The 140,971-nt window shown below is 51.1% G+C and overlaps 2 protein-coding genes across 10 annotated transcripts; one reads left to right on the forward strand and one right to left on the reverse strand.

Moving 5' to 3' along the window:
• The first annotated feature begins 3,557 nt into the window (after positions 1-3,557).
• Positions 3,558-75,375, forward strand: LOC105472572 (PBX/knotted 1 homeobox 1). Of its 3 annotated transcripts, none has more exons than XM_071095769.1 (11): positions 3,558-3,735; positions 41,315-41,412; positions 43,858-43,985; positions 46,264-46,435; positions 49,596-49,766; positions 54,048-54,144; positions 55,575-55,672; positions 59,100-59,228; positions 62,867-62,943; positions 67,545-67,717; positions 71,730-75,375. In XM_071095769.1, exons 2-11 carry the CDS (start codon positions 41,362-41,364, stop codon positions 71,939-71,941), a joined length of 1,308 nt encoding a protein of 435 aa, XP_070951870.1. In that variant the 5' UTR covers positions 3,558-3,735; positions 41,315-41,361; the 3' UTR covers positions 71,942-75,375. The 3 variants fall into 3 exon arrangements, with proteins under 3 accessions (XP_070951870.1, XP_070951869.1, XP_011724243.1); XM_071095768.1 differs by having other exon boundaries at positions 3,564-3,735; positions 54,045-54,144; XM_011725941.3 differs by lacking the exon at positions 3,558-3,735 and adding an exon at positions 25,121-25,747 and having other exon boundaries at positions 54,045-54,144.
• An 18,437-nt stretch (positions 75,376-93,812) lies between these two features.
• Positions 93,813-122,930, reverse strand: LOC105472571 (cystathionine beta-synthase). 7 transcript variants are annotated; one of them, XM_071095766.1, is made up of 19 exons: positions 122,341-122,748; positions 119,701-119,776; positions 118,405-118,621; positions 113,506-113,612; positions 110,907-111,041; positions 110,282-110,361; positions 110,053-110,187; positions 109,869-109,938; positions 108,607-108,698; positions 107,655-107,780; positions 107,015-107,099; positions 105,013-105,118; positions 103,760-103,837; positions 103,419-103,553; positions 102,737-102,845; positions 102,675-102,705; positions 98,170-98,254; positions 97,424-97,465; positions 93,813-94,620 (listed from the first exon to the last, which is right to left on the reverse strand). In XM_071095766.1, the coding sequence occupies exons 3-19, from the start codon at positions 118,611-118,613 to the stop codon at positions 94,614-94,616; spliced, it is 1,632 nt and encodes a 543-aa protein (XP_070951867.1). In that variant the 5' UTR covers positions 118,614-118,621; positions 119,701-119,776; positions 122,341-122,748; the 3' UTR covers positions 93,813-94,613. The 7 variants fall into 7 exon arrangements, with proteins under 7 accessions (XP_070951867.1, XP_070951863.1, XP_070951862.1 ...); XM_071095762.1 differs by lacking the exons at positions 102,675-102,705; positions 122,341-122,748 and adding an exon at positions 122,755-122,930; XM_071095761.1 differs by lacking the exon at positions 102,675-102,705.
• Positions 122,931-140,971: the final 18,041 nt, after the last annotated feature.

Here is a 140,971-nt window from a genome sequence, read left to right on the forward strand (position 1 = left end):
AAATGAGTCTTCGCCCCCTCTAAAGCCCCACACCTACTTAACTTTGAATTATTTTCCTAAGGACTCCCTACAGTATGCAAGTTTCAGGGCCCAGAAACCCTGGCCGATCCCCGGAGGAGGAGACTACTGATGGTGCATCTGTCAGAGGCATTTGAACCAAAGCAACTCCATCTTGAATACGGACTGGGTAAAATAAGACTGAGACCTAAGGGCTGCATTTGCGGGAGGTTAAGGCATTCTTAGTCACAGGGTGAGGTAGGAGGTCAGCACAAAACACAGGTCACAAAGACCTTGCTCATAAAACAGGTAAATGAGCTGGCCAAATCCCACCAAAGCAGCCGGCCAAATCCCACCAAAACCAAGATGGTGATGGAAGTGACTGCTGGTGGTCCTCACTGCTCATTATACACTAATTATAATGCATTAATTATAATGCATTAGCATGCTAAAAGACATTCCCACCAGTGCTAGGACAGTTTACAAATGCCATGGCAATGGCAGGAAGTTACCCTATGTGGTCTAAAAAGGGGAGGAACCCTCAGTTCCCACCCCTGTTCAGGAAACCTCATGAATAACCCACCCTGTGTTTAGCATATAATCAAGAGCTAACAATACGTATAAGGTGCTTGGTGAGGAAGGCAGGGCAGGAAAGAAAAACAAACAAACAAACAAAAGAGTATAAGCATCTGAGCAGCCACACCACTGGTCTGCCTATGGAGTAGCCGTTCTTTTATTCCTTCGCTTTCTTAATAAACTTGCTTTCACTTTATGGACTCGCCCTGAGTTCTTTCTTGCTCAAGATCCAAGAACCCCTTCTTGGGGGTTTGGATCAGGACCCCCTTTCTGGCAACACATCCCATCCTTTCCCCTTTTTCTGAAGACAGACTTCAGAAATGAAAAAAAAAAGAAGGGCGGCTGCTCATGGTGGGTGAAAGGGCAAAGCAGCTGGCAGAGAAGGCACCTAGCTGATGACCCCAGAGCCTTCTGGGCCCAGAGGCGGGTGGCAGGGCCTGGGCTTCTGTCTGCCCTAAACTTGCTGCAGCTGCTTCCCGGGTCCTCTTGTGGAGCTCCTGCTGTCTCACAGGCTGGATGCAGAGAAATTAAAGCTTCAGACCGGGGGCAGGTCTAGGTGTATCCAGTGAGCCCAGGGCTGCTTCCTGGGGCCTGAACAGCATGTCACAGGGCCCCTGCCCCTGCTGAGAAGGGCCCAGGCTTGGGGTAAGGTTCTGCTGTCACTGCCTTGAAATTCTTCACTGTAATATCTGATCCAGGGACCTTGTCTTACTGGAATGGGGTCTCAATCCAGATCCCAAGGGAGGGTTCTTGGCGCTCACACAAGAAAGAATTCAGGGAGAACCCACAGAGTGAAGTGAAAGTGAGTTTATTACAGAAGTAAATAAACAAAAGAATGGCTACTCCATAGACAGAGCAGCCCCAAGGGCTGCTAGTGGCTATTTTTATGGTCCTTTTTTTTTTTTCCCCTAGAATCCGTTCCTGAATTACATTGGTTATTTCCCGATCATGTGCTAAACAAGGGGTGGATTATTCATGAGTTTTCTGGGAAAGTGGTGGGGAATTCCCAGAACTTAGGATTCCTCTTCCATTTATTTATTTATTTATTTATTTATTTATTTATTTGAGATGGAGTCTCGCTCTGTCACCCAGGCTGGAGTGCAATGACATGATCTTGGCTCACTGCAACCTCTCCTTCCCAGGTTCAAGCGATTCTCCTGCCTCAGCCACCCAAGTAGCTGGGACTACAGGCGTACACTACCACGCCTGCCTAGCGTTTTGGTATTTTTAGTAGAGATGGGGTTTCACCATATTGGCCAGGCTGGTCTCGACTGCTGACCTCAAGTGATCCGCCCGCCTTGGCCTCCCCAAAGTGCTGGGATTACTGGCATGAGCCACTGTGCCCGGCCCCTTTTAGACCATTTAGGGTATCTTCCAAACGTTGCCAGGGCATTTGTCAACGGTCATGGCGCTGGCGGGAGTGTGTTTTACCAAGCTAATATATGATAATTAGTGTATAATCAGCAGTGAGGAAGGCCACAGGTTAATTTCCCCGCCATCTTGGTTTTGGTGCTATTTGGCCGGCTTCTTTACTGCATCCTGTTTTACCCGCAGGATCCTTGTGACCTGTGTCTTGTTCCGACCTCCTATCTCATCCTATTAGTAAGAATGCCTTAACCTCCTGGGGGTGCAGCCCAGCAGGTCTCAGCTTCAGTTTACCCAGCCCCTATGGAGTCTCTCTGCTCCAACACCTCTTGACACTTGCATCTGCATCTTGCACTAGGCTCTGCAGATTATGCTCAGTCTTCAATACTGAGCTTTTTCTGTCCCCTTTAACTTCCCTCCTGAGGCAAGTATCTTAGAGCCTCCCTCTTGCCCACCCTGCTGCCCTCCATCTTTCTGAAAGAGACGGCTCTGCAGCTGCACAGCACTTGGCCAAGGGCTCTTGGCGGTGTGGAGCTCTGAAGACACAGGAGGGATGTCCTCCGAGCTGTTCATGCCTAGACCTACCCCTGGCTCCCTCCAGCAATCAGCTTCTGTCCTGGGCCTGCCTTCCTTCCGGGAGGAGTGGGGGCCCACAGAGCTGCCCTTCCCCCGCTGTGTATGGACTCAAGGCACTGACGGCACTAGGTGGGCCACTGCATAAATGGATGTTTATGAGTATTGAAGGCTGGTCAGGCAAACCGTGTGCTTTCCTACGCACTGGGGAATGTGTCGCCCTTTCCTTACATCTTGGAGACCAAAGCCACCATCGGCACTTGTGGGTTCATTGTGGCAGTGATCAGTTAAGGTGGTCTTTCAAAGCACAGTTTGAAATGCAGACACTTGTGGGCATCCCCTAAGGCAGGTGCCCTTTATCTGGTGGCTGCGTTGGTCACCTAGACCAGCAAGGCTCGCCTGGGCCAGAAGGTGTGTTCAAGTGAGGACAAGTAGCCCAGAGGCCACCCCGAAGCACCTGTGGACATCATGAGTCCTTGCTGGGGTCCTTACACCGAGGGAAGCCAGCGCCTAGGGTAAAGCTTCAGGTGCTAAGCACTCGCGCTACCGCAGGCTGGGAGGCAGGTGAACATCCACTGTGCCGCCCAGGCCCTTGCCCACCCGGGCTCTGGAGCCTGAGGAGAAAGGCTGCGAGGCTCCCGCGGGCTTACATTCAAACGGGGCACACACAGAATGGGGGCCTTCGGCGCCGGGACGCCCGGGGCTACGGATGGTACAGCCCTCCCTCCCCGTCTGCTCGAGGCAGATGGTTTCGCCCGGCTCCACACACCTCTTCTGGGCAGCAACCAAACGCGCGGAGGAAGCGTGACGCGCGCTGAGGCCACGCCCCTACTGCATAGTCATAAGGCGGGAGGCTCTGCCTTCGGGGCGGGGCAGACAGCTCCTCGCGCTCGGGCGCGGCAGGTTGGGGGCAGGGCCTAGCTCCGGGTGCGGGCGGGGATGGAGGCGGGGCCGGCCACGACCCGGTCCCCGCCCTCGCTCTCCTCCCCCAGGGCTTAGGCCCCGCCCCGCGCCAGCCGCCGCGCAGGGAGGGGCGGGGCCCGTCTCCGGCGGGCCCCGCCCCCTCTCTGAATATTGATGCGGCGCGCGTCGGCGTCGCCCTCCTCCCATTGAGCGATGCTGTATCGCGTGGCCCAGCGTCGGCGTGACGGTTGGACGCGGGCGCGGCACTGCGGGTCCCGATTGCTGCAGCCGCTTGTCAGTGTGATGAAGATTGGCACCCAGGTAAGCTGTCACTCAACCGCTCCGCCGCCGCCGCCGCCGCTCTCGCCGCCGCCGTCCCTATCAATCACACCGGCCCGCGGCCGCCGCCCGCCGCCGCCGCTGCCGCCCGGGTCTGGAGGGCCGGCGCTGCCCCGGAGGGCCCGCACTTGACCCGCCGTCCGGGGCAGGGGGCGGGGAGGGGGCGCGGGTGGGGGAGGGGAGCGGGCACCCGCGGGGGAGGGGGCGCCTTCCGCCCAACCGGCGCGGGGACGCGCCCAGTTGGTTTTTCAGTGTGGGTTGAGGGACGCGGAAATTTCTGGAAGGCGCCGCCGCCGCCGCGCTGGGCCCGATCGAAGCGCGCGCTCCTAACCGTCCCTTTCGGAGTGCGGCGCGCGCCCCGGCGCGGGGCGGGGGCGGGGGCGCGCGGAGCCCGGCGCGGGCGGGGCGGCAGGCGTGAGGGCCGGGGGCGCGCGGCGGGGCGGGGCCGGGGCGGGCGGCCCGCGTGGGGCCGGTCGGGTCCGCGGCCTCGCGGGGTCTTCCGGGCCGGCGGGGCTGCTCGAAGGGTGTGGGGTGCGCGGCGGCGCAGGCGGGAAGATGGCGGCCGCGACCCCGGCCCCGGCCTCAGCTGTGGCGAACGCGTGGGTCGGGGTCCTGGGGGCTGTGGGCGCGATGGGGCTCGCGCCCTCAGCGGGGCACCGGCGCGGGAGCAGCCCAGGTCCGCGCGCTGACGGCAGTGTTTGGGGCCGGGTGCTGGGGAAGCGGTTCTGGCATCCCGGGAATCGGTGGGAAGAGCCGCTTCTGTCACACGGGTCGTGGAAATAGATGACAGAAAGTGCCCGGCAGGGGCTGGGCGCCCTGTGGGTTTGCACCTTCCTTGTGAGGGAAATCGTGTCACTGAAGGAAGAATGAAGAAATGCGGAGTCTGCTTTATGTCATCCTAGTGGCTCTCGAAATGCCTTATTTGGACAGCGGCTCTGCGACCGGACCAGTCAGGGCCTCCGTTCCGATGGCGGATTCCTGACGGGAGGCCCGAGGGTCCGGGAATGGCGGCCCCCTGAGGTCGGGCCGGGGCAGGCGGGGCTGAGTGCGACGGGGGTGCTGCAGCCCTGGGGGGTGCTCCACCTGTGTGAGGGGTTCTCCTCCAACTCTTTAGAAAGAGTTTGCTTTTCAAAACAGTAGATGCTTTTTCCTTAGGAAGTGGGTACTTTCCCCTTCAGGATGAAAGAAGCTCCCAGCTTTAGTTAGGTCTACTTTCATGATTTTTCCTGGCATAGTGAACAATAGGCTTTCTCTAAACAGAAGAATCGAGGTGAAATGTGAACCTCTTTGCCAGTGTAGTTATTGGTGATGCTCTTGCATTTAGTCATAGATTAATTTGGAAGATGGCAGGCTGACGGAAATGAGGCTTAATTTACTTAGAGTGATTTGGGAATCCTCTCTTTGTATACAGGCATACCTCAGATAATTCGAGTTCTAATCCAGACCACCGCAGTAAAGAAAGTATTGCGGTAAAGCAAGTGACACAACACAGTTTTAAGTTTTTCAGTGCATATAAAAGTTGTAATTATGCTATACTATTTAAAGTGTGCAATAGCAAGCATTATATCTATAAAAATGTGCTTACCTTAATTAAAAAATACTTTAATAGGCCGGGCGCGGTGGCTCAAGCCTGTAATCCCAGCACTTTGGGAGGCCGAGACGGGCGGATCACGAGGTCAGGAGATCGAGACCTGGCTAACACGGTGAAACCCCGTCTCTACTAAAAATACAAGAAAATTCGCCGGGCGAGGTGGCGGGCGCCTGTAGTCCCAGCTACTTGGGAGGCTGAGGCAGGAGAATGGGGTGAACCCAGCGGGGCGGAGCTTGCAGTGAGCCGAGATCGCGCCACTGCACTCCAGCCTGGGCGACAGAGCGAGACTCTGTCTCAAAAAAAAAAAAAAAAAAAAAACTTTAGTACTAAAAATACTAATGATCATCTGAGCCTTCAGTGAGTCCTGCTCGTTTTGTACTTGGACAATCTTGCCTCATTGTGGATGGCTGCTGACTGATCAGGGTGGTGGTGGCTGTGTCAGTTACTTAAAATAAGGCAGCAGTGAAGCTTGCTGCATTGATGGACTCTTCCTTTCATGAAAGACTTCTTTGTAGCATGTGATGCTGTTTTGATAGCTTTTTAACCACAGTGGAAATTCTTTCAAAGTTGGAGGCTATTGTCAGACTCTGCCACTGCTATCCACTAAGTTGATGTGATATTCCACGTTTTGTTGTCATTTCCACAATGTGCACAGCATCTTCACTAGAAATAGCTTCCATCTCAAGAAACCACTTTCTTTGCTCATCCATAAGAAGCAACTCTTCATTATTTCCACCACATCTGCAGTTCCTTCCTCCACTGAAGTCTTGAACTCCTCCAAGTCATTACAAGGGTTAGAATCAGCTTCTTCCAAACTCCTGTTAGTGTTGATATTTAACCTCCTTCCATGAATCTTGAATGGCATCTAGAATGGCGGATTCTTTCCAGAAGGTTTTCAATTTACTTTGCCCAGATTCATCAGAGGAATCACTACCACAGCTATAGCCTTACAAAATGTATTTCTTAAATAATTAAGACTTGAAAGTCGAGATTACTCCTTGGATCCATAGCTGCAGAATGGATGTGGTGTTAGCAGACATGAAGACAGCGTTCATTTCCTTGCGTACATCTCCATCAGAGCCCTTGGGTGACTAGGTACATTGTCAGTGAGCAGTAATATTTTGAAAGAAATCTTTTTCTGAACAGTGGATCTCAACAGTGGGCTTAAAATATTCAGTAATGTGTTATTCCATTTCTAGAGCACAGGCAAGAGTAGATTTAACATAATTCTTCAGGACCCTAGGATTTTCAGAATGGTCAAAGACCGTTGGCTTCAGCTTAAAGTCACCAGTGACATTTGCCCCTAACAAGAGAACCACTTTGCCCTTTGAAGCTAAGCATTGAGTTCTCTCTAGGTATGAAAGTCCTAGGTGTCATCTTCTTCCAACGGAAGACTGTTTTGTCTCTATTGAAAATCTGCTTTTCCGTCTAGCTGCGTTCATCAGTGATCTTAGCTAGACCTGGATAATCTGGTGTTGCTTTTCTGTTAGTTAGCACTTGCTGCTTTACCTGGTACATTTGTGTTACAGGGACAACTTTCCTTAAACCTCATGAACCAGCCTCTGCTGCTTCCAAGTTTTCTTTTCTTTTCTTTTTTTTGTTTTTTTGAGATGGAGTTTTACTCTTGTAGCCCAAGCTGGAGTGCAATGGTGTGATCTCGGCTCACTGCAACCTCCGCCTTCCGGGTTCAAGCGATTCTCCTGCCTCAGCCTCTGTAGTAGCTGGGAGTACAGGCGGCCACCACCACATCCAGCTAATTTTTTGTATTTTTAATAGAGATGGGGTTTCACTATGTTAGGCTAGGTTCGAACTCCTGACCTCAGGTGATCCACCTGCCTCAGCCTTCCGAAGTGCTGGGATTACAGGGGTGAGCCACGGTGCCTGGCTCCAACTTTTCTTCTGCATCTTCCTCACCTCTGTCAGCCTTCATAAAATTGAAGAAAATTTGGGCTTGGTTCTGGATTAGGCTTCAGTTTAAGGGAATGTTGTGGTTGGTTTGATCTATCCAGACCACTCATACTTTCCCCATATCACCAATAAGGCTGTTTCACTTTCTTTCCCTCCCTCCCTCTCTTTCTTTCTTTGAGGCTGTTGCCTAGGTTGGAGTGCAGTGGTATGATCATGGCTCACTGCAACCTCTGCCTCCTGGGTGCAAGCAATTCTGCTGCCTCAGCCTCCTGAGTAGCTGGGATAACAGGTGTGCAGCATGTGTCCAGCTGATGTTTGTGTTATTAGTAGAGGTACGGTTTCACCATGTGGCCAGGCTGGTCTCAAACTCCTAACCTCAAGTGATCCGTCCGCCTTGGCCTCCCAAAGTGTTGGGATTACAGGTGTGAGCCACTGGACCCAACCGTTTTCTTATTCATGTGTTCACTGGAGTAGTACTTTTAATGGCCTTTAAGAACTTTTCCTTTGTTCTGAGAGGTGATTTAAAATTTCAGAAATTTGTGTATATATATTTTTTTAATTTCAAAAATTGAAAAGAAACTTGTACTTTGCATTTACAGCGTGGCTAGCCTTTGTTTTTCTTCTCTTTTCTTTCCTTTTTTTTTTTTTTTTTTTTTTGAGATGGAGTCTTGCTCTGTCACCCAGGCTGGAGTGCAGTGGCGCGATACTGACTCACTGCAACCTCTGCCTCCTTGGTTCAAGAGATTCCTCTGCCTTAGTCTACCAAGTAGTTGGGACTACAGGCGTGAGCCACCACGTCTGGCTAATTTTTGTATTTTTAGTAGAGACAGGGTTTCACTGTATTGGCCAGGCTGGTCTTGAACTTCTGACCTCAAATGATCCACCTGCCTTGGCCTCCCAGAGTGCTGGGATTACAGGCATGAGCCACCGCACCCAGCCCTTTTTTGTTTTTTTTTTTTTTTTTTTTTTTTTTTTGAGACAGAGTCTCGCTCTGTCGCCCAGGCTGGAGTGCAGTGGCGCAATCTCGGCTCACTGCAAGCTCCGCCTCCCGGGTTCACGCCATTCTCCTGCCTCAGCCTCCTGAGTAGCTGGGACTACAGGCGCCCGCCACCGCGCCCGGCTAATTTTTTTTGTATTTTTAGTAGAAACGGGGTTTCACCGTGGTCTCGATCTCCTGACCTTGTGATCCGCCCGCCTCGGCCTCCCAAAGTGCTGGGATTACAGGCGTGAGCCACCGCGCCCGGCCTGTTTTTTTTAAAGAGATGAAATCTCCCTAGGTTGTCCAGGCGGGTCTCAAACTCCTGGCCTCAAGTAGTCCTTCTGCCTCAGCCTCAGGCATGATCCACTGTGCCTGGCCTTGGCTAACTATGGTTTTGAGAGATAGGGTCTCATTCTATTGCTCAGGCTGGGATGCAGTGGTGAGATCATAACTCATTGCACTCTTGACCTCTTGGGCTAAAGTGGTTCTCCCACCTCAGCCTGCTGAATAACTGGGACTGCAGGGATGTGTCACCATGCCCAGCTAATTTTGAAAAATTTCTGTAGAAGTGAGGTCTCATTATGTTGTCTCGGGTATCTCTTAAGTTCCTTTCCAGAATGGTGAATCCTTTCAAGCAGCCTTCCTGCCTTGTCCTTCCAGAGTGTTGGGATTACCCGTATGAACCACTGTTCCTGACCTGGCTAACTTTTTGATTCAAGAGGCCTAGCTTTTGGCCCATCTTGGTTTTTGGCATGACTTTTCTTTTTTTTTTCTAGATGAAGTTTTGCTCTTGCTGCCCAGGCTGGAGTTCAATGGCATGATCTCAGCTCACTGTAACCTCTGTCTCCCGGGTTCAAACGATTCTCCTGCCTCAGCCTCCCGAGTACCTGGGATTATAGGCATGTGCCACCATGCCAGACTAATTTTTTTGTATTTTTAGTAGAGCGGGATTTCTCCATGTTGGTCAGGCTGGTCTCAAACACTGGACCTCAGGTGATCTGCCTGCCTCAGCCTCCCAAAGTGCTGGGATTACAGGTGTCTGGCGACATGACTGACCCCTTTTTTTTTTTTTTTTTGAGTGAGAGTCTCACTCTGTCGCCCAGGCTGGAGTGGAGTTGCATGATCTCGGCTCACTGCAACCTTCGCCTCCCAGGTTCAAGCGATTCTCCTGCCTCAGCCTCCTGAGTAGCTGGGACTACAGGCACGCGCCACCATGCCCAGCTAACTTTTGGATTTTTTTTTTTTAATAGAGACAGGGTTTCACCATGTTGACCTGGCTGGTCTCGAACTCCTGACATTACGTGATCCACCCGCCTCGACCTCCCAAAGTCCTGGGATTACAGGCATGAGCCACTGCACCCTGCCTGGCGACATGACTTTCTAACCAAGCTGGGTTTTGATTTTAAGTGGGAGATGGTGTTTCTCTTCCTTTCACCTGAACACTTAGAGGCCATTGTAAGGTTATTTTTTTTTTTTTTTGAGACGGAGTCTCGCTCTGTCGCCCAGGCTGGAGTGCAGTGGCCAGATCTCAGCTCACTGCATGCTCCGCCTCCCGGGTTCCCGCCATTCTCCTGCCTCAGCCTCCCGAGTAGCTGGGACCACAGGCGCCGCCACCTCGCCCGGCTAATTTTTTGTGTTTTTAGTAGAGACGGGGTTTTGCCGTGTTAGCCAGGATGGTCTCGATCTCCTGACCTTGTGATCCGCCCGTCTCGGCCTCCCAAAGTGCTGGGATTACAGGCTTGAGCCACCGCGCCCGGCCCATTGTAAGGTTATTAATTGGCCTAATTTCAATATTGTGGTGTCTGACAGAATGGGGGGCCCACGGAGAGGGAGAGAGATGGGCAGAACAGCCGGTCAGCAGAGCAGTCAGAACACACAGCATTTATCCATTAAGTTCGCTGTCTAATAGGGGTTCGTGACACGCCAGTAAAATTACAGTGGGAACATCAAAGATCACTGATCACAGATCCCCGTAACACACATAAAAATGACAAAGTTTGAAATACTGAAGAATTACCAAAATGTAACAGACACAAAGGGAGCTCCTGTTTTTGGAAAATTGGCACCATTAGGCTTGCTTTCTCCATACAGGGTTGCCACACTTCAACTTGTGAAAAACATAATGTCTGCTGAGTGCAATAAAGCAAAACACAATAAAATGTAAAACGAGGTGCTTATAGTCTGTTGAATCTAAAATACAGCAGTGTGTTATACCGCTAAAGATGCTCCCGATGCCTCCTGGCACGGTGCTTTCTTACCCTGTCAGTGAAGGATGCTTTTCACTTCAGACATTTAAAAGTGTGCCTTAGAATTGATGAAACATGGTCAGTGAAGTAGGACTTGTTTCAAAGATTAACATTTGTGCTTATGATCTGAGTGTCAGCAGGTTCTGTGGTAATGATACTGAGTACAACGCATTTTGTTAGGATTCCTGTACTCTAGTTTAGATGTAGTTAACGTTTCTCTGGTGGTAACTTTAGAAAAGCACTACTTGTAAGGCCAGGTGCGGTGGCTCACACCTGTAATCCTAGTACTTTGGGAGGCTGAGGTGGGTGGATTGCCTGAAGTCAGGAGTTCGAGACCAGCCTGGCCAGCATGGTGCAACCCGTCTCTACTAAAAATACAGAATTAGCTGGGTGTGATGGCGGGTGCCTGTATTCCCAGCTACTCAGGAGGCTGAGGCAGGAGAATCGCTTGAACCCAGGAGGTGGAGGTTACAGTGAGCTGAGATCACGCCAGTGCACTTCAGGCTGGGTGACAGAGCAAGACTCCATGTCCAAAAAAAGAAAAAAAAATTACTACTTGTAAATAGCTGAAATAGAAAGGTGCTACTTATGAGAAGTAACATTCTCTTTGCAGTTTACACTTTTGTTGCAAATTGTTAAAACTGTCTGAAACTGTTTAGAAGGATGGCCTGAAACTGCTAAAGTGATGCAAAGTGTAGACTCTGGTGGGGGGAGGGGGTGTCTTAAATTTTCATGTCTGCTTGGCCTCTGGGGGCCTCTTAACAGCATTTTAAAGGAAATAAATAGATTAAGAAGAGAACAAACCATTTTGAAATACAGTTATCAAAATATTATATTGAACCAAATTGGTGATAGTCCCATTTATTAGTTAAGTAACCGGATTGAGCAGTGGCTCTGGTAATTCCTTTGGGAGTAGTGATGAGATTTCTGTGACACTCTAATGCTTTGGAAAATACCTGTTGCTGTTTCTGTTAAAACTCCAGGGCTTATTGTCTGCCTTTATAATTGAAGGAGTGCTAAATTTCAGCTAGAAGTTTTTGCCTTTTATCATTCATGTTCACAAATACCAAGTTGATTTACTCTCAGCCTATCCATTTGTAGGAATATATGTGTATCCTTTCTTTACTTCCTCAAATGGTTATATTGATGACAAAAGAGACAAGGAAATAAAAACAGCAGAGAGAGGGGAACCCAAAGCCTAACAGTGTGCGTCCTTAGGGGTGAGGGTGAAGGAAGTGGCCGCAAGCCCTGGAAAGTTGCATCTTGCATCCATGTGCAGCACTGAGTGGATACCTGATGGTTCTGTCTTGTGTACACTGTTCAGGAGGACATGTAGAGTGGACATATCACATAGAAAAAGGTCAGTCTGGAAATTGTTAGCAGAAGCACTCAAGGGCTGAGAGGCACGGTCCTTGGTGGAAAGAGCCAGCAGGCCCGCTGCTGGCAGTGCCCTGCTCATGAGAGTGTGCAAGTCTGGAGTCTGGCCTGTTCCTGGCCTTGGCAGATGGTAGCTCCTTGTTTTGGATTGTTAGCCCCTGCCAGTTTAGTTACTGTTTCTGGAAAATTCACATCGAAGGCAGTGTGGTAATTCAGTCAGTGTGTTGTCTGGCGTGTGGTATAAAACTCCTGTTTAAAGCTCTGGTTCTGAGGCTATGCCTCAGGGACTGGAGAAGGGGACAGAGCAGCTTACTTTATTATTTATTTTATTTAATATTAATTTTATTTTATTTTGAGATAGAACCTCACTTTTTCACCCAGCCTGGAGTGCAGTGGTGCGATCTCTGCTCACTGCAGCCGGGAGCTTCTGGGCTCAAGTGATCTTCCCGCCACAGCCCCCAAAGTAGCTGGGACTACAGGCACATGCCACCACACCCAGCTGTGATTGACACTGGAGTGATTGGCTGTTTTAGTCGGATTCTCAGGGTGGCAGGGAGCAGGCTGACTTCAAGTTGGGTGGGCGGTGGAACAGGTGGTTCAGGATCATGCAGGCATAAAGAAAACAGGAATCTGTGGGATCCTTGGGATCACTGTATTGTTGCGGGACCTCTAGGCAAATGGAACCATGGTTTGAACTCTGGCAGGATCCAGTTGTGCACCAGGGCTCTTGGCCTTCCGCTTCAATTAGGTGGTTGCCCTCCATTGTCTGTTCCGTCTGTACACTCCCCTACAGCGGAGGCCCACCCAGTCTTACCTGCCCTGTACTCTCCCTTTCCCAGCACCCACCTCAGAGAGAGTGCCTGAGCTCTCTCCCTTCACACCACCTCCCAGACACTGACCTTTGGGCTGGGGGCTGGCCTTGGGTGTTGCGGGGCTGCCTGGTCCAGGGAGTGGTGCTTGGGAGGAGTGAGCTTCTACCACCTGCACAAGGAAGGCCCCCTTTGGGCAGGGCCTGCCAGTGGGGTTGGATCACTCAGAAGGGGCTGTGGATTGGTAGGTACTATGATCGCAGTTTCCAAAACATAATGCTTGAGTGAGAGCATGTGTTTTGTTACATGTTCTCTCAGACATTTTATGAAGGTTTGTACATTTTTTTGTATTAAAAATGTTAAGAATTTAACTTGACAAGTAAAAGGAGTATAAGGCCGGGTGTGGTGGCTCATGCCTGTAATCCCAACACTTTGGGAGGCCAAGGTGGGTGGATCACCTGAGGTCAGGAGTTTGAGTAGAGCCTGAACAGCATGGAGAAACCCTGTCTCTACTAAAAATTCAAAAAATTAGCTGGGTGTGGTGGTGCATGCCTGTAATCCCAGCTATTCGGGAGGCTGAGGCAGGAGAAGCACTTGAACCTGGGAGGTGGAGGTTACAGTGAGCTGAGATTGCACCATTGCACTCCAGCCTGGGCAACAAGAGCAAAACTCCATCTCAGGGGGGGAAAAAAAAGTATAATAAACATTAGATTGCTAAACTTTACCTTCTTCTAATTTTTGTTACGTATTTGAGCATATGTACTATTTTTTCCCCCCGAAACGGCGGCTTGCTCTGTCACTCAGGCTGGAGTGCAGTGGCGCAATCTCAGCTCCCTGCAACCTCTGCCTCCTGGGTTCAAGCAATTCTCCTGCCTCAGCCTACTGAGTAGCTGGGATTACAGGTGCCCACCACCACGCCTGGCTAATTTTTGTATTTTTAGTAGAGATGGAATTTTAACCATGTTGGCCAGGCTGGTCTCGAACTCCTGACCACGATGATCTGCCCGCCTTTGCCTTTCAAAGTTCTGGGATTACAGGCATGAACCACTGTGCCTGGCCCTTTTTTCCCAATTTTTGTTATGGTAAAATACACATAACAAAATTTACCATCTTAACCATTTTCAGTGTGCAGTTCAGTGGTAGTAAGTTCATTCATACTGTTGTACAGCCATCACCACCATGTCTCCAGAACCCTTCATCTTGTAAAACTGAAATTCTATACCCTTTAAACACTGCCTCCCCATTTCCCCTCCCTAAAGCCCCTGGCAAGCACCATTGTATTTCCTGTCTCTGAATTTCACTACTGCAGGGACTTCATATAAGTGGAATTATGTAGTATTTGTGTTTTTGTGACCAGCTTAGCTCATTTACCTAATGTCCTTAAGGTTCATCCATGTTGTAGCATATGTCAATTTCCTTCCTTTTTAAGGCTGAATAATACTCCATTGTATGGATATACTGAATTTTGTTTATCCACCCCTCAGTGGACACTTGAGTTCCTTCCACCTTTTGGCTATTTTGAATAATAAAACTGTGAACATGAATGTGTAAATACTTCTCCAAGATCCTACTTTAAATTTTTTTGGATATAGATCTAGAAGTGGGATTGCTGGATCATACTAGAATTCTGTTTTTAATTTTTTAGGGAACCTCCGTCTGATTTTTCACAACAGCTGTACTGTTTTCTATTCCTTTTAATTTATTTTTTCTTTTTCTTTTTTTTTTTTTTTTTTTTTGAGACGGAGTCTCGCTCTGTTGCCCAGGCTGGAGTACAGTGCCGGATCTCAGCTCACTGCAAGCTCCGCCTCCCGGGTTTACGCCATTCTCCTGCCTCAGCCTCCGGAATAGCTGGGACTACAGGCGCCCGCCACCTCGCCCGGCTAGTTTTTTGTATTTTTTTAGTAGAGACGGGGTTTCACGGTGTTAGCCAGGATGGTCTCTATCTCCTGACCTCGTGATCCGCCCGTCTTGGCCTCCCAAAGTGCTGGGATTACAGGCTTGAGCCACCGCGCCCGGCCTTATTTTTTATTTTTCTAAGGACCCAGTAAGGAAGGAGTATCAGTTTACATTCCTACCAACAGTACCAAGGTTCCGGTTTCTCCACATCTTCGCCAACACTTATTTTCTTATTTGTTGTTGTTTTTTTTAATAGTAGTCATCCTAATGGATATGAGGTGGTATCTTACTGTCATTATGATTTGCCTTTCTCTAATAGTTAGTGATGTTGAGCATCTTTTCACATGTTCGTCAGCCATTTATGTGTCTTTGGAGAAATATCTCTTCAAGTCCTTTGCCCATTTTTGAATTGGGTTTCTCACATGCATACGTGTGTGTGTGTGTGTGTGTGTGTGTGTGTGTGTATGTATATGTGTTTTAAAGAGACGGTCCCACTATGTTGTCCAGGCTGATCTCCAACTCCTGGGCTCAAGTAAGTAATCCAGTAATTCTCCTGCCTCAGCCTCCCAAGGAGCTGGGACTTAAAGACATGTGCCCCTGTGCCTGGCTCTGTTCATACATTTTTACATATTTATTAAGCTATTTTGTGTTATGTTTTTAGTTGGCATTTTAATTTATTTTTAAAACATTTATTGCTGGGCGCGGTGGCTCAAGCCTGTAATCCCAGCACTTTGGGAGGCCGAGACGGGTGGATCATGAGGTCAGGAGATCAAGACCATCCTGGCTAACATGGTGAAACCCCGTCTCTACTAAAAAATGCAAAAAACTAGCCAGGCGGGGTGGTGAGCGCCTGTAGTCCCAGCTACTTGGGAGGCCGAGGCCGGAGAATGGCGTGAACCCGGGAGGCGGAGCTTGCAGTGAGCTGAGATCCGGCCACTGCGCTCCAGCCTGGGCCGCAACAGAGTGAAAAAACATTTATATAATCCACACATTTCTTGTTTTAAAAATTTAAGATCTCATACACTTTTTTGATTCCAGTTTTGTTTGTTTGTTTTGTTTTGTTTTTTGAGACGGAGTTTCGCTCTTGTTGCTCAGGCTAGAGTGCAATGGCACGATCTTGGCTCACCACAACCTCCACCTCCCGGATTCAAGCAATTCTCCTGCCTCAGCTTCCCGAGTAGTTGGGATTACAGGCATGCGCCACCCCGCCTGGCTAATTTTGTATTTTTAGTAGAGACAGGGTCTCTCCATGTTGGTCAGGCTGGTCTCAAACTCCTGACCTCAGGTGATCTGTTTGCCTCAGCCTCCCAAAGTGCTGGGATTATAGGCGTGAGCCACCACGCCCGGCCAATTTCAGTTTTTTGTATTATTTTACGGCCATGCCTGATGTTGTGGAGCCTTGTGAGTATTTAGGTTTTGCTGCTTTCTGTGTTTTGCCATCTGAAAGCTGGAGTCCCTCTGACCCACCAAGCTTAGTGCTGACGGAGAGTGGAGGAAAGGGGTGGCTGCTGTGCAGGGAGTGCAGGTGCATTTCCACAGTGCTGTGTGCCCAGTGCGGGCAGTGCCTGAGAGAGAGGCTGTCTGTGGAAAAGGGGTCCTTGCCTCCAAGGATCAGGGTTCCTCATTTTCTTTTTCTTTCTTTCTTTTTTTTTGAGATGGAGTCTCACTCGCTCTATCGCCCAGGCTGGAGTGCAATGGTGCGATCTTGGCTAACTGCAACCTCTGCCTCCTGGGTTCGAGCAATTCTCCTGCCTAAGCTTCCTGAGTAGCTGGGATTACAGGCGTGCACCACCACGCCCGGCTGATTTTTGTACTTTCAGTAGAGATGGGTTTCACCTTGTTGGCCAGGCTGATCTCGAACTCCTCACCTCAGGTGATCCACCCGCCTCAGCCTCCCAAAGTGCTGGGATTACAGGTGTGAGCCACTGGGCCCGGCCCCTTCTTTTCTTTTCTTTTCTTTTTTTTTTTTTTGAGATGGAATCTCACTCTGTCACCCAGGTTGGAGTGCAGGGGTGTGATCTCAGCTCACTGCAATCTCCACCTCCTGGGTTCAAGTGATTCTCCAACCTCAGCCTCCGGAGTAGCTGGGATTACAGGTGCAAGGCACCACACCCGGCTCATTTTTGTATTTTTAGTAGAGACGGGGTTTTGCCACATTGGCCAGGCTGGTCTCGAACTCCTGATCTCAAAAAAGCTGCCTACCTCGGCTTCCCACAATGCTGGGATTACAGGCGTGAGCCACTGTGTCCGGCTGGGGTCTTAAAGCTTTGATGTGAATTTAAATTTACCAGTTGTGACAGACCATCCAGCTCAGAGTCTATTAAAACAAATTGCAGGCTGGGCGTGGTGGCTCACACCTGTAATCCTAGCACTTTGGGAGACTGAGGCAGGTGGATGACTTGAGACCAAGAGTTTGAGACCAGCCTGGTCAACATGGCAAAACCCCATCTCTCCTAAAAATACAAAAAATTAGCCGGGCGTGGTGGTGGGTGCCTGTAATTCCAGCTACTCAGGAGACTGAGGCAAGAGAATTGCTTGAACCCAGGAGGTGTAGATTGCAGTGAGCCGAAATCGTGCCATTGCAGTCCAGCCTGGGCAACAGGTAAGGCTCTGTCTCAGGGGGAAAAAAAAAAAAAATTAAAATTTGCAAAACCATTAAAATGTAAAATGCCTTTGATACTAGAATTTTGTCATGTCTTTAGGGGACATATTTGGACCTTTGGGTTAGAAATACTTTTTGATACAGATTTTAACAGGATTTATGATCTATGATTGTATTTGAATATTACACTTCAAATGATACCTCCTCAAACCTTGTTTGTGCCAGGTGCAGTGGCTCATGCCTGTAATCCCAGCACTTTGGGAGGCTGAGGTGGGTGGGTCACAAGGTCAGGAGTTCAAGACCTTCCTGGCTAAGATGGTGAAACTCCGTCTCTACTAAAAATAGAAAAAATAGCCAGACACAGTGGCAGGTGCCTGTAATCCCAGCTACTTGGGAGGCTGAGGTAGGAGAATCCCTTGAGCCCGGGAGACGAAGATTGCAGTGAGCCGAGATTGTGCCACTGCACTCCAGCCTGGGCAACAGAGTGAGACTCCATCTCAAAAAAAAAAAAAAGTGATTTCTTGACAAATGTTTTCCTCAGAATGAGTCATTTATTGACTGAACACCTCCTTGGAATAGGAGCCGTGGAAGCCAGGGTGGAAGACAGATGGACAACTGGCTTGTGGTTTCTGAACCACAGGTGCCTAAAACTTCTCACACACAAAATGAAAACTCACTCAACTGTCGTGATGTATAGTTAGTGTCCTAAAAGGTGTCCTGGAGAAGGTATTTTGGGAGGACTGGTAACAAACACAGCACCTAGAGATGCAGTCTCTGGATCTGACTGTTGTGTTGTCTTCAGTCGTTTTCTGGTTTTATAAATGCCTCAGTGTTACTGTTTGCTAGAACTGGAATTACCCTAGAATTTCCAGTGGAATTGTGGCTACTCATTAGTCAACACTGCTCTGGGTAGCAGCTAGGAGGTGGCACTGTGGGGGATGGTCCTCTGCTAGGCGCAGCACCTGGCAAGGGGGATGGGGCTGTGCGGACTCCTCCAGCATGGCAGTGTCTAGTATATTACATTACACAGGATAGTGTCACCAAACTGAGTCGGAGAGCACATTTTAGGTGGATTTAAAGGAAGTATACTCGGGCCAGGTGCGGTGGCTAATGCCTGCAATCCCAGCAGTTTGGGAGGCCAAAGCGGGCGGATCACCTGAGGTCGGGAGTTCAAGACCAGCCTAACCAATATGGAGAAACCCTGTCTCTACTAAAAATACAAAATCAGCTGGCTGTGGTGGCGCATATAATTCCAGCTACTCAGGAGGCCGAGGCAGGAGAATCACTTGAACCTGGGAGGTGGAGGTTGCAGTGAGCCAAGATTGTGGCAGTACACTCCAGCCTGGGCAACAAAAGCTAAACTCCATCTCAAAAAAAATATACTTAGATTTTCTGACTCCTCTGGGTACTAGAAAGAGGAAAAGAAAGTGTAGTCAGATTTTTAAAAAAGTATCACATCTCTTTGAACAGCTATAATTTTGGTCAGGGATTGGCAAACCACAGGCCTATGGGCCAGATCCCACTGACCTTTTTTGTATGGCCCTAGGACTGAGAATGGTTTCTACATTTTTAAAGAGCTGTAAAGAAAGCATATGTAATACAGACAGTATGTGACCCACAAACCTGAAATATTTACCTTCTGGCCCTTTACAGAAAATTTTTGCTGGTCACACCTCCCACCCCTTCAGTTCTTTTTTTTTTTTTTTTGAGATGGAGTCTCACTCTGTCACCCAGGCTGGAGTGCAATGGCCTAGTCTCAGCTCACTGCAACCTTTGCCTCCCAGGTTCAAGTGATTCTCCTGCCTCAGCCTCTTAAGTAGCTGAGACTACAGGCACCTGCCACCACACCCAGCTAATTTTTGTATTTTTAGTAGAGACAGGGTTTCACTATGTTAACTATGCTGGTCTCGATCTCCTGACCTCGTGATCCACCCGCCTCAGCCTCCCAAAGTGCTGGGATTACAGGTGTGAGCCATCGTGCCCGGCCAGCCCTCAGTTCTTACTTGAACCAAATCAAAGTTGGTCTGGATCTAAATGGAATCAAATAGCAAAACTGTTGGGAGATACGAAAAACACGTGGGGATTTGGTGAGCTACTCTCCTGCAGCTGACTCACTCCTCGCTGTGATTGGCATACAGTGTTGTCTGTGTAAAAGTCGAGCCTAAAGAAATAGCTCTTAACTCACCATGAGAATTATAAAGGAATCTATGTGAGTAGTTCTAACAGCTGAAGTCTAGAACTCTGCTTCAGTGACCAGTTCCCATTGAGCGCTGGGACACGCTTTGCTGAGTGTCACCATGGAGGGTCAGATTCTTTCCGGTGGCTCCCGTGCTTCACTGAGAGCAATTGTGCTGAGCCCCCCCGGCCGCTGGGACAGCAGGGCAGGCTCCTTGGTCAGGGCTGGCCCGGGAGCAGAGTGGGTTGATGAGAGGGGGCCTGGTCTCTGGGACACTGGTCAGGGTCTACAGGCTGGGGACCCTGCGGGCTGGATGAGAACCCCCTCACTGGTCTTTAGCTTCTCAGGACTTCTTTGTAGAATCTCCCTCATCTCTTCCTTTTTCTGTTTGATGTCTCTTTCCTCATTTCCTCTGTAAATGGAATAAAAAAAGGGACTGAATAATTTCCAAATTTTGTTTTTTTTTGTTTTTTTTTTGATAAAGAGTCTCACTATGTTGCTGGTTTTGAACTCCTGGACTCAAGCAGTATTCCCACCTTGGGCTTCCAAAGTGCTGGGCTTACAGGTGTAGGCCACTGGGCCCGGCCTATCCCCAACCTCTTTTTTTCAGTGCTTTTGTGACAGTTTTCTCATGGACCTTTTGACTGGTCAGGATAACATTGCCTGGGGATGTATTTACTTGATTACTTAAATTTATGTTTCTGTTTCAGTTTTTTTTTTTTTTTTTTTGAGTCAGTCTCGCTCTGTCACCCTGGCTGGACTGCAATGGTGTGATCTTGATGCACTGTGACCTCCACCTCCCGGGTTCAAGCGATTCTCTCAAGCCTCAGCCTCCTGAGTAGCTGGGATTACAGGCGCATGCCACGATGCCTGGCTAATTTTTGCGTTTTTAGTAGAGATGGGGTTTCACCACATTGGCCAGGCTGGTCTCGAACTCCTGAACTCAAGTAATCCGCCTGCCTTAGCCTCCCAAAATGCTAGGATTATAGTCGTGAGCCACTGCCCCTGGCCAAAAGGGAGATTTAAAATGTTAGACAAGGCGGAAGCATTAGATAGAGGGATATTAACATATCATTTACAGGTATAGTTAATAATCATGGGTAGGCATGGTGGCTCACACCTGTAATCCTAGCACTTTGGGAGGCTGAGGAGGGCAGATTGCTTGAGCTCAAGAGTTTGAGGCTAGCCTGGGCAACATGGCAAAGCCCTGTCTCTACAAAAAATACAAAAATAAGCTGGGTGTGGTGGTGTATGCCTGTGGTTCCAGCTACTCTGGGGCTGAGGTGGGAGGATCGCTTGAATGAGGGACGTTGAGGCTGCAGTGAGCCAGATGGTGCCACTGCACTCCAGCCTGAGCGACAGAGCCAGACCCTGTCTCAAAAAAACAAAACAAAACAGAAGAAAAAAACCTATATGGCTGTTTTAATACAGTTTTAAAATAAAATGAAGTCAAAAGTTGGGGAGAAGTAGTCTCTAAAAATTGAAAGCAGCCGGGTTCTGTGACTCACACCTGTAATCCCAGCATTTTGGGAGGCCAAGGTGGGAGGATTGCTTGAAGCCAAGAGTTCGAGACCAGCCTGGGAAACAGCCAGACCCCGTCTCTACAAAAAAAGAAAAAAACAAAAAACTGAAAGCAAAATGAATAAAAATAATCAAACCACAAATTGAGTTGGTAGCTTAACTATACAGAAAGGAATTATTTCAGGTGACTTCAAAACAAATTGTATTGGCCGGGCGCGGTGGCTCACTGTAATCCCAGCACTTTTGGGAGATCGAGGCAGGCGGATCACGAGGTCAGGAGATTGAGACCATGCTGGCTAACACGGTGAAACCCTGTCTCCACTAAAAATACAAAAAAAAAAAATTAGCCGGGCTTGGTGGCAGTCGCCTGTAATCCCAGCTACTCGGGAGGCTGAGGCATCGGAGGCGGAGCTTGCAGTGAGCCGAGATGGTGCCACTGCACTCCAGCCTGGGCGACAGAGCAAGACTCCGTCTCACAAAAAAACCCCCAAAAAACCAAATTGTATTGTACATCCTAGCAGGGTAAATCCTAAAGACAAAATAACTAAAAAGAAACCCTGGGCAGTTTTTAGTGCGTGAATTGTTAGTAATAACATTTTTACTTATTTATGTATTTACTGACTTACACTTCCTTTTTGAGATGGGATCTTGCTCTGTCCCCCAAGCTGGATCATGCCACTGCACTCAGCTTCCAAACCGTTGCTATTGCTGGGAGATGCACTACACAAGTAAGCCACAGGACGTTGCTTTCTTCAGACCCTGGTTAATGTTTGCAGAGCATGTGACACATGTGTGGCTTTGGAAGCTGCATCCTGGTCATAGCTGAGCGTCTTTCGTGGTGCTTGCCTCATGGACCGCCTGCTTCCTCAGCTCACTCTGTGTTTCCCATTTTGAATAATGCCATAATTCATAGGTTGAATTGATGTAATTCACTGTTGCAGGCACCAGAGTTGTACAGATTGTTGACAAGTGTCCCGTGCTTGTGAGTTCGACCTTATCTTAGAAGCACAATTATTTTATCATCAGAGGTCAGGTTGTGTAGAAGAAATGTCAGGGCTTTGAGCTGGACAGACTGAAGTTCCCCAGCCTGTGATCCATCTGTCTCCTCACCAGCGAAACAAGGACAGTGAACCTATCTGCGCCTTCTGGAGTAGTCTGACCCCCCGGTCACACTATTAGTAGCAAAAAACCATTTTATTATGTGGACAAATTCTGTGAACCAGGAATATGGAGAGGGAACAGGAAGTGGCCGTCTCTCCTCCAGGAGGTCTGTGTCCTCAGCTGGGACGACTCAGCGGCTGGGGGTGATGTCATGACTGAGGAATGGTGTCTTCTGGAGGCGCTTTCTGAAATCTGTCAGCTGGAACACGAGCTGGAGATGTTGGACCAGAGCACCCGTGTGCAGCCATCATAGGACCTGGGCTTCCTCACAGATAGAGGAGGTCCTCACAGCACTGAGGGGGTCCCTCACAGCACTGGGGGTCCCTCACAGCACTGGGGGTCCCTCACAGCACTGGGGGTTCCTCACAGCACTGAGGGGGTCCCTCACAGCACTGGGGGGGTCACTCACAGCACTGGGGGTCCCTCACAGCACTGGGGGTTCCTCACAGCACTGGGGGGGTCACTCACAGCACTGGGGGTTCCCTCACAGCACTGGGAGGTTCCTCACAACACTGGGGGGTCCTCACAGCACTGGGGGTCCCTCAGCACTGGGGAGTCTCTCACAGCTCTGGGAGGGTTCCTCACAGCACTGGTGGTTCCTCACAGCACTGGGGGCGTCACTCACAGCACTGGGAGGTTCCTCACAGCACTGGGGGTTCCTCACAGCACTGGGGGGGTCACTCACAGCACTGGGGGTTCCCTCACAGCACTGGGGGCGTCACTCACAGCCCTGGGGGCTCATCACAGCACTGGGGGGTTCCTCATAGCACTGGGGCTTCCTTTATGTCATTGGGGAGGGCTTCCTCAAGCATTGAGGGGCTTCCTTTATATCACAGGGGGGCTCCCTCACAGTATTGGGGGTTCCCAAATAGCACTGGGGGCTTCCTCACAGCATTCAGGACTTTCTCATAACAGTGGCTTCCTCACAGCGTTGGGGGCTCCTTTGTATCATGAGGGGGCTTCCTCACTGCCTGGGGCTTCCTGGTAGTCGGACTTCTCACGTGGGTGCTCAGGGCTCCAGAAGGGAGTGTCACTATGAACAAGATGGAAGCCTCCTCGCCTTTTCTGACCCAGCTCTCCTGGAGTCGCACAGCATCATTTCCACTGCGTTCTCTTGTTCTCAGATGAGTCACTCAGGTCAGCCTAGATTGCAGAGGAAGGGACAAAGACCTCGTGTCTCCATGGGAGAAATGCCAGAGAGTTGGGGGACACACTGGCCTTGGCGTGTAGTGGATGCGGCTCTGTCTGCCCTCACTGCCCCTTTCCTCCCCTCACGAAGCCCCATTCTTCTCCTGACACTCAAAACGCTGACTGAGCGAATGTGCGTCTCGCCTCTGCATGGCCTTGGTCAACAGGACTCACAGGCCGAGCTTCCAGGCACCTTGAGTGGCTGTGCCGGGCCTCCACGCGGCCCTGCTGCGGGGTTAGGCGGGAGGAAGCGAGACTGGCCCTACTCCTGTTGACTATTCCACCAGCACCTTTGGTTTGTGGAAGTGGTTGTGTTCAAAGAGATTTTTGTAAAAACATCACAATTCTAAAACTTTATGCATTTTTGGCATTTAAAAAGCCCTGGCAAGTCTACTGCCTTAATTCTCCTGCTCCCTTGGCCTGTAGGTCCGTACCTGTGTGGATACCCACTTTTTTTTTTTGCTGTTACTGTGGCCTTGTAGTATATTTTAAAATTTGGTATTCGTTAACTCTTTTTTTTTTTCTTTTTTTTTTTTTTTTTTTTGAGACGGAGTCTCGCTGTGTCTCCCAGGCTGGAGTGCAGTGGCGTGATCTCGGCTCACTGCAAGCTCCGCCTCCCGGGTTCACGCCATTCTCCCGCCTCAGCCTCCCAAGTAGCTGAGACTACAGGCGCCCGCCACCACGCCCGGCTAGTTTTTTGTATTTTTAGTAGAGACGGGGTTTCACCATGTTAGCCAGGATAGTCTTGATCTCCTGACCTCGTGATCCACCCGCCTCGGCCTCCCAAAGTGCTGGGATTACAGGCTTGAGCCACCGCGCCACCGCGCCCGGCCTTTTTTTTTTTTTTTTTTTTTTTTCCTTTTTGAGACGGAGTCTTGTTCTGTTGCCCAGGCTGGAGTGCAATGGTGCAATCTGGGCTCACTGCAGTCTCCGCTTCCTGGGTTCAAGTGATTCTCCTGCCTCAGCCTCCAGAGTAGCTGGGATTACAGGTGCGCGCCACCATGCCTGGCTAATTTTTGTATTTTTAGTAGACACGGGGTTTCACCATGTTGGCCAGGCTGGTCTCAGACTCCTGACCTCAGGTGATCTGCCCGACTCAGCCACTCAAAGCGCTGGGATTACAGGCGAGAGCCACCGCGCCCAGCCTTTTTTTTTTTTTTTTTTTTTAAAGGTAAGGCAGGGTCTCCCTTTGTCTCCCAGGCTGGAGTACAGTGGTATGATCATGGCTCACTGCAGTCTTGACCTCCTGGACTCAAGTGATCCCCCTGCCTCAGCCTCTCAAGCAGCTGGGACTATAGACACGTGCCACCACGCCCAGCTAAATTTTTTTATTTTTAGTAGAGATAAGGTCTCACTATGTTGCCCAGGTTGGTCTTGAACTCCTGAACTCAAACAATCCTCCCACCGTGCTAGGATTACAGTCGGGAGCCACTGCATCCGGCCTCTTAGCTCTTTCAAGGGTAATCTAGCTACTCACAGACCTTTATTTCTCCATTTATATTTGAGAGCAGTTTTGTTTTGTTTTATTTTATTTTATTTTATTTATTTTTGAGGAAGTTTGATTGAGATGATATCTGCAGCCGGGCGCGGTGGCTCAAGCCTGTAATCCCAGCACTTTGGGAGGCTGAGACGGGCGGATCACAAGGTCAGGAGATCGAGACCATCCTGGCTAACACGGTGAAACCCCGTCTCTACTAAAAAATACAAAAAACTAGCCGGGCGAGGTGGTGGGCGCCTGTGGTCCCAGCTACTCCGGAGGCTGAGGCAGGAGAATGGCGTAAACCCGGGAGGCGGAGCTTGCAGTGAGCTGAGATCCGGCCACTGCACTCCAGCCTGGGCGACAGAGCCAGACTCCGTCTCAAAAAAAAAAAAAAAAAAAAAATTATATCTGCATTGTTTATTATTTATTTATTTATTTGAGACAGAGTCTTGTTCTGTCGCCCAGACTGGAAGGCAGTGGCATGATCTTGGCTCACTGCAACCTCCACCTCCCAGATTCACGCCATTCTCCTGCCTCAGCCTCCCGAGTAGCTGTGATTGCAGGCATGCGCCTCCACGCCCGGCTAAGTTTTTTGTATTTTTTAGTAGAGATGGGGTTTCGCTATGTTGGCCAGGCTGGTTTCAAATTCCGGACCTCAAGTGATCCACCTGCCTCAGCCTCCCAAAGTGTTAGGATTACAGGTGTGAGCCACTGTGCCCGACCATATCTGCGTGATTTATAGATGATAACGTTTACTGAGAAAACCAGTGGAATCTCCGTAAACTGTTAGAACCACAGGAGGATCCAGAACAGTTGCCAGATACAAAGTCAGTCTACACAAACCAGTGATACTTCTACTGGCAACCCACCAGAAACTGTAACTGCTCTTGAGACAGTAACCAGAAAACCCATAAAGTGTTTAGGAATTAATCTAAGAAGACCTCCAGAAAGAAGACCATCAGATTTAATCATGGACGAAGGTACGGGTCTCAGTAAATGAAGAAGATCCGTGCTCATAGAAGGGATGATCTGTTATTATAATGATGGCTCTTTTCCCCAGGTGAGTCCATAAATACATATAAAAAGTTGTTATAAAGTTGGTCAAGCATGGCGGCTCATGCCTGTGATCCCAGCACTTTGGGAAGCCGAGGCATGAGGATCGCTTGAGCCCAGGAGTTTGAGGCCAGCCTGGGCAACATAGTGAGACACTGTCTCTGTAAAAAATACAAAAATTAGCTGGGCTTGGTGACACATGCCTGTAGTCCTAGCTACTAAGGAGGCTGAGGTGGGAGGATCACTTGAGCCTGGGAGGTTGTGGCCACAGTGAGCCATGAATGTGCCACTCCATTCCTGCATGGGTGACAGAGTGAGACTCTGTCTCAGAATAAAATAAATTGTTTCTTGATAGCAGAGACATTGTTTTGTTTGCTGCTCTATCCTCAGCAGTTAGAACAGCCAGGCATAAAGAAGACAGTCAGTAAATATTTGTGAAATGAGTGAAGGGCTCTGTGAAGCATGTGTAGAGTTGCGTGCTCTGCCTTCTCACTGGACGGTGACCTCAGACTCTTTCCCACTCTGTCTCGTGTCTTGTGATCGCACGATGGATGAGTGCAGTTGACTTCCCTGTTCCCTGTCGATGGATGGGTAGTTTTGTTTCCATTTTTTGTTATTGTGAATTTGAAAAATCTTTAGCATCTAGATTTTCTTGCTAAAAGTTTTTAATGCCCTTTAAAATGAGGCTTTGACACAGAAAAGATTATTTAAGGTTATTTTAAAATCAACATTTATTAATGTAGAGAGTTACAGGCTTGGTTTTCCTCTATTTTATATGGAAGTTGCTAATTTTATTCTCTTTATAAAGTTTAGAAAAGCTTTTTTGAGGCAGAGCCTTTCTCTGTCACCCACACTGGTGTGCAGTGGCCTGATCTCAGCTCACCGCAACTTCCGCCTCCCTGGCTCAAGCCTTCCTCCCTCCTCAGCCCCCCAAGTAGCTGGGACGACAGGCACAATACCACACCTGGCTAATTTTTGTATTTTAATAGCAATGGGGTCTCACCGTGGTGGCCAGGCTGGTCTCAAACTCCTGGCCCCAAGTGATCTGCCTGCCTCAGCCTCCCAAAATGCTGGATTACATATGTGAGCCACCGTGCCCAGCCAAATTTAGTAAGTTTTAACTTTCGCCTTTAAGACAGTCTTTGAACAACTTAAATTGATCAGACCAAATATATCTTTTTATTTATTTATTTATTTATTTATTTATTTTTTATTGAGACGGAGTCTTGCTCTGTTGCCTAGGCTGGAGTGCAGTGACGCAATCTCAGCTCACTGCAGCCTCCGCCTCCAGGGTTGAAGCAATTCTCTTGCCTCAGCCTCCTAAGTAGCTGGGATTACAGACCCAAACCACCATCCCCTGCTGATTTTTGTATTTTTTTTTTTTTTAGTAGAGACAGGGTTTCACCACGTTGGCCAGGTTGGTCTCTAACTCCTGACCTTGTGATCCACCCACCTCAGCTTCCCAAAGTGCTGGGATTACAGGCGTGAGCCACTGCGCCCAGCCAGTTTTTGTATTTTTAGTAGAGACGGAGTTTCACCATGTTGGCCAGGCTGGTCTCGAACTCCTGACCTCAAGTGATCCACCTGCCTTGGCCTCCCAAAGTGCTGGGATTACAGGCGTGAGCCACCACGCCCAGCCCAAATATAAAATTTTTAATGATACTTCCATTTACAACTTAAATACCCTTATACATTTTTTTTTTTTTTTTTTTTTTGAGACCGAGTCTGGCTCTGTCGCCCACGCTGGAGTGCAGTGGCCGGATCTCAGCTCACTGCAAGCTCCGCCTCCCGGGTTTATGCCATTCTCCTGCCTCAGCCTCCGGAGTAGCTGGGACCACAGGCGCCCGCCACCTCGCCCGGCTAGTTTTTTGTATTTTTTAGTAGAGACGGGGTTTCACCGTGTTAGCCAGGATGGTCTCGATCTCCTGACCTTGTGATCCGCCCATCTCGGCCTCCCAAAGTGCTGGGATTACAGGCTTGAGCCACCGCGCCCGGCCTACCCTTATACATTATAAGCACTGTATGTATCTGACCATACAAGTAAAACCTTCCTTTTTTTTTTTTTTTTTTTTTTTTTAAGATGGAGTCTTGCTGTCTCCCAGGCTGAAGTGCAGTGGCACAATCTTGGCTCACTACAACCTCCGCCTCCTGGGTTCCCGCCATTCTCCTGCCTCAGCCTCCCAAGTAGCTGGGACTACAGGTGCCCGCCACCACGTCTGGCTAACTTTTTGTATTTTTAGTAGAGACGGGGTTTCACCGTGTCAGCCAAGATGGTCTCGATTTCCTGACCTCGTGATCTGCCCACCTTGGCCTCCCAAAGTGCTGGGATACAGGCGTGAGCCACTGCGCCCGGCCTAAATAAAACCTTCTTAAGTAAATATGATGATTTAAGATTATTGGCCAGGAGCAGTGGCTCACGCCTGTCATCCTAGCACTTTGGGAGACTGAGGCGGGCGGATCACTTTAGGTCAGGAGTTTGAGACCAGCCTGGCCAATATGATGAAACCCCAGCTCTACTAAAAACACAAAAATTAGGCCGGGCGTGGTGGCTCACACCTGTAATCCCAGCACTTTGGGAGGCCGAGGCAGGTGGGTCACGAGGTCAGGAGTTCAAGACCAGCCTGGCCAGCATGGTGAAACCCCATCTCTACTAAAAATACAAAAATTAGCTGGGCGTGGTGGCAGGCGCCTGTAATCCCAGCTACTCGGGAAGCTGAGGCAGGAGAATTGCTTGAACCCAGGAGGCGGAGGTTGCAGTGAGCCAAGATCACGCCGTTGCACTCCAGCATGGGGAACAGAGTGAGACTGTCTCAAACAAACAAAAAAACACCCACAAAAATTAGCCAGGCGTAGTGGTGAGTGCCAGTAACCCCAGCTACTCAGGAGGCTGAGGCAGGAGAATCACTTGAACCCAGGAGGCGGAGGTTGCAGTGAGCTGAGATCATGTTACTGTACTCCAGTCTGGGTGACAGAATGAGACTCTGCCTCAAAACAAAAAAACAAAACAAAAAAAAGTATTTACATAGTGCATCTCAAGTTCTCAGACTTTGCTCTCAGACCTGGGGACACTACCTGGTTCTTGTCACTGCTGTGTCCCCAGAGTGCTAAGAAGTTTGCAATCTGTAAACTCGAATACATGAGTATTCACCATTTAGTAAATTTCTCTCTGGTACTTTTTAACTAAAAAAGAAATGTCTATAATTAGTAACTTAATTACACATAAATTGCAATCAAGGTCAGAATCTAAGATTAATTGGCCATTTTCTTAAATACTGCCAACGCCTCTAAATGCCAAATACGTAGATTATTTTGAAGCTAAACACTAAAATATTAAAACCTAAACCATTCATAGGGGCTAAAGACACTAAAGCAATAATGAAATCGTCTCTGATGAGTAGGGGTTCCTTTCTGGGGCCTCCGCCAGCCCTTCTACTGTACCTCCTTTCTTAGTCTCCCTGGACTGCTTGGCCGCTGACTTCCCTTCGCGCTCATTCCTCTGATCTGAGCAAAGGAAAACACCGCCACCTGGTGGGATTCTGCCAGTCTGTTAACATCAGCTTCCTTTCCGAAAAACTTGCCCTGTTCCTCCAGAATACTTAAAAGTATTAAGATGCCAGCTTGTTAAGTTCTGTCCATTTTTCATGGTTTTGTTGGCCTTTAAAGTCACAACACTAAAGCTTATATTCTTCGGGTGGTTTTGAGATGAGCGTAAGTTTTTTTATGGCTGAGGCACCTATGGCTGAGGTCAGACTGCTTTCCAAAGCTGTTACACCGCCATGTGACTCATAGCACTGACTCCTGTGGAGTTCCAGATTTGACTTCATCTTTGCTAGCAAACAGCATTGCTTTTGTTTTACATTTAATAATTGCTACATGGAAAAGGATATATTCTTTTAATTTTTTAATTTCTTGGATTACTAGCGAGTTCTATTTCTGTACCTGAAGGTTGGAGAGTTGTGTCTTCCTCATTTTAGTATGGACAGAGCTCTTAAGGTGACAAGGAACTTTAATAAATAATGTGTCTTTTTTTAATTGGGTGGAACTGTAGAAATAAAGTAAACAAACTATTGAAATAAACTGTAGAAATAAAATAACTGTGTCTGATGCTTAAACACTGTGGTATTATAGTACATTGGATTGGTAATTCTTTGGGAATTTAGAATCCCATTTTATGTTAAGAAGTTAAGACACTGTTGTTTGAGTTTGAAGATCAGAGAAACTTATTTTTTGTGTGGAAGCGGGGAAAGAAATAGAGATCAATCGATTTTCTCTAAATCTCAGGTCAGCCTTTGGTTTTTATGTAATGCTGAGAGAAGCGGTTTTTGATCAAGATGAACCTGCTGAGCCCTCATCCTTCAGTTGGATGTTTCTAGTTCTTTCCCCATGAACGACAGTTTTCACTTAGTCAGATGCTGTCCTGGGCCTGCTTGTATCTGAGCTGGTTGACAGAGGTCCTGCCCTCAGCACAAGATTGTCACCCGGAGCCTCAGGCGTTGTGCTAGGATGAACCTTGTAAATTCTGCTGGAAACCATTTGCCTGATTGCAGGAACCAGTTGGTTTTACTACCAAAATGTGGTTTATCCTTTTGCTGGAGAGTGGAATTTAGCAAGGAGCTCCACAAATTATAGTAATGAATTTACCGATGGCTCTTCCACGTGAACAGTGCCTTCTGGAGCAGGCAGAGCCATCTATGGCAGCTCCTCTCCAGCCTCCGGTGTCTGGTAGGAGGGCTGGTCACCTATTTTTACTCAACAACATACGTTAGTCCTAAAGAGTTGCCTTTTTCTCTTTTAATTCCCTGCTTAGAATTTCTCTGATCTGTTGAAGGGAAAACACGTTTTCAAAGCTTTTGAGGCAAAGGTGAAGGTTTTTCTTTAGAGTGATTATACCTATATATCAGATATAGAAGTTTTTATTTTTTTATTTTATTTATTTTTTTGAGACAGAGTCTTGCTGTGTTGCCTAGCCTGGAGTGCAGTGCTGTGATCTCGGCTCACTGCAGCCCCCTCCTCCCGGGTTCAAGCTACACTCCTGCTTCAGCCTCCTGAGTAGCTGGGATTACAGGTACACACCACCTCGCCCAGCTAATTTTTTTTGTATTTTTAATAGAGACGGGGTTTCACCATGTTGGCCAGACTGGTCTTGAACTCCTGGCCTCAAGCGATCCACCCGCATTGGCTTCCCAAAATGCTAGGATTACAGGCGTGTACCATTGTACCTGACCATTTTAACCAGTTTTGTTTTGTTTTTTTTTTTTTTGAGACGGAGTCTCGCTCTGTAGCCCAGGCTGGAGTGCAGTGGCCGGATCTCAGCTCACTGCAAGCTCCGCCTCCCGGGTTCACGCCATTCTCCGGCCTCAGCCTCCCGAGTAGCTGGGACTACAGGCGCCCGCCACCTTGCCCGGCTAGTTTTTTGTATTTCTTAGTAGAGACGGGGTTTCACCGTGTTATCCAGGATGGTCTCGATCTCCTGACCTCGTGATCCACCCGTCTCGGCCTCCCAAAGTGCTGGGATTACAGGCTTGAGCCACCGCGCCCGGCCAACCAGTTTTGTTAGAGAGAAGGACTACCAATCTATACATTTTGAAATTCTGACTTTTTCCTCATATTATGAACATTTTGAAAGACAATCTAAGAGTAGAATCGTAATTATCTGCCACCTAGATTCAACAGTTGTTGATATCTGGACCCGGTTTATTTAGGTTTGTATTTTTGTTGACCCATTTGAAATTAAGTTTTGGATATCATGGTCATGCAACTAAACATTGTAGCACGTACTTCTCAAAATGATGATATTTATGCTATGAGCGTATAGCTTTATCACACCATCAAAATAACAATCTCTAATAATATCTAATACTATATATTCACATCTCAAATTTCCTTAAGTTGTCTTTTACAGCATTTGTTTTTGAAACCAAGATCACATACCACATTTGGTTGTTGTTTCTTTTCTTTTCTTTCTTTTTTTTTTTTTTTTTTTTGAGACAGAGTCTTGCTCTGTTGCCCAGGCTGGAGTGCAGTGGTGCGATCTTGACTCACTGCAACCTCAGCCTCCCGGGTTCAAGCAATTCTTCTGCCTCAGCCTCCCCAGTAGCTGGGATTACAGGTGCTTGCCACCACAGCCGGCTGATTTTTGTATTTTTAGTAGAGACAGGGTTTCATCATGTTGACCAGGCTGGTCTCGAACTCCTGACCTCAGGTCATCCACCTGCCTCAGCCTCCCAAAGTGCTGGGATTACAGGTGTGAACCACTGCACCTGGCCGTTTACTTTTATTTTTGACAGTTTCTTTATAGAGTGGCTCTCAGTTTGGGTTCGTGGGTGTGTCCTGAGGATTGGACTCACAGCTTTCATTTCAGGAAGGACTGCACAGAAGTCAGTACAGTGTATCTTTTTCAGTGCATCATTGTTTTCCCTTTGTAATTAATAAGTATCTTGAGACCGGTGCTGTGGCGCTTGCCTGTAATGCCAGCACTTTGGGAGGCAGAGGTGGGAGGACGGCTTAAGCCCAGGAGTTAAAGACCAGCCTGGGCAACACAGTGAGACCCCTGTCTACAAAAAAATGTAAAAATTAGCCAGGTATGGTGGTGTGTGCCTGTAGTTCTAGCTACTCAGGAGACTGAAGTATGAGGTTCGCTTGAACCCGGGAGGTCGAGGTTGCAGTGAGCCAGAGTCTTGCCACTGCATTCCAGTCTGGGAAATAGAGCAAGAATCCATCTCAAAAAAATAAAAAATGAAATGTATCTTGTGGCAGGTACTTTGAGATTATGTACATTTCCTGTTTCTCATACTTCCACAAACTAGTGTTAGCATCCATTGATGATTCCTGTCTGAAATGGCTTACTGTGCTGGTTGCCAGATGGTGATGTTTGAAAGCTGTCGTCATCCTCTACTCACTAGAGAACTCTTGTATTTTAGAGCTTTTTCTTCTCTCCATCTATTCATTTATGTGTTTATATTTTTAAAGGAAAACTTATTCTGAACCTTATTAAAGATGTCAAGGCACTTAGTGCTTTGGAAGGGAAGGCAGGATGATAGCTTGAGGCCAGGAGCTTGAGACCAGCCTGGGCAACATAGCGAAACCTCATGTCTACAGAAAATGTTAAAAATTAGCCAAGTGTGGTGGTGTGAGCCTGTAGTCCTAGCTCCGTGGGAGGCTGAGGCAGGAGGATCACTTGAGTCCAGGGGTTCGAGGCTGCAGTCAGTGCACCATGATTGCACCACTGAACTCCAGCCTAGGTGACAGAGCAAGACCTTGTCTCAGAAAAGCAAAACAAAGGGCAGGCTGTTCAGGATGATCATGATAGGTGTAGGGCCTGCTGCAATGGAATTGTGTAGTGGGGGAGACCTAGGAGCAGGGGTGGGGGCCATGGACGGAAAATTACTAAGAGGAAACATCAGGGTGAAGGGGGCTCCCGCTGAACTGACCTAACAGGATTCTTGTGGAAGGCAGGCCAGGGAAGGCCCGTAGCATCCCTCCTCTGGACCATAAACACTTGGGGAGTCCCGATCTCTCCTGAACAGTGCACTGGCGCCAGCTTTCCAGATGTGTGTGTAAGTCCATCATCCTTTAACCAAGTTTGCTTAGAAAGCCTAGATGGTGAGACTTAAAATTGTCATGGAGAATTGTCTCCCAACAAAGTGGCTGACTGTGTTGTGGCTATATTGTTATAGCCCTTCCCAGATGTGTATGCTGCAAGTTTTGTTTAGTTGGAACTCTGTGGAAGCTAGTGCAACTACATAGAAAGCCATATAAGTTAGCTACCATGCCCAGCTAATTTTTAAAAAAATGTTTTTGTAGAGATGGGGTCTCGTTCTGTTGCCCAGGCTGGTCTTGAACTTCTGGGCCCAAGTGATCCTCCCACCTCGGCCTCCCAAAGTACTAGAATTATAGGTGTGAGCCTCCATACTCAGCTAATTTAGCTAGTTTTTGTATTTGATTTTTTTTTTTTTTTTTTTTTTTTGAGACGGAGTCTCGCTCTGTCACCCAGGCTGGAGTGCAGTGGCCGGATCTCAGCTCACTGCAAGCTTCACCTCCCGGGTTTATGCCATTCTCCTGCGTCAGCCTCCAGAGTAGCTGGGACTACAGGTGCCCGCCACCTCGCTTGGCTAGTTTTTTGGTAGAGACAGGGTTTCACCGTGTTAGCCAGGATGGTCTCGATCTCCTGACCTCGTGATCCACCCGTCTCGGCCTTCCAAAGTGCTGGGATTACAAGCTTCAGCCACTGCACCCGGTCCTTTTTTTTTTTTTTTAAGAGACAGAATCTCTGTCATCCCAGCTGGAGTGCAGTGGCGTGATCTTGGCTCTCTGCAACCATTGCCTGCTGGGTTCAAGCGATTTTCTTGCCTCAGCCTCCCAAGTAGCTGGGACTACAGGCATGCGCCACCATGCCCAGCTAATTTTTGTATTTTTAGTAGAGATGGGGTTTTGCCATTTTGGTCAGGCTGGTCTCGAATTCCTGACCTCAAGTGATCCTCCTGCCTCAGCCTCCCAAAGTGCTGGGATTACAGGCATGAGTCATAACGCCTGGCCCCATATGCTGTTTATTTCATTTTTCCCAAGCAAACTAGGACTTAGAGATGGTTTCCCAAAGCCCTGCTGACTCATTTTCAGCATCTCTCCACAGGACTAGTGCTGTCTTCCAGCAGACACCACCTCTGTGGGGATGGAGGTTGACTCAGACACAGAGCCTGGCCTCGGGAGCCTTATGTTCCAGCAACCACTTGACTAACAATCATAAAAATTAAAATTGCAAAATATTTTGTCAACTGTGCATCAACCAAACAAAAATAAATTAAAATTGCCTTAAGTGGAACAAGGAGGTACAGGCACAATGAAGTCAAGCAAATTATATGTCCAAAAACGTGTCATGTCAGTGATTAGCTTCAGGAAGCATTTTTATTTAGTGTGTATTGACATCAGAGACAGTGCTGGTAGTTGGGGATGCAACACGACGGGCCCATGGCCCTTAAGGAACCTGTAGTCCAAATAAACAACTGAGATACAGCGGGGCTGAGCAGAGGGTGCTGTGTGAGGACCCAGCAGGGACAAACTTAACCCCAGTGTGGGCGAGATTCATCAGGAAGGCTTTCTAGAGAAGGTGATGTGGGTGATGCATGTTCCCCACCTAGCCATGCTGAGAGGGGAGTGTGTCTGGGCAGAGCTGTCAGGCTGGGGAGGACCCAGGGGCAGGGTAGAACCTGGCATGCTGGGGAAACTAAATGTGGTGATTGGTTTGTTTATGCAACTTGGAGTGTGGAAGGGGGTCAGTGAGGGGATGCTGATGCCTGAGGGTGAGAGTTGGGCAGAGGCAGTTTTAAGCATGTGAGTCACATGATCAGATTTCCATTTTAGAAAGCTTGGAGAATGGGTCTACTCGGGTGGCTGACACCTTGTGTTAGTCTGTTTTCACACTGCTGATAAAGACGTACCCAAGACTGGGCAATTTACAAAAGAAAGAGGTTTAATTGGACTTACAGTTCCACATGGCTGGGGAAGCCTCACAATCACGGTGAAAGGCAAGGAAGAGCAAGTCATGTCTTACATGGATGGCAGCAGGTAAAGAGAGGAGCATGTGTGCAGGGGAACTCCTCTTTTTAAAACCATCAGATCTCGTGAGACTTATTCACTGTCATGAGAACAGCACAGAAAAGACTTACCCCCATGATTCAACTACCTCCCACCAGCTCCCTCCTATAACACGAGGGAATTCAAGATGAGATTTGGGTGGGGACACAGCCAACCATATCATTGCACCCCTGCCCCCTCCCAAATCTCACAATCACATTTCAAAACCAATCATGCCTTCCCAACAGTCCCCCAAAGTCTTAACTCATTTCAGCATTAACTCAAAAGTCTACAGTCCAAAGTCTCATCTGAGACTAGGCAAGCCCCTTCCACATATGAGCATCTAAAATCAAAAGCAGACTAGTTACTTCCTAAATACAGTGGGGGTACAGGCATTGGGTAAATACAGCCATTTCAAATCAGAGAAATTGGCCAAAACAAAGGGGCTACAGCCCCCATGCAAGTCTGAAATCCAGCAGGGCAGTCAAATCTTAAAGCTCCAAAATGATTTCCTTTGGCTCCATGTCTCACATCCAGGTCACGCTGATGCAAGAGATGGGTTCCCATGGTCCTGGGCATCTCTGCCCCTGTGGCTTTGCAGGGTACAGCCTCCCTCCCGGCTGTTCACGGGCTGACATTTAGTGTCTGCAGCTTTTCCAGGTGCATGGTGCAAGCTGTCAGTGGATCTACCATTCTGGAGTCTGGAGGAGAGTGACCCTCTTCTCACAGCTCCACTAGGCAGTGCCCCAGTAGGGACTCAGTGTGGGGGCTCCAGTGCCACATTTCCCTTTCATACTGTCCTAGCAGAGGTTCTCTGTGAGAGCCCTGCCCTTGCAGCCAGTGTCTGCCTGGACATCCAGGCATTTCTGTCCATTTTCTGAAATCTAGGCAGAGGTTCCCAAACCCTAATTCTTGATTTCTGTGCACTCACAGGCCCAATACTACATGGAAGCTGCCAAGGCTTGAGGCTTGCATCGTCTGAAGCCATGGCCCAAGCTCTACATTGGCCACTTTCAGCCACAGCCGGAGCGGCTGGGATGCAGGGCACCAAGTCCCTAGGCTGCACACAGTAGGAGGACCCTGGGTCTGGCCCACAAACCCAGTTTTTCCTTCTAGGCCTCTGGACCTGTGATGGGAGGGGCTGCCATGAGGACTTCTGACATGCCCTGGAGACATTTTCTCCATTGTCTTGGGGATTAACGTTAGGCTCTTCATTACTTATGCAAATTTCTGCAGCCAGCTTGAATTTCTCCTCAGAAAATGGGATTTTCTTCTTTTTCTTTTCTTTTTTTTTGAAACGAGTCTCACTCTATTGCCCAGGCTGGAGTACAGTGGCACGATCTTGGCTTACTGCAACCTCTGCCTCCCAGGTTCAAACAATTCTCCTGCCTCAGCCTCCTGAGTAGCTGGGATTACAGGCGTACACCACCTTGCCTGGCTACTTTTGTATTTTTAGTAGAGTTGAGGTTTCTCCATGTTGGTCAGGCTGGTCTCAAACTCCTGACCTCGTGATCCTCCTGCCTCAGACTCCCAAAGTGATGGGATTTACAGGCGTGAGCCACCACTCCTAGCTGAGACTTTCTTTTCTATCACATTGTCAGCCTGCAAATTTTCCAGACTTTCATGCTCTGCTTCCTTTATAAAACCGAATGCTTTCAGCAGCACCCAAGCCACCTCTTGAATGCTTTGCTGCTTAGAAATTTCTTCCACCAGATACCCTAAATCATCTCTCAAGTTCAGAGTTCCACAAATCTCTAGGGCAGGGGCAAAATGCTGCCAGTCTCTTTGCTAAAACATAACAAGAGTCACCTTTGCTCCAGTTCCCAACAAGTTCCTTATCTCCATCTGAGATCTCCTCAGCCTGGACTTTACGGCTCTTATCATTATCAGCATTTTTGTCAAAGCCATTCAACAAGTCTCTAGGAAGTTCCAAACTTTCCCACATTTTCCTGTCTTCTTCTGAGCCCTCCAAACTGTTCCACCCTCTGCCTGTTACCCAGTTCCAAAGTCACTTCTACATTTTTGGGTATCTTTTCAGCAACACCCCACTCCTGGTATCAATTTACAGTGTTAGTCCATTTTCATGTTGCTGATAAAGACATACCTAAGACTGGGCAATTTTCAAAAGAAAGAGATTTAATGGAGTTACAGTTCCATATGGCTGGGGAAGCCTCACAATCATGGCAGAAGGCAAGGAAGAGCAAATTATGTCTTACAGGGATGGCAGCAGGCAAAGAGAGGAGCACACGTACAGAGGAATTCCTCTTTTTAAAACCATCAGATCTCATGTGAGACTATCACGAGAACAACATGGGAAAGAACTGCCCCCATAATTCAATTACCTCCCACTGGGTGCCTCCCACAACACGTGGGAATTCAAGATGAGATTTGGGTGGGGACACAGCTAAACCATATCACGCCTGTAATCAAGCATTTTGGGAGGCTGAGGCAGGAGAATTGCTTGAGCCCAGGAATTCAAGACCAGCCTGAGCAACATAGCGAGACTTCATCTCTACAAAAAATTAAAGTTAGCCAGCATGGTGGTGTGGGCCTGCAGTTACTGCTACTTGGGGGGCTGTGGTGGGAGCATCTCTTGAGTTCAGGAAGTCGGTGCCACAGTGAGCTATGATTGCACCACTGCAGTCCAGCCTAGGTGACAGAACAAGACCCTGTTTCTAAAAAAGGGAGAAAAAAAGAAAGCTTGGAGAATGAACTGGAAGAGGGCAAGACTAGAGGCTCATACAACCAGGTAGGGGCCTACTACCACCATCAAGGTGCAAGGTGATGGCGCTGAATTGGAGCCACTGCACTGGGGTGCAGGGGAGCAGATGGAAGTGAAATTGGAGAGAAAGCAGAGATTTGAAGGAGAGCCAGGTTATGGTCAAGGCAGAGACCTGTTAGGAGAGGCTCAGTGACAAGTTTGCAGATGTGTAGGGTCTCTGTAGAACAGGGGTCTTGGGGAAGAGTTTGTGAAGTGTTTTCCTCATATTTAATTGCACATATTCCATTTCATGGGTGGCTGTTACCCGTTATACCAGGCTTCTGTTGAAAGTGGTTTCCAACCTTTTCTGTTACCAGTGGCTCCCGTACCTGTGTGGATAGGCTTGCCCTGGGCTGTGAGATTGCTCAGTCAGCCTTCTCCCTGCAGGCTCTCCTGCTCGTCGGAAGCACCTTCCGCCCTGCTCTTCCTTGGCACTCAGCTGCCCTTGCCGTGGCTAGCACTCCTACATCCTTGGTCCTCCTTCTCCATGTGGCTTTGGGGACACCACCTGGTTCTTTTGTTGTCCCATGGCAGCTCTTCATCCTGTGCTGTGTCCTCCTGTCTCCCTGAACTCCAGACTGGCTTCTAGCACAGGCCATCCTCTCTCTTCCTGGATGGTCTCATAGATATTTAAACACATTAAATATCTAAAAATAAAGTTTTAGCCACCCACCCTGGCAAATTTATTTTTATTATTGTAGGGACAGGATCTTGCTATGTTGCCCAGGCTGGTCTTGAACTCCTGGACTCAAGCGGTCTTCCCACATCAGCCTCTCAAAGGGCTGGGATTACAGGCGTGAACCACTGTGTCCAGTTAGACATATCTTTTTGGAGGACACAGTTACCCACTACATGTACTAACTATACTTTGATGATGGCCAAATCTGTGTTTCTAGGCCAGACTCCCTTGCTCAGAGTTTTAATGTGGGTGTCTGAGAAGCATCTCAAATCTAAAATGTCCCAACATGCCCTCCCCTCCCAGGCCACAGAAGCTGCTGCTGTTGACTGTGGCCCCACTCTTGTATCCATTGACTGTGCCCCCTCCCTTTTACCCCATTGACTGTGCCTCCTGTGCCCTTTGACTATATGCCTTTAATGGCTCCAGAATGTTGCTGCTGAGGGTGAGTCCCAGCTCATCCTCTGGCCATCTCGGTGGCTGAGGCCACATTGCTCAGGTTTCTTAGGTGGAAGTGGCATCACAGCAGTGCCTCCCCCGGGTGTTGTGAGGGCAGGTTGCACTAAGATGGCTCAATGTGCTCAGGAGGTGACCTGGCTGCTGCCACTGCTGCTGCTGTTAACACCAGACTCCTTGTTCCTTTTTCTTTCATTTGTTTGTTTTTTGAAACGGAGTCTCGCTCTGTCACCCATGCTGGAGTGCAGTGGCATGATCTTGGCTCACTGCAACCTCTGCCTCCCGGGTTCACGTGATTCTACTACCTCAGCCTCCCGAGTAGCTGGGACTGTAGGTGCATGCCACCATGCCCAGCTAATTTTTGTATTTTTAGCAGAGACAGAGTTTCACAGTGTTGACTAGGCTGGTCTCAAACTCTTGACCTTGTGATCCACCTGCCTCAGCCTCCCAAAGTGCTGGGATTACAGGTGTGAGCCGCCGCTCGGCTCCTTGTTCCTTTGAACTGTCTCGCTCAGGACAAGATGGTAGTCCTTCCGCATCCTGCAAGGCCTGGACAGGATTTCTTTCCATTTAACACTGTCTCCTAAAGTGCTGCTTTCCCTGGGGAACTTTGGTGTTCTTGCTAGTGCAGAACAAGTGGCACGACTGCCCTTGACCTCCACATGACCTTCTCAGGGCAGCCCAGACTCTGAATGTCTGTGAGCCGCACCAGCAGTGGCGAGGCTGTGACGGCCGTGGTCCAGCCCAGCTGCTCTCCCCGACTCTGCAGTGCTTTTCCACACCCACACTGCAGGTGCTGGTCGCGTTCCTGCTCCAGCCTTCCAGCACAGAGGTGGCATTTTGCGGTTTTCTGTTATGAAGCAAGTGCGCCACTACGTACCTGTCTTATGTGCGTGTGTTTACAAGCATGCACATCTCAGTCTACTCTTTTCCGCCCCGTCTTAGGCCTCTCTGTTAGCCGTTCCCTCTCCTTGAAACACCAGACTCCCTGATCTCAGCATGTCTCTCCAGTCTTGGTGTAACAGCATCTTCCCAGCGAGACCTGCTCCAACCACACGGCCCGGGAGAGCAGCCCAGGCCCCTCTCACTTCACTCTGGGCCCATTCTTGACCCTGTGTGTTGTGTCTCCCCCTTGCCTGGTTTGTGCCGGGAAGGCAGAGGCCCTGCCTGTCCTCACTGTCGTACCCCAGGCCCAGCACGCTGCTTGGCATGGGCAGGCATTGACTTGACATTAGCTGGGCAATGAGTGGCAGTGTCTGAAAATGTAATAGCAAGTCAGGGCCCAGCACAGGAAAATAAGAGATTGCTACTTAAGTGAAGGGTTTCTTAGTAGGATTTGGGTCATAACATACTATTAAGGATAATTTTTTTTTCTCTCCATGTAAAAATATGTATTTTTAAAAATTGGATGTTATGGGCCGGGTGCGGGTAGCTCATGCCTGTAATCCTAGCACTTCAGGAGGCCGAGGCAGGCGGATCACCTGAGGTCGGGAGTTGGAGACCAGCCTGACCAACATGGAGAAACCCCGTCTCTACTAAAAATACAAAATTAGCTGGGTGTGGTGGTGCATGCCTGTAATCCCAGCTACTAGGGAGGCTGAGGCAGGAGAATTGCTCGAACCCTGGGAGGCAGAGGTTGTAGTGAGCCAAGATCGCGCCATTGCACTCCAGCCTGGGCAATGAGAGCGAAACTCAGTCTCAAAAAAAAAAAAAAAAAAAAAATTGGATGTTACAGAATGAGGGAGACAAAAAAATGCTCTATGACTATTTTTTTTTTTTTTTTGAGACGGAGTCTCGCTCTGTCGCCCAGGCTGGAGTGCAGTGGCCGGATCTCAGCTCACTGCAAGCTCCGCCTCCCGGGTTCACGCCATTCTCCTGCCTCAGCCTCCCGAGTAGCTGGGACTACAGGCGCCCGCCACCTCGCCCGGCTAGTTTTTTTGTATTTTTTAGTAGAGACGGGGTTTCACCGGGTTAGCCAGGATGGTCTCGATCTCCTGACCTCATGATCCGCCCGTCTCGGCCTCCCAAAGTGCTGGGATTACAGGCTTGAGCCACCGCGCCCGGCCCGCTCTATGACTATTAACTGATGCTTTTCTGGTTTTGTTCTCCAGACACCATTTGCTTTTCACTCAAGATGATTATAAAACTCTGATGAACCATGATGGCTACACAGACATTAAGTATAGACAGCTATCAAGATGGGCAACAGGTGAGCTTGAACTTGATTCTGCATTCGAATTACAAATAACCTGGCACTCAAGCATGGACATTGCTTTGTATGCTTACAATTCAATTGCCATGAGGTTGCATGCTCAATGTAAGTGTGTTATGCATTTATTGTACATTTGTGTTCAGAAAAATAAGCCATAGAATAATATTATTTCCTTAACGGATACCAAGATTGCCAGGAATCTTGACTTTCCTAAGTCATATGAAGTTTCTTGGGAATTTACCTTTTTAATGTCAGTGTTCATTAGCACTGTTACTTTGAAAGAAAACCCGGTTGATTTTCATGATGACAGATTCCCATGTTGACTGGTGGCTCTTCTGAGTGTCTCACTGTATCAGCTTTTGAATGGGAATCTTGTGGCCTCATCTCCCCAGTTGTAGGCATGAGAGGGGCTGTCCCAGTAATGAATTTGCAGGGCCCCAGTGCTCCATCTTTGTACCTTGCTCGTGCTTGGATAGTTGTGCCATACTTGGGCAGCTCTCCATTGCCCTACCACCATAGATGAGACTTTGTTTTCCTGGAAGCTGTGGTGTTTTGTGCTTTTGAGTACCTGAGTGTTTTGTGTTCTGTGACCTGAATGAATTGAGGAGCAGGAGGATCGAGGCTTGGCGGAGGCCCTTGCCGTCTTTCTTGGCCTGCGATCTTGTTAAACACTGTGTTCTGAACCCACTGGCATTTGGCTCGTCATCCTACTGACTCTGGAGTCAGTGAAGGGATTTGGCCCTGCCCTTTACTTTCCTCCCCAGCAGGCAGGGGCAGTGCAGTGGCCCCCCTCGGCTCTCCTCCCCACCTCGAGTACTTCGGTGGCAAGGGTCAGGCTCCAGATGACTCACTGGAGCCATGCTGGTGAGGTCTGAGGAGGGGTTAGGAGCTGATAAAACACTTCCCAGGCCCTGGGAAGCACTCAGGTATGAACGGGGCAGCGCTCCAGGTGTCATCTGCACCTGGCACAGCTGTCTGGGAGGAGGTGGCTGGTAGCAAGCACTGCTGTCCCAGGCTGTGTCGGAGGTGGTCACTGTGCTGGGATTACAGGCATGAACCACCACGCCCAGCCTTTTTAAGGCTTTTTATACATGCTGGCAGATGGCCTTACAGAAATACTGTGTCCACTTAGGCTTTATTGCTTTTTTTTTTTAAGAGAAACAAAAACAGTTTTCCTAATATGTTGTGTACCATTTAAAGGCAGCAGAATAGAAGTCATCTTATTCCAAAAACAAGACGTTGGAGGGAAGAGAGCACAGGGCTGGAGGATGTGAGAGGCATCCTGTGGGGGTGGGCATTCATGGCTGGCCCCCAGGCTGTCTGGCCAGTGGGGATGGCCCCGCCCCCATGAGATCTCCCCACCCCCGCTGCCCCAAGCTGCTTCCTCAAGGAACAGAAGCATGGCCAAACCCACCGAGGGAGAGATAGCCGGTCCTGGTCCTGAGGAAGCTGAGGTCAGGACAGTCTAATCTGCTCATGGATAACTAGAAGTTTACTGTCGCAACATTTTGTTTTTGTAAACTGATTTCTTTTTTAGTGATTTACATATTTTTTCCCTAAATGACAAAGACATCGCTTATTTAAAGCAGTTTAAATGGTAGTATCTTTTAAGGCTTTAAGTAAACACAGCTGGCCTTTTCCTTCTGAATGCAATGACATTTTTATGGCTATGTATTGCTGAGGTTTGAGGGTAGATATGGGAGAAGTTCAGCCCTGCCACAAATATGTAGCGTATGGGGTTAGGTTGTGTCTGTGACATGGTAAGAAGACCTTGGACTATTTGTTTTTGCTTCTCTGACTGCAGTATTACTACATATTAGGAGATATAGCAATAGACAGAGGAGGAAGATTGCATGTGCGCTGTTCTCTTCAGTAGGGCATCGCCAGTGTTATTTTAAAATCACGAGCATTTCACAGACATTGGTTATTTCAGTTCTTAAGCAGTTTGAAAATTTTACCTTTATCTGTTTTTTTTTTTTTTTTTTTTGAGACGGAGTCTCACGCTGTTGCCCAGGCTGGAGTGCAGTGGCACGATCTCGGCTCACTGCAAGCTCCGCCTCCTGGGTTCACGCCATTCTCCTGCCTCAGCCTCCTGAGTAGCTGGGACTACAGGCGCCCGCCACCGCGCCCGGCTAATTTTTTGTATTTTTTTTTAGTAGAGACGGGGTTTCACTGTGGTCTCGATCTCCTGACCTTGTGATCCGCCCGCCTCGGCCTCCCAAAGTGCTGGGATTACAGGCTTGAGCCACCGCGCCCGGCCTGCCTTTATCTGTTTTAAAGCACGTTAAATTCAAAGCTGTTTTGTTGGTAGTATTCCTTACATATGATTGCAGTCATACCGCTGTCTGGCAATTCCCCACTCCAACTGCATTCCTGTTGCAGCATGGAATACCTAGTAGTGGTTTGTGTTTGCTAATAAGAATTGTTTTCCTCCTTTTACAGATGCAAGTAGTAACAGAGTTAAAGACAGAACAAGATCCAAACTGCTCTGAACCCGATGCAGAAGGAGTGAGCCCTCCCCCTGTGGAGTCTCAGACCCCAATGGATGTGGACAAGCAGGCCATTTATAGGTAGTGCCGGGGGTGCTGGCTGTGGGGGCACTCAGAGGAGTGAGGAGCGTCGACAAGTTTGTTAAAAGGAACACTAGAACTAGTAGCGAGGCAGAGTTGTGAGATGCCATTATGATGTGATAACTGCTCAGCTGAAAATTGTCTCAGATTAAGATGTTATTTCTGGCCAGGCATGGTGGCTCATGCCTGTAATCCCAGCACTTTGGGAGGCTGAGGCCGGCAGATCACTTGAGGTTAAGAGTTCGAGACCAGCCTGGCCAACATGGTGAAACCCCGTCTCTACTAAAAATACAAAAATTAGCCAGACATGGTGACATATGTCTGTAATCTCAGCTACTTGGGAGGCTGAGGCAGGAGAATCGCTTGAACCGGGGAGGCAGAGATTGCTTTGAGCTGAGATCGTGCCATTTCACTCCAGCCTGGGCAACAAGAATGAAACTCTGTCTCACACATACACACACAAAGATGTTATTTCTAATACCTAAAAAAGTTTTAGAAAATAAATCTATAAATTTATTGACATCACTCTGACACTAAGACCAAAGACAATACCAGGAAAATACAGGCCAGTATCCTTCACGAACTTCGATGTAAAAATCATCAATGCAATATTAACAAATCAATTCTAGCAATATGTGAAAAGAATAATACATAGCGACCAAGTCAAGTTTTTCCTGGGAACGCCAGACTGGTTTAGTATTTAAAAGTCGATCAGGCCGGGCGCGGTGGTTCACCCCTGTAATCCCAGCACTTTGGGAGGCCGAGGTGGGTGGATCACCTGAGGTCAGGAGTTCTAGACCAGACTGGCCAACATGGCGAAACCCTGTCTTTACCAAAAAATATAAATATTAGCCGGGTGTGGTGGCGCATTCCTGTAGTCCCAGCTACTCTGGAGGCCGAGGTGGAAGAATCGCTTGAACCTGGTAGGCTGAGGTTGCAGTCAGCTGAGATCATGCCACTACACTCCAGTCTGGGTGACAGAGAGTGAGACCCTATCTCAAAAAAAAAAAAAAAAAATTTTTTTTTAAAGTTCAGCGTAGAATTACATACAAGTCAGCAGTTCTACTTCTATGCATGTATATACCTAAGACAAAGGAAAAAGGCCACACAAAAACGTGTACATGAATCTTCATAGCAGCACTGCCTGTCATGGCCAAAAGCTGGAAACAGTGCCCGTGCCCATCAACTAATGAATGAACAGACATATTATGGCATCTCCATGCAATGCAATAATATTTAGCAGTAAAAGGAATGAAGTGGCAGGTGCAGTGGCTCATGCCTGTAATCCCAGGACTCTGGGAGGCCGAGTCGGGCAGATCACTTTAGGTCAGGAGTTCGAGACCAGCCTGGCCAAAAATGGCGAAATCTTATCTGTACTAAAAATACAAAAATTAGGCCAGGTGCGGTGGCTCACGCCTGTAATCCTGGCACTTTGGGAGGCTGAGGTGGGCAGATCATCTGAGGTCAGGAGTTTGAGACCAGCCTGACCAACATGGAGAAACCCCATCTCTACTAAAAGTACAAAATTAGCTGAGTCCTGGTGGTGCGTGCCTGTAGTCCCAGCTACTCGGGAGGCTGTGGCAGGAGAATCACTTGTACCCAGGAGGCAGAAGTTGCGGTGAACTGAGATCACGCCATTGCACTCCAGCCTGGGCAACAAGAGCGAAACTCTGTCTCAAAAAATAAAACAAATTAGCCAGGCGTCATGGCAGGTGCCTGTAGTCCCAGCTACTTGAGGGGCTAAGTAGAAGAATCGCTTAAACCCGGGAGGCAGAGGTTGTAGTGACCCGAGATCCGGCCACTGCACTCCAGCTTGGGCCACAGAGCAAGACTCCGTCTAAAAAAAAAAAAAAAAAAAAAAAGGACTGATACCTGTTACAACACTGGTGAGCCTTGGACACATTATGCTGAGGGAAACAAGCCAGACACCACGGTCACATGTTATAAGATTCCCATTCATACGAAATGTCTAGAAGAGGCAAATGTACAGAGATAGCAAATAGGTTCTAGTCGGCTGGGGTTTGGGAAACAATGGAGAATGACTGCTATTAGATACAGGGTTTCTTTGCAGGGATGATGGGAATGTTCTAAAGTTGACGGTGGCAATGACTGTGCAACTCTAAAAACCGTTGAATTGCATACTTTAAATGGATGAACTGTGTGGTATGTGAATTTTCAACCAGCAGAGGTGTTAGGTGAAATAGTGCAGGCGTACGTGCAAAGACATTCTCATGGAGATGTAGAACGTAAATGGATTATTTTTTTCTTTTCTCCTCAGGCATCCACTATTTCCATTATTAGCTTTGTTGTTTGAAAAATGTGAACAATCTACACAGGGTTCTGAAGGCACAACTTCTGCCAGTTTTGATGTAGACATCGAAAATTTTGTAAGGAAGCAAGAGAAGGAAGGGAAACCTTTCTTTTGTGAAGATCCAGAAACTGACAATTTGGTAAGTGAAATAAATTTTATTTTTCAAAATGTGAAATATGTTTATGAAATTTTAGGCTTCTAAGTAGAACTGTAGACTGCTTATAGTTCTGCTAAAGGAGAGACTCATACAACTCTAGAAGAACTAATTTTTATGGTGTGTGTAATGTGGATATGCCCGTCTTCCAGCCTTCTCTAGGTATCTTTTATTTAGTTAGTTTTTATTTTTAATTTATTTTATTTGTGTAGACACATCTTACTGTGTTCCCCAGGATGGCCTCAAACTCCTGGCCTCAAGCAATCCTCCCTCCTTGGCCTCCCAAGGCCAAACCTACCCTTTCCTTTAAAAATCAAATAAAGGGCCGGGCGCGGTGGCTCAAGCCTGTAATCCCAGCACATTGGGAGGCCGAGACGGGCGGATCACGAGGTCAGGAGATCGAGACCATCCTGGCTGACACGGTGAAACCCCGTCTCTACTAAAAAATACAAAAAAAACTAGCCGGGCGAGGTGGCGGGCGCCTGTAGTCCCAGCTACTCTGGAGGCTGAGGCAGGAGAATGGCGTGAACCCGGGAGGCGGAGCTTGCAGTGAGCTGAGATCCGGCCACTGCACTCCAGCCTGGGTGGCAGAGCTAGACTCCGTCTCAAAAAAAAAAAAAAAAAAAAAAAAAAAAAAATCAAATAAAGACTGGGTGCAGTGGCTCACGCCTGTAATCCCAGTACTTTGGGAGGCCAAGGCGGGCAGATCACGAAGTCAGGAGATTGAGACCATCCTGGCTAACACGGTGAAACCCTGACTCTACTAAAAATTCAAAAAATTAGCCGGGCGTGGTGGCGGGCACCTGTAGTCCCAGCTACTCAGGAGGCTGAGGCAGGAGAATGGCATGAACCTGGGAGGCGGAGCTTGCAGTGAGCCGAGATCACACCACTACACGCCACTACACTCCATCCTGGGTGACAGAGCGAGACTCCATCTCAAAAAAAAAAAAAAATCAAATAAAACAGGCCGGGTGGGGTGGCTAACACTTGTAATCCCAGCACTTTGGGAGGCCAAAATGGGCGGATCACAAGGTCAGGAGTTTGAGACCAGCTTGGCCAACATGGCAAATCCCCGTCCCTACTAAAAATACAAAATTAGCTGGGCGTGGTGGCACACGCCTATAGTCCCAGTTACTCAGGAGACTGAGGCAGGAGAAGCACTTGAACCCAGGAGGCAGAGGTTGCAGTGAACCGAGATCGTACCACTGCACTCCAGCCTGGGTGACAGAGTGAGACTCTGTCTCAAAAAAAAAAAAAAAATCAAATCAAATAATTTGAGTCGCCATGCCAGATGGACACGGGGATTCGGTTCTCTCTGCACAGCGTTTGTAAAGGTCCGTGGGCCTGGGGTGTTCGGGCAACATGTCTGTGACCTGTGTCTGTCCTTGGTTTATCATGGACATGGACACAGACTTGAGCTGTATTCTCCAAGACAGCTCTGTCTAGAGGCTGACAGTGATTTGTGGTGCCTTCCTCCCAGGGCCAGGGCTCCAAGATCCAGCATTTTCTGTGCCCTCCGGAGGCAATGGAGAACTCCTTGGTTCCGTGCTTACTGGATCGCTCTGAGCGAGCTGCGCCTGAGGCACCTGTGCAGCGCTGCCAGCTTGGTCTGGGCAGGCCACACTCTCTGGGTCTGCTCTCCTGCCAGAGCGTAACCACCGTGTTTGCTTCTCAGAGCTGGGTACATAAAGATCCGGCGTCAGGGAACCTTCACTGGATTCCCTTCGAGCCATCTTGGTCCCATATCAAAACCCTGGTTAGGGCCTTCAACAGAAAAGGTTTTTGGAAAACTAATTTTTCCTGAATAAATTGTGGAGGTCTTAGTTTTTAAGAAAATTCTGATTATATACTCAATGCTTACCACCAAATAGATTTTGTGGGTGAGTTATCTGACTTGGATCTGTCTCCTCCTCTCTGAGATGAGACTAACAGTGCACGCTCTTTGGGGGTGAGGATCCGATGCTCTCTCCACCCCTGAGTCTGTGGTCTGCATCCATCTTCCCATTGGCCCACACCTGGCTTGGCCCAGTGAGCAGAGCACAGGTGTCCTCTGCACCTCAACCAGGCTGGCAGGGACCAAGGTTCTCCTGACCGGTGAGTGTTTAGCACAGGGCCTAGCGGAGCTTGGCACTCCATCATTTTTGTTAATTGATTCATTTATTCACTGCATAGATACCTGTGAATTACTACCACCAGATTTACTGGTGAAGGACATGGGCTTCGGAGTTGCTGATTCATAGGCAACGGGTACTTATGATAATGACTGCATTATTGTATTAGTTATCTATTGCTGTGGGACAAATTACCCCAGAATGTAGTTACTTAAGATAAAACTATACAACTTTGGCCAGGCTCGGTGGCTCACACCTGTAATCCCAGCACTTTGGGAGGCCGAGGCAGGTGATCACCTGAGGTCAGGAGTTCATGAACAGCCTGACCAACATGGTGAAACCCCTTCTCTACTAAAAATACAAAAATTAGCCAGGCGTGGTGGTGCATGCCTGTAATCCCAGCTACTCAGGAGGCTGAGGCAGGAGAATCACTTGAACCCAGGAGGCGGAGGTTGTAGTGAGCTGAGATCGCACCATTGCACTCCAGCCTCCAGCCTGGGCAACAAGAGTGAAACTCTGTCTCCAAACAAAAACAAAAACAAAAAAATGATATAACTTTTAGAAAAATCACAAGAGAAAATCTTGAGGATCTAGGACTAGGCAAAGAGTTCTTAGACTTGACACCAAAATGGAACTTTATGAAAATGTCACACCACCTAGGGTGAGTATGGATGTGTCCCTCTTTGTGGATGCAGAAACAGAAGTAGATGAGGGTGAGTCACTTGTCCTGCCTGCCACAGAGCGAGTCAGTGGAAGGGCTTCGGCTCACAACGCACACACCTAGCACTGGGATGCGCCGAGGTCACCATCGTGCGCCTTTGTCTTCCCTGCACACCAGATGCAGCCAGATACCAAAGCCCAGGGCAGTGGCACTGGAACAACTCATCAGTTTAGAGGATTTCTGATGTTATTCCACTTTGGTTATTGGCAGTAGAGATGGTTCCATCTAATAACTAAGAACTGGTATGTAGGGTCATGATAACTTACAGTAATGCTACCTTTTTCTCTGAAAGTCTTCATTTTCTCTGCTCTAGATGGTAAAAGCAATCCAGGTTTTGCGCATCCATCTTCTTGAGCTGGAAAAGGTTAACGAACTCTGCAAAGACTTCTGCAGTCGATACATTGCTTGTCTGAAAACGAAAATGAACAGTGAAACCCTATTGAGTGGAGAGCCTGGAAGCCCGTACTCACCGGTGCAGTCCCAGGTACTTATGTTTGGGGGTCTCGCTTTCCCTCTCTGCCACTGTGAACATCTGCCTTGAGTCATGAGACCAGCAGCTCTTTCAGAATTCACTGGGTCGTTTTAATGACTTGCTACAAGAAGGACCCTCTAGCTCTCTGACCCTAGCCTGGTTTGGGAATGAACTCCCTCAGGGTATGAAGTAAGTCCTCAATCTGCATAATGGGCCACCAGTGCCATGTTTATGAAAGGCACAATTCCATTTCATTTCTTTCTTTTATTTCTTCTTAAAATATTTTATTTTTTCTTTTAAAAAAATTGTGTAAAATATACATAATATAAAATTTACCATCTTAGCTATTTTAAAATGTACAGTTCAATGGTGGTGTTTATTCACATTGTTGGGCAGCCATCAACACCATCCATCTCCAGAACTTTCTCATCTTCTCAAACTCCAACTCTGACCCTATTAAACACTCATTCCGGATTCCCCCTCCCCTAGCCCCTGGCACCCACCATTCTGCTGTCTGTCTCTGTGAATTCCACGTCTCCGGGTCTCTCATGTTAAGTGGAATCATACAGTGTTTGTCCTTCTGGGTCCTTTGCTTGTTTCTTTGTGCAGAATGCCTGTAAGGTTCATCCATGAGGAAGCACTACTGTGTTTTAGCCTTTCTGATGATCCGTAGTGATATTAATATTTCTTTGTGGTTTTAATTTTCATTTCCCTGATGACTAATGATGTTGAACATTATTATGCCCTCTGTGTATTTTCTTTGATAAAATGTCTGCTGCTTATGTCTTTTGCCCATTTTTTAATTGGATTTTTTTTTTTTAACTTCTGAGTGTTTAGAGTTCTTTGCTTACTGTAGATACTGGTTCTCTGTTGGATATATGGTTTGCAAACATTTTCTCCAAGTCTATAGTAGCTAAGTATTTTTTTTTCAACCTCTTAACAGGCCTTTTTCAGAGCCAACCTTTTTAATATTAATAAAGTTCAATTTATTAGGTTTTCCTTTTATGGATCTTTCTTTTGGTGTCAAGTCTAAGAACTCTTTGCCTAACCCTAGGTCCCAAAGATTTTGTCTTAAGTTTTTTTCTAGAAGTTTTTAGAGAAAAGGTCTCTATGTTGCCCAGGCTGGTCCCAAACTCCTGGCCTCAAGCGTGAGCCACCATGCCCGGCCTCAAAAGTTTTATAGTTTTACATTTTACATTTAAATCCATGATCCATTTTGAGTTGATTTTTGTATAGAATAAGTCTCAAAACTGTGTAGATTGTTTCCTCCCACCCTGTTATTCCGTTTCAAAATTGTTTTAGCTATTCTGGTTCCTTTGCCTGTCCACATAAATTTTAGAATGCTCTTGTCTAGAGCTACGAAAAAATCTTACTGAGATTTTGATAGGAATTGCATTATACCTGTATATCAATCTGGGAAGAATTGAGATCTTTTTTTTTTTTTTTTTTTTTGAGACTGAGTCTGGCTCTGTCGCCCAGGCTAGAGTGCTGTGGCCAGATCTCAGCTCACTGCAAGCTCCGCCTCCCGGGTTTACGCCGTTCTCCTGCCTCAGCCTCCGGAGTAGCTGGGACCACAGGCGCCCGCCACCTCGCCCGGCTAGTTTTTTGTATTTTTTAGTAGAGACGGGGTTTCACCGTGTTAGCCAGGATGGTCTCGATCTCCTGACCTTGTGATCCGCCTGTCTCAGCCTCCCAAAGTGCTGGGATTACAGGCTTGAGCCACCGCGCCCGGCTAGAATTGAGATCTTTACTGTGTTGAGTCTTCCAATCCACAGCTATGGCATGTCTCTCCATTGATTGACAACTCTGATTTCTTTCATCAGTGTTTTGTAGTTTTTGACACATAAGTTGTGTACATGTGTTTTTAGAATTATACCCAAGCATTTCCTTTCCTGGCCTGTGCCATCTTGAATAAGAGTGGCAAGAGCAGACATTCTTGCCTTGTCACCGCCTTAGGGGACACCTTGCAGTCACTCACTGTTGATGATGTTGGTGCAGGTTTTTTTCTAGATGCTCTTTACCAAGTTAAGGAGGTTCTCCTATATTGCTTTTTATCTGAGAGATTTTATTTTGTTCAATTTTGTTAAATGCTTTCTGGCATTGATTGATATGATTATGTGATTTTTCTTCTTTAGCCTGTTAATAATGAACATTACATGGATTGATTTTTTCAATATTGAACAAGCCTTCTATTCTTGGAACAAACTCTGCTTGGCCATGGCACATAATTCTTTTCATATATATTCTTGAATTGCCTTGCCTAATATTTTGTTCAGCATTTTTGTCTATATTTATAAGGGATATTGGTGTATAGTTTTATTTTTCATACAGTGTTTCGTTTTGGGATCAAGATACACAAACTTACATAAAATGGATTGGGAAGTATTCCCTCCTCTTATTTTTTCTGGAGATTATGTAGACTTGGTGTTAGTTCTTAAATCTTTGATAAAGAGAATTGGTCTATTTCACCTAAGATGTTAAATTTAGGAGTTTAGAGTTGGTCTAGTATTCTCTTCATAGCCTTTTTTTTTTTTTTGAGATAGAGTCTGGCTCTGTCGCTCAGGCTGGAGTGCAGTGGCCGGATCTCAGCTCACTGCAAGCTCCGCCTCCCAGGTTCATGCCATTCTCCTGCCTCAGGCCTCCCAAGTAGCTGGGACTACAGGCGCCCACCACCACGCCCGGCTAATTTTTTTTTTTTTGAGACGGAGTCTCGCTCTGCCGCCCAGGCTGGAGTGCAGTGGCCGGATCTCAGCTCACTGCAAGCTCCGCCTCCCGGGTTCACGCCATTTTCCTGCCTCAGCCTCCCGAGTAGTTGGGACTACAGGCGCCCACCACCTCGCCCGGCTAGTTTTTTGTATTTTTAGTAGAGATGGGGTTTCACCGGGTTAGCCAGGATGGTCTCGATCCCCTGACTTCGTGATCCGCCCGTCTCGGCCTCCCAAAGTGCTGGGATTACAGGCTTGAGCCACCGCGCCCGGCCTTTTTTGTATTTTTTAGTAGAGACGGGGTTTCACTGTGTTAGCCAGGATGGTCTTGATCTCCTGACCTCATGATCCGCCCGTCTCGGCCTCCCAAAGTGCTGGGATTACAGGCTTGAGCCACCGTGCCCAGCCTCTTCATAGCCTTTTGGTGTTAGCAGGGTCTGTAGTGATCTCTCCTGGTTTTATTTCTGATATTGGTCTTTTGTGTCTCTCTTTTTTTTTTTTTTTTTGGTCTTTCTAGAGGTTTGTGTAATTTTCAAAGAACAGTATTTTGTTTTATTGATTTTTTTTTTTTTTTGGTTGTTTTTCTGTTTTCAGTTTCATTGATTTCACTTTGATCTTTATTATTTCCTTTCTTCTGCTTTGGGTTTGTGATGTTCCTGTTTTTCTAAGATCTTAAGGTGGGAGCTGGGATGATTGATTTGACTAGCTTAACTTTTATTACAACCAAATTAATGTGGCAGGCTTGAAGCGTAGCCGCTAAGCTTACACGTTCCGCTCAGTGGTGGCCCACAGAGTCAACGCTTTGGGGTGGTGTCCCCTTATGCTATTTAACTGCTCACATGTCGGGGCATGTGAGTGTGCCGGGCCCGGCACCGTAGGCTCCTCTCCCCTGCCAGCTGCCCACCCAGGCTTCACAGTCAGTGGATAAAGTGGCCCATGTGGATCTAACCCCAGATGCCTAGAGTCCTCCATGGCACATGGACGAACATTTGCATGGAGCTCGCTGTGGGCCGGGCACAGTTCCAAGCACTGTACAAGCAAGAGCACCAGGGAAAGCCATGATCACACTTGTGTTGGGGTCAAGAGTCAAGGTGGGTGCCAGAGGCTGACTCCTCAGCACAACTTGGAATACCTCAGCCCTGCTCACTTCCAGTGCCTCCCAGGCCCGTGTTATAATCTCTTGAATGTTCTTATCGGTCAGGGAGAGCTTGGTTCATGGAACACTCAAGAGTCCACCAAGCCAAGTCTATCGAAAAAGGTGTGTGATCAGAATGCAGGGCCTTCCTCGTCATCCTCCTGGGCTGTAAGGCACGTGGAATATGGCAGTGAGATGACGGTAATCTTTTGGGAGTCACAGTGCGGGCTGACGTTGCAGGCTGGCTTGTTGTGTTTAATACACCGTTGTGCATCTCTTGCTTTCCGTGTGTGGTGCGTGCGTTCCGAAGCCGCGTCATCTGAGGGTATTCTTTCCCTCAAGCTTCTCCTTCCCTTTTTAATGGTGTCATTATGCTACTTATTTTAAAGTTTTAAACATGGGTTTTCCGTTTTCTAGTAATTCTTTCAACGTGTGTGTTCTGACTTGCAGCAGATTCAAAGTGCCATTACAGGCACCATCAGCCCTCAAGGAATTGTGGTGCCGGCGTCTGCGCTGCAGCAGGGAAACGTAGCCATGGCGACCGTGGCAGGTACGATGACGGAAAAATGGACACGCTCTCCATGAGGTTTTGCAGAAAATGGTCCTGTGTGTTAGATTGACAGTATAAATATAATTTTAAGTTAATGCCATTTTCTAATATAGCAATGTTAGAAGCTAGAGGTCTCTGAATGCCTCTTTCTTGTTAATACTCAATAACAAATATTTTATGTAGATTATGTTTCTTTATTTCTCTACCAAAAATATATTGGAAAGAAAAAAGGTTTTATATAGGAGTTGAAAATAACACCAAAGGCCGGGCGCGGTGGCTCAAGCCTGTAATCCCAGCACTTTGGGAGGCCGAGATGGGCGGATCACGAGGTCAGGAGATCGAGACTATCCTGGGTAACACAGTGAAACCCCGTCTCTACTAAAAATACAAAAACTTAGCCGGGCGAGGTGGCAGGCGCCTGTAGTCCCAGCTACTCGGGAGGCTGAGGCAGGAGAATGGCGTGAACCCGGGAGGCAGAGCTTGCAGTGAGCTGAGATCCGGCCACTGCACTCCAGCCTGGGTGACAGAGCGAGACTCCGTCTCAAAAAAAAAAAAAAAAAAAGAAAATAACACCAAAAACCAGTTGTCATTTTCAAATAACATAGTTTTTTGTTGTGCTTTTAATAGCACCCTGAAAATCTTAAGTTTTATCATTAATTGATGATAATCAAATAAAAATGCAGTCTTAGCGTTAGTATTACTTGTAGAACAAAAACTGTTACAGGAAGGGGACAGACTCCAGAGTTTCCTGGTGCGTAGAGAACATTGAAAACACAAAGCATCATGGAAATGGGACAGGCAGGGAGGGAGGGGTAGAAATTTACACCAAAGACCTCACATAATAGCACAAAGGGAAACCTCAGTGGGAAAAAGAAAGCACCATTTATCCAAAAATATAACTAGAATAAAATAGTTATTATTTAGTACCCTTGCCCAAATCCTTAACATGTGCTAATTTTAGGAAAAAGTAGACAACAGAGGCTTGCAGAAGGAAGGGAGCCCTCACACCCCAGGTCGGTTGGTGGTGTGTGAGGCGGACTGTGTGGGCTGCCGGGCACCTAGTGCTCACCCACCTGCCCACCCACTGCTGCAGGTGCCCAAGTAGCCTACCCAGGGAGTTTGTGATACTTTATAGTGACAAGTCAACTGGCAAAGGATTGTTGATCATTTGAAATGATTAAAAAGCTCATCAAACTAGGGATTTTATTCCTTTTGTAAGTATATCAAGAAGAGGGCTGGTTACAGTGCCTCACATCTGTAATCCCAGCACTTTGGGAGGCCAAGGCGAGAGGATGAGTTGAGACCAGGGGTTAGAGACCATCCTGGGCAACAAAGCAAGATCCCTGTCTCTACAGAAACAGAAAAAAGAAGAATGGCTTAAATCATTGAGACTTAAAAGCAGCCTCATATTTTTTATTCTCCCTTTTGAGGTGGCACAGTGTATCAGCCTGTCACGGTCGTCACTCCCCAAGGCCAAGTGGTCACACAGACATTGTCGCCCGGGACAATTAGGATCCAGAACTCCCAGGTGCGTGCGCCATTTTATGGAAGGCTTTGGGGGCGAGTGCTGCCCACACAGGGAGGGGCACAGGTAGAACAAGCATGAGCTCTTCCCTCTGCCTGAAGAGCCTTTCTCTTGTGTAGCAATTTCTGGTTTCTCTGAATGTCAGTGTTTTGTTTCTTTGTACTCTTATCTCTCTCATTGTAGAGAATTTGCAAAGTTCAGAAAATTCTGAAGGAACAGGAAAAAAGTCACTCATAACCACCACCCCCCAGCCCCCGCCCCCCCACACAGTTATCCAGTGCTAGCGTTGGATCATGTGTGCGTCCACCAGGGGCAGAGGTCTTGTAGGCACACACTCCCTCGCGGTCCCCACAGAGGGCACAGCAGAACTGCCAGGCAAACTTTTCAGACCAGAGAGCCTGGCCCACACCTCCATCATGACAGTGTCGTCGGGTCCGGGCTTTCAGGCCTCTCTGTCACCCAGGCTGGAGCGCAGTGACGCGATCTCTGTGGCTGCCGAACCTTGCCAGTCTTTGGTGTGTGTTATCAGTTCTTACTTTAAGAACATTGATTCTGGACCGGGCACGGTGACGCCTGAATTCCCAGTAAAGGCCAAGGCGGGCAGGTCACGAGGTCAGGAGTTTGAGATTAGCCTGGCCAATATGGTGAAAGCCCATCCCTAAAAATACAAAAATTAGCTGGGCGCAGTGGTGCATGCCTGTAATCCCAGCTACTTGGGAGGCTGAGGCAGGAGAATTGCTTGAACCCAGGAAGCAGAGGTTGCAGTGAGCCGATATCGTGCTACTGCACTGCTGCCTGGGCGACAGAGTGAGACTCCATCTGAAAAAAAAAAACAAAACAAACAAACAAAAAAAAAACATTGATTCTGGCCCGGTACGGTGGCCCACGCCTATAATCCCAGCACTTTGGGAGGCCAAGATGGTTGGATCTCTTGAGGTTAGGAGTTTGAGACTAGCTTGTCCAACGTAGTGAAACCCCGTCTCTACTAAAAATGCTAAAATTAGCTGGACGTCGGGTGCATGTCTATAATCCCAGCTACTCGGGAGGCTGAGGCAGGAGAATCACTTGACCTGGGAGGCGGAGGTTGCAGTGAGCCAAAATCATGCCACTGCACTTCAGCCTGGGCAACAAGAGAAAAACTCCATCTCAAATAAAGTAAAATAAAATAAACAAAAAACCCACATTTTTTTTGAGACTTTGCAAACCTAAAAATGAGTTTATTTTGATCTCATATTTGATATGCTCTGTTTACTTGTAGAATTCCGGGTTGAAAATCCTTTCTAACCCACATTGAGAAAGCATTACTTTTGTGTTTTGTTTTTCTGAGATGAAGTCTCACTCTGTCGCCCAAGCTGGGGTGTAGTGGTGTGATCTCGGCTCGCTGCAACCTCCACCTCCCAAATTCAAGTGATTCTCCTGCCTCAGCCTCCTGAGTAGCTGGGATTACATGTGTGTGTCACTATGCCCAGCTAATTTTTGTATTTTTAGTAGAAATGGGTTTCACCATGTTGGCCAGTCTGGTCTCGAAATCCTGGGCTCAAGCAATCCGCCTGCCTCGGCCTCCCAAAGTGCTGGGATTACAGGTGTGAGCTGCCGCACCCGGGTCTCAAGAAGGTTGGTGTTGTTTTTTCCAATCTTTTGTGTTTTTCTCATCTTTTAGAGGCTTCTCTTTTTTTGCAGGTGCTCTGATTTTTTTTTTTTTTTTTTAATGTGGGTATCTCTCTGTTCTTTTTTCGTTTTTTTTTTTTCCCAAGAGACAAGGTCTCGCTCTGTTAGCCAGGCTGGAGTACAGTGGCACAAACACAGCTCCCTGCAGCCTTGACCTCCCAGGCTCAAGCAATCCTCCCGCCTCCGCCTCCTGAGTAGCTGGGACTACAGGCATGTGCCACCTTGCCCAGTTAATTTTTAAATATTTTTGTAAAGACAAGGTCTCCCTATGTTGCCCAGGCTGGTCTTGAACTCCTGGGCTCAAATAGTCCTCCTGCCTTGGCCTCCCAAAGTGCCGGGATTACAGGTGTGAGCCACCGTGCCCGGACTGAAGTTAGGTTTATATGTGAGTTCTTTTTTTTTTTTTTTTTTTTTTTTTTTTGAGACGGAGTCTGGCTCTGTCGCCCGGGCTGGAGTGCAGTGGCCGGATCTCAGCTCACTGCAAGCTCCGCCCCCCGGGTTTACGCCATTCTCCTGCCTCAGCCTCCCGAGTAGCTGGGACTACAGGCGCCCGCCACCTCGCCCGGCTAGTTTTTTTGTATTTTTTAGTAGAGACGGGGTTTCACCGTGTTAGCCAGGATGGTCTCGATCTCCTGACCTCGTGATCCGCCCGTCTCGGCCTCCCAAAGTGCTGGGATTACAGGCTTGAGCCACCGCGCCCGGCCTATGTGAGTTCTTAAATAGGCTGACCTATCCATGCTGCGGACCCTACAGAGTGATTTTGCCTTCTTCCTTCCCTGGTCTGTGCAGTGCGCAGTGGCAGCATCATCTCAGCAGGCACCTGGGGAGGGAGATGACATGTGAGGGAGGCCGTGCCAGGGCCTGGAGCACGGCCTTGTAACGAGCAGATCTTCTCTCGTGTTTTGTGAGAAAGAATTTAACAAAGAAATGCCATTCACATCTTTTTCTTTTAAAATCGAGTTGGCAGAGTAGCCTACTCTTTCCTGGGTGACAGGAGGGAAGGTCCGTGTCTCCAGTGCCTGCAGAGGCATTTGGAACAAGGAGTCAGCCTGTGCTCTCCTGTTCTGCGGCCCCTCTTTCTGCCTTTGTGCTGTTTCTGTTTCTTTCCCCTCTGCTCCCCTGGCATATCCTACTCTTGAGAGTTGGATTTTCTGGTGTCCCTGTTCATTCTCATTGGTTCTTGACGTCCCTTTTTGGCTAGGAAGTCACATGTTCTCACTGACCTCACTGCAGGAGACACAGGTGGGAACAGGTGGTGGGTGAGAGGAGCACGGCATTCCTGCCTACAGAGGATAGGCTCTGAGCCTCCCTGCCTGAGAGGCCTCTGCAGAGCCAAGTCACTAGTGCAAAGACTTATCACGTGCCAGCCTGGGCAAGAGGGCGAGACCCTGCCTCTACAAAAAGTAGACGAAATTAGATGGGTGTGATGACATGTGAGTCTGGTCCCAGCTACCCAGGAGGCTGAGCTGGAAGAATCGCTTGAGCCCAGGAGTTCAAGGCTGCAGTGAGCCGTGATTGCACCACTGCACTCCAGCCTGAGCGACAGAGCAAGATCCTGTCTCAAAAAAAAAATAAAAGCCCAGTAATGTGGAGGGAACCACGTCCTGAAACATCAGTCCACACAGGGTTCCTGTGCATGGGCCTTGACTACTAGTCCTTTCCCTGTCCGATCCTTCGCTGTTTTCTCCACCTGCAGTTGTAAGTACTTCGATATGTGAGAATTTCCTATGCTTTCTAATGTTATTTTTCAACTGTTTAAAAGCTTCAGTTACAGTTAAACCAAGATCTCAGCATCTTGCATCAAGATGATGGTTCATCTAAGAACAAGAGGGGCGTCCTGCCGAAGCACGCCACAAACGTGATGCGGTCCTGGCTCTTCCAGCACATCGGGGTAAGGACGGCTGGGCCGGCCCTTGCCTTGCAGCTCTCTGCGACACTTGCTCTCTGGCTTATGTGTCATGGAAAAGGGTTACTTCTCTGGGCTCAGAAAGTCAAAGGCCTGACTTTCAGGACTTCATGGCATGTCCATAATGGGGGGAGCGTGGGGCACTGCTGCAGGAAACTTGAAGGGCAGTAAGGGCCGCCGTGAAGGAGCACCCGGGCGCGTGTGAGCTGTGCACGTGTGTGCGAGACAGCCCACCACGAAGGGCGATGGGATCAGGTGAGCCAGAAAAGTGGGCAGAGAAGGGGTGTTCTGGGGCCGCACAGGGGAAGTTGCTGTGTTTCTCTGTGTTGGGTTGACAAGGAAGCCGAGACCGGTTAGAGACATCTCAGTGCCGGGTGCACCTACGGGCGGGCCACCGGGTGGGTGCCTTTTGCTGGAAGCGAGTCTGTCCCAGGGGGAGCGTCGGTTTACCCAGCGCATGTGCACCCGGCTTCCTCCGCTAGGGCATGGCCGCGGGTTCTCCTCGTCCCCAGGACATCTTGGAAGTGCAGTGGTGGGCCTGCTTGCTGAGTTGCTTGGGGGGACCTGCTCTGCAGGCTGTGTGTCACCATTGCTGCCGGCCTGCTGATCCAGGGCAGAAGAGAGCAGGCGGGGCTCTCCTGGGGCAAGCACAGGGAGGCCGAGGCAGGAAGGCAGACGCCAGTTTGGCTTGGCCCTAAGTGTTTGCCCTTCTCTCCCGCTGTCACCGCTGATTGGTGTGAGACTGTGGCCATATCCGCCCGTCTTCTCAGCCTCCTCCTCCTCGGCCTTCTGCGCGGCATCTGCCCTTCCCTCCTGCTGTCTCCTCTCCAGGGCACCTCCACTGGGGCTGAGGCCTGTTTCTCCTCAGCACTCTGTCCTTATCCTCCCCTGACCATGGGACCCTGAGCCCATGGTCATCTCGCCATCTCGTGGCCCACTTTTCTCTGGCTGCCTCGGGCTCCTCGGTTGAGGAAGGGGTCCATGGGAGTGACTGGCCCGAGGGCTTGAAACTGACAGGTGGTGTTACTGGGTGGTCCCGGGAGGGGAAGGGCCCTCCCCTGGGCGGAAGGCCTGGCAGGAGCCTTGGCTGTGCCTCTTCCGCTTGCCTGCCCTGGCCTCTTGGTCTCCACCGAGCTGCTTCCACGGACGTAAGGTAGTGAGCAGCACATGTCAGGAGAAAGAAGTGCCACCTGTGAGCAGCCGGGCCGCTCTGAGAAATTGGCCCAAAGAGATCAGTCACAAGGAAATGGAAAGATTTGTGTGAGAATGTTAGTGTTGTTCAGTATAATAATGGAAAGCGGGCCGGCATGTAGATGAGGACGTACCGGTTTGATGGAGTATCACACGGATAGTTAACATAAGGAATGAGGGCTCTAAGCAGTCGGGAGGTTTAGTGAAGGATAGGAAGTCACAAGGCAGCATGTCGCTATATTTACACACATCGTGATTATTACAGCCAATCAGTATATGTATAATATAATCATAGAACAACACCAAGTGGTGGGATTGGGTGAGTACTCTCCTTTCAGCTTTCCTTGAATGTTTTAATAATTTCTGAAACAATAAACCCGCTCATCATGTCCAGTGAAGATGCTGCTTTTCTTCCCGTGAGGCATCCTCAGTCCCTCCTTGCCCTCATTTCTTGGCAGCGCCGTCCCCCTGTGCTTCTCGCACACTCTGGGGCAGCATCTCTGGCCGTTTGGTGTTTTCTGCTTGTGTGCTGGTGTTTCCTGCTCTGTTTCGATTTTATGAGCTTTTTAAAGGGAGAGAACAGTATTTCTGTTTCCATGACTTTGAGCTCAGAGCCACACGCTCATTGATGGAATCAAGTTGAGTCACACTGCCAGTTAGTTTGAGGAAACAAGCGCATCACTGCTGAGGCACATCCGAGGCTGCTTCATCCGCCTGCGATAAGCAGGGGTGTCTCCACGCCACTCTCAACGTCCCTTTCACATCAAAGCCGAGTAAACTCCCTCTGCTGACTCAGTTGGTGCCGTTCATTCTCCTGCATCCCTGTTGATCCAAAATCAGGGACTTTAGTGCATTCAGGTTTTAGAGTAAATGTCGCGTTGGTTTCCACATATAGACAGTCATCAGTCTTGGAGAAATTATTTAGCATAGCTAGAAATCATTTACGGTTGGTACTTCTGTGAGTTTTGCTATTTAGTTCTGGTTGGATTTTTTTTTTTTTTCCTGCACTCCCAGGCTGGAGTGCTGTGGCGCGATCTCGGCTCACTGCAACCTCTGTTTCCTGGGTTCAAGCAATTCTCCTGCCTCAGCCTCCCAAGTAGCTGGGACTACAGGTGCGTACCACCAGGCCCGGCTAATTTTTTGTATTTTTAGTAGAGACGCAGTTTCACCATGTTAGCCAGGATGGTCTTGATCTCCTGACTTCGTGATCCACCCACCTTGGCCTCCCAAAATACTGGGATTACAGGCGTGAGCCACTGCACCCTGCCAGATTTTTTTTTTTTTTAGATGGAGTTTTGCTCTTGTTGCCCAGGCTGGAGTGCAGTGGGGTGATCTCAGCTCACTACAGCCTCCGCCTCCCAGGTTCAAGCAATTCTCCTGCCTCAGCCTCCCAAGTAGCTGGGCATACAGGCAGCCGCCTCCACACCCAGCTCATTTTTTGTATTTTTAGTAGAGATGGGGTTTCACCATATTGGCCAGGCTGGTCTCAAACTCCTGACCTCAAGTGATCCACCTGCCTTGGCCTCCCAAAGTGCTGAGATTACAGCGTGAGGCACCCTGCCCAGCCCTCTGGTTGGATTTTTTGTATGTGAAATGTTTCAATCATACATAAAAGAATAGCATAGCAGGCACTCCTGGTGCCAGCCCTGGGTTCAGTTCCTTACTGACAGCACAGGTGAATCCAGCAGAGATCTCATCCCAGGAAAGCCGTTGATGGCATCAGCTCATCCCAGTGTCAGTTGATTCTTGTGGTACCCATGATGGCAACGTGTCCCCCAGCCTGCCTGGCCATTTCCTACTCCACCCATTTCACCAGCTGTGGGATGGGGGCAGTTTGTAAACACTTCATGCCTCAGTCTCCTTTTCTGTAAAATAAAGACAGTGACAGTGACCATCTCAGCAGGTGCTTCTGAGGAATCAGTGAATTATTATAGAATGGACAAGGTAATTGAAATGTGCTGCGTGTTGCTTGTGGCAGAGGCTCCTGGGCCAGAATCCATCCATCCATCCATCCTGTTTACATGGATGTAGTTTATTGTTCGTAAGTTAAAGTTCAATAAAGTTGATACAAAGTCTGTAGATTGTATCAAGCCTGACGTAGACTCACCGCTGGACGGCATAGCTGCTCCTGGTGATGTCACTGCTGTTATTGTCACCGCTGAACCGTTAGACATGGGGGCAGCCAAGCGCTGAACCTAGACATGGGGGCGGCCCACCTTGACCTGTGCACTAACCAGCCACTGAGGCACTAGGACGTTCCTGGTACTAGGAGAAACACTTTGTTCTGTGAGACTCCAGTTAGGTTTTGGCTAGAAGCACTGTTGATGTTACCATTATTTTCTGATGATTATGTAATGCTCACATTTTGCCTAGATCATCTTGATTTCCTTTGTAAACTCGAAGGCCGTGGTAACCCTCCTTTTTATTTTCAGCATCCCTACCCAACAGAGGATGAGAAAAAACAGATTGCTGCTCAGACAAATTTGACACTACTCCAAGTCAACAACTGGTAAGGTGCCCTGCTTCCCGAAACCATGCCTGTCAGCACGGTAGAGCACTTGGAAATGCTGGCACCAATATATAGTGAAATCTTGCTGAAAATAGGAGATCCCTCGTTTTCTTTTTTCCCAACTGAGACAGGTCTTGCTGTGTTGCCCAGGCTGGTCTCAAACTCCTGGCCTCAAGTGATCCTCCCACCTTAGCCTCTCAAAGTCCTGGGATCATGGGTGTGAGTCACTGCGCCTGACTAAAAATATGAGTTCTTTTAATGGGCAGTGGGAGCAGGAGACTTAGGAATAAACCAGATTCAACCTAAGTTTTCATATCAATACCTCATTATGGACTGCATCCTGCCTGCCTCTTTAGAGCTGTTTTTCGGTCAGGCGCGGTAGCTCACACCTGTAATCCCAGCACTTTGGGAGGCCGAGGCAGGTAGATCACAAGGTCAGGAGATCGAGACCATCCTGGCTAACACAGTGAAACCCCGTCTCTACTAAAAATACAAAAAATTAGCTGGGCGTGGTGATGGGTGCCTGTAGTCCCAGTTACTTGGGAGGCCGAGGCAGGAGAACAGCATGAACCCAGGGGGTAGACCTTGCAGTGAGCTGAGATGGTGCTGCTGCACTCCAGCCTGGGCAACAGAGCAAGACTCCGTCTTAAAAGAAGAAAAAAAAAATAACTATTTCTCTAGGGTGCTGCTGTCCCCTAAGCCCCACACTCATACAAAACGGTGATGTGAGGCCGGGTGCGGTGGCTCACGCCTGTAATCCCAGCTCTCGGGGAGGCAGAGGTGGGAGGTAGCTTAAGACCAGGAGTTCGAGACCTGCCTGAGCAATATAGCGAGACCTCATTCTCCACAAAAAGGAAGAAGAAGAAAAAAAGGTATAACAGAACTGTGATGTGTTGTTAGTGGATGAACCTTGGGATGGTGGGAGGCCAAAAGTGAGAGGTCCTGCCCCATGGGGGGACCCTCTGCTGCTTTTTCTTGTGGAGGTCCTGCTCCATGGCAGAGGCTGGGAGCCATTCCTAGGAGAGAAACGCCCAGGAGGACATTTCATAAAACGTCCCCTTCTAGTCCTGCTGTCAAACGTTGCTGTGGACACTTAGACTGTGGCCACAAGCTCGTGTTCCTAAGTGGCACTGAAGTGGGGGGTGGTCTTCCATTTTGGTTATTAGTCACTTGTCTCATTTTTTAAATTTACTTATTGTTCAGATGTAGGAAACAATTTCAGCTTAATAAAACTGGCATGCATAAAAGAAGAAAGCACAAATTCTTCCAGTTGTAAACATTATTATCTTTATCTTAACTGTGCTAAAATGTGAACTTGTTGAAGTTCCAGCAAGAAAGTCTTCGTCTTTGTGCAGTCGTGTGTGCAGGAGGCGCGCCTCGGGGTTGCGTAAGCACTCCGCCATCCTGCCTCGGGGTTGCCTAAGCACTCCGCCATCCTGCCTCGGGGTTGCGTAAGCACTTCCGCGATCCTGCACTCTTGCCATTCTTTTAGATTTGGGTAGTCACAACAGACTGTACTGTTTGTGTTATTTCCTGTTAAACCTTTTAAATAGAATATTAACAAAACTTTAAAGATTCTGAGTATGTTGTTGCTGCGATGGTTGTTACCTACTGCTCGTGTTCTTGGTGGTTTTCCTGGAGTCTATGTGGAAACCACATGCTTTGGCTGGGGCACACCCGTGGTGGGTGGGCTGAAGGGGGAGGGATGCTTCTCTGGATGTGCTGGTGCCCCTTCACTGCTCAGCACCCTCCCGCTTTCCTCCGTTCATGATTTCCCAGTGTTCCCTGACTTGCTACTATGTTGCATTAACAAATTGTCTTATCTAGGTTTAGTATCAACTTTTGATTTTTAGTATTATTAACAGTTTAATAATGTAACTTTTAAAAATTCTAAATTTCTGAACTCTGTAATATTTGTAGCTATTTTTACTTTTTCTGACTTTCTTTTCTTTTATATTTACAAACATTGCATCTTGGAGTGAGATGTACACACCCATCATTAGCTCATGCCTCTGCTGGTAGCAGCTTTGAATAAGAAGGATTTAAAAACACATTACAGGCCGGGCGCGGTGGCTCACGCCTATAATCCCAGCACTTTGGGAGGCCGAGGGTGGATCATGAGGTCAGGAGATCGAGACCATACTGGCTAACACAGTGAAACCCCGTCTCTATTAAAAATACAAAAAATTAGCCGGGCGTGGTAGTGGGCGCCTGTAGTCCCAGCTACTTGGGAGGCTGAAGCAGGAGAATGGCGTGAACCCGGGAGGTGGAGCTTGCAGTGAGCTGAGGTCGCACCACTGCACTCCAACCTAGGCGACAGAGCGAGACTCCATCTCAAAAAAAAATAAATAAATAAAAATAAATAACACATTACAGGCCAGGCACAGTGGCTCACACCTATAATCTCAGCACTTTGGGAGGCCGAGGCAGGCACATCATGAGGTAAGGAATTCGAGACCAGCCTGACCAACATGGTGAAACCCTGTCTCTACTAAAAATAGAAAAATCAGCTGGGTGTGGTGGCATGCACCTGTAATCCCAGCTACTCAGGAGGCTGAGGTAGGAGAATGGCTTGAACCTGGGAGGCAGAGGTTGCAGTGAGCCAAGATCGCACCATTGCACTCCAGCCTGGGCGACAGGGTGAGACTCCATCTCAAAAAAAAAAAAAAAAACCAACACATTCCAATAGCAGTGGGACCTTCCCTCCCAGGTCTTGTTGGGGTTGTGGGTAGCCATGGAGCCTGTGCTGCAGGGATCACCAGGTTCCTCTAAATGAAGCATGGTGGGATCCGATCTGCTTCATTATTATTAAGACCGTGTCCTAATATGATTGTAGATATTTTAAAAACCGTGGACTTTTAAAATTAGGCAACATTAGAGCTGATCCAGTTCTAGTTCTGTTGTTTTGCAGAGGGGGGCACTAAAAAAAGAGAGAAGTTGTCACAGTGACACACCAGAGTAGAATCTGAGTCTAAAAGTAATGCTTTTATTTCCCTGATACCGTGAATGTGGCTACTCAGCTATCCAGACAGAGAAGTCTGGCTTTTACTAGACAAGCAATGTGTGACTCTAATAGGAGGTCAACGACTTTATCACTCGTGTTACTGAACAAAGAAGACAGAAATGAGGCCTTAAGCATGGATGGTATTGCCACTTCTGCATTAGGTTGGGGTAATGCGTGAATCTGGACGGGTTCTGGTTTCACAGGTACTTTCATGGGACGGATGTTGTTTTTCTTTCCGTTTCTTTCCATTGCAGCTTCTTTTGTAGCAAAGTGGCCCAGTCGGTGGCATAGGGTGGCAGGTGCAGCAGAACGCATGTCTGGGTCGCTATCTTTGTCCTCCAGTCACTGCAGGAGGAAGAGCCGGCCTGGGAATTTGCGTCTCCTTGCACTTGCTCAGATTTAAAGGCAACAGCTCAGAGCATAAGAATGGGAACTGAAGACAGCAGCCCTTAATCTTAATGTATTTTGAGATTGCTGTCATACTCATTTGATATGAAACAATGTCTACCCTGCCTTGCCAACCTGTGACTGTTGGGCCGGATGCGGTGGCCCACGCCTGTAATTCCAGCACTTTGGGAGACCAAGGCGGTCAGATCACAAGGTCAAGAGATCGAGACCATCCTGGCCAACATGGTGAAACCCCCTGTCTACTAAAAGTACAAAAATTAGCTGGGCGTGGTGGCGGGCGCCTGTAGTCCTAGCTACTCGGGAGGCTGAGGCAGGAGAATCACTTGAACCCGGGAGGCAGAGGTTGCAGTGAGCTGAGATCGTGCCACTGCACTCCAGCCTGTGCAACAGGGAGAGACTCCATCTCAAAAAAACAAAAACAGTGTCCAGCCTGCCTTGCCAACCTGTGATTGTTGCTGGTCTCGTTCTCTATGGGGTCTTATCACAGGTGTGAGTTCCTAGTTTGACAGAGCCGCTAACGTCTGTTGGGGATTTCATCACTGCTGGTGCATATGTGCCGTGCTAGCCACATGTCTAGGGCTACTGGATGACTTACGCCTTCAATCATCTAAGAAACAGCTCATCATTGGGAATAGTTTTTGAAAAGATGCAGCTCTTGCCTTAGATCGTGCTTTGTGGTGAAACAAGAGGAGGTGGCAGTCCCATTCCCTGATGGCTCAGACATGTTGCCACCCAGAGGCTCTGCCACGTTGGTCATCTGGTGACGTCCAGACGAGTGCAGACTGCCCGATCGCCTCAGGCATGATGACACTACAGAAAGTCTTGCTTCTTTAACATTTTTCTTCCTTAGGGAAAATAGTGTCAGATTCACAAATTCAACAGTATCATTTATGTTGCTATGAGTATCTAGTTCACAAACGCGCACTAAAGGAGTTAAGGCAAAAAAAAAAAGTGCCATGGACAAGTTGGTCCTTATTTACATGATTTTTAAAACAACAGGCTCTGTGTTTCTGGGCATTTAGATAATTTAGAATAGTGTTGAGTCCTCTTAAGTAGTTCTCATAGTGGAGAACGTGAGTTACTCTTTGTAGCGTGGTTCATAGAGCAGCGTGTTTGTTGGGATTTGTTAATCCTGTATAGGGTCTTTATGAAGTCTGTTTTCATGGAAGCTTCTCTTTGTCGACCCCAGGTTCATCAATGCCAGAAGACGAATTCTTCAGCCAATGTTGGATTCAAGTTGTTCAGAGACCCCCAAAACAAAGAAAAAGACAGCTCAGAACCGGCCAGTTCAGAGGTTTTGGCCTGACTCTATTGCATCAGGAGTTGCACAGCCACCGCCGAGCGAGCTCACCATGTCAGAAGGTATAGGTGGCTGGCCAAGGCCAGACATAGTGGCCCATGGGGTGGGGATTTTGAACAAGAGGCCTGGATTGGGCCTGTTAGCTGTGAGCCTCAGGTCATGCGGTGAACGAAAGTACATGTGGTTCTCTTTCTCTGCAACTAAAACATGAGGAAGCTGCATTCTGGGTGCATGGGAGCTCTCAGTGAGAGTTAGGAGCACCAGTAGTAGAGAATGTAAAACACATGATAGAGATAATGAAATCATTAATTCTGCCTCCAAGACACGGTCACGGACAGTGGATCTGCTCCTTTGCTTCTGTGTTTGTTCTCCTTTTCCCTCCGACTCCAGGTGCGGAGGAGGGACTTACCCCGTTCTCAGCATGTGTCTTCTTTCTCTTCATCCTCCATGCCCTTCTCTTGTTTTTGCTTATTCCCTGTGGCCTCTGCGCTCCATCCCCTGACACAGGCAGCCATTCTGATGTGTTTTATAGGCATCTGTCTGTTCGTGTGAGGTCTTCATATTTTTGATGGTTTTGTGTGCATGCGTTTTTTTTTTTTTTTTTGAGACGGAGTCTCACTCTGTCGCCCAGGCTGGAGTTCAGTGGCGCGATCTCGGCTCACTGCAACCCCTGCCTACCAGGTTCTCGCCATTCTCCTACCTCAGCCTCCCGAGTAGCTGGGATTATAGGTGCCCACCACCACACCTGGCTAATTTTTTGTATTTTAGTAGAGACAGGGTTTCACCATGTTGGCCAGGATGGTCTCGATCTCCTGACCTCATGATCCGCCTGCCTCGGCCTCCCAAAGTGCTGGGATTACAGGCGTGAGCCACCGCGCCCGGCCTGTGTGCATGGGTTTTTAAGTATATGTAAATGGTGGTATTTCCTCTTCTTTCTTTTTTCTGGCAGCGATAGAACCTTATTCAGTTAGGAAAGTTTGGGGCCATTATTTCTTCAACCGTATTTTCTCACCTTCCTCCTGCAGCCCTTTTTAGGGACTTCAGTGCCTGTGTATTAGGTGGTGAAAAGTTTCACACAGTTCCTGATGTTCCTTCCAGTTTATTAGATTCTCTGTGTTTAATTTTGGGTGATTTCTGTGACTCTCCTTCCGCTGCACTAATCTTTTCTTCTGTACGGCTTCATCTTACGCTCATCCCATCCAGTGTGGTTTTCATCTGAGACCTTGTAGTTTTCATATCTCCAGAAGTTCTGTTTGAGTCTTTCCTGTCTTTCATGAGTCTACTTAAATTTTGAACACACAGAATACAGTTGCTGCCACTGTTTTGATGTCCTTCTCTGCGAATTCTAACATCTGTCAGCTCTGGGTCAGTTTCAGCTGATTGATTTTCCTCCTTATGACAGGTTTTCCTGCCTCTTTTCATGCCTAGTCATCTCACTGGATGCCAGGCATTGGGAATCTGGCCTTTTGAGGTGCTGGATGTTTTTGTATTCCCGTAAGTCTTCTTGAGCTTTGCTCTGAAGCGCAGTTAGGTCACTTGGGAGCAGTGTGATCCTTGTGGGTGGTCCCCAGCAGTGCTCAGGCTAGCGCAGATTATCCCAGCTGAGGCCAGACCTTCCTGAGTTCTCCATCCAGTGCCTGAAGACAATGAGTTTTCCAGGCTACCTGTGTGAGCACTGGGCTGTGTTCTCTGTGGTCTTTTCAGACGGTTCTTCCCTCGACCTCAAGTCAGTTCCCTGTGGCAGGCGCTGATGGGTTCTCCACTGAATGCGCAGGTGACTTTGCGCGGGGGGTGCTGGCCCCCTGGTTAGGATGGGCTGTGAGTCACACTTATTTTGTCTCCATTTAGCCTTTCTTGAGTTGTGTTATATGCATTTAAACCAGAGTGTCCTCAAGTACTGCTGTGACTGCATCCTTTAGGTTTGGATGTGTGGTGGTCTTCTCTTTAAAGAATGTACAGCTAGAAAGTTACTCTGTTTCTTTCTCCCTCTTTCTCTGTCTCCCTCTGTCAGAAAAGGCAATACCTATCTATTGAGGAAAGACATTCAAACAAGAACATTCAGTGAAAAGTAAATCTGTCTTCCATCCTGGCTTCTACTTCTCCAGGGACAACCATTGTTACCAGTTTCCTGTACAAGCTCCAGTGCACACATGATATAATATTGTATGCACAGACATGAATGAATGAAAGTGTTATCTTTAAAAAAATTTTTTTTTTTTTTTGACAGAGTCTCTGGCTGTCACCTGGCTGGAGTGCAGTGGTGCAATCTCAGCTCACTGCAACTTCCGCTTCCTGGGTTCAAGCAATTCTCCTGCCTCAGCCTCCCGAGTAGCTGGGACTACAGGCACACACCACTACACCCAGCTAATTTTTGTATCTTTTGTAGAGACGGGGTTTCACCATATTGGCCAGGCTGGTCTCAAACTCCTGACCTCATGATCCACCCACCTTGGCCTCCCAAAGTGCTGGGATTACAGGCGTGAGCCACTGCTCCTGGGCCTCTTTTAAAATTTTACCCAGATGTTAGCATATCACATAACACTGTCTCTACTTTCTTTCATTACTTATTAATACATCTTTCAGAGTTTTACAGATGAGTAAATGTTGGTCCACTGTATTGTTTAGTAGCACCATAGCATTCCATTGTTCAGTGTTTTGTTTTATTTTTTTGAGACAGGGTCTTGCTCTGTCACCCAGGTTGGAGTGCAGTGGGGCAAACTTGGTTCACTGCAGCCTGAACCTCCTGGGCTCAAGTGATCCTCCCACCTCAGCCTCCTGAATAGCTAGGACTACAGGCATGCACCACCATGCCCAGCTAATTTTTAAACTTTTTGTAGAGATAGGGTCTGCTGGCCAGGCGCAGTGGCTCACACCTGTAATCCCAGCACTTGGAGGCTGAGGCAGGCGGATCACAAGGTCAGGAGATCGAGACCATCCTGGCTAACACGGTGAAACCCCGTCTCTACTAAAAATACAAAAAATTAGCCGGGTGCAGTGGCAGGCACCTGTGGTCCCAGCTACTTGGGAGGCTGAGGCAGGAGAATGGCGTGGGCTCGGGAGGCGGAGCTTGCAGTGAGCTGAGATCGCGCCACTGCACTCCAGCCTGGGCGACAGAGCGAGACTCCGTCTCAAAAAAAAAAAAAAAGATAGGGTCTGCCTATGTTGTCCAGGCCGGCTGGTCTGGAACTCCTGGGCTCAAGGGATCCTCCCTCCTTGGCCTCCCACAGTGCTGGGATTACAGTTGTGAGCCACTGTGCCCGTCCTCTCCATTGCTGAGTTTTTAATTTGGGCCTTGCTCGTGGATATTTGGGCCGTTTCCATCTTCTGCTGTTAGGTTTTACAACAGGCTCTGGCATGTGACAAGGTTTCTCTTCTTTCACACGAATCTTCCTTCCTCTTTCTGTCTTCTTCTCTTTACTTTGTTTCTCCACTATATTCTTCTTGTGTCTTTCTTCGGTGTTTTTGGGTTTTTTGTTTCTACAGTACTTTTTGCTCCATGAATCTGTGTTCTGTATAGTCCTGATCTCCACTGAGGCTGTTCTTAGGCCAAGGCCTTATGAGCTAAGCGTGGTCTGAGGCTGATTTCAGAAAGAGTTTCCTTTTTGGTTGTTGTTGTTTTTCTGAGGCGGAGTCTCGCCCTGTTGCCCAGGCTGGAGTGCAGTGGTGTGATCTCTGCTCACCGTGAGCTCCGCCTCCCGGGTTCACACCATTCTCCTGCCTCAGCCTCCCGAGTAGCTGGGACCACAGGCGCCACCACCACGCCCAGTTCATTTTTGTATTTTTAGTAGAGACGGGGTTTCACCGTGTTAGCCAGGATGGTCTCGATTTCCTGACCTCGTGATCTGCCCGCCTCAGCCTCCCAAAGTGCTGAAATTACAGCCGTGAGCCACCGCGCCCGGCCCAGAAACAGTTTCTTAAATCCCTATTGAACATTCCCTAAACATATATAGGTTTTTTTTTTTTTTTTTTTTTTTTTAACTTTAGGTCAAACAAGCAAACAGTACCCAATTGAGTAATAAAGTGTTTTTCTGAGAGTACTAATTTAAATAATGACACACCTTCATCCTGCTGCAGGAGCTGTTGTCACCATCACCACGCCCGTGAACATGAACGTGGACAGCCTTCAGTCTCTGTCCTCGGACGGGGCCACCCTGGCGGTGCAGCAGGTCATGATGGCAGGGCAGAGCGAGGACGAGTCTGTGGACAGCACAGAGGAGGACGCGGGTGCTCTGGCCCCTGCCCACATCAGTGGGCTTGTCTTGGAGAACAGTGACTCCCTACAGTAGGGGCAGGAGCAGATGCACCTGACTTTTTAGAGTTTGCACAGCAAACATTTTACACAGTTTTATTTCCAATATGTTTTATATGTAGATATAGAAGAGTGCACTTTTGTATTTCATAGTAAGCTTAAAGCGCGTCTTTGCCGGTGCAGCGACTTCTTTCAAGAGTGTGTGTGCGTGTGTGTGTGTGTTTTTAAAGAAATTCTTTAAAGGTTTAACGCTAGATTGTGAGGAATGACACACCACTCCCTCCCTACCTTGAATCCCTAAATAGATTAAGAAATAGCGCTGCCATTTTCTAAACCGTGATGCAGTTTTCACTGGTTCTGTGGTTCCAGCAGATCTCAGTGGGCTGGCTTATTCGTGTGGCCCATGGATTTGAAAGAAGCTGCTGCACCCGAAACTGCCAGTGTGCGGTGACAACGGCACACGCCTAGACTGAGTGTGGTTTCATCGTGAGTGGATGGATGGCAAGCTTAGCAAGCCTAAGTCCCCTCATGTTCAGTGAGCCTGTTTCATTTGCTATATATAAAAAGAAACTCCTATTTTTACCTTGCTGGAATTATTGGATAAAAAAGCTATTTTTATAAATTCGTTATGAATTGGATGATGACTATATTGAGGATAAAATTTCTAGAGAAAGAAACAATACATGCTTGCTATTAATATTTCAATTTGGAATGTTCTGAATTGACCAAATTTAATGAACCTGCCCAAAGTTAGCTACTGTTCCATGGTTCTTTGCTCTCCCAGGGTAGTGATGAGCATTTACTACTATAAAAGAAACAGCTATTTAATGAAATTTTGATATCTGCAGATTTTTGTTGATATGTAATGCTCGGATTGCATTTTACACTTGATCTAAACATGTATCGAAATGTATTTGCTAAGTAGGACTTCAGGTAAGTGAGGCGAAATGGTAGCCAGTGATCCGTTAGGAGCTCTTACCATACATACTCCAGTCTAATTTAAATCTGACCACAGTTGCATGGTTGCTTTACCATGTTAGCTGTGTATTGTTTTAGAAGTTTTAAATTCAAAATATGTTATGCACAGAATGTTTATTATAAACTAATATAAAATGTGCTCTACCCCATTGGCTCAGAGCTAGGGCAAGCAGCAGATATTCAGACTTTATTACTTAACTAGCCGACATCCCTGGAGTCCCAGCAGCGAGTTGGTCTGGCGAGGGCGCAGTGGCAGCCCCCACGGGTTGGCTCCCACGTTTGCATTTGTGGCTGGTCTCCTGGTGTCAGTGTTCTCTTGTTGTACGTTGTTGCTTTTGACTTTCCAGAGCCCTCCTGCTCACTTGACCGTATGAGATTTGGAGTAACTGTAGGACTAATGTTTCCTGGTAACAAGATGAACTGAAAGAGTGGGCTGGGTTCTGTTTTCTTCGGTTTTGATTTGTTTTCATTTGTTTACTTAGGAGTGGTGCTTTTTCTCAGAAAACAGGCCACAGTGTTTCATACAGAATGTCTTTATATCATCTGAAATGGTATGGCCCAAGTTCATTTGTTTATAGGGTCAGGAATGTCTTTAATTCTTGAGATTCAACAGTAATGATTGGTTGTAAGCCAAGGGACATTTTAAGCGAGTGAAGTGTTTTTTCTGGAACTGATTTTTCCCAGAAGAATATATTAATTGAAGTTAATCATAGGGGAGTACTTCTAGATAACTTAGAAGTCAGCGGGAAACATACAGAAATGTATTTTAAAATCTTTCAGGAGCTTTAACTGAAAGACTTGATTATCAGCTCTTTTGGGGAGAGAATGACTTTTTTTTTTTTTTTTTTTTGAGGCAGAGTTTTGCTCTTGTTGCCCAGGCTGGAGGGCAATGGTGCGATCTCAGCTCACTGCAACCTCTACCTCCCTGGTTCAAACGATTCTCCTTCCTCAGCCTCCCGAGTTGCTAGGATTACAGACATGCGCCACCACGCCTGGCTAATTTTGTATTTTTAGTAGAGATGGGTTTCTCCATGTTGGTCAGTCTGGTCTCAAACTCCTGACCTCAGGTGATCCACCTGCCTCGGCCTCCCAAAGTGCTGGGATTACAGGCGTGAGCCACCATGCCTGGCCGAGAATGAAGCCACCATTGCATTCCTCATTTGTGAACTGTTTTCTCATATTTTAAGTCAAGTCTACAAGATCATTTTAACCTAAGTTCCAACTTTGTTGACTTTTTAAAATAAGCACCCATGAAAGCCAGCCAGCCCTTCCTCCTTCCCTCACCACCCTCCGTCTCTTGGGCTGCCTGCTCTTTAGTGTAGATTGGTGGAAGCCATTCACAGAATGTAGACTCATGTATAGGTCACGGTTTCTTTCCCGCATTAGAAATCACATTCACTGAGCAGTGGATGGAATTTAAACACTGCCCTTGCCCAGCACAGTAGAGCGTGCCTCTCGTTCCAGCTACTCGGGAGTCTGAGGCAGAGGATGGCATGTGCCAGGAGTTTGAGGCTGCAGTGCACTGTGCCTGCACCTGTAAATAGCCACTGCATTCCATCTTGGGCAACACAGTGAGACCCCATCTATAAAAAGAGGGCACTGTGTGAACCTCGGTGGCACTGGGAAGCTCTGGCCTGAGAGTTAAACACCCATGCTGAATGGTACAGTGTGCATTCTCCAGCTGAAAACTTTCAACTTTCCTAAATTCTTACTAAATTCAGAGGAATAGGATAAAGATCATGTAGAGAGAGGGTGCTTATGGACATAGCCTGAGTTTCCTTTAACCTCTCTCCACTGGGTGCTTTTAACTAGCTTCTACATGGCAAGCCGTTTCAGTTTGTAAAATCACTGCCCAGCATGTTTGAGGTCAGTTGGCACCTTAAAACACCTGTTCCCCAGCCCTCGGACAGTGGAAAGAATCTGTAAAAGTGTGACCCCTTTAAGATTTCATTTTAAATGATCAGATTTGATCCCAGTTTTATTCTTGTTGAATTTTTCCCTATGAAGGCTCCCTTTGAATGTGTCTTGAGACCCAAATTGAGCATGTTGCTGTTGTTGCTGCCCTGCACCTGTTGAGCAGGAGTGGCAGGGCTGGCTGTGCTGGGTTCCTGCACGCTCCTGCGAGGGACTAGCTTGGCCTTTGCGCTTTGATTCCAGATAGTAAGATGAGTGGAAGTGTTTATCCAGTATGCAAAGGAAACCCTCACGGCTAAGGGCTCCGGGAGTTGTGTCTGCGTGACCCGAGAGTGATCCGTCTCCTGCCTGTGTGAGGAATCAGGGTGCCCAGCTGGGGTTCTGCCCCCTGCGAAAGCCCATTCCTGGCACTTAGAACTCAGCAATCTTCTTTCGTTCTAGTTATGTTCGGTCTTTGAAACTGACAATCTTTGAAATGTGAATACTGTAACAATATGTTTTCTTGGATTGTTGTCTTTAAAAAGGATTTTTGTGAAGCAATTGATTTATCAAAGCAAAAAAATTAAAAATAGAAACTTGCTTTATGAATGTTTTATTTTATAAAGCTCATGTCACCAAAAGCTGCTTTTCCATTTTAGGTAAAACATTGAGAGTGTTTTCATGTTTTCTGGTGACATGTAGGGTCTGTAGTGACCCCTGCATATTGGGAAACCAGGACCACACTGCATCGGACTCTTCAGGTCCATTCACATGTCCAAGAATCTTTTCTTCAATTCCTTACTTTGTTCATTCATTGGCTGTCCAGGCAGAAAATGGAAACAGGTAGCTTTTATGTTTTTTCTTATAGTTTTCCATAAATCTAATTATTCTGATAGTTCATATTATAAATTTTCATGACAAGAAAGTTCCTGAAGATTTAAAAGGTACATTAAAACAATTTCAGAGGGTTTTTAATCTTTGTTATCCAAAGTGTTATAACTCCCAACAACTGTTCATGCTTAGAGGGTAAAGTCAGCAGACTTATGTATTTTAAAAACTACATCCAAAATTGTGAGTCTTGTTGGTGATTAGTAGTGACAGCTGACTGTATTGTTTCAGGAAATGTTTTTCATTGATTTACAGAAAACCGAGGCACTGTGTTGTGTCTCAAGTTCCCTCAGGTCGGAGGTGAGAGGACGGACATGAGCTTGATTAGTGTGGGGTCTCAGGCAGTCCCGGCGTCTCTAGACTTTAAGGGCTTCCTTTGTGAAAAGGAAGAACTGGGCCGGGCGCGGTGGCGCCAGCCTGTAATCCCAGCACTTTTGGAGGCCAAGATGGGCAGATCATGAGGTCAGGAGATCGAGACCATCCTCGCTAACACAGTGAAACCCCGTCTCTACTTTAAAAAAAAAAAAACTATCCAGGCGAGGTGGCGGGCGCCTGTAGTCCCAGCTACTCGGGAGGCTGAGGCAGGAGAATGGCATAAACCCGGGAGGCGGAGCTTGCAGTGAGCTGAGATCCGGCCACTGCACTCCAGCCTGGGCGACAGAGCAAGACTCCGCCTCAAAAAAAAAAAAAAAGAACTGGCTTATAAGGTTTATTCTAGCTCTACAATGATGTTTATGACTAATATAGACTCTCTCTCTCCATCTAAAGAGAGATGAGGAAGTGAGTAATGGTCTAGCAAATCCAGAAAATAAGAAATATTTGTATTAAATATTTAGTGTTGCACACTTTCTGAATTATACGAATGTCATAAATAATGTCTACTGTTTTTAGCTTTCATCCCATTCTATTATATATACTCTCAGAAGAAATTCTTAGTACAAGGCCAGGCTTGGTGGCTCACGCCTGTAATCCCAGCACTTAGTGAGGCCAAGCTGGGTGGACCACCTGAGGTCAGGAGTTTGAGATCAGCCTGGCTGGCCAACATGATGAAACCCCGTCTCTACTAAAAACGCAAAAATTAGCCAGGCGTGGTGGCTCATGCCTGTAATCCCAGCTACTCGGGAAACTGAGGCAGGAGAATCTCTTGAATCTGGGAGGCGGAGGTTGCAGTGAGCTGAGATTGCCCCACTGCTCTACAGCCTGGGGCATAAAGCGAGACTCTGTCTCAAAAAAAAAAAAAAAAAAACTTAGTACAAATTATTTTTGCCCTTGTACAGTAAGATCTTTTTACCTTCACTAAGACCTAGGATCACTGTTTAACTATAGTTGTTCATAAAATCTGCGAGACGAGTGACTATATAGCATCTAAGCACGTGCGACTGAAAGCAGTGAATGCTGCTCCCGGTGTGGCATCTGGGCCTGGGCCAGCTTTCCCCAATGCCACATCCTCACCACGCGGCCCAGCTCGAGTTGGCACCTGCAGGCTCCCCTCTGCCAGGCCTCCTCGGGTCTGGCTTTTGTAGTCTATAAAGGACTAGTTAGGGTTGCTTACTTGGATAATTTGTAAATATTCTGTATAAAAATAGTATTTAGAAGGTATCGTCTTATACAGATGTTTCCATTCTTTATCTCGTTATGTGAATCAGGATTTCAACCCTGTAAAAAGCAAGAATGGTTTTAATATAAATCAGGAATTCTAGGCCGGGCGCGGTGGCTCACACCTTTAATCCCAGCACTTTGGGAGGCCGAGGCGGGCGGATCACCTGAGGTCAGGAGTTTGAGACCAGCCTGGCTGACGTGGAGAAACCTGGTCTGTACTAAAAATACAAAAATTAGTCGGGCATGGTGGTGGGTGCCTGAAATCCCAGCTACTCGGGAAGCTGAGGCAGGAGAATCGCTTGAACCCGGGAGGCAGAGGTTGTAGTGAGCCGAGACCATGCCACTGCAGTGCAGCCTGGGTAACAGAGCGAGACTCTGTCCCCCCTCCCCATCCCCCAAAAAAATCAGGAATTCTTTTATTCCAGAATCTTTCAAAAGAAACATTTTAGGCTGTGCACAGTGGCTCATGCCTATAATCCCAGCACTTTGGGAGGCCAAGGCGAGTGGGTCACAAGGTCAGGAGTTCCAGACCAGCCTGGCCAGTATGGTGAAACCCTGTCTCTACTGAAAATATAAAAAATTAGCCAGGCATGGTGGCGTGTGCCTGTAGTCCCAGCTACTTGGGAGGCTGAAGCAAGAGAATTCCATGAACCCAGGAGAGGGAGGTTGTGGTGAGCTGAGATTGCGCCACTGCACTCTAGCCTGGGCGACAGAGTGAGACTCCTTCTCCAAAAATAAAAAAAAGAAAAAACATTTTAATGGTGGCTTTAGTTGCTTAGACATTTTTAGAAAATGGCCTGTAGAAAAATAAGGTATATTTAAAAATATTTCACTTTATATTCACTGTTTTCTTTCACATTATCTTAACACAGCAATCCATGTCAGAAATAAGTTGTGAAGCCCTTGACAGTTTACATTGTCTTGTGTGTGAGTGTCGACTGAGTTGTAGAGACCGTGGAGCTAGAGGAGAGCAGCCAGCGAAGGTGGAGAAATGCTCAGCTGAACTGTGCCAGGGAGTCCCAGGAAGGAGCGCTTCCCGCAGCAGAAGCTGTGAGAGTGTGGGTTGCTGTGGGAGGGTAGATGGGAGAAGGACAGGGGGCTGGGCAGCCAGGAGGGACTGGTGGCCTGGGAGACAGCAGTGCAGAGGAGAGGGGAGGGCAGAGGCAGGCGCCGTGGGTTCTGGGCATGGCCGTGAGCCACTGGAAGATGATATGGGAGCTTGTCTTTGCTCTGTTGGAGAAGAAGCCCTTATTTTGAGACCCCAAAGGCATACATCCGAGGGCAAAACATGGGTGATCTGGCCAGATCAAAATTCAGTTTTTCTGTGCAGTGGAGGACACAGAGGACTGTTAACAGGTGGTGACTGACAGCAGCACTTTCCTTGTTCCTTCTTTTCAATGCATAAAGCCAGCAAGGAGCCAGTGTTTAGGGGGATTCTAGAAGTCTCTAGAACCATGACAGCGAATGTTAATAGTTCATTGAAAGGAGACCAGAGGACCAAGCAGCACCTGAAGACTGCAGGCCTCGCCACGCCCAGGGAGTGTGAGCTGGAGCCCAGGGGCGTGCCGCCTTGTCGGCGGGCTGCAGTGAGGAAGCTGGGATTGGGGATCTGCAGAAACGGGAACTTGTGTGGTGCTAGCAGGAATATCACAGGGCTCGCCATTTTGGAATGAACCTGACAGTACAGTCACATGTCATGTAACAACAGGCTGTGCTCTGAGAAACGCCTCTTTAGGGGACTCTGTCACCGTAGGAACACCACAGTGCGCTCACACAGCTCACGACACATCTACCCTGTGTGGCTTAGCCCGTTGCTCCCGGCCAAAGCCCAGCGCGGCACGTGACCCTGCTGTGTACCCGGGGCAGTCCTAACATATCGTAAGGATTTGTGTGTCTAAACAGCTAAATTGGCCGGGTACCGTGGCTCACGCATGTAATCTCAGCACTCTGGGAGGCTGGGGCAGGCAGATCACTTGCACTGAGCTGCTCGAGAGCAGCCTGGGCGATAGAGTAAGACTTCATCTCTACAAAAAAATGTAAAAATTAGCCTAGCACGGTGGCTGACGCCTGTAGCCCAGCTCCTCGGAGGCTGAGGTGGGAAGATGTCTCGGACTCAGGAGGGAAAGGTTTCGGTGAGCTGTGATGACACCACTGCATGCCAGCCTGGGCGACAGAGCCAGACCCCGTCTGAAAAAAAATGTGCTAAACAAAGAAAGATACAGTAAAAATACAGTCTAAAGTGTTAAAAATAGCACAGGGCACTTACCAGGAGCTGTCAGTGCGTCAGGGAGTATGAGTGAGCACGGAAGCCTAGGATGTTACTGTGTGTACTTATGTGCGCTGGCAGCACCAGACACGGGAGATACACTGTGCTCCACGTTCTGACGACAGGGACTTCTCCACTCCGCTGTAACCTCACGGGACCTCCTTGGTCTGCTAGGTCTGTTGTTGGCCGAAACATCGTGGGTGGCACAGACCTGCACAGAGACGCTCACTGCAGCCTCGCCTGTGGCGGCAGGGGCTACAGAAGCAGCGTGGACACCCACATGGAGGGGAGCGGGGTGCGCTGCTGGGCGTGTCGTGGGGGTGTAGCTGTGTGACAGTTGGCGCCGGACATTCTTGGGTCTGCTTCTGTCAGTAGCTTTATTTCGTGGCCGTGGATTGTCTGGTGTTTATCTCATAGTTTACTGAATGCCAGGGGTCTTTTTGTAGAACAGTGGAGACCTAGATGAATAGTCCTCACGCCCAGAAACAGGCACTCCCCTTCGGACAGGACCTGGGTGGGTGTGGTCACCAGGTGAGCTGGCTGTGGGCTTGGGGCTGCCTTTGTCCCTGCGGGCACCACAGGCTTCCAATTCTTCCAGCAGTGGCCACGGCCACCCTGCGCATGGTGTGGGTGCCAGAGTGGCCCTGCCCCTCCTTAGGTGCCAGCAGGCCTTGGATGCTGCACTGTGCCTGGTGTCTGTTCCTGCCCTCCCTCGCAGAGGGCTGCTGCTGCTTGCTCCTGGCTCCTTGGCGTGCTCCTGGCTCCACCATCGCAGGTGGGTCCTATACCCTTGGGGTACAGGGCTCATGCCCACTCCTGCCTCTGCTGCCAAACTCTGCCTTATCTCTGGACAGTGGCTTGGGCGGGAGAGTGTCTGAGCCAGGGGAGACCTTGAGTTGAAAATGTTTCCTGCCTCTCCCCCGGTGGCTCTTTACCTGGTGGAAGGAGGAAAGGGGCTGCAGGTTCCCCGTCCCCTCACTGTTGTCTCCTTTCCTGCCCTCTGGCAGCTGCCAATCGGGGCGGGCAGGGAGGCCTTTGCCCTGCGCTCCAGAGTGCACACAGAGCTCTGTGCACAGTCAGAGTTCAACAGAAATGGGAATGCGGAAGGGGGAACATTCGGCTTTGGAAATGGTTTTCACTCAGAGCTGAAGGCATTGCCTTTTACCTTGAGCAACGTAAAGCCGTTCTGATTCCTGCTTCTCTGTATGGAAGGATTCTCTCAGGCAGTGTCCAGGGTCTGATGGCAGGAATGACATCTCCAGTCCCCTGTGCTCCTCTGGAAGGGAGTTCCCCGCTCTTGATCCTGGGGAGGTCTCTGTGGCCTGCTGGGGAGGTAGCTGCCATGTGACTGACAGGTTGAGGGGGCTCAGGCTTGGCCCGGGTGCCATGTTGGAAGGAAGCCCAGGCCGTGGGGACAGGCCATGCATGTGTCCTGTCTGCCAGCCCGCGCTGACCAGCTACACACAGGTGAGCCTACAGGCACCTCAAGCCACTCCAGCTGATGAGCAGAGCAGAGCCCAGCCGCCCGTGAGCCCCGCTCCAGATACAGATGTGTGAGCAAAATAAATGTTGCCACTGTCTGAAGCCACTTTTCTGGTTGTTGTTAAACTGGCTTAGTGCCTGAGGCGGGACTCTGTGGCCGCTTCTCTGTCATGTCACATGGGACCTTGGCATGGGCCGTGCCCGTCGTGTGCCAGGCATGCGCTGGACCATGTCAGCCGTGCACCAGCCTTCCTGGGGCCTGCCGTGGACCCACGCTGCCTGCCGGTGATGCCGGCTCTGGATCCAGTCACTGAGCGGGGGTGTTAGATCCATAAAGCAGCAAAGTTTGGGGGAGCTTGGAAGGGAGTGGGCCATCCCGGACGTCTTCACCTGATGCTGACGCCACCTGGGTGTGAGCCAACGGAGAGGGCTGTGCCCAGGTGTGGCACTCTGGGCAGGAGCTGCCCACTCAGGCTCTCTGAGGCCTTTGAGTCGTTCTCTCCCAGTTCAGACTTCCCTCCGACAGCTTCCCAAAGCTTTGATGGAGCTGTCCTGAGTCATGTGCACATCCTTGCTAGCTGCAGCCTGAGGAGACACTGAGCACATGGTTCACATTTTTAAAATGATGCTTTAATCAAATACGTTAAGTTAAATCTTTTTTTTTTTTTTTTGAAACAGAGTCTTGCTCTGTCACCCAGGCTGAAGTATAATGGCACGATCTCAGTTCACTGCAACCTCCACCTCCTGGGTTCAAGCAGTTCTCCTGCCTCAGCCTCCCAAGTAGCTGGGATTACACCCGTGTGCCACCACACCCAGCTAAGTTTTATATTTTTAGTAGAGATGGGGTTTCACCATATTGGCCAGGCTGGTCTCGAACTCCTGACCTCAAGTGATCCGCCCGCCTCGGCCTCCCAAAGTGCTGGGATTACAGGTGTGAGCCACTGTTCCTGGCCAAACTAAATCTTAAGAGAACACTTTTAAAATATTATTTCAGTGCCAGTAGTTGCTTCAGTTAAGCACTCATTGGTTAAAAAGAATGTCACTGATACTACCTCTGCCCACCGCCTGACAGTGGGTTCTGGCCTGGGCTCTTTGAGGTCCACCTCCAGCTGAGCCCCACCGAGGCCTCATTGCCCCTACTGGCAGGAGAAGCCAGCTGATATGCCTCTGAGCTGAGGGCTGTTGAGGATTTGGTGGTCCAAGGCGTCCCTGGACTCACTGCCTGCCAGGCAGGGACAGCCCCTGCAGAGGAAGAGGCTGAATACTGGACAGGGGTGCCTGCCACTCCACAGGGCCTGTCCAGTGCCTGTCCTGGTGGGTAAGCAGCAGGCTCACCACCTACTCAGGGCCCAGCACCACCAGGGCTGTGCTACAGGTTGCAAAAGGCCCAGCGGTGCCTGAGCCACTCTCCTGGTGAGGAAGACGCCCAGACACAGGGCAGCTATCTGCACGGGAAAGAAAAAGCCTGACCTTTGGGCCACATCACAGACACTTGGTTGATTTAATAAGACTGAATCGTGGCCGGGCGCAGTGGCTCACTCCTGTAATCCCAGCACTTTGGGAGGCCAAGGCAGGTGGATCACCAGCCTGGCCAACATGGCAAAACTCCATCTCTAGCAAAAATACAGAAATTAGCTGAGCATGGTGGTGCACACCTGTAGTCCCAGATACTTGGGAGGCCGAGATGGGAGGATCACTCAAGCCCAGGAGGCGGAGGCTGCAGTGACCCAAGATGGTGCCACTGTACCCCAGCCTGGGCGACAGAGCCAGACTTTATCGCACAAAACCCCACAAAATCCTGAATTATAAAGCACACTAATAGACTGATTCTGTCATTAAAGTACTAAAAGAAAGGATTATAAACCCAGCGTTCCTCAAATGCAGTCTTTAGGACTTGAACAGTGGCTGGTAATTAGCTGCATCTGTGTCCCTGTGCGGGCACCTGCCAAGCCTTGGAAGCCATGTGTTGTCTTAGGCGGGTGGCATGTCTTCTTGCACTGCTCTTTTTGCTAGACATTTGCTCACATCCTTTTTTATATTTTTAAACAAATAGCACAAATATGAACTTGGGCTTGGACCAAGACAGTAGTTCCGAGCTTAGTGAAACTCACAGCACTAGGGTGAAGTCACTGGGCACGGCAGTCTCTTGCTGACAGCCTGTGCTTCTATTTGACATCATCTTTCGTCTGGCTCCTGCTGTCACTCCCTTGCTGGTGGGTTTTGTAAGCATTGGTACTTTTCAATGATCCCTTCTGGAAACCAGCCCCTGCCTGAGCTTTCAGGAATGTATCTGTTTCCACCACTTTTCAGCGATTCTTCCTGCTCCCTTTGCCAAGGTGTGTTTCTCCAAGATTGGAGGGGGTCGTTTGAATCAGCCCAGATGCTTTCGGCAGCGAACAAGAGGCCCCAGCACCCGGCTTCCACCCCAGGAGGGTGTTGGTTCTCTGGCATCTCTGTGGCCATGGGGTGCCACCGTAGCAGCCAGGGCCACACACTGCTTATCGGGGCCCCACCAGGGGATGCTGTTGCTCCCGGCCCTCTCAGCAGAGCCCTGGGACCCATGCTGTGTGGACTGCTGAGGTCACAGGCCCACCCAGACTAGTGACTGGCAGGGAATGGCATGTACCCGTTGGCTACTGTCTACTGAGGCCAGTCCCTAGTCCCCATTCCCGCCCTCCCATCATCATGGCTGTGGGAAGAGGCAAGGAGACCTGAACTGTCAGGAATGAGGAAGGGGATGGATGCTGAATAGATTGACATCCATGACCCTGGGTTTCCTCCTTCCCCTACCTCGAGGGCTTTGGCAAGATTAGGCAAGTATGTGAGGAGGAGGAGTGGGCCTGGCTTCCCTGAAGCTGAGCAGTCAGGGCCTGAATGATTTGAATGGGATCCAGGTAAACCCCATGGCCCCACATGGCAGAGACTGTACGGAATCCAGCCTGGGCTCACGACCCTGCGGCCTCACAGGCCTGGCACAGCGGTGCCTGCTAATTCCTTGCCTCTGGTGGGTAGGGGACTGATTGGTCCTGCTGATGGCAGCAGCAGGCCATCTTTGGAGCAAAGTTGGAGCTGAGTTCAGGTGCTGTCACAGCCTGACTGGGTGTGCACACACTTGGGGCAATGCTGATATGCCAGCCCCTTGCCACCTCGGCCCCCTCTGGACTTTGGGCACTGATAAGCGTAGGAGGAAAGCCAAGTGGGGACTGAGGGCAGCTTGGTGCTGGCCTGAAGGCACCCTTGGCACCATGAATGGCAGCAGGAGGCAGACCGGTTCCTGGGTGGAAGGGGGCAGGTCCTTGGTGAGGCGCCCCCTTCAGGCCAGGAAGGGCTTGAAGGCTGGGGGCAAGGCTGCCAGTCCCGTGAACTGGAGTGGGAACTTACGGTGCCTTTTTCAGGCCTGCCCATGGCCTCCCTTGGACCAATTGGCACAGCATGCACTTCCTCCCCATTGAGGCCCATAAAAGCCCCAGGCTCAGCCAGAGCTGAGCAAATGTTGGGACGACCACCTGCAGACAGGAGCAACCTACTCCAGGACCCCCTCTTTGCTGAGAGCTGCAGAGATGATGGAGCGATGACAGGGAGACGATGGGACGACCAGCTGCAGAGAAGAGCTACCCTCTCTGCTGACAGCTGAACACTGGTTGGGATGACTTGCCTAACAGAGAGGAGCTACCCTTTCTGCTCGGAGCTGAACAGACGCTGGGACCCCCTGGCTGCAGAAAGCAGCTGCCCCCCTGTGGGTTTCCTCAAAGCTGTTCTATCTATCACTCAATAAAGCTTCTCTTCATCTTGCTCACTCTCCACTTGTCTGCGTACCTCGTTCTTGGATGCAGGACGAGAACTCAGGACCTGCCAAATGGCAAGGCTAAAAGAGCTGTAGCACAAACAGGGCTGAGATGTGCCCTTTGCTTGCCACATTACAGGTGAAGCAAAGGAGAGAGGAGCTGCGGCCCTTTGGGGAACCCAGACCTGGGAGCTCCCCAAGCCAGGGCTGTGATTCCCTCTTTGGGACCCTGTGGTTCCTGGTGTGTCTAAACTTTTGGGCACCACCGTGTTCCCCAGTGCCACGCTGTGGAAGCTGCTTGCCGTGTGCTCGCTCTGGCTGACGCCTCACAGGGAGCCAGCACCTAGAGCTGCTCGCCTGGCTGAAGCAGCTGGCATGTCTGCCAGTGCACCGTGGCCAGACCCCACGCGCTCACACACGCCTCACCATTCCATGCCTGACTCGCCCTTGGCAGGCATGGGACCCAGGCCTGTAGTGTGAGCCGAGGGCAGCCTGCCAGCCCAAGTGGGTGAAATGAGCCCAGCAAGCCTGAGCAAAACTCGGGCAAAGGCCCCCCAGCCACAGAGGTTTTGGCCGGAAAAACGACACCCTGAAGATCCCATAACACGACTCTCCCAGTTCGCAGCGCTTCCCCTCTCTCGGTGCTGTGATGTCTGCTTGCAGCTCAGCGTCTGTTCGAGCCTGTCTGTTGTCTGTTCACACGCTCCCATTATCCTCCTGTGTCTGTGAAGTCTTACACCTTTAGTTAAGTCAATACATGTCTGGTGGGATGCAATTCTCTATTGTGTTCACTAAATTAAGACTAGCTGACATGTCTGTTGTTATTCCACATTACATACATTCTACATATTTCTTTTGTTTTTTTTTTTTTGAGACGGAGTCTGGCTCTGTCGCCCAGGCTGGAGTGCAGTGGCTGGATCTCAGCTCACTGCAAGCTCCGCCTCCCGGGTTTGCGCCATTCTCCTGCCTCAGCCTCCCGAGTAGCTGGGACTACAGGCGCCCGCCACCTCGCCCGGCTAGTTTTTTGTATTTTTTAGTAGAGACGAGGTTTCACCGTGTTAGCCAGGATGGTCTCGATCTCCTGACCTCGTGATCCGCCCGTCTTGGCCTCCCAAAGTGCTGGGATTACAGGCTTGAGCCACCGCGCCCGGCACATTCTACATATTTCTAAACCAAAAAAAAAAATGATGTAGCTGGGCACGGTGGCTCACGCCTGTAATCCCAGCACTTTGGGAGGCTGAGGCAGGCAGATCACAAGGTCTGGGGTTCGAGACCAGCCTGGCCAGCATGGTGAAACCCCATCTTTACTAAAAATACAAAATTAACCAGGCCTGGTGGTGAGCGCCTGTAGTCCCAGCTATTCAGGAGGCTGAGGCAGGAGAATCGCCTGAACCCAGGAGGTGGAGGTTGCAGTGAGCTGAGATCGCGCCACTGCACTCCAGCCTGGGTGACAGCAAGACTGTCTGAAAATAATAATAATGTTAAATAAATTTTAAAAATGTAGGGAACCTTTAAAAATCCTGAGGAGATAGCCCACACACCACTCCTGGTCCATCTTGACCACTGATGCTGGCCTTATGAGGGCCAGGTGTGCACTCCTGGGCGGGGACCCAGGGAGCCTGCGATTTTGACCCTAACGGGGACCAATCTGCACACCTGAGCCAGCCTCTCTGCAGTCCCTGTCCCACCCACGGCAAACCCCCCAGACTTTCTTATGGTCAAGGGTTTGGTGACGCAGCTCTGAGCAACTCCTCCTGGCCTGGAGAGCTCCTCTGTCCTCACGATGTTGTGGCCTCTGCTCTAAGAACACCTGTCAGGAGGCAGTGAAGACCCATCCACAACTGTGGGCTCACTGGGTCAAGAGCATTAGCGCCCCGACCCAGGGGCTGACCGAGACCCTATGTCATGGGCATGTGTGCCCAGCTAGGAAGTCCTGAGCCAGCCAGGTTCTCCTGCAGGAGACAGCACCAGCTGAACCACAGCTTGGCCTCCGGGGAGCACTCACAGGCCACGAGGTGGTGGCGCTTGTGGCTGCTGTGAGCGTCTGCCCCGGAGAGGGGCTGTGTCTGGGTGCTCACCAGCGGCTCCAGAGCCTGCCAGGCTCAGCAGACAGACGTTGTAGTGCCCCTGATGGGTGTGCGGCGCCAGGCACAGGTGTGCACCTGCTCACTGTGCGGAATTGTGACTCTTAGGACACTTCCATAACAATGACTATTTTGACTGCATCGAGAATGACTAGCCTCGGCCACTTCCCCTGCATTTTGCGTAGAGCCCAGGGCCCGGCTCACTCCCGTTGTGACTGTGTGAGACCCTCGCAGAGAGCCAGGGGAGGGGGCAGCTTGAGATTGCTGCAGTGGGGACAGTTGGCATTTAACGTCACTCTTGAAGATCGTTTGTGAGAATTTGGGTGTTTGGGGTTTTTAGTATGGCCTCAAATAGATTGTCAGTGCTACAGCTCCAGAGCTGAGAAGTTGTGTGTGCCACCCCACACGGGTGGATAGGCCTGTGCCCTGCCCTCCCCGAAGCTCACTCACTGTGCCCCTCTCCTGGCTTCTCTCCTGCCTCCCTGCTCAACAAGCTCCTAGAGGCTCCCCGAATATTGTCACTCCCTGGAGCCGCAGAGACTCCCACAGCTCCCTGCTTGGCGCTCTCCTGTGCATCCCGCACGAGCTCCCCCTTCTCCAGTTCCTGATGCACACCCCTGCCCTCTGTAGGTGCTATGTACAGGGCCCTGCCAGCCTCCGAGGCCCACAGGGGCTTCTGGTTCAGGAAGGCTCTGTGATTACCTCAACTCCAAGCCCTCCCTCCCCCAGCCCCAGGCAGCATGCTGGCCCCCTAGCATCCCAAGAACACCAAGTGCCGTTTCCTGGAAGAGTGAGTGCCATTTTCTGTCAAGAGAAGTTTCCACATCTCTGGCCTGTGATTGACTGACTCGCTTTTGAAGTCCGTTCAGGAGAGGTCATGCCCATCCCCTTCTTCTACCCGCTGGCCTGCCCTGTTCACTTGGCTGCATAGTGGGAAAAGGGAACTTTTCCACCGGCCCTAAGCAGAGCCTGCTCTCCAGAGACTGGCAGAAAATCAAGTGCCTGGGGAGAGCTGGGTGGAGGGAAAGCCGGAGGCTCCCCTGAGGCCCCGTAGAAGGAGTGCCTTCCGGTCACTCTGGGAAGCCCTGCCCCTTCCTCCTCCCACCTGCCTCCCTGCCAGTGTCCTCGTGCAGCAGACCTGCAGGAACAATGCCGCCATGGGGGCCTGAGTGTCGGGGACCTCCCAGGCCAACACCACAGCCCAACACGGATGCCACCAACCTGCGGAGAAAAGCCCTTATTAGTGTCCACAGCAACTCTCTCTCCATCCTTTAGGTGGCTCGATGCCAGGGCATAATTCAAGCCATTGCTGAGATGCCCACAGACCAAGAACATGAAGCTGGGCACATCATAATTTCCAAAACAATGTTGTAAAAGAACAAAGCTGTAGGACCCATACTTTCAATTTCAAAACTTACTACAGAACTACAGTAATCAAAACAGTGTGGTACCACCATAAGGCCACGCAGATCAATGGAATAACACTGAGTCTAGAAATGAGCCCACGTGGCTGAGCAAGGGTGCCAAGCCATTCCATGGGGGAAGAATTGTCTGTTCAACAAAAGATGCTGAGACAGACAGACATCCACAAACTCCCATGTTAAACCGTCTACAAAAATTGACCAAAAATCGATCAATGAGTTAAATCTATGCAGATCTTAGAAGAAAACATAGGGGTATATTTCCATGAACCTTGGATTTGCCAATGGATATGACACCCAAAGCATGAGCAACTGCAAAAAAATAAATAAATTTAGACTCCACCAAAACTAGAAACAGCTGTGCATCAAAGAACATTAAGAAAGTAAAGAGACTGGGACCAGTGGCTCATGCCTGTAATCCCAGCAATTTGGGAGGCCGAGGTGGGCAGATCACTTGAGGTCAGGAATTTAAGACCAGCCTGGCCAACATAGTGAAACCCTGTCTCTCCTAAAAATATAAAAAATTAGGCCAGGCACAGTGGCTCACACCTGTAATCCCAGCACTTTTGGGAGGCCGAGGCAGGTGGATCACAAGGTCAGCAGTTTGAGACCAGCCTGGCCAACACTGTGAAACCCCATCTCTGCCAAAAATACAAAAATTAGCCGGGTGTGGTGGTGTGCGCCTGTAATCCCAGTTCCTGGGGAGGCTGAGGCAGGAGAACTGCTTGAACCTGGGAGGCGGAGGTTGCAGTGAGCTGAGATCGTGCCACTGCATTCCAGCCTGGGAGACAGAGCAATACTCTGTCTTTAAAAAAAAAAATTAGCTGGGCGTGGTGTTGGGAACTTGTAATCCCAGCTACTTGGGAAGCTGAGGCAGGAGAATCACTTGAACCCAGGAGGTGAAGGTTGCAGTGAGCCAAGATCGCACCATTGCACTCCAGCCTGGGTGACAGAGTGAGACTCCATCTCAAAAACAAAGAAAAATAAAATAAAATAAAAGATAACCTACAGAATGGGAGAAAATATTTGCAAGTCTTATGATAAGGGTTTAGTATCTTGAACATCTTCTCCCAGAAAATAACCAATAGGAACATGAAAAGATGTTCACTTAACATCACCAATCATTAGAGAAAGGCAAATCAAAACCATAATGATGTAGCAGGACAAGCCACAGACAAAACTCCTCAGACACCGGATTAAAGAAGAGGTTTTTCATTTGGCCGGGAGTGTCAGCAGACTCGCATCTTAAGAGCCGAGCTCCCCGAAGACAGAGTTCCTGGCCCTTTTAAGGGCTTACAACTCTACGGGGTTCCACGTGAAAGGGTCCTGCACATGTGGTTAGAGTGGGGGGGTTAATCTTTTAACCTCAGGCCTGGTCATCAGTGGCACCGGCTGGTCTTGCCACTGCATTCCGGTTGTTTTTCAACTTTTACTTCCTCCTCCTCAGAGACAGGAGACAGTAAGAGAAATGGCTTCTCTCCTCATTCCCCACTTTGAGAACCTCACTCACCAGTGGGAGTTCTCACTCTCATCTTCACTACCCAGGTCTTCCTGCCAGTTCAGTTCCACTGACTCCTAGAGTTACATACTCTGTTTTCCAACAGGGGCTAATCTGCGTCTTTTAGGTCCAAACAGGAGAACCAGGTGTCCTCAGCTGGCAGCAACCCCAACAATGTGTCAATAGTCTTTTTGGATAAGCCGGCAACTGGGGCAGTTACTACCAAAAGTTCAGCACCAGGATCGATAAGAAAATACCCCCGACTGTCATCCTGACCATAGGCTCTTTGGGGGCACTTGAGCCCGGTCCCCCTCAGTCCAATAACCCTTCTGCCAGGTTGAGCAGGGCCCCTTCCTCCTTGTCTGGGGCCTCCTGCTCTGAGTCACCTTATTTTTTTTTATTTTTTATTTTTTGAGACAGGGTCTTGCTCTGTCACCCAGGCTGGACTGCAGTGGCGCGATCTCGGCTCACTGCAAGCTCCGCCTCCCGGGTTCACGCCATTCTCCTGCCTCAGCCTCCCGAGTAGCTGGAATTGTGAAACCCCGTCTCTGCTAAAAACACCTTGTTTTCTTTTTAGCTGAGGGCATTTGTTCTTCTAATGTCCTATTTCTTTACAATAAGCACACTGGTTACGCTGCAGACTCTGACAACCAGGCTGAGTTTCTTTCCCAGGGCCCCCCAACTTCACTTCCCTTGCCTCTTTGGGGGGACTCCTCTGATGGCTGCAGCTAGCAGGTCGGCGTTTCGCTGGGCCTGACATTCACTCTCTTTGCAGTTTTCCTTATGGCTTACTGTGTCCCTGTTTACAAACACTCGGTGAGCTATTTCTAATAACTGATGGATTCATCCCTGCAAACCCAGCGTGTTTCTGCAGTTTTCTTCTAATGTCTTCTGCGCTTTGACTAACTAAAGCCACGTTGATCATGCGCTGATTTTCAGGGCTATGGGGATCAAAGGGAGTATACATATGATAGGCCTCGCACAGTCTCTTGTAGAATTGTGCTGGACGCTCTTTTCCCTGAATGACCTCAGAGACCTTGTTAACGTTTGGGGCCTTCTGGGCTCCCTCTTTAATCCTTCCATGAGAGCTTCCCTGTGTCGGTTCAGCCTTTGCACACCCTCTCTTTCATCTGGGTCCCACTGGGGGTCGGTTCCTGGGAACTGGGTCCTCACATACTCTTGGGGGTTTTGGTAACCAGCCGGTACATGTTCCTCTAGCCACTCAGGCGCTGCATGGAGCACTCTCCGCCTTTCATCTGTGTTAGAGAGGAACATGAGCAGCTGGTGGCAATCAGCCCAGGTGGGGCTATGGGTCCGGATAAGTTTGGAGCAAATCAATTAGAGCTTGTGGCTTTTCGTATAGGACGGGGTATTGTTGGTCGGCAGAGGTGAAGGGCTGGTACACAAAAACACGCCTCTCCACCATGTGCCCGTCCTCATCTGTCCCAGGATACCGCTGCTCTCTCAGGGGCATTTGTACCCAGTTTTGGGTCGTAAATGAGCTGCCAAGGGAGGGGTTTCTCCCGAGGCTTCACCTCCTCTCGTCTACTCTGGGTAGGATATGTTTGCCGTGGCGCAAGCATTGTGGGCTCAAGAGGGGGGGGCCTCTCTCCCTGGTAAGGGGAGGGCACCACTGGGATCACTGGTGCCATCTCCTGCAATGGGTCTTCTGGTGTTGGGTTGAACAGAACTTCAGGAGTTGATTTCCCTCAGCGGGTGGAGCGGGATTCTTGGCTGGCTGGCCCTTTGCTACTAGCACTGCTGCTGCCTGCCTGTTTAGCCACTGTGGAGGGTCTAGCACCAGCTGTAACCAAGTGTCTATGTATGGGAACTAGTCTAGGTATCCCTTACCAGTTACCTTGTGCCACACCTTAGAAACAAGGGACCTGTCCAGGCTTCCTTCTGATGGCCAACCCACTTCTAATGTTGGCCCATCTATTTCACACAAAGTTCTAAGTTTTCCTGGTGTCACAGTAACCCCACAGTCTCCACTAAATCCCTTCTTAAAATTTTTCAACATAGTTCCTAGCGAAGTGGGCTCACTTTGTGTCTGACCCATGTTTCTTCGAAATAAAACACCACGCTCACACCACACACACACCGTAGAACGAAGAATGGGTAAGAAGGGCACACATGCACTTTTTCAGTTTACACCAAACCAGAATAAAAACCAAAATCAGAGTATCCAGAAATCCAAGCCAGGTCAAAACCAAATCCAAAGTATCAGGCAATTCAGGTTAAGTCAAAAACCAAAGTGCCAGTACAGGCACGCCGTAGGTGATCAGGCCACGCTTCTACTCAAATGCAGTGGGCAAGTTCCCAAGACCAGTCTTACCAAGTTTCAGATGTCCGGACTTAAAGTGCCAGTTCCTTCCCGGTGTTCAGCCTCTGCGTGGATTCTCCGCGGGTGTCTGCTGTGCACTGCTCTGACGAGATGTTCCACCGGGGCAAATGCCTACCCGGGAGCGCTCTCAGGATCCGCGTGGCTCCAGCTGGCCTGAGGCCCCACAGGGATGTTCCACAGGGCAGGCCTAAGCGACCTAAGGGGCTGCCTCGACTGTCTGTTAATCACCTCGCTTCCCGGTCAGGGAACCAAGAAATGTAGCAGGACGAGCCGCAGACAAAACTCCTCAGACACCGGATTAAAGAAGGAAGAGGTTTTTCGTTTGGCCGGGAGCGTCAGCAGACTCGCAACTTAAGAACTGAGCTCCCTGAAGAGAGTTCCTGGCCCCTTTAAGGGCTTACAGCTCTAAGAGGTTCCACGTGAAAGGGTGATGCTAGATTGAGAGCACATGTGGTTAGAGTGGGGGGGGGTTAACCTTTTAACCTCAGGCCTGGTCATCAGTGGCACCAGCTGGTCTTGCCACGGACTTCATTCCTGTTGTTTTTCAACTTTTACTTCCTCCTCCTCCTCAGAGACAGGAGACAGTAAGAGAAATGGCTTCTCTCCTCAATGAGACACCTCTTGACACACACTAGCATGGCTATAATAATTTAAAACAAGAAAATAACAAGTGTTGATAAGGACCTGGAGAAACTGGAACCCTCGTGCACTGTTGGTGAGAATGGAAATGGGTGAGACCGCTGTGGAACACAGCTTGATGGTTCCTCAAAAAAAAACATGGAGGCCGGGCATGGGGGTGCACGCCTGTCATCCCAGCACTTTGGGAGGCCCAGGCAGGCAGATCACCTGAGGTCAGGAGTTCGAGACCAGCTTGGCCAACATGGTGAAACCCCATCTCTACAAAATATAAAAATTAGCCAGGCAGAGTGGTGCATGCCTGTAATACCAGCTACTTGGGAGGCTAAGGCAGGAGAATTGCTTGAACCCAGGAAGCGGAGGTTGCAGTGAGCTGAGATTGTGCCATTGCACTCCAGCCTGGCGACAGAGTGAGACTCCATCTCAAAAAATAAATAAATAAATAAAGTCCAGGTGCAGTGGCTCACGCCTGTCATCCCAGTACTTTGGGAGGCCGAGGCGGGTGGATCACGAGGTCAGGAGATCGAGAGAATCCTGGCCAACATGGTGAAACCCCATATCTACAAAATACAAAAATCAGCCAGGTGTGGTGGCGGGCACCTGTAGTCCCAGCTACTCCAGAGGCTGAGGCAGGAGAATGGCATGAACCTGGGAGGCGGAAGTTGCAGTGAGCCGAGATTGCACCACTGCACTCCAGCCTGGGTGACAGAGCCAGACTCTGTCTCCAAAAATAAAAAAATAAAAAAATAAAAAAAAAATAAAAATTAAACGTGGAGTTACCACATTACCCAGTAATGCCACTCCTGGGTACACACCCAAGAAAAATGAAAAGAGGTGTCCAAAATAGCCCTGAATGTACACAACAGATTACTCACAAGGGCTGAAAAGCAGAAACAACCCAAGTCCGACAAATGAGGAACCAAAATGTGCTCTATCCACGAGATAGCTGCTTATTCGGTCACAAAAAGAAACCAAGTACACGTGTTCTGACATGGGTGAAAATACTATGCAAAGTGAAATAAGACACGAGGCCACGATTGTGTGATTCCATTTATATGAAACGTCCAGAACAGGGAGAACCTATTTTAGACAATAGAGACAGAAAGGTGATTAGCAGTTGCCAGGGGAGGAGGAAGACGGGAGGGGAAATGATTGCTTCCTGCGGTGATGAGAGAATGTTCCGGAACGTGACAGAGGTGGTGTCTACACAACTTTCTGGATGTACTAAATGCCGCTGATCATTTACTTTAAGGTGATTGATTTTTAGGTAAGTTGAATTTCACCTCGATTAAAAAACCCCAAACACACAAACTGCTCCCACCAGCTCAGTCCCGAGCAGACGGCGCTACCCGTGGAGGATGCCCAGCCACCCGGGCTTCTCCCTGCCCGCTTCCCTGTCCCCGTCCTGGACTCTTCTCTCTTTTGCCTTTAATCCACTCTGCCCAGTCATTGCTCGTGTTCTTCCTACCTGGCCGACTTCTCTCTCAGTATTTCCTTAGTGAAACATCCTAAGAGGAAGTTACATTAGAGAAAAGCGCATTTCATCTCACAGGCCGTAAATAGGGCCATTTAGGAAGCCATGTGTTAATGAGGGGAGACGGATGCTCCTTGCCGTCTGCAGGGATAACGGGTACCAGGCGAGGCAGTTACCAATCCCATGTGTGTTTAGGGCTCAGGAAAGCAAAGGAGAAGCGGGCCAGGGTGGTGGGGCCGCTCCACAGTGCCCAGCGCTCCAGACTTCACTTCTGGTCCCGCTCCTGGGCGGCCACGAAGTTCAGCAAGTCAATGGCGGTGACCACCCCGAACACCATCTGCCGCTGACTGGACTTCCCGGTGCTATGGTCTGAGGGGAGAACGAGGCAGTGCGTCTGCAGGTGCCGCGGGAGGCTGGGCGGGCTGCTGCGGGGCAGGAGGCTCCTGGGGGCCTAGGGGACCTACCTGTGCACCGTGGGGGCCCCAGGGCGGCCTGCTGGAGCCCAGCAGCCAAGGCTGTGGTTTTTTTTTTTTTTCCCCGAGACAGAGCCTCACTGTCACCCAGGCTGGAGTGCAGTGGTGCAGTCTTGGCTCACTGCAACCTCCACCTCCTGGGTTCAAGTGATTCTCGTGCCTCAGACTCCCAAGGAGCTGGGACTTCAGGTGCACATCACCACACCCAGCTAATTTTTGTATTTTTAGTAGAGATGGGGTTTTGCCATACTGGCCAGGCTGGCCTCGGACTCCTGACCTCAAGTGATCCACCTGCCTCAGCCTCCCAAAGTGCTGGGATCACAGGCTTGAGCCACTGGGCCTGGCCAAGCCTCTTCTGATATGAGCCCCATGGGGTCCCAGGCCAGGCCCTACCCCCACCCCATGAGTCCCATGGGCCCCAGGCCAGGCTCCACCCACCGCATGAGTCCCCTGGGCCCCAGGCCAGGCTCCACCCACCGCATGAGCCCCCTGGGCTCCAGGCCAGGCTCCACCCACTGTATGAGTCCCCTAGGCCCCAGGCCAGGCTCTACCCAGCCCCTCCACCCCATGAGTTCCCTGAGCCCCAGGCCAGGCTCCACCCAGTGCATGTCAGGACGCACCCTTCCCCGGCCCACCATAAGGCTCCTGAGGTGCTCAGGACTTCAGAGCTGGTGTGAGCCTGAAATTCAAGCCTGCTCACAAGGCCGGCACAGTGGCTCACACCTGTGATCCCAGCGCTGTGAAAGGCCAAGGTGGGAGGATCATTTAAGCCCAGAAGTCTGGGACCAGCCTAGGCAACATATCGAGACCCCATCTCTACAGAATATTTTTTTTTTTTTTTTGAAACGGAGTCTCACTGTGTCGCCCAGGCTGGAGTGCAGTGGCGTGATCTCCGCTCACTGCAAGCTCCGCCTCCCGGGTTCACGCCATTCTCCTGCCTCAGCCTCCTGAGTAGCTGGGACTACAGGCGCCCGCCACCTCGCCCGGCTAGTTTTTTGTATTTTTAGTAGAGACGGGGTTTCACTGTGTTAGCCAGGATGGTCTCGATTTCCTGACCTTGTGATCCGCCCACCTCGGCCTCCCAAAGTGCTGGGATTACAGGCTTGAGCCACTGCGCCCGGCCAGAATATTTTTTAAAATAAATTAGTTGAGCATGGTGGCATATGCTTGTGGTCTCGGCTACTTGGGAGACTGAGGCAGAAGGATCAGTTAAGCACAGGAAGTCGAGCCTGCAGCGAGCTGTGATGGCACCACTGCACTCCAGTCTGGGCAACAGAGCAAGACCCTGTCTCTAAAAACAGACAAAAACCCCTTGCCACCAAGGGCAGCACACAGCTCCCATCTCTGGCCTGATTCTGTCTTCACCCCTACTGCCTTCTCCTGGCAAGCGTGGGCTCGGTGTTAATGCTGGCCCAGGTTCCCATGATGGTTAATTTTAATACAGATTAACGGGGCCGTGGGGAGCCCAGGCATTGGTCACACATCATTCTGGGTGTGTGTGAGGGGATTTCTCGATTAGCGCAAGAGTCAACACACGTGCTACTGTGGAGGGCCTCACCCAAGCAGCTGAGGCCTGAATAGAACCAAAGGTGGAATTTCCTGCCTTGGGGCTTGAACCGCTGGCTCTCCAGTCTCCAGCTTGCCGCCTCACCCTGCAGATCTCAGGGTCTGTCAGCCTCTGTGATCTCATGAGCCAGTTCCTTAACACAGATCTCATTCCCTCCCTCTCTCCCCTCCCCACACATCCTCTCGGTCCTGCGTCTCCGCAGGACCCTATGTCAGCTGTCATGAGGCACAGAGGGGTGAGCAGGGTGGGGGTAAGGAACATCAAGGCAGAGCCCTCGGAGCCCATCCCCACTCTGCCATGGCTGTCACTCCTATCTGTAGGCAGAGGTCCCTACTTAGCGCCCCAGGAAAACCAGGGAACCCAGATGAGATCAGCTCCTTGCCGGGCGCGGTGGCTCACGCCTGTAATCCCAGCACTTTGGGAGGCCGAGGCGGGCGGATCACAAGGTCAGGAGATTGAGACCACGGTGAAACCCCGTCTCTACTAAAAATACAAAAAATTAGCCGGGCGCGGTTGTGGGCGCCTGTAGTCCCAGCTACTCGGGAGGCTGAGGCAGGAGAATGGCGTGAACCCGGGAGGCGGAGCTTGCAGTGAGCCGAGATCGCGCCACTGCACTCCAGCCTGGGCGACAGAGCGAGACTCCATCTCGAAGAAAAAAAAAAAAAAAGAGAGATCAGCTCCTTGCATTTCGGGGACACTGAGGCACAGTGACAGTGTTGGAGAAGGAAGCCCTGAGTGCCGCAGGCTTCTGTGGCCCTGAGGCAGTGAACCAGGGCTGGCCGGTGGGCTTTCCGACGACGGCCAGGTGGTAGCATGTTAGGTCTTGGGGGCTGTGCCATCTCTGTTGTGACCACACAGCCCTGACCTGCTCGAAAGCAGCCACAGGCAGTGGTGACAAGCGTGGACATGCTCCAGGAAGACTTGAGTTGGGGACCCTGACATTGGCATTTGCATCTTTTTTTTTTTTTTTTTTTTTTCTGAGATGTTCAAACACAAGTAAATGTGAGATGAAGAGGGGAACCCTCCTACCCAAGCTCGGGGGTGGGTCCAGGGCCCTGGAAAGCCTTCATTTGCCATGGGGAGGCTGTGATTCTGAGCCTGAGAGCCATTCTGAGGGGTGGGTGTTACCTACCTGCAGGCCCCCCCACCACACCTGCCCAGGCCTGGTCCCGCGCTGCAGAGCCAAGGATGGGAGATGGGGTTAGACTCGGGGCCCTCACGGACCAGCCTCAGCCGCCCAGTGCTCACCCACTGCACACAGGCCTGGTGGGTGGGCAGGCTCCGGGCTCCAGGCCCCCTCCCAACTCTTCCTGTGGGCCCTGGGCCGAGGGCTGCCATCTATAACCCAAAACCTGCAAGCGACTCTCCTGGCCTGTGGGGACGCCCGGGGATGTGCTCAGGAGTCGCCAAACCTCACGAGCTCGCTGGGAGCAGGGCTCCGAGGACAGCCCACGAGTGGCTCCTCTGAGACCCACGTGGGGGTTTCCGTTCAGAGCAGCCCCCCGAAGGCCACGAGGCTGTTGGGGCAAACACCTGCCTCTCCAGGGCTGCAGGACATGGCCAGGGTCAGGACTTGAAACCCTTCCAGATGTTTCTGGGCTTGTCCCTGAGAGTCCCCAAGACTGCTGGCCTCCCAGGAGGCAAAGGGCCCTACCCTGTGTGGCCTGAGGGGTCCCTGCAGGAATCACAGGTGCAGCCCACCAGCCTGGGGCATGTGGGAGGCCTGGGCATAAAGACTGGGTGTCACTGAAGGTCGGCACCACCCACTCCCCTAACACCCCGCGGGGGACGGGGACCCAGCTGCTGCCCATGGCAGAGGCCAGGCTTGGTGGCCTGACCCCAGTGAGAATCCCATGCACAGAGCAGGTCTCCACTCACACTGGATCTGCTCGTGCACCACCAGGGCGAAGTGGTCCATCTCCAGGATGTGCGAGAGCCTGCCCAGCGTGTCCGTCAGGCGGATCTGCAAGGGAAGCGCGGTCAGTGGGCCCCACCGGTCCCAGGAAAAGGAACACGGGTGACAGGAAAGCATCGTGCAAAAGGATCCTAACCTAGGAATCAGAGGGTGACAGGACACACTGAGAAAGACCCTTTGAGGAGGCCAGGCACGACGGCTCACACCTGTAATCCCAGCACTTTGGGAGGCCGAGGAGGGCAGATCACTTGAGGTCACGAGTTCGAGACCAGCCCGGCCAACATGGTGAAACCCTGTCTCTATTAAAAATACAAAAATTAACAGGGCGTGGTGGTGAGTGCCTGCAATCCCAGCTACTCAGGAGGCTGAGGCAGGAGAATCGCTTGAACCTGGGAGGCAGAGGTTACAGTGAGCTGAGATCCGGCCACTGCACTCCAGCCTGGGCAACAGAGGGTGACTCAGTCTCAAAAAAATAAAATTAAAATAAAATAAAATAAAATAAAATAAAAAAATAAAATAAAAAATACCCTTTGAGGAACTTATCAAATTAAGAAAGGGGCTGGGAGTGGTGGCTGTTGCCTATAATCCCAGCACCTTGGGAGCCCAAGGCAGGAGGATAGCTTGAGCCCAGGAGTTTGAAACCAGCCTGGACAACATAGCAAGACCTCATCAAAAATACAAAAACCTAGCCAAGCACGGTGGCGTGTGCCTGTAGTCCCGGCCACTTGGAGGCTGAGGCAGGTGCATTGATTGATCCTGGGAGTTCAAGGCTGCAGTGAGCCATGATCACGCCACTCAACTCCAGCCTGGGCGGCAGAGCGAGACTCAGTCTTGAGGGGAAATAAAAAACAGGAAGGGACGTGGAGAGGCCTCGAATGCACTGTTACGTCAAAAAGCCAGTGTGAGAGGGTTCTGTGCTGTATGATTCCAACCCTATGATGTCCTATTTAAGGCAAAACTAGTAAAAAAGAGCCGTGGACTCCGGGGTCGGGGGTGGGCTGAACAGCCAGAGTGCAGGGGCGTTTTAGGGTGCGAGCGTTCCTCTGGAGGGTCCTGTGACTCCCACCTGAGGGAAGCTCAAACCTCCACTCACTGTGGCCTTCGCTGCCATCGATTTCCTGGGGAAATGCCACCAGGGCTGCACAAGCCTCTCCTGGGACACAGTGAGGACACTTGCTTATCAGCAATGGGCAGGCAAACCCAGAGGTGGGGCGCACCTCACACTAAACCACCCTCAGGTCTGCGCGGCAGGTGTCCTTCCCGTTTCGACCTGGCAGTAGAGGCGGCTCCCCAGGTAAGCCGTGAGCTCCCGGGGCTCGGAGGGGGCACTGCCTGATCCTGTACCGAATGCTCAGGAGGCAAAGCACCGCGATGTGCCCCACGCTGGTGCCCTGTGCATCCAGAAGCAAGAGTGTGATTTATGGAAAGCCCAACCCCCCGGCGCGCGTTCTTACGAAGGCAGACCCTGCATGTGTCGGAAGACCAAGGAGGCAGCGTTTTCCCGTCCGACAAAAGAACCAGGAGTAACACCCTGGGGAGCCGTGAAGGCCGGGACCTGCCCCGCCCCCCTCACTGTGGGACAGACCCTTGGCCTGGGGACCACAGGAAGGGCCAGCGCCGGGTAGAACATGTGCCCAGGGGATGGGAGCCACTGTTTTCTGTGGTGGTGCCCGACCTTTGCGTTGGGACAGGGTCTGAAACGAGGTAGCTTCTACTCCTGCTGAAGGCCATCCTATCCCCGCATCCCTTCCCCTTGGGGTCCGGAGCAGAGTGGGACACAGGGAGGCCCCAGAGGTGCTCTGTCCCTGCTGGCCAGGCCCCTCGTGTGGGCCATGGTGAGAGCCTCAGGCCTTGGCGGCAGGTCTGCTAGAGCCCAGTGGGGCAAGCAGGGCAAGTGCGGCTGGGAGCTCAGCTGTGCCCGGGCATCACTGGATGATGACCAAGCCTCCGAACCCCCACGCCCTTGGGCATGAGGCCAGCGGCCACCAGCCCTGCCCTTTAGCTGTCTCAGATCCTGCCAGCTTGAAGATCAAAGTCAGAAAACCAAAGCACCAAGCAGAGAGTCTCAATGCAACCACCAGAGAGCCGGCTCAGCACCTCGCCGGGCAAGGGCACCTAATCTGTCCCATTTGTGCAGGGGCCGGAGCGCAGCCCGAGAATCAATACCAAAGGCCACAGACACCATGGAATAGAACTCAGGACTCAGCACGGAGAGGGGCAGACAGGCATGTGACATTGTGCAGCGGGTCGCAGGACGACCACCAGGTCTGTGGGAAGGAGGTAGAAATGGTGAGCACCCCCTAGGCGTCTTCACCCACACAGCCCTGGAGGGTGTGGCTGAGGTGGACCCCCAGCCTGGGGTGGCTGCCTGGGGGTGGGGTGGGGACTCAAGGGGGCACAAGAAGCCTTTGGGGACAACAGATGTGTCACGGGTGACAGCATTGTGGGTGTATATTTATGTCAAAATCACTAAGCTAGGCCAGGCACGGTGGCTCATGCCTGTAATCGCAGCACTTCGGTAGCCTGAGGTGGGTGGATCATGAGGTCAGGAGTTCAAGACCCGCCTGGCCAACATGGTAAAACTCTGTTTCTACTAAAAATACAAAAATTGGCTGGGCATGGTGGCACATGCCTGTAATCTCAGCTACACAGGAGGCTGAGGCAGGAGAATCGCTTGAACCCGGGAGGCGGAGGTTGCAGTGAGCAGAGATTGCGCCACTGCACTCCAGCCTGGGTGACAGAGCCAGACTCCGTCTCAAAAAAAAACAAAAAACAAAAAACAAATCACTAAGCCGTGTGTATTAAATATGTTCATTGTATCCTATAATACCGCAGTCAAGAATGGAAGGGAGAGTGGGGAGGAAGGAGAGAAACTTCTAGCACTGGTGGGTAGTGCTCTCACGTGGTGCTGGGCACCATGACCCCACTCGGTGATCACCAGGGGCTGGACAGTCTCCAGGAGCTCCCCACAGAGCGGGAGGCGATGGCGGCTCCAGAAAGCACAGGAAGCACCCTCGCAGCACAGGTGCTCTGGGGCCGGGACAGCCAGCACGAAGCCGGGAAGGAACACCCTCTAGGTGGGCATGGGGGCTTTGCCCCCAGTGGGCTTGGCAGGGGGGGTCACGGCCCCGCAAGTTTTCTGTGGAGAGGAGACGTGATGGGGGTCCTGCAAGGCCCACTCGGGAGGCGGTGGCAGCTGAATGTGAGAAATGCGTGGATTCGGGTGACGTTTCAGGTGTGTGTATGAGATGGGAAAGAAGTCAAATGTGCGCCGGACGCGGTGGCTGACGCCTGTAATCCCAGCACTTTGGGAGGCAGAGGCGGGCGGATCACAAGGTCAGGAGATTGAGACCATCCTGGCTAACACAGTGAAACCCCATCTCTACTAAAAATACAAAAAAAAAAAAAAAAATTAGCCAGGCGTCGTGGTGGGCACCTGTAGTCTCAGCTACTCAGGAGGCTGAGGCGGGAGAATGGCGTGAACCCAGGAGGCAGAGCTTGCAGTGAGCCGAAATTTCGCCACTGCACTCCAGCCTGGGTGACAGAGACTCCATCTCAAGAAAAAACAAACAAACAAAAAAATACAAAAAATTAGCCGGGCGTGGTGGCAGGCGCCTGTAGTGCCAGCTACTGGGGAGGCTGAGGCAGGAGAATGGTGTGAACCCGGGATGCGGAGCTTGCAGCGAGCCGAAATGGTGCCACTGCACTCCAGCCTGGGCGACAGAGCGAGACTCCGTCTCAAAAAAAAAAAGTCAACTTCGCTCCTACGTTTGGGCAGAACCCTTACCCTTTCCAGTGTCAAGAGCCACACCTCCGTGTCCCAGGGGATGCATGTGGAAAGTCACACGAACTTGCCTGGGCCACCCTCAGAACAGCAGAGGGTGGGTGTCTCAGGACAAGCATGGGGTCTAACCAGCCCGGCAAGGAGCCACCATGGGCTTCTCTCAGAATGTTCTAGCTCTTGTTGGATAACCAAATGCATGCACAGGCAAATGAGGCTGGGCATGAGAAAGATCCCGGCAGATGCCACATGGTGCCGGGGACAGCCTCTCAGAGCAAACGACCTCCTCAAGTCCCTAAGACACGGCTGGTACGGATGCGCCTGCACTGATGAGAGCCTCCTCTCCGGCTGCTGCACCTGCAAAGTGGGTGCTTCTCAGCTTCATGGTTTGAGGGGTGCAGCCAGCTTCGGCCTAAGTGGTGTGGAGGGTCGAGGACCCAGCACCCCCACACGGGAAGTGCCGCATCCTGCCTTCGAGGCCGGGGGGACTCGGGCACCCTCTGCCGTCCCGAAGCACCTGCGTACCTGTTTGAACTGCCCGTAGGTGCCTGAGTACCTGTTTGAACTGCCCGTAGGTGCCTGTTTGAACTGCCCGTAGGTGCCTGTTTGAACTGCCCGTAGGTGACTGAGTACCTGTTTGAACTGCCCGTAGGTGCCTGTTTGAACTGCCCGTAGGTGACTGAGTACCTGTTTGAACTGCCCGTAGGTGACTGCGCACCTGTTTGAACTGCCCGTAGGTGACTGAGTACCTGTTTGAACTGCGTGTAGATGACTTTGCCAACTTGGTCTGATGGCTGCACCTTCCCGGCAAGCAGGGACGACAGCATGTTCCCAAGCGTCACCATTCCCAGGATCACCCTGTTGGGGGGGGCAGGCAGGGGTCAGCGCTGGCACCTCACGCCTCCCCGGACGGCGGGGCACACCCTCAGCTGCCCCGGGAGGAGCACTCTCTGGCCACACATGGAAGTCTGTGCCACCAGCCTACACACGGCAGGAACCAGGCCAGGCCCTGACGGGGAGAAAGAAACCAAGAGTCCTTGGACCCTTTCAGCCAGGGTCGAGGGTGACCAGCCGTCAGGTTTCCACGACATGGGGCTCTCAGTGGTCACTGGGCATGTGTGCCCAGGCCTTCTGCTGTCAGACATGTCAAGGGTATCTCTCCCTTGCCCCCGAGGTGGGCCCAGGATGGGCTGCACACACACAAAGGGTGGGTGGGCCGAGGTCTGAGGAGTGAGCACGGCAGCCCTGCCCCAGGCTGCTCAGGGACTGACAAGGGGCCTCCAACACCCTGAACATCCGCATGAGGCGGCCCAGGCAGGCCTGTTGGCTGAGCTGCGGGGTCTGCACGGCTGCCCTGTCCGGGGACACTGACATGGTGGAGCTGGACAGACAGAACCCGGGACTGAGCTCTGGGCAGGGACTGAGACTGACCCCGCCTCGTCCACCACGGGCGCCTGGTCGAAGCCCTTCTCCCGGAGGATCTCAATGGTGTGCTCACAGGAGACGGTCGGCAGCACGGTCAGTGGGGCTGACAGGCTCAGCTCCTGAACACGGAGATGCCACCACCTGAGGGAAGAGGGCAGGCGGGGGGGTCAGGATATGGACACACGCTCCTGTCCCCCCACCAGGCAGCACCTCAGCAGGAGGCCACAGGGACCGCTCTCCTGCCTGTCACACTGGGCAGGGCCAGTGCAGGCCATGGAGACCGCTCTCCGGCCTGTCACACTGGGCAGGCTAGCACAGGCAGTGGGTCTCTGGCCGAGCAGTCTTACCAGGGCTTCTTCTCCATGAGGTCCTCCTCCTTCAGAAAGCCCTTCTGCAGCATCCACCTGTCGCTCAGAAACTTGGTCCTGCGGAATGGGGGAGTCACCAGGGCCCCACAGGGCCCCACTGGGCCTCCACCCATGCTGAGGGGCAGCACTGCCTGCCCAGCCCCTCTCCTGGACCTCAGTGGTGCAGCAGAGACCCCCAGGTGCTGGCTGGAGGTCCCAGGGGGAAGCCTGTGGGCTGGACTTTCTGCCCCCATGGCCAACAAGCGTGTGTGAGCATGTGTGAGCATGCACACAGCCATCGCTCAGGCATTCAAACACGTCCTCTCATGCTTGCCCCTCGCACACTCACACACGCACGGGCACGCATGGCAAGCTGGCCAAGCGTGTGGGGAGATGGTGTTCTTGCACTGACAGGGGTGGGCAGGAGCCCTGAACAGGGCAACTTGGCCCTGGGCACCAGATGTGAATCACCCCACACCGGGGAACCCAACCGGGGGCACCCACCAGCCAGGCCTGGGCCCCCCCAAGGGCAGCTGAGCTCTCGGGAGCTGTGTAGCCCCTGCAGCTTGCAGGCCATGGAGGAAACCCTTCAGGTGCAGGGGGCAGGGCATGGGGGTCTCTAGACACCCGCCCTGGTGCCACCCCCAGAGAGCAGGTGCAGAGCAGCCCCAGTCTCAGCCCGGCTGCCCGGTGACCAGCGAGGTCTGTGGCATTACTGCCCGAGGGGCCTCTGGGCAAAACAGTCACAGCACGTCCTAGGGGGCCACCTGGGCAGCAGGGCTCTTGCCACGAGGGCAGCAGGGCTCTTGCCACCCGGGCAGCACTCGGTCCCAGCCTGGAGTTTGGGGGAAGCAGCAGAGGGAGTCAGGGTGGATAGGAGGTGGCACAGGGCCCGGCCCAAGAGGACGTCAGTCCATGTGGCCAGGGCTACCCCTTGGAGCTCACGCACCCCAGAGCAGTGAGGGGTCAGACACCAGAGAGGGACAGACAGGAGGGACAGAGAGGGAACCACGGCCTTCCATGCCCCTCCCATCAGGGCTGTCCCTGTGAACGTGCATTGATTTTCACAGCATTAAGGGGCTGGGAAGCCCAACAGCATGAGGGCACCCGGGCAGGAGAGAGGAGGCAGTGCTCACAGGGCCCCGCTGGCTTCCTCCCCTCCCAGCTCTGGCTGCCGGCTCTCAGGTGAGGCATCCAGGGAAGGGTGGCAGGACAGAGAGGAGCAGGGACCTGGGAGGGAAGCCATGTCTTACATGTAGTTTCGCACCGAGTCGGGCAGAATGACCACGCAGCGCTGGCCCTCCTGCAGCTCCTGCGCGGCCTTCACGGCCACCGCCATCGTGCTGCCAGCACTGCCACCTGCAGAGAGGGCCATGAGTCGGACGCACCAAGGTGCTTGCGTGTGGGTGCACGCATGTGCATGAACTGTGCACACGAGTCAGACGCGCCAGGGTGAGTGCTCATGGGTGCACGCGGGTGCATGAATCATGCACCTGCATGCATGGGAGCATGTCAGACACGCTCCGAAGGATCCGTCAAGAGGGGCTGCCTCGGGGAGAGGGGCTGGGAGGACCCCACTTCTCCGTGAGCATCGGCTTCCTCCTTGTGCACCATGGAGTCTTCACGTCCACTCGGGGCTTCATAACAAAACCGTCACCCAGGAAACAAAAGATCCGGGAGCAAAAGGGGCTCCTGCTAGGCTGGGGTGGGCACTGGTGCCAGGAAAATGCCTGCGGTGGGGCTGCGGCCCCTGGCAAACCTCCTGGCCCTGAGCCGAGAGCCAGCGATGCTCTGAGGACGGAGTCCCCAGCACCTCGCCTGCAGCACCACGCCTGCAGCACCACGCCTGCAGGCTGCCTGACTGCACACTGGGCTCTGCTTTATAAACAAGAGACCAAGGCTCACGGTGACACCAGCTGTGCCTAGGATCCCTGAAGTCAGAGTCTGAGGCGTCTTCTCCGGGCTTAGTTTGAGGGTGCACACAGCAGTCGGGAAGGTCTAAGTCTGCACCAGGAGCACCCGCAGGAAGAGAGGCGCGCTCCTCTGTAACGGGGCCCACAGACCTGCTTTCCAGCCCCAAAGGCAGGGGCTTGTTTCTCCACCAACACGGGGAACAGGGAGACTGAGAAGGGGAGAGCGCAGCGTTTATGGGCACCGAGACACCTTTCATGACAGATGACAGACACAGCTGGGAAATGGTTTTCTTTTCTTTTCTTTTTTTTTTTTTTGAGATGGAGTTTTTGCTCTGTTGCCCAGGCTGGAGTGCAGTGGCACGATCTCGGCTCACTGCAACCTCCACCTCCCAGGTTCAAGCAATTCTCCTGCCTCAGCCTCCTGAGTAGCTGGGATTACAGGCATGCGCCACCACGCCCGGCTAATTTTGTGTGTGTGTATTTTAGTAGAGATGGGGTTTCACCATGTTGGCCAGGCTGGTCTCGAACTCCTGACCTCAGGTGATCTGCCCGCCTCAACCTCCCAAAGTGCTGGGATTATAGGCATGAGCCACCGCGCCTGGCTAGGAAATGGCTTTTCAATCAAGACTTGCTTCCAGTCTCTAGTTTGGGGCTCAGCTATCCCACACACTGAGGGCTGGTTTCCTTCCACTTTCCCTGTCACCACCTGCAAAGTGACATGACACAGGGAATGCACAAGTAAAAACCTCATATGTCCCTGCCTGGGTTTTAGAAGCTGGTGTGTGCTCTCCGAGTCCCCAGATGTCCAGATCAACTGTGGTCCCTACAGCCTCTGCTGCCTGTGTGGCTGGTCAGTGGCATTGCCAGCCCCCAAGCAGGTGGGCAGAGGGGCACGGGGTGGGAGGAAGGTGAGTGGGGTCGATCCTGGACAGCCTCAGGCTCCAGAGCCCCTCCCCAGCTGTTCCAGGGTGCTCGCAGTACCCAGTCCTGGCCATGGGCCCCGTCAGTGCAGAGCCACTGCCCCAGGGGCCCTGATGGGCTTGATTAGAAACAGGAAGTCCCATGAGAGCTTCAGCCTTGTTCTAGAAACACATTCTGGAAGGCAGCTCAAAGCTCTGCCCCGTGGCCTCCTGCCCTCACCTGAGCAGGCGACCACACTGGGCAGGTGAGGACCCAGGCAGACAGATAACACCTGAGGCTCGTGGCTGCAGCAGTGACACTCCTCAGAACTGCTGTCTTACACATGCAGGCTGGTGGCTGGCAGAGGGTGCGCCCCCAGCCATCCCCGGTGCCCCCATCCATCTCTGCCATCCCCGTACCCCCGTGCCTGCCACCCACTCACCACACAGCAGCCCCTCTTGCGCGATGAGCATGCGGGCAAAGGTGAACGCCTCCTCGTCGTTACTCTTGAACCATTTGTCCACCACCTGAGCGGGACCCCCCACAGCCCGTCAGTGTGGGAGCCGCTTCCACGTGGCCAAGGGGGTGAACAGCCTTGTGGTGGAGCCCGTGTCTAGGTAGCAGGACCCCAGAGGTCATGCCCCAGCCTCTCCCCCTGGGATCGGCACGTCTACAGACCTTCCAGTTCTAACACGTTTTGCAGACAGTAAAACTGCCCGCCAGCCCCACTGAGCATCCGTGTGACCTGCAGGGGCCCTTTGGTCTCCGCTCTCACTCAGGCCAAATCCACCTTTTTGCCTCTTAACAGAGTTTTCTGGGGCCTTAATTTTCCCACGTTTTCCCTGCTCCCTGCCTGTGCCACCCGGGCTGCATCCCTTGGTGAGGTCAGGCCACATGTGCAGACATCGTCCCCCAGTCTACTTTGTCTCGACCTGCGAGATCAGCTTCTCACCATGCGTGCCGGGGCTTGCCCTTCTGTTCCCCTCAGCGGAGGAGCCGGTTGGGGCCCAGGGTCAGCCAGGCTCTCCAGTGTGAGGGTGAGTCACAGGCTGCACTGCGGCCAGGCTCAGGACTCGACCTACCGTCCTGTCCAGCACCGTGGGGATGAAGTCATAGCCGATCCCTTCCACCTCGTAGGTTGTCTGCTCTGTCTGGTTCAGCTCCTCTGGCTCCGCGAGGATGGACCCTTCGGGATCCACCCCGATGATCTGCAGAGCGCGTGGCTTCAGGGCTCAGGGCCAGCAAAAGCCCCCGCTGGACATGCCTGACTATTCTATCATCGGAGTGGCCAATACCGCCGTGAACAAGCGCCTGTTAACACTCTGCCCATGGGTGGTGGCCGGTTCCCGGCCTCCCAGGCAGGACGAGAAACCCAGGAACCCAGGCCCCACGTATTAAAGCGATAATGACCTCGTCTGGACTAAACGTTCAGTGCAGGGTGCTCAGAAGTGAAAGCGGGTGTCTGGGAGGAACTGACCTCCCCGGGGGCTTCTCGGAGCAGGGCCCCCAGGACAGCCCAGACAGACCACCCTGCGGCAAAGCACCAGAGCCTTCGGGGACAAAGGGCATTGCTGGGCAGTGATATCTTTTTCAAGGGCAAGCAACAGGGAGATAACACTCTTGTCTCATCAGTGGGATCTTTCTAGGCACCCCTCCTCAGACCTGCTCTTAACCCTGAGTCCAGGAACCCTCCCCCAGCTCCCTCAAACCCCAGGCGAGGGGCAGACTCAGGACCAGAGGACTTAGAGCTCCTGGCTGATTCTCAGAGCCCTTAGATGGAACTCCAACCCCCCACTCAGCACAGGAAGCCCCTCCAAGACACTGGCCAGTGAGCGAGCACCCAGCCCCAGCTCCTTCGGGTCACGAGCTGCTGGTCCCTTATCTGTCAAGCACCGTCTTTCCAAACACCTCCCAAGCAGTGTAGAAATACCGCGGAAGACAGTGGGCTGAGCAGATGGTGAGGAATGAGAGCTTTCAGTTCAGAAGTCGGGGCCACTCCACGCTGCCCCTCCCGGGCCTGGTCACACCACTCACCCTGCATCCAGGACACTTCTCCTTCAGCTTCCTGGCAATGCCCGTGATGGTGCCACCCGTGCCCACTGAAGCCACCAGCATGTCCAGCTTCCCTGGTGGATGGATAACATTCTCAGGTCCTCGCCTGGCCAGCCCATCACTCATAGTAATAATCATTGAAAACACACACAGCCCAAACCACGGCGGGTGACCAAAAAGCTCAAAAGAAAGACTTCTTCTCCAGTTGGAGCAGCCCTCATTGCTGCCCTTGGTCTGTGAAAGCCTCAGAAACAGGCAGCCTGGGGCACCTCAGCCCAGTCTTTGCTCAATGACACTCGGCCCCTAAAACCCCCATTTGGCTGGATGCAGAAAGACAGGGCCCTGTCCGGGGGTGCAGGCGCTGAGGGCGGGCAGAGGGAGGCTGCGAATTAATCACCTCCATGGGCTGTTGGATGTTTGCATGGTGTGAGTGAGTTAACTGAATTGGCACAGGAAATGGAATCAGTCGTTCAGGCTTCAGCTCAGAAACTCGCTGGGCACTCACACTGCTGGCGGCCAGCACAGGCATCTGGCAGACAAGCCACGGCAGGGAAAGACTCAGTGAGGGGGAGCCACTCGGGCACCCATGCTGAGACAGGACTGCTTTTACCAAACCAGAGAGTTCTCACACATAAAGCCCAAACAAGCAAATGCCTGGACCGTACAGCCTGGCTCCTGGGCATGGACTGAGGGTGTGCTCCAGCCCATGCCAACACCGGATTCCCAACAGGAAGCCAGGGCGCCAACCTCCTGGCAACTTCTCTCTAAAGGAATCTCTTGGGAAAACATCAGTACCAACCCCCACAGGCCTTGGCACCGAGTCCCTGGAAAAGGGCCCAAGGAGCCGGCCTCATGCCTGTAACAGAGTGAACTCATCGCAGATGTCACCAGCCCTGTTCTGCAGAGGAATTTGATGCCGAGTCAGGGCATGATCCCAGCTGAAGTCCCAGCTGTGAGCCCAGCACCAGCCTGGGCCCTGAACAGACTCACTCCCTACATTCTCTGTGGGAGGAGCCCCTGCAGACCTGCAGAGATTGTTACAGGTAAGGCACAGGCAGAGGCCAAGAGGGCACAAGGGAGGGAGGAAACTGTTCTAGAGAAATGCTCTAGATAGCATTTCACAGAGGGAACATTTGAGCTGGGTTTTGAAGGGTGAATAGGAGTTCACCAAGGAGAGGGCAAGAGATTTGTACACTCCCAGGCAGCCAGGGATAAATGCAATCAAGATGGACAGAGGGACGCACCGTCACACTGCCGCAGAATCTCATCAGCGGTGGTGTCATAGTGAGCCAGGGGGTTGCTGGCGTTGCGGTACTGCATAGAAAGAGAGCAGAGCCCGTGAGCTGGCCCCTGACACCTCAGTCACCCCCACATCCCTGACCGAGACCCTCCTAGGGAATGCCCGTCTCCAGGCCCCAGGCGCCTCACCTGGTCTAGGATGTGAGAATTGGGGATTTCATTCTTCAGCCGCCAGGCCACGCCCACGTGTGACTCTGGGGAGTCAAACCTGGCATTGGTGGGCGTCCTCACAATCTCGGCCCCCAGGGCCCGCAGCACATCCACCTGCAGGAGGGAAGGCGGTGGCCTGCACCTTTTGCCTGGCCCAGGCACCCTCATCCCCTGCCCTATGACCCCGCCCCTGGCTGTGCCCACACACCTTCTCCGAGCTCATCTTCTCCGGCATCACGATGATGCAGCGATAGCCCCTTACAGCTGCAGTCAGGGCCAGCCCAATCCCTGAAGGCACAGAGAGGATGAGAGGGGCCCGGTGCCCCTCCAAGTCCCGCCCCACCCCTGCCTGGGACATAGGGGCACACCCTGATGCCGGCTCCCCTAGGGCCCAGGGAAGAGGGTTCTGTGGGATTCCAAAATTGCCCAACATAGCTGCTTCTGCCTTCAAGTGCAGGGGAAGAGAGGCTGCCAGAGGCGGGAATAAAAGGTACACGCCAAGGAGGAGGAGGGAGCAGTGCAGGATGGGAGATCTGGTTCTTCCAGGCCCGGCCGGGTACATGGGCACAGGAACAGCAGACTCTGGGTGCTCGTCCATGTGCCAGGCACTGCCAGGTGCCATCGCCCCAACAGCATCGGCACTGGCCCCAACCGCTGGTCAGAGGGAGCTGGGCTGGGACACACGCCGGCAGCGGGCGCGAGATGCCAGGGAGCAGGCGACCGGGTGAGCCAGCACATGCAGCTGTAGCTCAGCCATCCCCCCCAGGTTCCGGCAGGCTCAGCATGGGTAGGGGACAGCCAGCCTGGCCACCCCTACTGGGCCGGGCACCCACCGGTGTTCCCAGATGTCGGCTCGATAATCGTGTCCCCGGGCTTCAGCGTCCCGGCGCGCTCAGCATCCTCAATCATCCGCAGGCTGATGCGGTCCTTCACGCTCCCGCCCGCGTTGAAGAATTCACACTTGGCCACTGGGAGGCAGAGATGAATCACAGAGGAGAAGATTCCCTGACCGCCCCCCAGTGATTCCTGCTCACCCCCCATTACCTGATACACCCCAGGATGGGGGATGGGCTTGGGGGCCTGTGGGTTCTGAAAAATTGCCACCTCTCCACTCACCTCCCCTACACCTGCACCTGGGCGCTCGCCCATCAGAGCTTCTCCCCCTACAGCCCATCCTACCAGCCCTGCGGGGCACAGAGCAACTCTGTGGGAACCAGAGAGGCATAAGCAGCCCTCACAGAGGGGCACCACAGAAAACCCCATCCCCCCACCCACAAGCTGGGCGTGTGGCAGGCGGGCGCCTGGATTTGGGTCCCCTACGCCCATGCCCAGCCATACCCAGCAGCCCCTGCCAAAGCAGCTTGATGTCCTGAAGCCACGGCACTGGCCACATCCCAGCCCCATCGGATGGGGACTTGCAAACTCTCCCTACAGCCTCCCATTGTCCTCCTTCCCCTGTGGGGCGTCACCTGCCCTGGAAAGGGTTCCCTGCGCGGTCCCCGCACAAGACCAAGGCCTTCACTTGCACGTCGTTCCTTCTTTTTTTTTTTTTTTTGAGACGGAGTCTTGCTCTATTGCCCAGGCTGGAGTGCAGTGGTGCGATCTTGGCTCACTGCAAGCTCCGCCTCCCGGGTTCACGCCATTCTCCTGCCTCAGCCTCCCCAGTAGCTGGGACTACAGGCGCCACCACCACGCCCGGCTAATTTGTTTTGTATTTTTAGTAGAGACGGGGTTTCACCATATTAGCCAGGATGGTCTTGATCTGCTGACCTCGTGATCCGCCTGCCTCAGCCCCTCAAAGTGCTGGGATTACAGGCATGAGCCACCGTGCCCGGTCTGCACTTCTTTTCTTATTGCAGGTCCTCCCTTCCTCTCCAGCTCTTAAAAATATTTAGTTTTTAAGAGAGAGAGAGAGAGAGAGAAAGAGAGAAAGAGAGAGAGAGACTGGGCTACATGAAATGTGATTTGAGGGACCTGGGACCAGCCCGCAACACCTCAAAACTTCTGAAAGCCACCACCAGACAAGTGTTGCCCCTAGAGCCAGGCCGAGGTGCTGTGTGGTGGGGAGGACTCCCGGGGTCTGGCCCGCCGCAGGTCTGCATTTCCGGACCCCTCTGGGTCCCATACTGTGAAGCCCTCAGTGAGATCTTTCTCACCAGTGCCTGGGGGCCAGCTCCGAAGCAGAAATCAGAGCTGGGTGGCCTTGGGCAAGCCACGTGACCGACCTGACCCTCGGTGTGTCTGTCTGTAAAACAGGCGTTCCCAAACCTACTTCGAGGGCAACTGCCAAGTTTAGATGCCGTCCTGTACGTAGCACTGCAGGCAGCCATGCTTGCTGCGTCCAAGGGTCCTTACTGTCTGACAAATGAGCACAGGGCCGGCCCTGCTGCCTTGGGGGTCTCTGTAAAAGGGGCTGCTCTGATGCAGCTCTGAGAATTCCTTCCCTAGAGGGGCAGAGGAGGGCCAGGCTCCCAGCAGGCCCCTCCTGTGAATCTGCCATCAGTTCCCAATGCACCGACCCCTGACTTCCTTCCCCCAGCGCCTGCCCCAGCTCTCACAGGTCCCCCGGCTGTGACATGACAGCATTTCAGGATGAAAAAGTCCCAAGCCATGTTACTGGTTCCCTCTCCTTCCCACTCAAACCGCACCCCCTCCATCTGGCCCTGTCTCAGGGTTCTCCACGGCACCTGTGCTGCCGCCCTGCGAACTCCCTTGGCCTCGGTCATCTGAAATATGAAATTCCGTCCCCGCCTTGTCCCCAAGGCCTCTGCACCCACAGCTTTCTCCTTGACGATGCTGAGGTCTACCAGGGCCCTGAGCTCCTGGTGAAGAGCGACCCTTACGAATTTCTTCCACCCTCTTGAGCCTGGAAACTGCGTCCTACAAAGAACTGCCCCTCCCTGGAGGGCTCACACCAGACCTCAGGTGACCCCCGTGTACCCAGGACGGGGCCAGCCACAGACCCCTCCAAATTTCCATTCTCTGTCTCATAAATGATGAGCTGAACTGTCTGTCCCCACGAAGCTGGCAAGACAGAGGCAACCGCTCCCTGGGCAGTGGGTGGCTCACAGCTCGTGCTAGGACCCATCCGCGTCTCTCTAGGAGGCAGGACGCAGAACCTCCCCACCTGCTTGCTTCTGCCTTTGACCCTCACCCCGCTCTTCACACCCTCGCTCCTTCCACTCCAGCCTCAGTTCAAAGGTCACCTATTCGTTCCCTGGTCCATCAGCGGGGAAGCCACTTTGGTCACCGTCTGACACAACGCCCTGTTGTGTGTTTTTCCCAAACTTAAACTGATATGACCTCGGCCACTCATTAACCAGCGTGTTTTCTGATCCCGGGGCCTTGCCTAAGGGACCCATCCCAGGACCCCCAGGCCCACGGAGCTCAGCGTGGATGGAGGAAGCCCCTCTCAAAAGCCAGGGCACTCACGGAGCTCACACTTCAGGCCGAACTTCTTCCCAATCTTGTTGATTCTGATCATAGGGGTGTCCCCAATTTTCTTCAGAATATCTGGCAAGATTTTTGGAGATTTTTCCCTGAAACAGAGGAGTCCACATTTATTCAGGAAAAGAACAAAATAGTCCCAGCCCTGGCAGCCCAAGGCCATTGTCTGACACAAATCAACAATCAAAGAACTGGCTTTATCTGGATGGTTGTTACACAAATCTACACAGATACCCCTAACACACCACACACACACACCACACACACATGCCTGAAACACACATATACCACACACACGCCTGAAACACACACACCACACACACACGCCTGAAACACACACACACCACACACACATATACCACACACACACACATACACCACACACACACGCCTGAAACACACACACCACACACACGCCTGAAACACATAAACCTGAAACACACACACACCACACATGCCTGAAACACACACACACGCCTGAAACACACCCCACACACATGCCTGAAACACACACACCACACACACATGCCTGAAACACACACACCACACACACATGCCTGAAACACACATACCACACACACATGCCTGAAACACACACACACCACACACACGCCTGAAATACACACACACCTGAAACACACACACACTACACACACATGCCTGAAACACACATACACCACACACACACGCCTGAAACACATAAACCTGAAACACACACACACCACACATGCCTGAAACACACACACACACCACACATATGCCTGAAGCACACACACACGCCTGAAACACACCCCACACACATGCCTGAAACACACCACACACACACGCCTGAAACACACACACCACACACACGTGCCTGAAACACACACACACTACACACACGTGCCTGAAACACACACACCATACACACGCCTGAAACACACACTACACATATGCCTGAAACACACACACACCACACACACATGCCTGAAACACACACACCACACACACACGCCTGAAACACACACACCACACACACGCGCCTGAAACACACACACCACACACGCGCCTGAAACACACACACACCACACACACATGCCTGAAACACACACACCACACACACGCGCCTGAAACACACACACCACACACACGCGCCTGAAACACACACACACCACACACATATGCCTGAAACACACACACACCACACACACGCCTGAAACACACACACCACACACACATGCCTGAAACACACACACCACACACACACGCCTGAAACACACACACCACACACACGCGCCTGAAACACACACACACCACACACATATGCCTGAAACACACACACCACACACACACGCCTGAAACACACACACCATACACACGCCTGAAACACACTACACATATGCCTGAAACACACACACACCACACACACACGCCTGAAACACACACACCACACACACACGCCTGAAACACACACACCACACACACACGCCTGAAACACACCACACACACGCGCCTGAAACACACACACCACACACACGCGCCTGAAACACACACACACCACACACATATGCCTGAAACACACACACCACACACACACGCCTGAAACACACACACCATACACACGCCTGAAACACACACTACACATATGCCTGAAACACACACACACACGCCTGAAACACACACACACCACACACACATGCCTGAAACACACACACACATGCTTAGACCTAAAAACCTATAAAAAGCAAATAATGCCTGTAGTTTATTTGTACCAATGTCAGTTTCCCAGGTTTGAAAATGAGCCTACAGTCGTGGCGACGTTGTTAGTGGGAAGCTGGGAGAAGGGTACAAAGGACCTATTATTTTGGCAACTTCTTGCGAGTCGTAAGTTATTTCCAAATAAAAAAGTTAAAATAAGCAAGTACTGACTCCAAAACAAAGATTTAGGTCTATCTTTTCAGAAAGGCTTTACTGGGGAATTTCATTTCCTTTCATCTCTCAGCTTCTGACCACAGGAGACAAAAAAGTGAAGTGCTGACCTCAGGGCAGAGACTCCTTAGACCAGGGACAACGGCTGCAAGGCGCAGGCAGGATGCCTAGCCCTGCACAGAAAATGTCAGGCACGTGGCGGACACAGAGCCCGGGCAGAGGCACTGTCAGCTGGGCTTGTGATGCTCTGCCCTGCAGCATCTGGCTGTGCAAACCCTCAAACCCTGGTCCAGGTGGTTTCCTAAACGGCCCTCATGCCCCTGCCATCCTCCCCCAGGGAGAGGCCGATGACACCCCCTTTCTATCTGTGCCAAGCACAAGCTAACCACGAACTCATCTGGGAACACGCATGGTTCACAGCGGTGTCCAGACCTGCAACCCCCCCCTGCCCGTGCAGTTCCAGTGACACCCCGTGGCTCTGACCCTGAGCCTCCTCCTCAGCACAGGCACCTGCGAAACAGCCAGGCTCCTTGGGCCCTGCCCCCCCGGAAGCGATCCTCGACCTGGGGTGCACCCAGCTCCCGGAGGTCCTGTGGCATGGAGGGAGTGCCACATTTGCAGGGAGAGCCGCCCTGAAGGCCCAAACAGGCGCCAAGAGGAGTCCAATCGCGCCCTTCCCAGGGAGCAGAGGGCAGTCCTGCCAGGTGCCCAAACTGTACAGGGACCAGGGAGCCTCCCCCGGAAGCAGTTCTTGGCGGAAGGGAACCAGGCTTGGCAGGGTGCAGAGAGCCAGGGCCAGGTGGAAAGTCAAGTCCCCGGGTGACAGCGCTGGGGGTTAGTTCAGTAGCTCAGTTCAGGCATCCGGCCAGCCAGGCAGGAAGAGGCCCGCCTCCCTGCAGCAGGTGTGTTGACTTAGCACTGGGCCTCCGTGGCTGTGAAGTTACCTGAGAAGTTTCTAGAGGTGGTCAGGGCCAGGCCCAGAGCACTTAGGAAGATAAAAGATCCGACTTGCAGGGATAGCTCTGGAGCCCCTTATCTTCAAGGACTCCCACTTCCACAGCCCAAGAGGCTCCTGGGAGGACACCCCACACTGTCCTAGAATGAAGCCCCAACGCCTCACCCACCTCTGCAACACCTCCCTGCAACCCTGCTATTCTCGGGGGCCTCTGACTGAAGACAAGCAGCGCAGGCTCTGCATCTCAGGATGGGGGCGTCTTCGGAGGATGAATGAGGCCTGTGTGAGGTGCAGGTGCAACACCATTTTACAACCTGGAGGGCATCGTCTCCGTCTCACGCCCTAGAGTTAAGAGCTCACGGAGCCCTCAGGAATCCGGCCTGTCTTCCCTGCCCACCCTACCCCCAGCAGCCACTCCCGACCTCACCGGGCCTCTCACCCACCGCTCTCTCAGGTTTGTTTTGGGGGCAAGAGCCCATCCTCCTGGCTGCCCACCCATCTGCTTGGCCTCCTGAGCTCCCAGCACTGAGTGTGTTCAACTCTCAGACCTTCTGGGTTTGTCAGTTGTCACTTCTTCTATTGCTGCACTGAGAGTGGCTCCACCCAGCCACCCCACCCGTTCTGAACTGTAGCTCGACAACCATAAATGCAGGCAGTGGTGTACACAAAATAGGAATCATAATCCCTGCACTTCGGGAGGCTGAGGCAGGCAGATCACCGGAGGTCAGGAGTTCAAGACCAGCCTGGACAACATGGTGAAATCCCATCTCTACTAAAAATACAAAAACCCGCTGGGCGTGCTGGCACGTGCCTGTAATCCCAGCTACTAGGGAGGCTGAGGTAGGAGAATTCTTGAACCCGGGAGGCAGAAGTTGCAGTGAGCTGAGATTGTGTGACTAGCACTCCAGCCTGGCGACAGCGAGACTCTGTCTCCAAAAAAACAAAACAAAACAAAACAAAACAAAAAAAGGAATCAAACATCTAAGAAGCACATTCTTTGATCTATCTGTTCTCCTCCAAGGAGATTACACTAAGGAAATAAATATAATCCTAAGGCTTAGTGAGCTTGATTTCAGTTTCGTGCTGGGGTAGGGATTTTTGTTTATTTGTCTTTTCTGCTGATAGAGCTTCTGCACCTTGAGCAGGGCACAAATGCACAAGGCACTCAGGAAAGGCTCGTTGGCTAAATGAATGTGTAGTATTTTCTACTGCAGTTATTTAAAATGAGATAACTGCAAACGTTTATCTACCCAGTAGAGGGCTTACAAAATGACGGCTTCTTCACCAAACAGTTTGTGCCACCAGAAAAACAGCCCACTATGGAAAAATGTTTAATGCCTAGGGGAAGCCTCCATGACGTAGAGTTAACAGAAAAGTGCAGGCTGGGCCGGGCGCGGTGGCTCACGCCTGTAATCCCAGCACTTGTGGGAGGCCAAGGCAGGTGGTCACTTGAACCCAGGAGTTCAAGACCAGCCCGGTCAACATGGTGAAACCCTGTCTCTCCTAAAAATACAAAAATTAGCTGGGCGTGACAGTGGGCGCCCGTAGTCCCAGCTACTTGGGGGGCTGAGGTGGGAGGATCCCTTAATCGGGGGAGATTGAGGCTGCAGCAAGCCATGATTGCACCACTGCATTCCAGCTTGTGTCTCAAAAAAATAAAATAAAATAAAAGAGAGTGCAGGCAGGATCCTGGTCACTCACCTCCAGCGAACGCAGGTGCACAGCCACAGACAGGGGAAAGCATGTGACCTGGGGACATTTATTTATTTATTTTTTCCGGAAATACCTTGTGAGCATCCACTGTCTTGCCAGGCGCTGGCCTAGGTGCTGCGGCTGCAGCGTAAGGAGGCCTTGGCCTCAGAGCCTCATCTACACGGCATGCCCCCACCCCCAGCTCCTCAACCCAGAGTGACTACAGGGGGGCCACACCTCATGTCCTCCTGGCTGTGTGGTATCCAGGTAACAAACTCCTGCCCTGCAGGTTATGGATCAACCCTCTTGTGATCAAAAGCAGGACTTACGGGACAGTGTGGTGATGCGGGGACTCAGAGGTAGGCCGGCCCAGCTGCCAGGTGCACCTGCTCGGGGCATCGGGCCGGATCCACAGGGGCTCCTTGGCTTCCTTATCCCCTGGGAGCCCCTTCTCCAGGCTCCCCTGTGCCGAATGTGGCCCTGAGAGGTGGGGGCAGCCTGTGGGCCCCACTTCTGCCTGGGGGGTTTCAGAAGGCATGCTGGGACCTGGCAAAGCAAGGAGAGAGGCGTCGGTTCAGGCTCAGATGCTGTGGGGTCCAGTGAACCCTGCTGACCCTGTCCCCTTCGGGCGGGGTGCTCTGCTCCCTCAGAGAAGCCCAGGAAGAATTACACAAAAACACAGGCACCAGCCCTGTGGGCAGCCATTTGGCCATGTCTCCTCCATAGGCATATACAAAAAAAAAAAAAAAAGGAAACAGACAGTTGCTTGGGCCGGGTGCAGTGGCTCACGCCTCTCATCCCAGCACTTTGGGAGGCTGAGGTAGGAAGACAATTGAGTCCAGGAGGTTAAGACCAGCCTGGGCTCCAGCCCTGTTTCTATTTAAAAAATAAAACAACAACAACAAAACAGATGCTTGCACACCCATGCTCACTGCTGCACCATTCACAAGTCAAAAAGTGGAGGCAGGCAGCCCATGTGTCTGCGGATGGATGGACGCACACGATAGGCTCATACACACACTAGAATATTTACTCAGCCATAAGAGAAACGAATTCTGGCACGTTACAACACGGACGAACCCTCAGGACATGATGCCAAGTGAAACAAGCCAGAGACAAAAGGACAAATGCTGTGTGATTCCACTTCCACGATGAGGCACCTGGGACTCTCGAACGCCCCTCTCTGTCTGGCAAATTCATAGAGAGAGAAAGTAGAACAGAGGCTGCCAGGGGCTGGGGTGAGTGGCGAAGGGAGGGTGATTGTTTGATGGGTGCAGAGGTTGTGTTGGGGATGATGAAAATGTTCTAGGTGGAGATAGTGACAGTGGTTGCATCACATTTACAAATGGTTACAGTGATCAGTGTCACGTGTATTTTACCCAGGATTAAAAAAACACACAAGCACCTTGAAATAGATAAGACAAAAAAAAAAAGGAGAGAGAAAAAAGAAAGACCAGGGCACCCAGGCGAGGCCCCATCTGCTGCCCTTCCTCTGGGGGGACAAAGAACGCATGACCACCCCCCACCTCACCCTTTACACAGGGCCCAGGACTGGACTCAGTCCCTTTCACCCTGCTTTGATTTTCCACATTCAACAGGACACTAAGTCCACAGCCGTCACTCACCGGACAGATGGTGCTGACAGTTCGGCACCGTTCAGACTCTGTAAGGAGAGGTGACAGCAAACTGTGTTGTGGGATCCTGGAATAGAAAAGGGGCATGAGGGGAAAACTGTAAATCTGACTCAAGCATGGACTTTGGTTGATGTTAACAAAGGTTATGTGATCGTGGAATTGGCTCATTAATTGTAACAAATAGGCCGTGCGCGGTGGCTCACACCTGTAATCCCAGCACTTTGGGAGGCCAAGGTGGGTGGATCACGAGGTCAAGAGTTTGAGACCATCCTGGCTAACATGGTGAAACACCGTTTCTACTAAAAATACAAAAATTAGCCAAGTGTGGTGGTGCGTGCCTGTAGTCCCAGCTACTCGGGAAGCTGAGGCAGAAGAATTGCTTGAACCCGGGAGGTGGAGGTTGCAGTGAGCCGAGATCATGCCACTGCACTCCAGCCTGGCAACAGAGTGAGACTCTGTCAAAAAAAAAAAAAAAAAAAAAAAGGTAACAAATATACGACATCAGTTTAAGATCTTAACAGGAGAAACTGTGGGAACTTTACTATCTATCTTCTCAATTTTTCTGTAAATCTAAAACTGCTCTTTTTAAAATTTTCGAGATGGAGTCTCACTCTTGTTGCCCAGGCTGGAGTGCAGTGGTGTGATCTCGGCTCACTGCAAGCTCCACCTCCTGGGTTCAAGCAATTCTCCTGCCTCAGCCTCCAGAGTAGCTGGGATTACAGGCGCGTGCCACCACACCCAGCAGATTTTTGTATTTTTAGTAGAGAGGAGGTTTCACCATGTTGGCCAGGCTGGTCTTGAACACCTGACCTCAGGTGATTTGCTGGCCTCGGCCTCTCAATTGCTGGGATTATAGGAGTGAGCCACCCCGACCGGCCTAAAACTGTTCTTTTTAAAAAAGCCTATTAAAAAAGAAAAAGTTGGCCGGGCGCGGTGGCTCAAGCCTGTAATCCCAGCACTTTGGGAGGCCGAGATGGGCGGATCACGAGGTCAGGAGATCGAGACCATCCTGGCTAACACGGTGAAACCCCGTCTCTACTAAAAAAATACGAAAAACTAGCCGGGCGAGATGGCGGGCGCCTGTAGTCCCAGCTACTCGGAGGCTGAGGCAGGAGAATGGCATAAACCCGGGAGGTGGAGATTGCAGTGAGCTGAGATCCGGCCACTGCACTCCAGCCTGGGCGACAGAGCAAGACTCCGTCTCAAAAGAAAAAAAAAAAAAAGTTGCTGAAGCCGGCTGCATTTGGAAGCCCTTGATTATGCGGCTCAGGTGGTCTCTGCACACAGGCCTTACCCAGGCCTCAGCTTGGCCTCCTGGACTTCCTGGCCTCCCCTCCACCTTTGCAATTCACCAGGCCGGTGGCCAAAGCGGCTTCAAACAACCCTGGAGGGTGGTGCTGTCAAGGTCATGGGACCACGGACTTGTCTGAAAATCCGAAGGCATTGGATCTTCTCTTCCCCAGAAAAGTGCACCCCGCTTTCAGAGGTTCGTGTCCCTCCTGAAGTCACCCAAGCGTGCCCCTGCTTTTCTTTCTTTCTTTATTTTTTTTTTTTGAGACGGAGTCTCGCTCTGTCGCCCAGGCTGGAGCGCAGTGGCCGGATCTCAGCTCACTGCAAGCTCCGCCTCCCGGGTTCACGCCATTCTCCTGCCTCAGCCTCCCGAGTAGCTGGGACTACAGGCGCCGCCACCTCACCCGGCTAGTTTTTTGTATTTTTTAGTAGAGACGGGGTTTCACCGTGTTATCCAGGACGGTCTCGATCTCCTGACCTCGTGATCCGTGCCCCTGCTTTTCTTTCTACCCCGACCTTGTAAGAAGCCGCCGCCGTGAGCGGAGCAGCACCTTCCTCCGCGGGTCGCGGGAGTCACCTGCGGGAAGGGACTCTCCGTCTGGCACAGGCCCTGTCTGGCCTGGGGCGCGCACGCTCCGCCGCGGAATCCTCCAGAAAGCCTTGGACCCGCGGCCCTGGCAGACGCAGGCGGCCCAGCGCCTTGCTTTTGGCGCCTCGCCTCGCCCTGGAGCACCCTCCCGCAAGGTAAGGGGCTGCCGAGAACGCAGATCGCCAGCCGCCGGGGCTCTGAAGAACCCAGAGGCGCTCGGCGGAAAGCTCTCCAGGAGACCCGAACCCGAACCCAAACCCGCGGGCTCCCCAAGGCGACAGTGTCGGGCGGCCGGTCGCACGTGCGTCCCGGGGAGGGGGGTTCACTTGGCGTCGCCCCGGCCGCTCCTTAAACCGCAAGACCCCCTTGGGGTCACGACGCTCCTGGGACACCCCTGCAGGCGCGCGCCAGCACTCCCGGAGGGGCCTGGGGAGGGCCACGCGCACGGAGAGCGGGAAACTCCTCTAAGCTTCCCGGGGGTAGATCCAGACCCTACTGACACCCGGAAACCGCCGGCCACTCCGCCCCCGGAAGCGACACTTTGGGACAAAGCTGGGGACAAGCGAGCCCAGAAGATCCTCGGGAAGCCGAGTTTCGCTCTCCGCTCTCACCCCCCCTCCGCCTCCCCCTTGCATCCTCCAGCTCGGCTGTCGTCTCGCCTGGGGCTCAGGGAAGTGAGGTCCCAGGAAATCCTCCATCCCCACAACGCAACCTGGGCAGATCCCCGCGTCCCTCCCCCAGCGGGCACCCACCTCGCGTGCCGCCCGCGCAACGACACCGTTTACCGCCACCCCACACAGTCCGCCGAAAAGGGCGATTTGCAAACAGTCATTTCCCATCCACAATGCAGCGAAAACTCAATGCTGGGCACGAAGCGTGCGTCTCCCCCAGATTCCCAGCCCGCGTCCCCGCTCCACGCTCCGGGACTCGCCGCCAGTGGGGTCCGCTCCGCCGGCGCGGGGGCTGGGGTGGGAGCTCGGGGCCACGTGGACGCCCGAACTCCCAGCTTCTGGGCGGCCAAGACCTCAGGCGTGGGCGCGGGTGCGTCGGGGGTCCTGGGAACCAGATGATGCAACAGCGGGCGGAGGCGCGGAGGGGGAGACCCGGACCCAGTTGGGATCCTCCGTCCAGAGCGGGGAGCGGGTCTCGGTGGGGCCGGATCTCACCTGGACGGATATGTGGGAAAGAGGGGCGAGCTGCTGCCCCGACTGCGGAGAGGTGGAGACGGCGACCCCGGGGTGGCAGCCTCACTGGGACCCACCGCAAGGGGAGCGGGCGGGCTGCGATTGGCGGAGAGGCGGGGGCGGAGGCCGGCGCCCGCCAATGCCTCGTGGCAGAGGACCCGCCCCGCCCAGCCCCTCCTCCACCCCACTCAGCCCGGGCCCCTCCCCCAACCCCACCGCAGACTGGGACCCGCCGGCCTGAGACTCCCGCCCTCCCCGGGACTCCGGCTTGCCCCCACCGCAGTTCGCCCGCCCCATTTCCACGCCCTGTTGATTCAACCGCAGACCCGGGTCGCCGCCCCTCCCCCGCCTTCCCCTGCCCCTGCTCCCACCCGCGGACCCCGGGGGCCGTGCGAACGCCCCTACGTGGTGTTCCGATGCTGTTTTACTTGGTTAACTTCTTGCCTTTCGAGAATTTAAGGAACATTTACTAATGAGCTCGAAACATGCGTCCTGATGGGTCGGGGGATTGCGCGTCCTCGAGGACCGACCCCAAGGGCGTGTGTTGCGGACCCGGGAGACCGGGGCGCCGCGCCGGGGAGAGACTCGATGGCCGCTCTCTGTGGCCACCGGACGCCGTGCGCAGCGGGTCCGATCCCCGAGCCGAGGCGCTGAACAGTCGCCTTGCGCGGCTCCGGTGCGGCCCACGGGCAGGGGCAGCCGGGCGCTCGCGGGGACTGGGCCGACGCCGCGCAGGGTGGTAGCAGGGGCGCCCCGCGCCCTTCCCTTCTCCTTCGCCAGGTCCCGGAGGCCGCGGGCGGGGCCGTTTCCCAAACATCGTGTTCTGGACTTTCAGAGGCTGAACCTGATCCCCCCGCCCTATGGCTAAATGGGGGACCCCAGGCCCCCGAGTCTCCCTGGAGTCCTGCAGCGAAAGACACGGACGGTGCCCAGCAGCTCTGGGCGGAGGAACGCGCTGCGCCTCCGCGGCGTCCCGGGCTCAGTCCAGAGCGATGCTCCGCAGCCTCCTCCGGCCCGCGCGGCTCCGCTGGGGTCTCTGCCGTGTGGGGTTCACAGTGCGGGAGGGAGTGAGACGTGAATTAGAATTAAATGTCCACTGACAGGAACTGACACGAAGAACAATAAAGCGGGCGACGTGGGGAGGGGACGGGGATGGGGTTACATTAGGAAGGCTCTGGAAGGCGGCACTGGAGGCCGAGACCGCGCCGCTGTCCTCCAGCCTGTGCGATTGAGCGAGACTGTCTCAAAAACAAAAACAAAAACAAAACAAAACAAAAAGAAAACAACAACAACAAAAAACCCTGTCCAGCCTTTGTAAGAAGAGAGACGTGGACACAGACACGCGGAGAGAAAAAGGCCATGTGGAGATGGGGCGGAGACGAGGTGTGCTGCCACCAGACTAGAAATGGCAGGGATCACTGGCGGCCTCCAAAGGGCTGGGAAAGGTGGGGAGGGCCTCCCCCAGAGCCTTCAGACAGCCTGCAGGAGAGAAAGATGATAAACGGTGTTGTTTTTGTTGTTGTTGTTTGAGACAGAGTCCCTGTCCTACAGGCTGGAGTGCAATGGCGCGATCTTGGCTCACTGCGGTCTCCGCCTCTCGGGCTCAAGTGATTCTCCTGCCTCAGCCACCCGAGTAGCTGGGATCACAGGCGCGCGCCACCATGCTAGGCTAATTTTTGTATTTTTAGTAGAGACGGGGTTTCACCGTGTTGACCAGGCTAGTCTCAAACTCCTAATATCAGGTGATCCATCTGCCTCTGCCTCCCAAAAGTGCTGGGGTTACAGCAGTGAGCCACCCCGCCCGGCCCAGTGTGTGTTGTTTTAAACCACTCAAGTTTGCAGTAATTTGTTACACAACCCAAACACTTTTTAATTTTTAAAAATTTTTAACGTAATTTTAGATTAGAAAAGTGGCAAGAACCATACAGAATGTCATATTCCCTCATACAGATTTTCCAAATGTTAAAATTTTTTGCTTCTATTATCAGAAACTCATTTTAAATTCAAATGTTCAGTTTTTACTACATTTGCTCCCTTTGTCTCTGTCTCTACACACACTGTGCCCGCAGGTGCGGTGTATGAATCCATCTGTCACTCAGTCCATCTGTCTGGTTTCTGTAACTTGGAGACCAAGTTGCAGACATGATGCCCCTTTACCCTTGAATTCCTTAGTGTGTACTTGGTAAAAACAAAAAAATATTTTTCATGACTACAATACAATGAACTGTCAAAGCTGAGAACTTAACATTGATACAAAACTGTGATCTCATGCCTGGTCCTTGCTCAGAGTCTGCCAATGCAGTCTGCCCCTGAATCACGGGTTTCAACTGCATGGGTCCATTTATACACAGATTTTTTTCAATAAATAATTTTGGAGATTTGTTTGTTTTGTTTTGTTTTGAGACTGAGTCTCGCTCTGTCGCCTAGGCTGGAGTGCAGTGGTGCGATCTCGGCTCACTGCAAGCTCCGCATCCCTGGTTCACGCCATTCTCCTACCTGAGCTTCCCGAGTAGCTGGGATTACAGTTACCCTCACCATGCCTGGCTATTTTTTTATTTTTATTTTTAGTAGAGACAGGGTTTTGCCATGTTGGCCAGGCTGGTCTTGAACTCCTGGTCTCAAGTAATCCGCCTGCCTCAGCCTCCCAAAGTACTGGGATTACAGGCATCTAAGGTGGCCAACCTACTCTATGTAATTACTAAGTGTCTTGTAGGGAGCTACTTTGTATCTCTATGTATCCTGTTGCTTCTCAATCTTTCACTCTCTAGTTTTTATGTTATTTTGTTTTGTTTTGTTTCTTTTTGAGACAGAGTCTTGCTCTGTCACCCAGGCTGGAGTGCAGTGGTGTGATCTCAGCTCACTGCAACCTCCTCCTCCCGGGTTCAAGCTATTCTTCTGCCTCAGCCTCCTGAGTAGCTGGGATTACAGGTGCACACCACCATGCCTGGCTATTTTTTGTATTTTTTTTTAGTAGAGACGGGGTTTCACCATGTTGGCCAGGCTGGTCTTGAACTCTTAACCTTGTGATCCGCCTGCCTGAGCCTCCCAAAGTGCTTGGATTACAGGCATGAGCCACCATGCCCAGCTTTTTTTTTTTTTTTGAGACGGAGTCTCACTCTGTTTCCTCGGCTGGAGTGCAGAGGTGTGCAGCCTCCACGTCAGCCTCCAGAGTAGCTGGGACGCCACCACGCCCAGCTAATTTTTTTGTTTTTGTTTTTGTTTTTATTTGAGATAGAGTTTTGCTCTTATTGCCTAGGCTGGAGTGCGATGGTGCGATCTCAGTTCACTGCAACCTCCGCCTCCCAGGTTCAAGCGATTCTCCTGCCTCTGCCCGCCCCTCAGTAGCTGGGATTACAGGATCCCGCCACCACGCCTGGCTAATTTTGTATTTTTAGTAGGGGGGGGTTTCTCCATGCTGGTCTCAAACTCCCTACCTCAGGTGATCTGCCCATCTTAGCTTCCCAAAGTGCTGGGATTACAGGTGTGAGCCACAGTGCCCGGCCATTTTTGTATTTTTAGTAGAGACAGGGTTTCACCATGTTGGCCAGGCTGGTCTCGAACTCCTGACCTCAGGTGATCCACCTGCCTCGGCCTCCAAAATGCTGGGATTACAGGGGTAAGCCACCACACCCAGCCCATTCTCTAGTTTGAACACTTACTGATGATTTTGTCTGAATTGATTTTTATTAAGATGGTTGCTGAGCTGTGGCTCACGCCTGTAATCCCAGCACTTTGGGAGGCCGAGGTGGGCATATCACAAGGTCAAGAGATTGAGACCGTCCTGGTCAACATGGTGAAACCTCGTCTCTACTAAAAATACAAAAATTAGCTGGGCATGATGGTGCGTGCCTGTACTCCCAGCTACTCGGGAGGCTGAGGCAGGAGAATCACTTGAACCAGGGACTCGGAGGTTGCAGTGAGCTGGGATCGTGCCACTGCACTCCAGCCTGGCGACAGAGCGAGGCTCCGTCTAAAAAAATAAAATAAAATAAAATAAAATGGTTGCTGAATAATGGTTTTTCTAAGCCCATCACTCCTTCTATATGTATATACCATTTGGCATTCCATTATCAGAGTTTTCCTTCTCCCTCATTTATTCACTTAGTTATATCAATGTGAGCCATAGGTCCTATTTTAAAAAGAAAAAGCTACACCTGACCACTGAAAGTGCACAAATGGCCAAATGGGGTGGCTCATGCCTGTAATCCCAGTACTTTGGGAGGCCAAGGTGGGCATATCACCTGAGGTCAGGAGTTTGAGACCAGCCTAGTCAACATGGCAAAACTCCGTCTCTACTCTCTACTAAAAATACAAAAATTGGCCCAGTGCAGTGGCTCACGCCTGTAATCCCAGCACTTTGGAAGGACAAGGCGGATGGATCGCCTGAGGTCAGGAGTTGGAGACCAGCCTGGCCGACATGGTGAAACCCCATCTCTATTGAAAACACACACACACACACACACACACAAATTAGCTGGGTGTGGTGGCCGGCACTTGTAATCTCAGCTACTTGGGAGGCTGAAGCAGGGGAATTGCCTGAACTCAGGAGGCGGAGGTTGTGGTGAGCTGAGATCGTGCCATTGCACTCCAGCCTGGGTAACAAGAGCGAAACTCCGTCTCAAAAACAAAAACAAACAACAACAACAACAACAACAACAAAACCCGTGTCTCTCTGGCCCTCATCATTTTGTAGCCTCTGCCTCATTTCTGTGCCTCCCTACATGAGAGGAGGCACCACAGGAGCAGAGTCCCCAGGAGGCCCTGGCTGGCCACATTGTAATGGGAAGGAGCTCAGAGCCAGAGACGCAGGAATGCTGGTGTCCTGTGGAAGAGCTTCCTTCTAATCACCTCTGTTTCCTCAAAGGAATAGGCCCGACAGCTGGTCAGCAGCAGGTGGACAGAGAGGCCGAGCTGATGGACAGTTTTGTTGTTACTTTTGTTCAAAGTATAACACGTATGCAGAAAGTGCACACGTCACGAGTGGACGTGGACAGTGGATAAACTGCTACCCCACTGGGGTGCGAGCAGAGGGGAGAGGCCTGGGCCTGCACCATCCCCTGGTGGCCGGAAGGCTGGGGCCTCAGAACTGGAGGAGGTTGGAGAAGGAGGAGGAAGAGGAAGCGAAGGAGAGGTGGGCAGCTATGAGGGCCCCTGCGAATTTCCATTCAGTAATTTCACAGGCCCCTGGCAGCACGGCTGTGCTTTCCTCTGGCTGTGGTGAGTGGCCTGCGTGGCAGAGCAGGGGAAGAGCGCTGGAGATGGTTGTGTGTGTTTACGAGATTCTCTCTCCCTGCCCAAGTCACGGCAGTGGCGTGGATTTGGGCTGAGCCGTGGTTTGCTTCACTCCTTGGGACACACGGCAGAAGGGAGTGACCTGTTTGCAGCTGAGACCTGGGGGACAGAGGCCCTGACCTCCACCTGCAGCCTGGGGCCCAGCCCTGCGGAGCCTGGCAGGACAAGAACAAAATGCCCTTTGCAGGGAGCCACTGGGACTGGGGCTGTTTGCTGGTTGGGTTACGTGTGAGAGCGAAGTTTTGTCTGAGTGTGTTGGTGGGAGACGGCACAGAAGGGAGGCTGAGCGGCATTTCTTTGCAAGGATCTGCACCGGGGGGGGGTGGGAAGGATGGGCAGCAGGTGGTAGGGACAGTGAAAAGCTGGTGGGTCCATGCACGGGCAGCGTCACCGGAGAGAAATAACTGCCGATGGAGAGTTCTAGAATAAGGAGCTGGAGCCTCCGAGGGGCTGAAGGGGCTGCCACTATAGCAACAATACCCTTTGGACATGAGAGGAGGGGAGGATTTGGGTAGGACTGTGGCCAATATCGTCCCGAGGGGAGGGGTCCTGAGCCCAGGCGTCCAGGAGGAGGATGGGTCTTTCTTTCAGCGGTGTTTTGGGATTTGGGGATATGTAAGTCTCACACTTTTTTGGTTACATTCATTCCTTTTGACTTGAGGAGGGAGTCCGATTGCCCATGAACGCGGGCCGTCCATGTCTCAGGGTCGGCTGCACGTCCTCCAGCAACGCCGTGTCATTTTCCGAGAGTAATGTGCGCACTCGCTCACTTTCACGCCATCTCTCCACTCCTCATGGGGCAAGCAGAGTTCCTGCTCCCCGTTCTGCGTGTCTGCCCCACTCCCACATCCCACCTTCAGTTACTAATACTGTATCTTTTCTTTTTTTTTTTTTTGAGACGGAGTCTCACCCTATCACCCAGGCCGGAGTGCTGTGACATGATCTTGGTTCACTGCAACCTCCACCTCCTGGGTTCAAGCGATTCTCCTGCCTCAGCCTCCTGAGTAGTTGGGATTACAGGCATGCACCACCACACCCAGCTAATTTTGTATTTTTTAGTAGAGACAGAGTTTCTCCATGTTGGTCAGGCTGATCTTGAATTCCCAACCTCAGGTGACCCACCCACCTCAGCCTCCCAAAGTGCTGAGATTATAGGCGTGAGCCACCGCGCCCAGTCTGTATCTTTTTCCTTTTTTTTTTTTCTTTTCTTTTTTTTTTTTTGAGATGGAGTCTCACTCTGTCCCCCAGTCTGGAGCATAGTGGCCGGATCTCAGCTCACTGCAAGCTCCGCCTCCCGGGTTTACGCCATTCTCCTGCCTCAGCCTCCCGAGTAGCTGGGACTACAGGCGCCCGCCACCTCGCCTGGCTAGTTTTTTGTATTTTTTTTTTTAGTAGAGATGGGGTTTCACCGTGTTAGCCAGGACGGTCTCGATCTCCTGACCTCGTGATCCGCCCGTCTCGGCCTCCCAAAGTGCTGGGATTACAGGCTTGAGCCATCGCGCCCGGCCTGTATCTTTTATTTTTCTAGAGACAGGGTCTCACTCTGTCTCCCAGGCTGGAGTGCAGTGGTGCGTTCATGGTGCCCTGCAGCCTCAACCTCCTGGGCTCAAGTGATTCTCCTGCCTCAGCCTCCCAAGTAGCTAGGAGCACAGATGTGAGCCACCACACCCGGCAACAGTTACTAATGCTATTGCTGCCAACAACGGCAACAACTGACTGCCATGCACTGCCTGCGGATGTGCCAGGTCCTGCTTTGGGAACTTCACCTGTGTTACCTGACGGGATCTTCCTAACACTGAAGAAGGGGCACCACCTGGCCATTCCTTTCCAGAAGGGAAAGATGAGTGTGCAGGAACAGGAAGTAGAGCTGGGTGAGCCCAGGCGGCGGGACTCCTGGGCCTGCTCTTACCCACAGGACTTTGTGGTCCTCCCACGACAGTCAGCCCCAGCTTGGGGTGTCTTAGTTTGAACCATGCGAAATTGCTGAAATGCGACCTTCAGACCCACAAAAAAATGGCAATTTCATATGATTCTTTTTTTTGAGACTGAGTCGCACTCTGTCGCCCAGGCTGGAGTGCAGTGGTGCAATCTTGGCTCACTGCAACCTCCGCCTCCCGGGTTCAAGCGATTCTCCTGCCTCAGCCTCCCGAGTAGCTGGGATTACAGGTGCATTCCACCATGCCTGGCTAATCTTTGTATTTTTAATAGAGACGGGGTTTTGCCATGTTGGCGAGGCTGGTCTTGAACTCCTCACCTCAGGTGATCCACCTGCCTCAGCCTCCCCAAGTGTTAGGATTATAGGTGTGAGCCATTGTGTCTGGCTGATTCAACTTACTTTTGTTCGTTTGTTTGTTTTTTTGAGATACAATCTCACTCTGTCACCCAGGCTGGAGTGCAGTGGTACAATCTCGGCTCACTGCAACCTTTGCCTCCTAGGTTCAAGCGATTCTCCTGCCTCAGCCTCCCTGGGATTACAGGCACCCACCACACCCGGCTAACGGTTATGTTTTTAGTAGAGACGGGGCTTTGCCATGTTGGCCAGGCTGGTGACAAACTCCTGACCTCAGGTGATCTGCCCACCTCAGCCTCCCAGTGTTGGGATTACAGGCGTGAGCCACCATGCCCTGGCTGATTCAACTTAGTTAAAAAAAAGACCTGGGATTTGAGGAGGTGCCTGAATATTTGCAGGCGGGCGTTTTCCAAATCGAGTTTGGTTGTGTGAGGTGGAACGTAGGCTCCAAGGATCCCCGCTGTGTGAACGGACTAGCTGCTCCTGGGAATGCTGCTGAGATGGAGGTGCCCTGTGGAGGCGGAGTCCCAGAGGGGTGAAGGGCTGGCTTCCTCCCTGGGAGCCACACCATGCCATCTAACGAGCCAGCATGCAGCTGAAACCCCTGGCAAGATGGCCGAGGCGGGGTGGTGACCTCACTTGCCGGGTTGGTGGGCCCAGGCCCGGCTCTCTCCTGAAAGCTCCACGATCTGCAGACTCGGTTTCCGGGCCTGTCCTGCTGCCCCTGGAGCACAGGCATGGGAGAGAGCCACCTGGGCGGTCTTGGGGCTGTTTGGTTGAAGGTTCTGTCACACAGGACGTGCTGGAAAGAAAAGACCTTGGACTTTAATTTCTTTGGGCGTTAGACAGGAGAAGGAGGGTTCAGCTTTAGACCACGTTTTCTTAGGAGCCTGGCAGTGGGAGGGGAGCCATATTTTACAGACTCTGCAGCTTTAGGCCGCCATGGGTCTCAGCTGATCTCTTGCAAAGCGCTTGGGAGCTCACGTGACCGGGGAGGCGGTGCGGCGTGTCAGCCTTGGCTGGTGGGTGGCGCTTGAGTTAACCTGATTATTGCGTGGATCTCACTTGTTCAAAACCTTCCTGGGGAAGAAGCCAACCGTCCGTGGAACCAGGAGGAGCCTGAGGGGTGGCAGTGGGCACTAAGGAACTGGCCCTTGGGGTGTGGAAGGACGACCTTGGCATGGTCGATGCCTTGCCCAGCCCACTCCACTTGGGGTGAGGGAACACGGGAACAGTGTCATGTTTCCATGAGGGGCCACTCCTGGCTTCTCTCCTCGCCCATCCTCTATCCTTCCCTGGAGAGGAGGTGTGACCTGTCTGACCACATCCGGCCGAGGCTCTGGCACTGACTTGTGCAGATGCCTGGACTGCAGGGCGCTGCTCTGTTTAAATGGTACAAGCCCTGGGGACTCACTCCCCTCCTGCCCCCAGGCGGGCACAGGGCCAGCGTCCCTGCATGCTGTGTGGGCCCAAGCTGACCCGCAGGTGGGCAGTCCCGGGTCAGACCATGGACAGGGATGGCCTTACAAGTTCTTTGGGCCTTGAAACCTAGATCCACATTCTCCAATCCGCTTTATAAGAAATAAAGTTGATAAGGCAAAATCTACTCAGGTGAAAACCCTCAGAGGCATCCTTGAATTCTCTCCCACAGCCCACACTGGACCCAGCAGCGAATACCATAGGCTCTTTTTTTTCTTTTTGAGTCAGGTCTTGCTCCGTTGCCCAGGCTGGAGTGCAGTGGTGCGATCCTGGCTCCCTGCAGCCTCAACCTCCTGGGCCCAAGTGACCCTCCCACCTCAGGCTCCCGAGTAGCTGGGACCACAGGCACGTGCCACTGTACCTGGCTGGTTTTTAAACACTTTTTGTAGAGACAGGGTTTCACCACGTTGCCCAGGCTGCTCTTGAACTCTTGGGCTGATCCACTTGCCTTGGCCTCCCAAAGTGCTGGGATTGCAGGCATGAGCCACCGTGCCCGGCCCCTGTAGACTCCTGTTCATTCAAAATGTACCCCAGGCACAAGGACGTGCAAAAGACCCACGAACAGAAGGGATCCAAGAACAGACCCGTCTGCACATACAACGGGTCTGCCACAGAGGGAGCTGCGCTCAGCGCGGAAAGGTGGTGGTTTTTACAGTAACTGCTGCTGGAGCAACTGGATATCCATGTAGGAAAGCGCTGATTTCACACCGACACGGAACATGGCTGCGTGCGTGGCTCACGCCTGTAATCCCAGCACTCTGGGAGGCCAAGGCTGGTGGATCACTTGAGGCCAGGAGTTTGAGACCAGCCTGGCAACATGGTAAAACCCTGTTTCTAAAAAAAATAATAATAATAAAAATTAGATGTGCATGGTGGCTTGCACCTATATTCTCAGCTACACGGGAGGCTGAGGTGGGAGAATCACTCGAGCCCAGGAGTTTGAGGCTAGAGTGAGCTGTAATTACGCCACTGCACTCCAGCCTGGGTGACGAAGTGAGATCCTGTCTCAACAACAAGAAAAGGAAGATAAGTCCTAGAGTTAAGTGTGAAACTGAACATATTAAAGCTTATGACAGGGGCTGGGCATGGTAGCTCACACCTGTAATCCCAGCACTTCGGGAGGCCAAGGTGGAAGGATGGCTTAAGCCCAGGAGTTTGAGACAAGCCTGGGCAATATGGCGAAACCCCGTTTCTACACACACACACACACACACACACACACAAATCAAAGAATTAGCCAGTCATGGTGGTGCACACCTGTAGTTCCAATTACTTGGAAGGCTGAGGTGTGAAGATCGCTTGGGTCCGGGAGATGGAGGTTACAGTGAGCTGAGATCACACCCACTGCATTCCAGCCTGGAGACAGAGCCAGACCTTGTCTCCGAAACAAGCTAACAGGCTGGGCGCGGTGGCTCATGCCTGTAATCCAAGCACTTTAGTGGGCTGAGGAGGACAGATCACTTGAGGTCAGGAGTTCAAGCTACTCAGGAGGCTGAGGCAGGAGAATCGCTTGAACTCAGGAGGCAGAGGTTGCAGTGAGCTGAGATCGCACCACTGCACTCCAGCCTGGGCTACAGAGCGAGACTCCTTCTCAAAAAACAAAACAAAACATACACACACACACATACTCACAAACAAGTGGCCAGGCGCCATAGCTCACGCCTGTAATCCCGGCACTTTGGGAGGCCAAGGTGGGTGGATCACCTGAGGTCAGGAGTTCAAGACTAGCCTGGCCAACATGGTGAAACTCAGTCTCTACTAAAAATAAAAAATTAGCCAGGTGTGGTGGTGTGTCTGTAATCACAGATACTCGGGAGGCTGAGGCAGGAGAATCGCTTGAACCCGGGAGGCGGAGATTGCAGTGAGCTGAGATCGCGCCACTGCACTCCAGCCTGGGCGACTGAGCGAGACTCTGTCTCAAACAAAAGAAAACAAAACAAAACAAAAAACAAGCAAACAGGCTGGGTGTGGTGGCTCACGCCTGTAATCCCAGCACTTTGGGAGGCTGAGGCAGGTGGATGGCTTGAGGTCAGGAGTTTGAGACCAGCCTGGTCAACATGGTGAAACCCCATCGTGACTAAAAATACAAAAATCGCCTGGCGCGGTGGCTCACGCATGTAATCCCAGCACTTTGTGAGGCTAAGGCGGGCAGATCACGAGGTCAGGAGATCGAGACCATCCTGGCTAACACAGTGAAACCCCGTCTCTACTAAAAATACAAGAAAATTAGCCGGGTGAGGTGGCAGGCACCTGTGGTCCCAGCTACTCGGGAGACTGAGGTAGGCGAATGGCGTGAACCCGGGTGGCAGAGCTTGCAGTGAGCCGAGATCGCGCCACTGCACTCTAGCCTGGAGACAGAGCAAGACTCTGTCTCAAAAAACAAACAAACAAACAAACAAACAAACAAACAAAAACAAAAATCACCCAGGCGTGGTGGCAGGCGCCTGTGGTACTTGGGAGGCTGAGGCAGGGTAATTGCCTGAACCCGGGAGGTGGAGGTTGTAGTGAGCTGAGATCGTGCCACTGCACTCCAGCCTGGGCGACAGAGCGAGTCTTCATCTCAAAAAAAAAAAAAAAAGCAAACACACACACAATATATATAAGGCTTACGACAAAGACAGAGAGTATCAGCAAGACCTCAGGGAGACAAGAAATATCTTACACAGAACACACAGCACCGTGCACAGATGAAAGATGGGTAAGTTGACTTAGATGAATTCTAAGAACAGGCTTTCATCAAGACACTATTTAGAGAGAGAAAAGGCAAACGACAGACTGGGAGAAAATATTTGCAATGCGCATCAACAAAAGATTCATCTCCACCATATATTAAAAAAAACTAGAAATAAATAAGAAAATGACAAACTACTCAAAATTTTTTTTTTTTGAGACAGAGTTTCACTCTTGTCGCCCAGGCTGGAGTGCAATGGGCACGACCTCAGCTCACTGCAACCTCCGCCTCCCAGGTTCCAGTGATTCTCCTGTTTCAGCATCCCGAGTAGCTGGGATTCCAGGCCCGGCTAACTTTTGTATTTTTAGTAGAGACGGGGTTTCACCATGTTGGCCAGGCTGGTCTCGAACTCCTGACCTCAGGTGATCCACCCACCTCGGCCTCCCAAAGTGCTGGGATTACAGGTGTGAGCCACTGTGCCCAGCCTCAATATTTTAAAATAGGCAAAAGACTTAAACTGGGCTTCACAGAGAGACATGCAAATGGTAACAGCAGGAAAAGGTGCCAGCCTCATTAGCCATCAGGAATATGAAAATTAAAACCACAGTCACCCATCACTGGTCCCCACCAGAACAGCTTACAAACCAAGCTGAGAGGACCGCCCCAAGCCCGTAACAGTCCAAGCTGCCCCCTGCTCTTGGCTGGACGGTCCTTCTGCCTGCATGGTTCTCCCCTGCACTCCTGCCCGGCTGCAGTCTGTCCCGCACACTGCAGCCAGAAGCTGCTTTAAGCGTATGAATCAGAGCTCTTCATGCTCCTGTTCAAACCCCTTCCCACGACTCAGCTTAGGGATTCCAGGGACAAGCCACGTGTGGTCACTCAGACCTGTACTCCCAGCACTTGGGAGGCCGAGGCGGGAGGACGGCTTCAGCCCAGGAGTTTGAAGCTTGGGCAACATGATGAGACCCTGTTTCTAGGGGGAAAAAAAAAAAAAGATTCCAGGGCCTTCCCATGGCCCAGGAGGCCCCGTGAGAGCTCCCCCTGACGTCCTCCCCAACCTTTTCCTGATCTCTTCCCAGCACACGTGTCTTCAACACCCAGGGGAGGATGCCCAGGGTTCCCTCCTCTGGGGCCCCCCAGAACTCAGTCCTGAGTGGCTGTGGGCCTGGTTTCACCCAGTGGTGTGTGCAGTTTGCACGTCATTCTGGTCAGGGGCCAGAGCGCCAGCGAGAAGTCCCTCTCTCTCTCTCTGTCTCTCTCTCTCTCTCTCTCCCTCTCCCTCCCTGTAAGCTGGCAGCATTTTGGGTGGGGGCTGCCCTGTCAACCTGGCCCCCGTGAAGACAGCGCTGGGCTGCAGGACGGGTGGCGGACACACAGGTGAGCGGGACATGAGTCCTGGGATTTCAGAGCTGTTGCGACGTGGTGCTAGTCCTTCCTGACAACCTCAGTGTGTTCCTGGTTCCTGCCACAGGGAATTAGCCCTCACTGCTCCATGCGCCAGGACATGCCCTCCTCCTCCTCTTTCCGCACCTGTCTCCCGGCTGCTCACTTGTACCCACGCCATGACTTACTGCTGTATTCTTTGCTTTTTTCCAGACTGATGCACCCACCAGCTGCAAATCTCAAGCCGGTTACACCCAACACAGTTGAATATTGCGGACAAGCTGAGCCAGACAAAATCATACATGACTCCAGTTCTAAAAGCAGGCAAAACTGTAATGTTTAGTGAACCATATGTAGTTTGTAAAATAATAAAAGCAAAACGATTATTGCAAATGTCAAGATAGTTTCTTTTAGGAGGAAGAATAATTTTATGGCCAGGGAGGGCTGGCCTGGATGCTGGCATCGTGCAGCTTCTTGACCACGATGATCACCTTGCAACTGTCCTTTAAACCAGGTTTAGCTTTTAGGTACTTTGCTGTATGTATCATGCATCTAATTAAAAATGTAACAGACATGGAAGCCAGCTAAGAGATACAACGTAAGCATAATTGGGAGAACCATAAGAAACAAGCTGGCTGGGCGCAGTGGCTCACGCCTGCAATCCTAGCACTTTGGGAGGCTGAGGCGGGTGGGTCACTTGAGGTCAGGAGTTCGAGACCAGCCTGGCCAACATGGCGAAAAATACAAAAATGAGTCAGGCGTGGTGGCGTGTGACTGTGGTCCTAGCTACTCAGGAGGCCAAGGCATGAGAATCACTTAAACCAGAGAGGCAGAGGTTGCAGTGAGCTGAGATCGTGCCACTGCACTCCAGCCTGGGTGACAAAGTGAGACTCTGCCTCATAAAAAAAATAAAAAAGTAAGCAAACTTAGAACAGATGAAATATTTGATAGCATCCATCCTTGAGTTCCTGGGCTGAATCGCACCCACTAGTGGCAGATTTCCCTTAACATGCTGCTGGACTGTTTGCTAATATTGGATGTGGGGTTTTTGCATCCATATTCAGAACTGGGAGGCCCCTGTAGTTTTGTGGGCCATTTTGATCAGTATCACACTCACCCAGTTCATAGAATTTGGAAGCGGACCTTTTTTTCAGGTTGGAAAAATAAGTGACGCCAACTTGGGCCTATGAGACTGAGATGCTGGGCGTCTGTCGTGGCCTACGCCGGCCATCACGCTATTCGCCTAATGTTATGTGGAACCCACGTGGCACAGACCAGAGCTCAGCAGGACAAGGCCACTGGGCCTTTCTAATTCCAGAAGCCAACACATCTTCTTTCTTTTTGAGACGGAGTCTCACTTTATCAGCCAGGCTGGAGGACAGTGGCGTGATCTTGGCTCACTGCAACCTCTGCCTCCTGAGTTCAAGTGATTCTCCTGCCTCAGCCTCCAGAGTAGCTGAGACTACAGGCCTGTGCCACCACTCCCGGCTAATTTTTTTTTTTTTTTGTAGTTTTAGCAGAGACAGTGTTTGATCATGTTGGCCAGGATGGTCTCGATCTCCTGACCTCGTGATCCGCCTGCCTTGGCCTCCCAAAGTGCTGGGATTACAGGCGTGAGCCACCATGCCCGGCCCAACACATCTTGCTGTTGGAGCTAGTTTTGTGAGATGGTCTGTGACCTGCAGCAAACAGCACGCCGGGACAGCCTGGTCCACTCAGGGTCTCTGAAGCGGTTCCCTCTTCTGCAGAGCGAGGCTCTTATTTCTCAAGAGCTTGTTGGATCGACTGGGATAAAGAGCTACTCTGAAGAGTTCTTTTCTTCCTGCATTGTCCCCTGTCAACCACAACTGCCCTTGCTGGTGTCTGGGTTTTCAGGGCAGGTAAAATTCAGCTTCCATGCCCCGAGGCCCTGGTCCAGCTTTGCTACTTTCAAAGCCCTTGAGATTCTTACGCCGCCGTAGCCCTGGGCCTCTCACTTCCCAGGCTGCTCATCTGGACCAAAGGGAGCTCTGGGAGCGGAGCGGCGGTTCCTAGAAGTGCTGCTTTGATCTGAGCCCCGCTTCTCCAGGGCAACAGCACAGCAGGTGCCAGGCAGGCTCTGTGTCTTGCTCACCTGCGAACCCCTGGAGCCTGGGAAACATGAAAAACAAGCCACGCGGGGAGTGTCACAACGTGGAACGCGTTCAAGGGCTGTCCTCTCCTGGGTCCTCTGCGTTAGGGACGCAAACTGGGGTGCGCAGGGTAAAGTCTGTGGGCTTCATTACCGCATTCTCTACTGTCACGTATGTTTAGATATTTCCAAAATAAAACTTTTCTTTCATGAAATGATGGTGAAACTTGAGAGTGAGCTAAAAAGTCACACCTGGCAAATTAAAAGTTAGAAATCTTATGTTGATCACGTCTTTGGTAAAATTTACGGGGAACGTGAAATTCAGTCTGGGAATAAAGTGCTTTTTAGGGCCATCCATAGCCACGTCCCGCGTGGCTTGTTAGTGTTCCAAGACTCAGAAGTCTTACCTTCCATCGCACAGGATCGAGAATCAGATTTTAATGCTTTTCTTCCCCTGTGCTTTGAATTGAGACTTTTTCCAGAAATCATTCTCCGGTCTGTTCCCTTTTGGTAAATTCTAGTTCAATCCTGAACTAGAAAAGAGGCAGTGGCCACCTTCACCCCTGTAGACACTGGCGTGGGTGTGACGCCAATCCCTTCCCCATACTCAGTTCATTTGAAGGCAACAAATTGTCTCCAATTAGCAGGGCAATGACCCCATTCATCATGCTTTTAGAAATTTTTTTTTTTTTTTTTGAGACGGAGTCTCGCTGTGTCTCCCAGGCTGGAGTGCAGTGGCGTGATCTCAGCTCACTGCAAGCTCCGCCTCCCGGGTTCATGCCATTCTCCCACCTCAGCCTCCCAAGTAGCTGAGACTACAGGCGCCCGCCACCACGCCCAGCTAGTTTTTTGTATTTTTAGTAGAGACGGGGTTTCACCATGTTAGCCAGGATAGTCTCGATCTCCTGACCTCGTGATCCACCCGCCTCGGCCTCCCAAAGTGCTGGGATTACAGGCTTGAGCCACCGCGCCCGGCCGCTTTTAGAAATATTTAAAATGATTCTTATCTACTTATAAACACACGCATCTGGTAAGCCTGTTAGGCCTCCTGACTCAACAGCAAGCAAAAGAATGGTGCAGGGAGGCCGGGCACGGTGGCTCTCACATGTAATCCCCAAACTTTGGGAGGCCGAGGCAGGCGGATTAGGAGTTCGAGACCAGCCTGGGCAACATGGTGAAACCCCGTCTCTACTAAAATACAAAAAATTAGCCAGGCATGGCAGCGTGGGCCTGTAATCCCAGCTACTCAGGAGGCTGAGGCATAGAATCGCTTGAACCTGGGAGGCGGAAGTTGCAGTGAGCCGAGATCGTGCCGCTGCACTCCAGCCTGGGCGACAGAGCGAGACTCCGTCTCTAGAAAAAAAAAAAAAAACAGCTGCAGGAAGCACCCAGGGACTGAGATAATTCAACACCACCGTTGAATCAGACGTGCTGATACTGTATTTAACGTTTATTCTGGAAGCTGTTTGCCATTTGGTTTTATGTCTCAGCAAATGTCATATGATATTCAGGAAAGAAACAATTTACAGTGGTATTTGGACCTGAATTCATTACAAATCAAAATTATTTCAAGTGGCTTTTATATTCTTCCTTCTTTAAAACCACCTGCCTGGCCCTCGCACCCGTGGAAAAGCTGTTACTCAATCTGCCCCGGCGGGCCCCACGGACTCATCTTACTGGCCGAGATCTGCACACACGAGACGGGCAGCAGCGCCTCCTGGGCACTCGGGCTCGTGCTCACATTCCCACCTCAACCGCCTCACAGACCCACACGGGCGAGGGGGGACCGGGCTGACAGGCTGTGTGGCTGTGAGCTCCTCTTACCACAATGTCTGAAGACACTTTTTACAGCATTTTGATTCACATTTTATCTTTTACTTGTGTTTTTTTTTTTTTTTGAGACAGGGTCTCACTCTGTTGTCCAGGCTGGAGTACAGTGGCAATCACACCTCACTGCAGCCTCGGCTTACCGGCTTAGGTGGATCCTCCCATCTCAGCCTCCCGAGTAGCTGAGACCACAGGCATGAGTCCCCACACCCAGCTAATTTTTTTACTTTTTGGCTGAAATGGGGTCTCATTAGGTTTGTTGCTCAGGCAGGTCTTGAACTCCTAGACTCGAGTGATCCCTCCTGCCTCAGCCTCTCAACATCGTGTACATTTTAAATAGGCTTTCTGATTCTTATCAGTTAAGAAACATAAAGTACAACTTTTGCCATCTTCCCGCCTTCAGACTGAGTGGAAATTAATAAATGGCCATAACTGACCAAAGTTAAGGTAAAAAAACAAAAAAATGTTTGTACCAACTTTTCTTGGAAACATGGAGTATAAGGAAACAAACGAAACGACCCACATCGCCAGACACTGCCGCTAACCCATCTAAAATTATCATCTGCTCACCACCCACATCACCAAACATTGCTACTAACCCATCTTAAATTATCTGCCCACTACCCACATTGCCAAACACTGCCACTAACCCATCTAAAATTATCATCTGCCCACGTCGCCAAACACTGCCACTAATCCATCTAAAATTATCTGCCCACTACTGTAATATACAAAACTATTTTTTTCGAAGAGGCAAGGTCTCACTGTGTTGCCCAGGCTACAGTGCAGGGGCATGATCATAGCTCCCTTCAGCCTCCCAGGTCCATCGACAGCATCACTGTTTAGAACTTCATCACATACAAATGGGCTTTCATGAGATACACTGGTCACGTAGTATGTCCTGCCAGCCTTCACTGGGTGTACAGTTAGGGTCCAGCCACTCCCCCACTCCACCAGCGGGATCTCTGTCACTGAGCCCCCACGAGGAGCAGAGCAGGGCAGGAGAGCCTGGGCGATTCCCACTCAGAGCTGGGAGGTTTTTGAGGATGAGGTACGTGGACACCTGGGCACGGTTTGCGATGGCCTCACTTGGAACATTTTGGTCTTAGGAATGAAATGCTCAGCCCCCAGCACTGTCTTGCGGCAG

The sequence above is a fragment of the Macaca nemestrina genome, chromosome 4 (genome assembly GCF_043159975.1).
Source record: "Macaca nemestrina isolate mMacNem1 chromosome 4, mMacNem.hap1, whole genome shotgun sequence".
NCBI classification, from domain to species: domain Eukaryota; kingdom Metazoa; phylum Chordata; class Mammalia; order Primates; family Cercopithecidae; genus Macaca; species Macaca nemestrina.

What these genes read in the sequence shown, in the direction of transcription:
- LOC105472572 (XM_071095768.1), top strand. Translation starts at nt 41,362, where the DNA reads ATGATGGCTACACAGACATTAAGTATAGACAGCTATCAAGATGGGCAA. An exon ending in CTACTCCAAGTCAACAACTG is followed by an intron (nt 62,944 to 67,544) that starts GTAAGGTGCCCT and finishes TGTCGACCCCAG; the next exon opens with GTTCATCAATGCCAGAAGAC. An exon ending in CGAGCTCACCATGTCAGAAG is followed by an intron (nt 67,718 to 71,729) that starts GTATAGGTGGCT and finishes ATCCTGCTGCAG; the next exon opens with GAGCTGTTGTCACCATCACC.
- LOC105472571 (XM_071095762.1), bottom strand. Translation starts at nt 118,613, where the DNA reads ATGCCTTCTGAAACCCCCCAGGCAGAAGTGGGGCCCACAGGCTGCCCC. An exon ending in ATTCTCACATCCTAGACCAG is followed by an intron (nt 109,939 to 110,052) that starts GTGAGGCGCCTG and finishes CTTTCTATGCAG; the next exon opens with TACCGCAACGCCAGCAACCC. An exon ending in CTCATGGAGAAGAAGCCCTG is followed by an intron (nt 103,554 to 103,759) that starts GTAAGACTGCTC and finishes CTCTTCCCTCAG; the next exon opens with GTGGTGGCATCTCCGTGTTC.